At 40.0% G+C, this 144,179-nt stretch overlaps 1 protein-coding gene and 1 long non-coding RNA gene across 4 annotated transcripts; both read left to right on the top strand.

Annotated features, from left to right (window-relative positions):
• The first annotated feature begins 61,777 nt into the window (after positions 1–61,777).
• On the top strand, positions 61,778–86,832 carry LOC131219312 (uncharacterized). 3 transcript variants are annotated; one of them, XR_009158105.1, is made up of 4 exons: positions 61,778–62,039; positions 64,350–64,510; positions 67,020–68,320; positions 86,685–86,832. It is a non-coding gene; the product is annotated as an uncharacterized LOC131219312 (long non-coding RNA). The 3 variants fall into 3 exon arrangements; XR_009158106.1 differs by lacking the exon at positions 61,778–62,039 and adding an exon at positions 63,964–64,146 and having other exon boundaries at positions 64,398–64,510; XR_009158104.1 differs by lacking the exon at positions 61,778–62,039 and adding an exon at positions 63,971–64,146.
• A 12,857-nt stretch (positions 86,833–99,689) lies between these two features.
• LOC131219311 (UDP-glycosyltransferase 83A1-like) lies at positions 99,690–125,349 on the top strand. Its single transcript, XM_058214373.1, has 2 exons — positions 99,690–100,281; positions 124,194–125,349. Exons 1-2 carry the CDS (start codon positions 99,801–99,803, stop codon positions 125,084–125,086), a joined length of 1,374 nt encoding a protein of 457 aa, XP_058070356.1. The 5' UTR covers positions 99,690–99,800; the 3' UTR covers positions 125,087–125,349.
• The last annotated feature ends 18,830 nt before the right edge of the window (positions 125,350–144,179 follow it).

The raw sequence follows: 144,179 nt of genomic DNA, 5'->3' as shown, positions 1-144,179 counted from the left end.
GTCCTGTTATATGGGTCGCAGTTGTATGGATCGCAGTTGTCATGTTATATGGGTCGCAATTGTCCTGTTATATGAGTTTATGTTGTTATGTTATATGGGTTGTAGTTGTCTTATTATATGGGTCGTAGTTGACCTATTATACGAGTCGCAGTTGTCCTGTTATATGGGTCGCAGTTGTCCTGTTATATGGATCGCAGTTGTATGTGTCGCAGTTGTCCTATTATATGGGTTGCAGTTGTCCTATTATATGGGTCGTAGTTGTATGGGTTGTAGTTGTCTTGTTATATGGGTCGTAGTTGTCATGTTATATGTTCACTTCCTTTATTACCAAATGAAAGGCTAGCCATTGGTACCATACCCTAAGGGCCACAATGGGATGATCTGTTCCATTCACCTTTTCGGCCAGCTCGTCGTGGACCCAAAAAGTTCTAACATAGGTAGTGTTCACTTTTAACATATATCACAGTGAGCTTAGAAAGTTTTAGCGGTGGGTACCATGGTCACCATTATTTACTATTATGTGGCCCACATGAACTCTGAATCAGGCTGATATTTGGGCCCGAGCCTTAAAATGACACGGCAAAAAGGATGGGCGGCATGGATTATACACATACATCAATGTGGGCCCCATGAGTTGGGCCTTGCCCATGCCCAAAAAAGGTTTCCGTCCAAATCACTTTCTCAGAATTAAATATGATGTAACTTCTCATTCATTCAAAAACTGTACAACTACTCAACCTAAGACAAGGGCATTTTGGTTCAAAAGATATTTCAAAGCTTGTAAGAAGGCTACCTTCGGAATATTTTGAAGGTTGAATCTCTCTAGGGAATTTTACCATACATTGAGGTCAGTATGGGCAATTTCCCCGACATTTACTTTAATTATCTCATGTTACGAGGTTAATAATGGCTCTTGTACAGGCTATAGAAGGACTATGCCTCAGGATCATACTGGATAGGACTATCTTGAACATGGCCTAACCCCACTATCACGTGGACCATTGTGAATTTAGAGTTTTGGATAGTTATCATTTGTTTTCTATTTTATGGTTCACCTAATGGTGGGATGGGCTTGATTTTTGGCCCATTCCATCATCATTAGGGGTGTACATTGAGCCGAACCGAGTCGAGCTGGGCTTAGCTCGGCTCGGCTCGTTCACCAGGCACACCTAGCTTGAACTGAGCTTGGCTCGGTGACCGAGCCACCATGTCCAGCTTGGCTCGGCTTGGTCAGCAATCGGACGAGTTCGAGCCAGTTTCGAGCTTTCGAGCTAAGTTCAAACACAATAGTAATAAGAACAAAAATCAAACCAAAACCGATCTAGATGGAAAAATCCCAACAGCAACAACAACAAACAACTCATATAAGCTGTTGTGATATCTAATCTAATAGAACAGTAATGGTAAAAAACAAAAATAAAAATAAAACAAATGAACCAGATGATAAAATCCCAATGAAGGTTTGACATATCATCTGATACAGGTACATATCTCCCAATATGTACCAGTATCGTCCATGAACGATATAACTGTATAAAGGGGCAATACTCACAGATTCAATACAGAGAAAACCAATGTGCAAACCATGATCCTAGCAGCAAAAGAAACAAACACACCTTTTTAAATTACTAATACAATAGAAATAGTAGCCAAAATCATACAAAAAAATAATCCAGATGAGAATATCCAAATAAATAGTAAAAGAAATTATAAATTAACCATACACGTCAAATTTCAGCCATTGGATCCCAGTAGAAGTGGCCTAACAGATAGATCAGCCCATAAACAGTCGATTTTGGGCCCACATGACATCTGGATATGCCTCAATTTTTGACTCAACGCCTTATATTCAATGGGAAAGCGGATGGATGGAACAGATGTCTCATAAACATCTCTGTGGGACCCACATGTACAGTGCGTGTGCAAGGTGTACACGTGCACCAGCCGTGCACCATTACAGCCATAGTCGGTCAGCGCACGCTGACCGACTCCTTCCAAATCAGAAAACGCAACAGCGTTTTCGCTGTCCGTCCGTTTTTGCAGATTGTGAGGCCCATTCATCATCCAGATAAATGATCTGGACCGTCCATTCGTCTCGTGGGGTAGCCACAACCCACACCTAGGTGTCGGAATTCCAGATAAAAACACAGATCGGTTTTCAACCGTTCAAACACAGCTTGGACGACAAAATGGAAAAGAAAGTGGGCCACGTCAGAAGCACTCCAAAACCAACCATATTAAAACGGTTTTTCGAGATGAATTTACTGGACTGTGGATTTTCAAAACAAAAGCGAAGTGGGCCCCACCGAACACGTCAATGGAGGTTGGAGCCAAGATTGCGCGTCCGAAAAATCCGGATCTTCCGTGGAGTTGTGTGACCCTGAACGTGATCGGATCAAAGATCTGAACTGTCCAATGGAAGCCCCAGCCAGGCTTGACCCTAGCCATGATGGCAGATGCGGTAATCGGGACGATCAACGTCCGGATCTTCAGTCCAAACGTAGCTTTTTATGTGTTTCTTGCTGCGAGAAACAGAGCTCATGCAGGAACCCTTTTCTACGTAAAGGGCTGCGTAAAGAGGAGTTCAGGACTGCTTCTTGGGGGGTCCGGTGCCTATAAAAAGAGGGGAGGATCTGGAGAAAGAAAGGGGAGCGGGGAAAAGGGCCGTGGGAGAGAAGCTTGAATGTGGACAGGGAGAGTAGGCAGTTCGTATTTTCTTTTCCTTTTTGTTTTGCTTTTTTTTTTCTTTTTCTTTTTCTTCTTCTAAGAGATAAGCCCCGTTATGTCTATGTGTGGCTAAACCTCTTAGCTAGGGCTAAGAGGTGAAGCCTGTAGCGGGATGGGAGACTTTTGCTATGCCTTTTTTTTAGACTGAATTGATTTTTGATTTAATTTTATTATGGAAATATTTGTAGTTTTTAATGGCCTGTTGTGACTGACATTACAATGGGTTTGCAATAGCTTTGAGTATTTCTTTTTCCTTACTTTGATTATGACGTCAGGAAGCCCTGTTGTTCGCCATCGTCTCCTGGGCATGGTTGGATGGCGGTACCCTTCCTAACCTTCATAATCATCTGATTGGTTGGTAATTAGTTTAATTCTGTTGTTGACTTTGTCTCCTGGGCATGGTTTGGTGATGGAATCCATTCTAATTCATATACCTTTCATCCCTTTAAAATTATATCAGAGGAAGTTCAGTTTAAGTTCCATGATTTTTGAAGCAGGTATCAAGATCTCCCTGATCTCTACAAGTGGATCCTCTGAATCCCTAGTTCCCTACCTTTGAATTCTACATATTTTACTATTTCATCATTATTCCTCAAATCCACCTGATTTAGATTTCATCTTTTTCTAGTTCTAGTTATTTTCAGGAAATGTATAAATTTCAGTCCCTTAGGATTCGACCTCGGTCTCACCAAGTTTATTACTGCATCATAACCCTATACTTGGGGAGTGAACAAGTTTTTGGCGACGTTGCCGGGACTTGACAGTTACGTTTTCTGAAATTAATTAGGTTTAGAATTAGTTTAAGATTAGAATTTGACTAACTTTAGTTTTAGATTTTTTTTTTTTTGAACTAACTTGTTTTCCTGTTTTGTAGGATCCTAACATAAGTTTCTAAATTGGTAATTCCTTCCTAATTTCTCTACTTTTTCTACTTTTACAATTAGGGTTTAAATTTTAGAAAATTTCTAATTCTAGTATTTTCCTATTTTTAGGAAATAGTTTATTTTTAGAAACTTTCCTCTTTTTGTTTTTAGAAACTAGGTTAGTTATTTCCCTTTTTAGAAATTCTTTCTAATTTTGGCTCTTTTAGAATCTAACTTTGTTTCCTAATTTATTTTTAGAAATTTTCTACTTGTAGACTTTTGGTTTAAAAACTAACTTTCATATTTTGTAGGCCTTCAAGATAGAAATTTCGAATTCAGTAAGTTCTTTCTCTACTTTCTATTTTTCAGTTCTCTTTTAGTAATCTACTTTCTAGTTTAGGATCTTCTTCTTTTAGAAACTATTTTTACTTCTATCTTTCTTTTTTAAAGATTTTCTAATTCTAGACCTTCTCTTTAGAATCTAACTTATTTTGTTTTATTTTGCAGGTTTTTAACTTAGGGACTCCAATTTGGTAACTTCTTTTCAACCCTCTCTTTCTTTTTGGATTTTCTTTTCCCTTCTTAGAATTAGGTTTCAAATTTGATTGAGGGCTGCGAGTGTTTCATGCCCAAGTGGGCCCGTGACAACACTTGACGTCTCTTGACTGAAGGAGGATTGGTTGAGGGGTTAACTATCCATCGCAGGACTAGACACCACTCAAAATCCCCTGAGTTAACTGAAGTTATGGCTGAAGACCAACCTTCTCTACTTCCACCCAGGGTGGAGGATACCCAAGATGAGAATGAGGTGCATCAGACACCCCCGCCTCGTACTTTACGAGATTATCTACAACCGGCGGGAGTGAGTACGCCCTCATGCATGATTTTTTCTGAAAACACAGGACAAATGGACATCAAGCTAGGAGTTATCCAACTCCTTCCCAAATTCCATGAACTTGAATCAGAAAGTCCATATTTACATTTGAAAGAGTTCGATGAGATTATAGCTACATTATATTTTCTCAATGTATCTGAGGATACAATCAGGCTGAAACTCTTTTCTTTTTCCTTAAAAGACAAGGCTAAGACGTGGTTACATTTATCGCGTCCTAGATCCATTGGCACATGGAGCGACATGCAGGGGAATTCATAAAAAATTCTTCCCACATCATAAAACGATTACCCTCGTAAAGCAATCATGAACTTTGCCCAAAGGAAGATGAAACATTCTTCCAATGTTGGGAAAGGTTCAAAGATTTGGTCGATTCATGCCCACAACACGGATTTGAAACGTGGCGCATTATAAATTTTTTCTACGAGTGTCATCTTCCATGCGCCAAATGGTTGAGATAATGTGTAATGGAGAGTTCATTAATAAAGATGTCGACGAGGTATGGGACTACCTCGACAGTTTGGCTGAAAAAACACAATCTTGGGACTATTACCCAAAATCAAACACCACGTCTAGGCCGACTCAATTAAAGGAGAAAGGTGGATTATATCTCTTGAAAGAAGAGGATGATCTCAAGTGTAAAGTGACTACGCTCATAAGGAAAGTTGAGGCCATGGAAGGAAAGAAGGATAAGGTTAATGAAATTATTTGCGGCATCTGTGATTGCAACATTCATACAACTGAAAATTGTCCTACAATACTTGCCTTTCGAGGAGTGTTGAATGAACAAGCTAATGCTGTAAACAACTATCAAAGAACTTTTAACTCCAATACATATACGTACAATCCTGGTTGGAAAAATCATCCAAACTTTAGTTGGAGGAATGGACAAACGGCTACTCCTCAAGGTTTCTTCAATCAAAATCCAAATCAAGTGAAACCTCAAGAGGAACCGGTTCAAAATTTCATACAAGAGCTGGCTCAGGCAATGCGGGGAATTACAGATTTTATGCAAAAGATAGATTCTCGTATGACGGTTATAGAAAAGAGGATGCTTCCTACACAACCTCTCCCAAATCTTAAACCGAAGTACGAGATAATGATCCCAGCTCTTCAAATCAGATGGGGCACGCTAAATCCATCACCACTCTTAGGAGTGGAAAGATCATTGATAAAACTCTTCCGGTTAGGCTCGAAAAGCCTCAAGAACCAAAAGAGGACAACAATGATGGATCTAGTGATGCCCCACAAAAATTAGAACTGGAACTTCTAGAGAAGCCAGTTGCTCCGTTCCCCCAACGGTTGGTTTCACCGAAACCTCTCTCTAACTCTCAGGATATCCTAGAGGTGTTGAAAAAAGTGAAAGTCAATATTCCTCTACTTGATGTCGTGAAACAGATTCCTTCATATACCAAATTTCTGAAAGACTTATACACGACCAAAAGACGGCAAAGTATTCAAAAGAAAATTTTCTTGACTGAGAAAGTGAGTGTTATCCTAAAGCAAGACATGCCATAGAAATTCAAAGATCCCGGTAGCCCAACCATATCATGTGTAATCGGGAACCATCGAATTGATCACGCACTTCTTGACTTAGGAGCGAGTGTCAATCTGATTCCCTACTTGGTATACAAACAGTTAGGTTTGAGTGAATTAAAACCCACCCTAACCACACTACAACTTGCTGATCGCTCTGTTCGTGTACCAAGAGGGATAATTGAGGATGTGTTGGTCCAAATTGATAGATTTTACTACCCTGTAGATTTTATCATCCTGGACACCGAACCCATCAATAACATAAGCACTCAGATCCCCGTCATTCTTGGCTGCTCATTCCTTGCCACTTCAAATGTAATTATCAATTGCAGGAATGGTGTCATGACTATGTCTTTTGGGAATATGACATTAGAGTCAAACATCTTTTTCAATAACGGCAGAAACTTAGAGGAGGATGACGATTTGCATGACATTAACATGATTGACTCTTTCGTGGAAGATACGACACCGTTGACCTTATCCTCCGACCATCTGGAGACGTGCCTGGCCCACTCCTATGATTTTGATGATGACATGATTAGGGAGATGTACGCCTTACTTGATACTGCACCGGTACTTGAAGTTAACCGGTGGATGCCACAATTTGAAGAATTACCACAAACCTATGTAATGCCTCTACCGTCTAACCTCAAGCCGCCGAAGCTTGACCTAAAACTTTTGCCCTCTGATTTGAAATATGCCTATTTAGGTCAAGATGAGACATACTCGGTGGTGATCTCTGCCCACCTGGAGAAAGAACAGGAGAGTATGCTCATATCTACTCTCATTGAGCATAAAGGAGCCCTGGGATGGACGATAGCGGACCTCAAGGGAATCGATCCCTTGATTTGTACTCACCGCATATATCTTGAGGATAATGCAAAAATCGCTTGGCAACCACAACGTAGACTAAATCCAAACATGAAGGAAGTGGTTAAGGCCGAGGTTCTTAAACTATTGGACGTGGGTATCATATACCCTATATCTGATAGTCAATGGGTGAGTCCAACTCAAGTGGTCCCTAAGAAGTCCGGAATCACCATCGTAGCCAATGCTAATAATGAACTCGTGCCAACTAGAGTCACTACTGGTTGGAGAATGTGCATTGACTACAGGAAGTTGAATACCGTCACGAGGAAAGACCACTTTCCTTTACCATTCATTGATCAGATCCTGGAAAGGTTAGCTGGTCATTCCTATTACAGTTTCCTTGACGGGTATTCGGGCTACAACCAGATAGAGATAGCCCCTGAAGACTAGGAAAAGACCACATTTACATGTCCCTACGGCACCTTTGCCTACCGAAGGATGCCATTCGGACTATGTAATGCCCCTGCCACCTTTCAGCGATGTATGCTTAGTATCTTTTCTGATATGGTGGGGCAATATCTAGAGGTCTTCATGGACAATTTCTCTGTTTACGGTCCATCTTTCAGCAAGTGCTTGGAAAGTCTTAAATGTGTGCTGAAAAGATGTGAAGAAAAGAACTTGGTACTTAATTGGGAGAAGTGCCATTTCATGGTTCAGAAGGGAATTGTCCTTGGGCATATCATCTCGTCCAAGGGAATCGAGGTAGATAAGGCAAAAATTGATCTTATCTCTAACCTACCTCCACCCAAGAACATCAGAGACGTGCGATCCTTCTTAGGACACGCAGGATTTTACAGGCGATTCATAAAGGACTTTAGTCTCCTCTCTCATCCTTTATATAATCTTCTTCAAAAGGATGCTCCGTACGAGTGGACTGAGCAATGCCAGGAAGCTTTCACCAAGCTTAAGGGCACGTTAACCACTGCACCTATCATGCAGCCACCCGACTGGAGCTTTCCTTTTGAGCTTATGTGTGACGCTTCTGATTATGCTCTTGGAGCGGTTCTAGGCCAGAGAAAAGATAAGAGACCCTACGTCATCCATTACGCGAGTAGGACTTTAAATCCGGCCCAAGTGAACTACTTAACTACGGAAAAAGAACTCTTAGTCGTAGTGTTCGACTTGGACAAATTTAGGTCCTACCTGATCGGATCCAAGATCATTATCTATACAGATCATGCGGCACTTAAGTATCTTCTTTCTAAGAATGATTCTAAGCCCCGTTTGATACGATGGATCCTTCTACTCCAAGAATTTGATTTGGAAATTAAAGATAAAAAGGGAGTAGAGAACGTAGTGGCCGATCACCTTTCTCGCCTTAATACCTCTGATTCCCTTGAGGCGACCCATATCAATGATATGTTCCCGGATGAATAATTGTTCAAAGTCTCCCATTCTCCTTAGTTCGCGATATTACTAATTATCTTGCCACAGTTCCATACCGACACATTGGACCGCGCAAGATAAGAAGAAATTCTTCACCGAGGTGCGTAACTTTTCTAGGATGATCCTTATTTATTTAAATATTGCCCGACCAAATCCTAAGGAGATGTGTACCAGACGATGAGCATCGGAGCGTCATCTCCTTTGTCATTCACATGCCTATGGTGGTCACTTTTCTACTAAAAAGACCACGGCCAAGATTCTCCAGTGTGGCTTTTGTGAGCATTGTTAGAAATTAGGAGCATTGTCCCGTCGAAATATGATGCCTTTAAATCACATCCTCATCATTGAAGCATTTGATTGTTGGGGCATCGATTTCATGGGACCATTCCCCCAATCGTTTGGAAATCTGTATATTTTGCTCGTCGTGGATTATGTCACTAAATGGGTCGAAGCGATTCCGTGTCGAACTAATGACCATCGCACGGTCATTAAATTTCTAAAAGAAAACATCCTTTCTCGATTCGGAACGCCTCGAGCCATCATTAGTGATGGGGGCTCACACTTTTGTAATAAACCATTTGAGAGCTTAATGAAGAAATATGGTATCTCTCATAAGGTGAGCACCCCGTACCACCCACAGATAAGTGGGCAAGCTGAGATTTCTAATAGGAAAATTAAACACATTTTGGAGAAAATGGTTAACCCTGATTGTAAGGATTGGTCAAACCGATTGACCGATACCTTATGGGTATACCGTACTGCTTTTAAAACCCCTATTGGAATGTCCCCCTTTAGACTTGTCTATGGGAAAGCTTGTCACTTGCCTGTGGAGTTGGAACATAAAGCGTACTGGACGATCAAAAATCTTAATTTCAATCTGGACAACGCTAGCTCGCTACGCAAACTTCAATTGAATGAACTTGGGAAAATCCGGAATGATGCGTACGACAATTCGAGAATTTACAAGGACAAGATGCAAGCATTTCATAACCAACACATTTTGGGAAAATCATTCACGCCTGGTCAGAAGGTCCTTTTGTACAATTCTCGATTACATCTCTTTCCGGGTAAGCTTCGATCTCGTTGGACCGGCCCTTACATTGTTGTTACTGTTTTTCCTCATGGGGCCGTTGAGATAAGAGATCCCGACAATGGAAAGTCGGGGGCATGGACATGTCCTCTGAATCAAATTTCTCGACAAATGGTTTCAATCGATGTCCATTGACTTTAAACTCCTTGCCATTGTCGGGATCTCTTATCTCCTGGGAGGCAACCCAGCTCTTCATTTCATTTCATTTTTATCATTAGTTAGTTCAATGTTTATGGGTAACATTACTGCAAACCCTCACGAGACTACAACTCATCCACTAGGGGTAACCTAGGGGTTTAAAGGCTTGTTGCATACGCTAAATGCAATCGAGAGCACCTACGAAAGTGGTATAGGTAGGATTTTATTTTTATTTTTGTGTTGCCTTCTCTCTCGTACTGACCGACACCCATGCTGCGATCTCTTGGAAAGTGTCTCTCAATTCATCATCCAGGTACTATCTTCCCATCACTTCATATTTACTTTTCGTTGTCCCAAGTGCATTGCATGCTCATATCATTTACATTGAGGACAATGTAGATTTTAGGTTGGGGGTGGGAGATTAGGTTTCTTAATTAGTGTTTTCTTAGTCTTGAGCAGAAATTGTGAAAATTTTTAAATTTTTTTAGAATTTCGTATGACTTCAAAGCAATTTTGACGGCTATCTTGGATTTAGAATTACAAGATAAGTGATGTTGGAATTTATGACTCTTGGATTCAACTATTTGTTAAATTTTATAGTTAAGTTAGAACTATTAATCTATGATTAGAAGTTTTAAACATTGATTGAATCATAATTTTACATGTCACATCTCGCTTACACATTAAGGTTTTATTCGATATTAAAGGATTAATTTGGTGATCACTAAGCTTGAAAGGAACTAACCTGAGAAATTGAAAGGATTGGGGAATGGTCTACACCATAGGTTTGCTCCCTATAGGTGTAGATTTAATTCCTTATGAATGATATGAGAAAAAGTTGGGTGTACAGTCTTTACCATAGGTTTGCTCCCTATAGGTGAGGATTCAATTCCCCTTCTTGGTGTTACTTTAAAATTAAAAAAAAAAAAACAAAACAAAAAAAAATCAAATATTAAAAGAATAAAAAGATAATGTGTAAGCCAAGTTGGGTTATCGTGAATTCTCTTATTGGTTACCAATAATATCCTTAAATAGAGAGGTGAATCTTAATGTTGATAAGTCGAGATTAGACTATACATCCATGGAATTCAATGTTTGGAATTGTTCTAATTAAGGGATTAATATTTGAACTTGATTATGAAGTTTACTGTGAGCTTGATTTCAGGAGAAAGTCATGCTAACAATCATGAATCGTAGACTTCTCATATCTGGATTATTCTGCAAAAATCACTCGAGTTTATAAAATGTGTTCTGCAATTTTCAACTTATCTTCCGCATACTTTGCTCGGGACTAGCAAAATGCTGGTTGGGGGTTGTGTTGAGGGTCAAATATTGCATATTAGACCCCAGTTATTACTTGGATCTGCAAGCATAATTCCGTTTAATGGCCGATTTAATCATGTTTGTGATGCGGGGCGTATCTACGAGTTTGGACTGGGAAAGGGTACTAAAAGCATGGATTTAACACTCTAACGACACCAAAGCAAGGGACACACTCCGGAGAACCAAGACTGAAGAATTCACATGCCAGGGATCCGAGAAAATCAAGTCATTCACGTTAAAGAGGCCCGAAAACCATCTAGAATACAAGGTCACAGGGTTTCCACCATTCGTTCAGCTCGAAACTCCATACATGGCCTGAGGACCATAAATTAACCGTACATGTCAAATTTCAGTCATTGGATCCCAGTAGAAGTGGCCTAATAGATAGATCAGCCCATAAACAGTCGATTTTGGGCCCACATGACATCTGGATATGCCTCAATTTTTGACTCAACGCCTTATATTCAATGGGAAAGCGAATGGACGGAATAGATATCTCATAAACATCTCCGTGGGACCCACATGTACAGTGCGTGTGCAAGGTGTACACGTGCACCAGCCGTGCACCATTACAGCCATAGTCGGTCAGCGCACGCTGACCAACTCCTTCTTCCAAATCAGAAAACGCAACAGCGTTTTCGCTGTCCGTCCATTTTTACAGATTGTGAGGCCCATTCATCATCCAGATAAATGATCTGGATCGTCCATTGGTCTCGTGGGGTAGCCACAACCCACACCTAGGTGTCGGAATTCCAGATAAAAACACAGATCGGTTTTCAACTGTTCAAACACAGCTTGGACGGCAAAATGGAAAAGAAAGTGGGCCACGTCAGCAGCACTCCAAAACCAACCATATTAAAATGGTTTTTCGAGATAAATCTACTGGACGGTGTGGATTTTCAAAACAAAAGCGAAGTGGGCCCCACCGAACACGTCAGCGGAGGTTAGAGCCAAGATCGCGCGTCCCGAAAATTCGAATCTTCCGTGGAGTTGTGTGACCCCGAATGTGATCGGATCAGAGATCTGAACCGTCTAATGGAAGCCCCAGCCAGGCTTGATCCTAGCCATGATGGCAGATACGGTAAGCGGGACGATCAACGTCCGGATCTTCAGTCCAAACGCAGCTTTTTATGCGTTTCCTGCTACGAGAAACAGAGTTTACGCAGGAAACCTTTTCTGCATAAAGGGCTACGTAAAAGAGGAGTTCAGGACTGCTTCTTGGGGGGTCCGGTGCCTATAAAAAGAGGGGAGGATCTGGAGAAAAATGGGAGCTGGAAAAGGGCCGTGGGAGAGAAGCTTGAACGTGGACAGGGAGAGTAGGCAGTTTGTATTTTTTTCCTTTTTGTTTTGCTTTTTCTTTCTTCTTCTAAGAGATAAGCCCTGTTATGTCTATGTGTGGCTAAACCTCTTAGCTAGGGCTAAGAGGTGAGGCATGTAGCGGGATGGGAGAATTTTGTTATGCCTTTTGTTTAGACTGAATTGATTTTTGATTTAATTATGAGAATATTTGTAGTTTTTAATGGCCTGTTGTGACTGACATTACAATGGGTTTCCAATGGCTTTGAGTATTTCTTTTTCCTTACTTTGATTATGACGTCAGGAAGCCCTGTTGTTCGCCATCGTCTCCTGGGCATGGTTGGATGGCGGTACCCTTCCTAACCTTCATAATCATCTGATTGGTTGGTAATTAGTTTAATTCTGTTGTTCACTTTGTCTCTTGGGCATGGTTTGGTGATGGAATCCATTCTAATTCATATACCTTTCATCCCTTTAAAATTATATCAGAGGAAGTTCAGTTTAAGTTCCATGATTTTTGAAGCAGGCATAAAGATCTCCCTGATCTCTACAAGTGGATCCTCTGAATCCCTAGTTTCCTACCTTTGAATTCTACATATTTTACTATTTCATCATTATTCCTCAAATCCACCTGATTTAGGTTTCATCTTTTTTCTAGTTCTAGTTATTTTCAGGAAACGTACAAGTTTCAGTCCCTTGGGATTTGACCTCGGTCTCATTGAGTTTATTACTATATCACAACCCTATACTTGGGGAGTGAACAATAAATAACCCAAGCAAGGTTTGACATATCATCCGATATTGGTACGTATTGCTCGTACATACCAGTATTGGCCTGTATCGGCCCAATATAACCCTACACAGGGGTGATACACCCCATATTACAGAGAAAACCAATGTGCAAACCATGATCCTAGCAGCAACAGAAACAAACACACCTTTTTAAATTACTAATACAATAGAAATAGTAGCCAAAATCATATAAAAAAAAAACCAGATGAGAATATCCAAATAAATAGTAAAAGAAATTATAGCTAACATTCAATCTAAGATAACATTAACCAGATTCATTAAATAACAAAACCTATTTGAAAAAAAACCCAAAATTCAAAAACCAAAGAAAACCCATTTCACTTAAGACAACACAAATCAAAATCAAACAAAATCCAAACCTAAAAAGATCAGAAAACAAAAGCCTATAAAATCCGACCCATATGAGAAAACATCAAAGACAGCCAAAATCAAAGACTACCCAACTGAGATACCTTTGTATCTAGCATGACTGCACAGAGAATCCCTGTATTCTTCATCGCCACTTTAAGATTGTCGAGAGTCTCCTGGTGGTACTCATGCGACTCATGCGAGAAATTGAAGCATGCAACGTTCATCCCAGCCCTCAAAAGCTTCACCACCATCGGTACGAACCTGAAGTAAGGGCTAGTGCATGGGTCTGGGACGAGCAGGGAGAGGGATGAGAGAGAGAGAGAGAGGTGAAAGGGGCGCCGGAAGAGCAGGGGCCAAGGCGTAGGTCTGGGATGAGCAGGGAGAGAGGGTCGGGGACTTGGGCATAGGTCAGGACGAGCAGGGCTAGGGTGGGGAGGGAGGGAACAGCGAGAGGGTACTAGGGTCGGGCGGTAGTATTTTGAAAAGGGGGAAAATGAAAAGGGATTTGAAAAGGTTCACACGTAATGACGTACGAATCGGTGCGTAGTTGAGCATTCCTCTCTCTCTCTATATATATATATATATATATATAGAGAGAGAGGAACGCTCAACTACGCACCGGTTCGTACGTCATTATGTGCGAACCTTCCTATCAACCATTAGATAAGATAGATGTCTGGATGAAGGTGCTCTTAGCGTGAGCTTGAAAGAGTGAGTTTCCTTCTCTCACATGCCTCTTCGCCCTATTCTCTAACTCTCCGACGGATGCGACGGAGCCATTTTCACATGAAATTCTTCCGCCGGAATGCTAGTGGGTCCCTCCAAGATGTTAGTGATAAATCCACGTTGTCCATACATTTTTAAAAATAATTTTATGGTACGAACCCAAAATGGAGATAGATCAAAATCTCAAGTGGGCCACATAGTATTGATTGAACTCCACCATTTAAAACTTCCCATGGCTACTAAATTTTTAGATCAAGCTGATATTTGTTTTTTTCCATCATCCACATCTATATGACCTAATCTACAGGTTGGATGTCAGATAAATATCACGGTGGGCCCTAAAAAATATTTAACGGTGAGAATTATTATCACCGCTGCTTCGTGTAGTGTGGTCCACTTGAGATTTGGATCTGCTTCAGTTTTGGGATAATGCCTTGAAAGGATAAGAAAAAAATGGATGGACGAGGTAGATTTCTCGAAAACATCATGGTGAGCCCCACCTAGGTTTCCAGCGCCGAAAAGGCTTTCGCAGGAAATCCCCGTTCGAAAAAATCGTGATGTGTCACTCACCTCCCTAATGATGGGCGTGGATTATCTACTGATAGGTTGAGTAACCAGACTCCCTAATGAAGTGACATCACCAAGTTCTGTGGGCCACACCATGATGTATATTCTGTATCTACATTGCCCATCCATTTGGAGAGATCATATTAGGCCATGATCTAAAGAATGAGTCAGATCCAAAGATCTAGTGGACCACCACCACAGAAAATAGTGGGGAAAGTGATGCCCACCATTAAAAAGTTCTAAGGGCCACAAAAGTTCTCAATCAAGGTAATATTTTTATTTTCCCTTCTTTCATGTTTGCGTTAACACATGAACATATTGGATCTCAAATAAAAATTATGGTGGACCTATTGAAGGTTTCAACATTGGGTGTCACTCTCACCACTATTTTCTATGGTGGGGTCCACCCCAGCCTTGGATCTACCTCATTATTTGGACCATATCCTAAAATGATCTCTCCAAATATATGGATGGTGGGGATACAACACATACATCATGTGGGGTACACAGAATTTGGTGACATCACTTGATCAGTAGCTAGTGTGGCTACTCAACCTCTGTCAGTATCCAATCCACGTCAGCTGCTCAACCTCTGTCAGTATCCAATCTGCGTCCCCACGTAATTTCCAAAGTTTGCTGGAAATCTAGGTGGGGCCCACCATGATGTTTGTGAAAAATCTATCCCGTTCATCTGTTTTTGCAGCTCGTTTAGGACTTAAGACCAAAAGTGAGTAGGATACAATACTCAATTGAGCCGTACTAAAGGAGAAGGGGGTAGGGAAATTCCTACAGTTGAAACTCCATGGGGTCGACGGTGATGTTTACATGCCATCATACCATTCATAATGTCATTCCTACTAGGATTAGTTAAGAGCACAAATATTATCATGATTCAAAACTTCTGTGACCTACGAATATTTCAATTGTGTAAGTTCTATCTTCACATTTTCGGCCCACTTGAGTATTGGATTCGGCTCGTTTTGTTATGCATGTCCTAAAATGATCTCATAAAATGGATGGACGGATTGGATTTCTTAAAAACATCACATTGGGTCTCACTTAGGTTTCAGTGCAGGAACTTCCTGCGAAAGGCTATTGCAGGAAATCCGCAGCGTGATTTTTTTGAACGGGGATTTCCTGCGAAAGTCTTTTGCGCACTGAAAACCTAGGTGAGGCCCACCATGATTTTTTTGAGAAATATACCCCATCCATCCATTTTTCCTTATCATTTTAGGGCATTATCCCAAAACTGAGGTAGATCCAAATCTCAAATGGACCACACCATAGGAAGTAGCGGTGATAATGATTCTCACTGTCAAATATTTTTGAGGGCCCATCGTGATATTTATTTGACATCCAACCTATAGATTAGGTCATACAGACCTGGATGATGGAAAAAAATCAGCTTAATCCAAAAATTTGGTATCCCCAGGAAGTTTTTAATGGTGAGAGTTCAATCAACACTGTGTGGCCCACTTTAGATTTTGATCTACCTCAGTTTTGGGTTCATACCATAAAATTATTTTTTAAAATGTATGAACAGTGTGGATTTATCACTAACATCTTGGTGGGATCCACTTAGCATCCCAGCGGAAGAATTTCATGTGAAAATGCTTTCGCCGCATCCTTCGGATAATAGGGTGAAGAGGCGTGTGAGAGAAGGAAACTCACTCTTTCAAGCTCGCGCTAAGAGCACATTCATCTAGACCGTCTACCTTATCCGACAGTTGATAGGAAGGTTCGCACGTAATGACATGTGAACCGGTGCGTAGTTGAGCGTTCCTCTCTCTCTCTCTATATATATATATGTGTGTGTGTGTATATATATATATATATATATATATATATATATATATATATATACACACTGAGTTGATCCGAGTCGAGTCGAGCTGGGGTCAGCTCGAACTCATTTTTGAGATGTAAAAAATGTCTTGACTCAGATCGAACTTAGTTTCGAGTTGAGTCGAGTCAAGCGAGTTGATCGAACTAGCTCGGTTCGTGTACACCCCTAATCATCATGGTAGGGTTGACTTAATGTGCAGGTTCAGTGGGGTACACATGACACGGTGTGCCCCATGCAGGTTTGAATACATAAATATTAGGTGGATTGTGGATGAATAACTTCTACACGAAGATCTAAAAGCAAAAGAAAAAATAAAAAACCAACTTACATAGAGGCTAATTACCAGTAGAATAGGCTTTTTCTATGATCCTTGTGCAAGAGCTGACCTCAGAGATGAAAGGCCAAGGCCTGTTTGGTTCCTTAAAATTGCATGTTAATGTGGTGTAGTACTTACATCATTACTCCTTGTTGTAAATTAGATAAATGATGCTGTTGAATTATAGTAATCCCTTGAAATTACCACTAACTTGGATGGGCGAAAGTGAGTTAATTGAAATTGCAGTAATGACTGCTCTAGTAGAAGTAGGAATAGGTCAAAGTGTCCTAGAGGGGGGGGGGGTGGGGGGTGAATAGGACTTTATAAAATTTTATAATAATTTAAGATCCTATTACCATTATCTTGATCTAATATAATAATTTATCAAGATATCTTCAACTTAACTCTAATGGCTTCCAATCCAAATAGAGGATCCAATCACAAGACTATTCAATATCTAAACAGTATGTAAATTTAGTCTATGATAGATACACTAAGTGATTGTGAGTGAGATGTGATGCTTATCAATTCTAAACAATCATGCAACATGTGATCATTCAAAGTAAACATAATAAGAGAATATGCAAATAATAATTTCAAACACAATCATTTTATAGTGGTTCGGTTATATGCCTACTCCACTCCCAGCGGACACACTCAACCCCTGAGTGTACTAGATTTCACTAATAGAGGTTTCAAATCAGGTTTACCTCAAACTAGTACAACTTATACAAGGCTAACTCTAAGACCTACACAAGGTACCTAACATGTCTTCACAAGACACAAGTTTATGCCCCACACAGGAGCATGGGTCAACACACAACACCCAGGTTTTATGCCCTACACAAGAGCATAAGAACCACATAGGGAACCTAGGGTTTTAGGTCACATAGGCCAAGGATCCACATAAGGACCTCAAAGTTTATGCCCTATACAAGAGCAAAGGTCAACACATAATACCTATAAGTTTTATGCCCTACGTTTTATGCCCCACACAAGAGCAAAGGATCCACACAAGGAACTTAACTTTTAGGCCACACAGGCCAAGGACCGACACTAAGGACCTAAGTTTATGCCCTACACAAGAGCAAGGATCAACACACAGCACCCACACGTACTCTCCCGTCGAAGGCCTCCTATGAGGACTTAAAAGGGGTGAGAAGCACATGTGACCCAATCCTACACAAGGAGTGATCAATAAGGTCTCTGGACTCTATTGACTTATCGATAAGTAGATGAGCCCCGTTCAGCACGTTGATGAAGATTCTTCAGCTCCCTTAATTCGTAACACTTGATGACGTATCAATAAAGGTGACAGTTGGGTCAAGGTTATCTTGGAATCTACTCTAATAAATATTACTTATTAAAGCAATGGAGAGATTCCAAGGTCTTAGGCATTCAAAGGATGCCAGTTCAATGATTTGCCATTAAGGTGGTAGCTGGATGATCCTTGAATGCAGAAGTTCAATCCCCAATCCACTCTATTGAATATCAGTGATGATGGTGGATTGAAGGATGAACTCCTATGAGAAAAAGGGCTTAGGGTAGATGATATGTAGTTACTCTCTCAAAGCTCTCTCTCTTTTTTTCAACACACCAACCAAGAACAATCTCTCCTTAAATAGACAAAAAGTTCCAATGGTAATAAAGATGTCAGATTCTAATAGAGTTCGATATTATTGGGCCTGCTTGGATGTCATCAAATGTATACTTTTGATTCCATCGAAGTAAGGTTCGATGATACAAACTCCACTAAAGTATATACCTGAAACTTTTTTTCACTGAGGATCGATGCTATCGAGCAGATATCGATGTCATCAGAGTCTGAATTCCAATTTCGTCGATAATCTGTTCGATACATCGATCATTTTCATATGATTATCAAAAGAGCTTGCTAGACAAACTTTGATCCATTTCGATGATATCGAACATATATTGATTTCATCGATATTTGAATTACGATCATATCAAGACATCATCGATTCCTCGGTCATTTCTAGAGGATTTTCCTATTGATCTTGTTGACAAGGACTAGTCCAAATTCGATGATATCGAACTATTCTCGATATCATCTAAGTTTGAATTCAGATGATATTGAAGGTGATTCGATTACATTGAGCAATGACAGGATATTTTCCAAAAGTTGCTGGACAAAGCTCAAAGTAAATCGATATCATCGATTCTCCTTCGATGTGATTGATATTTGAATTTCGATATCATCGAAATGCTTTTCGATTCATCGGACATATTGTCCAAAATACTTTGTGGTTGCTGGACATAGAATGGCCTAATTCGATGATATCGAGTGGTTTTCGATATCATCGAACGTGAGTGTTCGATGCCATTGATGTGTACTTGATACCATCGAATACTGTCCAAAAAACTTGGAAGATTTTCCTATTCTAAAACTCAAGTTTATAGACATACATTCCTATGTTGTTCTAAGACTTTTAAGGCTTTTATTTACCTAGGTGTTTTGGGACATGGGACGTGAGGCTAAGTTTACCTTTGATGAGTTCGGAGCACACATCCAGTTGATGTAGACGCTTGATGATCTTCATATGACACCCACTTGTCTTATCGACTCAACTCTCAAGCTAATTGACAAACCAGGGCACTTTCATTGACATGGCATAGTTTAGTAGGCCCATCATGATCTATGTGTTATGTTATATCCACACCATCCATCCATCTTGTAAGATCATTTTATGTATAAAGACAAAAAAGGAGGTACATCCAAAATGGAAATTGAACATACACCACATAATGCAGTGGGATTGAATGCTTGCCATTGAAAACTTCTTGCTATACAGAGAAGTGTTGGATGAAGTTGATATTTGTGTATTCCCTTCATCCAGGTCTATTTGACTTCAAGAACTAGTTGAATGGCAAATAAACATTTTGGTAGGCCATAAGAGGGTTTCAACAATGGGTGTCATTGTCCCTCTACTTTCTGCAGTGTGGTCCACCTGAGCTTTGGATCATTCTCATTTTTGGAGTCATGCCCTAAAAATTATAAAATAGATAGACAATGTGGATATAATACATATTAGTCAAGTTATATCCACTTATATTTAATCACAATGAGTACTTTACATGCATATCTAAGGTATTACATATGGCTTTACTTTGGACTATAGTAGTAGTGATAATCATTACCATATTATTGTAATAATTGCTAAAACAAATAGGCCCTAAACAACAACAACAATAATAGTAATAACGAGAGAATTGGAAAGTCATTTTAGATTAGATTAACATAATCATGGGTCGCTTTTCTCTTGTTTCTTTCTTTTTAGCTTACATTAAGCTCTCATGACTACACATAATCACATGACACTATTTGGGGGCTGGTTAATTGTAATCAACCTATGTAATAGGCTATTGAATAGTTTTTTGATTGTTATTATTTGGGAAAAATCTACAAGTCCATTAAGTCAGCTTATGGAATGGACCAACTCTACTAAATCAGTATGGGCCCATGAGAACCCAAGCCTGATAAAGCCTCTACGTCCGGAAATAGAGCAATCTCTAAGAAGAGCAATGCAATTGTAGGGAAATACAAAGAGCTTACAAGCTCACACAAGTGGTTGAAACACCGACCTAATCTATGGGTCGGCCAAAGTGTGGTTATGGGTCACTTATAAATCAGCCACGTGTTGATTACGGATCGACCATAGTTCAGTCATACATCGATCACAAATCAGGCACAAAGTAGCCATAACTCGGTTATAGGTCGTCCATAGATCAATCACAGATCATTTACAGACTGACCATAGCTTGGTTATAGGTCGACCATAGATCAATGGTACCCCTGGAGAGGTCTAAAGGTCTCAACGTCGAGATGAAGGAAACACGAACCTTTTGGCTCATTCGACGGTCGAGAATGGTGAATGCTGATCTATTGAGGCCTAATAATATCAGTCATTTTCGATATAACACCCACCTTAAGAGTCGATCCAAAGCCAAACTACAGATTCGGAGAATCCTCCTAAGTTCCAAAGATCTCTCCCAAGATCCCAGGGAGATAAGATCAAATCCCGATAATCTCGGGAACCTACAATCTCGAGAAGATCTTGGATTGCAGCAGATCTCCAAGATATCAGGAAAGCATCCTCATACCATGGGATCCTCTCTCCTATAAATATACAAACGTCTCCCATCGTTTGAGGTACATTCATAAAGCCCTAATATTAGACTGGCCTCTTTTTTGGAGATCCTACCCCACTTGAAAGACCCCAAGCTTGACTTAGGCATTAAAGAGTCCCCTGTACAAGCCAGGGCCTCCTTTGTCTCTCACCTTTACTTGTGCAGGTATAGGAAGATACGTTGTGGAGGGTCTGTCAGAAAACTACACCAATAGTTTGGCGACGTCTATGGGAATGACATAGTTAAGTCGTTTTAGTTTTACCAGTGAATGTATTGAATTCAGTAATGGCCAAGGGAAAGAAGAAAGCCCAATCCTCACCCATAGCCAATCCAATCACTACTGTGTTACGCCCGTTTAGGCCCTGCAACCCATCGAATGTCCTGAACAACAGGAGAGCCGTCAGGGCTCTCCATAGCATTAAGCCACCTTGGGTTCGAGTCGGCACGGTCAACAAAGACATGGTAGAAATAATCGACAAGACGCTCTCGAGAGGGAGGTTGGAGATATCAGGGCCAACCTAGGATATTTGAAGAAAATGATGGAAAACATGCAACCCCAACATGTTCACGTGCCCGATCATCAGAGGGAAGGACAATCGAGCTATGTTCAACCATGTGTTAATCCTCCTTAACCCTCTGTCGTACAGGTCGCCTCGCAACCAAACCTGCCACTTGCTTCTGCTGAACCTGCTCCATCCCATGTTTTAGGGACTGTTTAATTACTAGCCTCTGACCTCCAGCACGAAATAGATCAGAGGAAGCGTAGCAGAGACCCAGTCAAAGCCACAACCGACAGCGAGGAGCCTTGGAGGATCGAGTTGCAGAACCTGCAGTGACAGATCGCGGACATGAAGCAGACCTACCAAGGCAGTGCAACTATGCTAGAAGAGACTGAATCCCCATTCACAGTCAACATCATGTGGGTGCGATTAACAGATCGGTTTTGACTATCTCAGATCATCCCGTACATAGGGAATATTGACTAGATCGAGCACATGGAGTCTTTCTGAACTTACATGGAGCTTCACATCGCCTCCGATGCACTCATGTGCCAAGCCTTCTCGATAACATTAGCCGACGCTGCTTGCCTCTAGTTCAAGCAATTAAAGCTAAGGTCCATCAACTCATTCTCCAAACTTAGTGAGGCCTTCATCACTAATTTCATCAAAGGGAAGAAGAGACTTAAAGCGCTGACCCACCTTATGAACATAGTTCAAAAAGATGGCGAGCTCTTAAAGGATTACATTAAGCACTTCAATCTGGAAGTAATACAATTTCAGAAGTACTCAGACGAGACCACATTGAATGCCATCATGACCGGGCTAAGAAATTAGCCGTTTCTCTTCTCCATGGACAAGAATTCTCATACTACATTGGCTGAGTTCCTGAACTGATCACAAAAGTATGCAAATGCCGAGGAGTCCTGGATCTTACGAGACGCTGCGAAAAACAAAAACTCCTGGGCCAAAGACCAGGTGAAGAAGGAACCAGACTCGACCAACACGAGTAAAAAGTGAAAGGATGATTGTTTTAGGGATGACCGTAGGTCGAACAAATGACCTGACAGTAAGTTTACTACTTACACCCTACTCAACAAATCCCAAGAGCAGGTCCTGATTGAGATAAAATATGAACGCTTCTTTCAATGGCCAAACAAGTTACGAGTCAATCCCAACCGAAGAAGCAAGAACAAATATTATTATTTTCATCGGGATCATGGGCACAACACGAGCGACTACTAACACCTCAAACAGGAAATTGAAAGGCCCATCTGAGAAGGTCACCTTGGTGAACAGGTAGACCAAAGAGGAAGTCGGGTTACAATTACCAAAGAGTAACCGATCGATAACTAACCAGCTAGGGAGATCCACACGATCGTCGGGGGCCACCAAGGTGGAGACGAATTAAACAAGGCTCGAAAGGTACATGCGGAAGCATCAGTCACCCTGAGGTGGAAATTATGGCCCTTAACCGACCCTCGAAAGAGAGCAAGCCAGAGAGGTACAATGTAGCCTTCACCGACGAAGACGCTCGAGGTGTTCACCACCCTCATGATGATGTGTTGGTGATTACTATTACCATAGCTAATCGAAAGGTCTTTCGGATCCTCATCGATACAAGATCATCCGTGGATGTATTTTTCCTCCAAGCCTTCAGCAAGATTGGCATTGGTCGAGCTTCACTTTGACCGGTGAAGACTCTGCTGATCGGATTTTTAAGAGTACAGATTATCCTAGAAGGAGCCATCCAGCTCCCTTTCATGGCTGGAGATGATCAAAATCAGACCACTATGATGGTCGACTTCCTTGTAGTCAACCAATCATCAGTCTACAATGCCATTCTCAGCCGACCATCACTATATGTAATGCCCTGAAAATCGGCACCCAAGTACAAAGACTTAGGTCCCGAGTTCCCGGGTGTTAACCTAAAGAGAATGCATGTGTCCTCATTCTGATTCAAATTCATTTCACACACAGATAATTAGAGTAGTGCAATTCGAATTAGCGGATCCAAAGCGAGGTAGCGATAACAATAGATTCAGAAATATAGGCCTAAGAGTTAAAAATACAGTTCCAATTGTGATGATTACCTAAAATGGGATTATACAATCCACAATATACATACCTAAGATGTTTAAAGTGTAAAGCCTTCAGTTTACACCAAATTCTCTAAAACATAAAAGCGATGACACAACTCGATATGAGCCTACCTGTTTGAGGTTTCACTAGTACCTGCATCAATAATATGCCTAGTTAGTGTTTTAAAACACCGTCCCAGGTGGGAGTGAGTAACTAACTCAGTGGTTCCATTAGTTCTAAGTTACATATGTTATTGACACAATCAATGCAGTTAATGATAAACAAGAAACAAATAATTCTTAAATACTCTTGTTAAATATGCATATGAAGATATGAGATAATGCATGCCCTTTCCAAACAACACTCCCTCACATGTGACTCCAACCACGTGTTTCGCAAATGAAAACACTTCCTCATCATGTGACAACTACGCCTGTTCGTCATATTCTAAGCTAATGCAATGCAGTGAATGATCATGTTAGCCAAGTAATTATTAAGTTCAATTCATCCAGCATATTGGCAAAGCTAGAATACTGATGTTATATCATGAATCCTTATCCGGATCACGTGGCTTGTTGCCGTACGTAGCGACTCCTTATTAGTGTCCCTTGATCCAAACTTACGTATCATCCGTTTATCTCACAAATCAGCAATTCTAAAGGTATGGTATGATACTTGAATGTATAAGGATCAACCCGATATAAATCGTCATCCAATACCGGGTATGATCACTCAGTTCCGAGGTGTGGGCTTATCATATAAAGCCAAAACACATAAAGGAAAAGGGCTCGTCACCCAATTCCATTCACACCGAAGTCATTCGAACGGTACTCTAACATGCAATCATCGGCTGGGTAATTTGATGGGGGCCATTTGAACAATGGTTTATCACCTCCATCAGTGCTCATTGGTCATTATGGGGAGGCTCATCACCCTAGCATAAGCCGACAACTCGAACAAGGTGTCCCATACCACCATGTCCGACTCATGAGTCTTATTTGCACACAGGCCACTACGGGGAGGCTTGTCACCCCATAGACCGACAGCTTAGACACGATATCCCAACCACCATGCCCGGCTCATGAGTCTTAGTGGGATCATATCGCACTAACGGTTATAAATGGACACATCCATTGGGAACAGGGTATCCTAGATTCCATTTAGTTGTTCATACATTGTGAACATATATAATCAGTCAGCTAGTGGACTAATTTGATTGATCTAGGAGAACCACGATACAACTGAAATTGGGTGCAAGTAGCCCTTGTATTCCAGCTAATGTCAGTCATCCGTGTTCAACTTGGGTCGATCAAACAAGCCTAGGCTGGCCGCCTCAATTTGGGCCACCTCTTGATTTGAGTGATTAACCGACTAACCCAACATCTTAGCAATTTAAGTGTTTATATGGACTAAACTTTATATCAACAATTATTTCATGACGCAACCACTTAAGCATTTCATCGAACACATGAACATCCATAGGGTATTACATTCACTAAAGCATTAAATCAAACATGTGAGCATGCATAAAATAATACAATCACTTAAGTATTAAATCAAGTATATGAGCTTCGAAAAAGCAACACATTCCATCATTTAAGCATTTCATCAAACATGTGAGCATCCATATCCAACAAATAACATATATTATAAACAAATAAAAATATTTACATATTAGCATGTACAAATTCGTCTACATGCATCTAATCATTAACTAAGACCCATAAGCATCGATAAATGATAACTTAGAGATAATGGTTCGCACCTTTGCAATGATTTATCCGACTCAAAGCGCTCCTACGATTGGGGTTATAGAGAAAATCCACCAAAGCCTAAACAATCACATAAACCATTGTAAAGACTAGAAAACCTAATCCAAAAGCCATCGAGAGAACTTCATAAAGGATATGAGAGTGACAATGTGGCTATAGAGAGGGATGAGAGAGTGAATGTCTACAAACCCTCACTCTTCTAAGATTCCTCTCTTTCTCTCTCTTTCTTTCTCCTCTTTCTCTTCTCCCTCACCCAAGCTAGGGTATGAAATTCGTATGTGAGAATGGGGTGCCCAAATAAGGCCTTTATATAGTGTCAGATTTGGTGTAAATGGCCCCAAGGGCTGGGTTTTTACTATACTAGCCCTATGGGAGGGTTTTTCTAACCTCTGGGGCTCACTATGGGATATACATATTGATATACACCATAGGGTAGTTAACCCACCCAACTGATTATCTACATATGGATATGATTGGCCCATCATTTGGATGCGCTGATTGATGGGTATGATCAGAAGTTTGTGCAACAGTCACTGATGGTTGATCGGGGCAGCAGCTGTACGGATATGCGTAGGAAAATATTCTTATTCAACAAGTGAAGTTTGGTTGTAAACTGACGGTCCAAAATCCTCAACTTTGCATAAGACTGGACGACCCAATTCACTTAAGTTTCAGCTTCTTCCTTTAGGGTATTTGCACTTCTCATGCACTTATCCCTCAGCTCAAGTTGACCGATTCTGGACGCTACCCAGGTCCGACTCCTGCGATGGACGTCGAGCTCAGTAAGGCGGACATTATTCTATAGTTTTGGAACTAGTGGCTAACTAACGAGCGGTTTAGAGCTTGTTTGGATAATCTAGGCATTTCTAGAATGAATTAGGTAGCAAGATTTCTTATGCGCAATGATTTGGGTTTGGATTAACTACATTCATAGTGTGGTCTATTCATAATTAGTGAAAATAGCAATTTGGTCTTAATAACCCTAAACCGTCGATTTTTAGACTAAAGGAGTAACGAGATTGATTTGGTTTGTTAATTAAGATCTGACCCTCACTCGTCTCGACTTTGGGTCGATCTTCATTTAGTTATGGTGATTAGTCAGTAATAGGTCGGCTAGATTTAGACCATACATGAGTAAATTGTGTGGCTAAACTCGGTGTTTAAGTGATTGGTTGGATTCGTTGGCTTCCTACAGTTGATTAATCATATTGGTGTGGTTCTTTATTAGTATCACTCGTGTATTGGATAACATTAAGTATTAATGGTCAGTAAGTGACAATATCAGTTAATTAAAATGAAAATTTTCAAGGATTTTTTAAAATCCAAAATAACAAAAATCCAGGACATTACACTATACCTTCTCAGGGCAGCAGTATCGACCTATCACCTTACCATGAAGTTTTCGACCAAGCATGGTGTGGGAATCATCAAGGGTGTCCAATAGGACGCTCGACAGTGCTATGCGACGACACTAAGAGCCCTACGTAAAATAATAATGATTGTATCCTTTGATCCACGAGAGGAATCTTAGGAATGAGGCTAACCCATGGAAGACCTTGCTCCGATCCCTATAGACGAATCCAACCCCTTAAGGACCGTGCAGATTGGGTCGTCCTTGACATCACTGCTGCGAGACAAGTTGGTAGCCCTCCTTTGACGCTTTACTGATGTTTTTACGTGGTGTCACAAGGACATGTCGGGCATTGATCCCACCATCATCACGCATCGACTGAACATTGACCCGTCCTACTGGCTGGTTCGATAGAAGCAATGTACCCTCGGCCCGGAAAGATATGCAGTGATTGGAGACAAGGTCAGCAAGCTCTTGAAATCTAGCTTCATCGCGGAAGTTTACTACCCAGACTGGGTGGCCAATGTCGTATTGATCAAGAAAGCTAATGGGAAGTGGAGTGTCTGTGTGGACAACACCGACCTAAACAAAGCCTACCCTAAAGACAACTTTCCTCTTCCTAAGATCGATCAGTTGGTTGACAGTACCACAGGGAACGAGTTACTTATTTTTATGGATGCATATTTAGGATATAATCAGATTGTAATGCACCTAGTAGATAAATCTAAGGCCACCTTTGTCACTGACAAAGATCTTTATTGTTACCGCGTGATGCCTTTCGATTTAAAGAATGCAGGAGCGACCTACCAAAGGTTAGTCAACAAGATATTCACCCGCCAAATATGGCAAATCATAGAGGTCTATATCGATGACATGCTCATTAAGAGCATAAAAGCCACAGATCACATGGCCAACCTAGAGGAGATGTTTCTCATTCTCCGCAAATACAAGATGAAACTAAACTCGAGCAAATGTGCTTTCGGCATAGGCTTCGGAAAGTTCATTGGGTTTTTGGTCAGCCAACGAGGGATCGAAGCAAATCCAAGAAAATTAAAGCCCTCCTCAACATGCAATATCTAAAGACGATAAAAGACATAGAAAGGCTAACTGGAAGAATAGCTGCTCTCAACCGGTTCATGTCCAAAGCTACTGATAAACGCCTCCCTTTTTTCAAACATATGAAGGGGAGACAAATAATAAAATGGACCAAAAAATGCGAAAATACTTTTCATTAGCTAAAGGAATACCCAGGATCACTGCCTTTACTCTCTAAACCCGAGCTGGGCAAATCTCTGCTATTGTATTTGGCCATATTTGATGTAGTGATCAGCTCGGCATTGATAAGAGAATATAAGGGAAAGTAATTACTAATCTATTACGTCAGCAAAACACTAGTTTCTGTAGAGACGAGATACCCGACCTTAGAAAAATTGGCTCTAGCTTTAGTCACATCTTCCCAACGCTTACTGCTGTATTTCCAAACTCACTCAATCGTTGTTCTAATCGGTCACTCACTACGCCAAGTCCTCTAAAAACCCGAAGCCTCGGGCCAGCTGACTAAGTGGGCGATCGAGCTAAGTGAGTTCGACGTCAAATACTAGCCACGAGCCACAATTAAAGGCCGAGCAATGGCCAATTTCATCATCAAACTGACACAATCTCCGTAACAAGAACTGACCAATGATTGACCCACAGCCGACCTACCCATGTTAGGGTTCCTCCTAGATAAGTTGGTAGAACAACATATTTTCGGACCATCCAATGCCTAAGTACTTCCTGACCCACCCATGTGGACGTTTTATGTTGATGGCTCATCCAACTCTAAGGAAAGTGGGGCCGGGGTAGTCTTTGAGACTCCTGACCATACGTACATGCAGTATACCTTAAGATTTGGATTCCAAGCCTCCAACAATATAGTAGAATATGAAGCCTTAATCGTCGGACTCAAACTAGCGGTGAACATAGGGGCTCGGCATCTTGAAGTCTTCAGTAACTCACAATTGGTCATCAATCAAATAGCCAATGTTTACCAAGCTAAGAAAGAACGCCTGAAGACGTATCTCCAAAAATCTAGGGAATTGATCGGAAGTTTCCAGAAGTGCAACATCACCTTGATTCCATGAGCAAAGAATTCTAAAGCCAACATGTTGGCCAAGCTCACTACAGCAGATGAGGACGAAATCCCAGGATCCATCCCGATCGAGTTCTTAGCTAAACCGAGCATCAATAAGGTCGACCCTACACCTGTCCTTCCAGTTAGTTCGGAACCAACGTGGATGGATCCGATTATCCAGTACCTCGAGAACAACAAACTCCCTAAAGACCGAATGAAAGCACGATGAATGAAAGTCAAGGTCGCCTGATATACCATGCTCAATGACGTGCTCTAAAAGAAGGATTTTACCTCCCTTACTCGAGATGTGTCCAAGCAGAATATATCCTAAGGGAGATCCACGAAGGAATTTGTGAAAATTACTCAGGCGGGCGCTTACTGGCACACAAAGTTATTTAACAAGGATATTACTGGCCGACCATCCAGCACGACGCCCACAAGCCCGTCTAAAGATGTGACAAGTGCCAGAGGTTTGCAAACATCCCTCGTCAGCCACCAGAAGAGCTCACACCAATTGCTAGACCTTAGCCATTTTTTTAATGAGGGATCAACATCATCGGCCCACTCCTTACGAGCAAAGGTCAGACCAAGTTTACCATAGTAGTGGTCGATTACTTCACAAAGTGGGCAGAAGATGGACCATTAACATGGATAATCGAACAGAAAATCATGGATTTTGCTTGGAAAAATATTGTTTGTAGATTCAGAATACCTCAGACTATTGTCTCTGATAATGGGAAATAGTTCAACAATAAGCAATATCAGAAAATGTGTGAGAACCTCGAGATTCACTGTGTTTACTCATCACCATGACATGCACAAGCAAATGGACAAGTAGATGCGGTCAACAAAATCACTAAGCATCATCTTTGGACCAAGATCGAGAATGCTAAAGGAGCATGGGCCGAGGAACTTCCCAAAGTTCCATGGACTTACTGAAATACCACTCGAACGGCTACTGGAGAAACCCTTTTCTCCCTGGCATATAGGGTAGACGCGGTTACCCCCGTAGAGATCGGATTACCAATGGCTTGAATGAGCTTGTTCAATGAGTAGATTAATAATGAGCTTATGCCCCTCAGTCTCAACCTCCTGGAAGAACAAAGGGAGCAAGCTTGACTTCGAACAGTAGTCCGTCAGCAGCAAGTATCATGGTTTTACAATACTCAGGTCAAGATCAGAAGGTTTCAAGTTGGAGATTTGGTTCTCCAAAAGGTGTTCCAAAACACCAAATAAGCGGGAACAGGAGCCATGGGCCCGAATTGGGAAGGGTCATACGTGATATCACATACAAGCCGACCTAGATCGTATCGACTGGAAGACCTCGATGGCCAACTGATCCCGCACCCTTGGAATGTCGAGCATCTGAAGATCTATCACCCGTAGACAAACTGACGTGATGCTCATTTTCTATACTAGTCAAAGTTACATTAGATTAATAAAATCACTGGTTCTCTATCCTTTCAAGTCCTGAACAAGATCTGACCAAGATTTGACTTATGTTTGATCGAGATCTGACCTACATTTGATCGAGATCTGACCAGGACCAGACTAAGATTTGATCTACCTGGTCGCGAGAACTTAAATAAAATTCAGATCAGCACCAGATTGATGGCTTAGCAATAGTTCGGCTTCAATCTGATCAATGACAGCGAAGCGAAAGAAACGATTCTAATTGCTCGACTCAAACAAATGAAGATCAACAAAAGATGAATGTTTTTCATTGATAAAGATCCAAAAATAATCTAATTACATTGACTTTACATCGACTACAAATTCAAGTTTGTACATCAGAGAATGAACAGAATTCTGGAGAAAGAGAGTATAAAAGAAGCTCGAACACTTGGTGTGCTTGAAATGCCTGAAGCTGAAAAAGGGAGCAAATATCGTTCTACAAAATTAACTTCAAGAATTGGGCACCGGCTCAGGAGCTGCATCGAGGGCCGCATCATCACCCGACCCACCAGAGCTTGACTATGCCTCGTCGAAAGCAGAGATATCGAGGTTGAGAAGGAAGCCCTCATTCCTTCATATACTCGGTGTAACCTTGGTGAAAGAGGGTGTCTCTCTTATCCATGAATGCCTGGGAAGATACGAACTGATAGACGACCTCCTCCTGAGCCTTAGTGATGCCTTTGGTCTCCACCTTTAGCCTCTCTAGCTTCCCCTTAGCCTCGAGTAGCTCGGCGTGGCACTCATCATGCACACGCTTGGCTTCCTCTAACTGCATCACCATCATGGCTTTCTTAGCGAAAGACGCCTCAAGAGTTACCTTCATGACCTCAAGCTCAGCATCCAGTTGAGTTGCCTTTCTCTTGACTCCCTCTGCTCGACAGCACATTCGAGCAAAATCAAAATGTGCCTTCAAGACACATAGAGTGAACTATAGTGGAAAAGAAAAAAGATGGGTATGAATAATCTAAAAGATAGAATCTACTTTGGACAAAATACTTACCCTAAGAAGGGTGGTTGTCACATGTGTAAGGGTCGTCTCTGTCAGAGAGTCAAACAAGTTGACATACTCTATGTCAGTCATATGACGATCAACCCAAGGGAGGATCTCCACCACAGTTAGACAAAGGTGACTCCCTCGCCTCTCCTTAGCTTCAGCCCCTTCAGAAGGTCGAGCTTCGGTGAGAAGCTTTGTAGCTTTTTCAGCTCCAGCAAGAGCAAGGTGGTCAGGGATGACAGTCCCCACCGCTCCAGAGGAGGTTTCCACCTCCCTACCCTCTCCCTCGTCCTCGATAACAACCGGGTAAGAGGGACCGACCTTCCCCTTAGATTTCAAAAATGTCTTTTGCCTCTTCTTCTTTAGGGCCCTCGCCTCATCTTGAGGAGGAGCACGGACTTTGGAGAGAGGTCGGATGAGCCTTAGACATCTCTGTAAAAAAAATGCATCAAGAGAAGTCTTCAAGCAAGGAAATTTATCCAAGTCAAAGAAGCTCAGTTAGAGGTCTTATCGAAGGTCGTACCTATGAGGGCCAAATCTAAGCCCACTTGAAGGAGTCGCTCAGGTTGAAGGACTCTCTAAGATCGTTTACCCTCATCGAGGGCTCGCATATCCCTGATCCGAGCTAACGACCTACTACCAAACAGAGGCTGATGCTTGGTAACAACTATGACAAGAGACAAATGAACAAGGTTAGTTGACAGTGTAAGCCGATCAACAAAAACGAACAACCACTGCAGTACAAACCTAGCTCAGAGAAAGCTCAGGGGATAAGAGATTGTATCGGTTCTAGGTCGACCGACTCCCAGCATCCATAGGCCTAAAACCACTAATCCCTCCAATGGTTATTGGAGGAGGGGGGATCAGTTATCAAGGCTCCTCCAGTGTTTCACCATGCGGAGAAGTAGTACCAGCCGGGCTGAAGGGTGTTCGGCTTCACTTGATATAAGTGGAGGAACTTGTTCACTTATAGCTCAGGCGACTCCAGCTCAGCCCATAAGACTGCATAGCCAAACAAGTCCCTCCACCCGTTTAGAGTTAATTATCCTGGGGCCAAGTCGAGATAGGAGAGTAGACGCCAAACAATCCCCTGAAGTGGGAATCGTAGGCCACATTGCAGGACAACCTGAAAAATTGCCACTGCCCTATCAGGAGGTCAGTCTAGGAGTTCATACACCAAAGGCAGCCTGAGAATCACAGACTCGGGGATGTGATACCAGAGAGGGTACTGGCCCCCTCGGATCCTACTCGCCCTCTCCATCCTTGTCAGGTGGGTCACGTGCTTTAGCGACTTAGTTGGCCCTTGAAGGCGCATTCGTTTCCTGTGTCTCAGGTGCCATCTCACACATGGGAGACAGATCAAATGCCCTAGCAGTGGGTGTCGGTCTCTGCGTTGGAGACCGCTTTAGTACTCTCCTCGACAACGAATACCAGAAAGCGGCTTCGCCACTACCACCAGTGGCGAAGGTGGGTTTGACATTACACTAAGGCGACTACTCGCCCCACTTTCGCCACCGGAGACCCCTCCTGCGAGCTCATAAAACTAAATATTGAATGGAAAAATGAAAGGAGGAAGGGGAAAGGAGGCTCACCAGAGTTGGGATTGGTGGGATTTCAACCAGGTTGTGGTAAGAGCAGTCGCTGAAATGCACACAGGAGAACGGGAGAGTAAAAAGGGGGGAAAATAAAGCGCAAAGGAGAAGAGCCATAAGCGTTAGGGATTGCCTTATATAGACAGGCCATGTGGCAGCCATTTAACACACTCATCGTCGTATGACGCCCCATCGGCTACCTTGACTCTATACGTGTCGCGACCCGACACACCATTCACCCCGAATATTGAGTACAATGCCATGCGTTGCGTCCTCATTGGACTGTCATCGAAGCGACGACTTGACACCCCACGGACCTCGAGTCACGCGACAACACATCATGATTACAGACTGACAATGCTTCAACTACTGTACTGGCCGCCATACCTGGCATTAATGACAACGTAACTTGACCTAGTCCATGCATAACCCGAACCAGCTACGGACGAGTTTGCTTTCCAAATTTCATTCAAAAAGCAAGGGGGGCTCACTGTTGGGGAAAAATCTACAAGTACATTAAGTCGGCTTTTGAAATGGGCTAACTCTACTGAATCAGCATGGGCCCATGGGAGCCTAAGCCTAATAAAGCCTCTACATCTAGAAACAGAGCAATCACTAAGAAGAGCGATGCAATTGTAAGGACACACAAAGAGCTTACAAGCTCACACAAGTGGTTAAAACATTGACCTAATCTATGGGTCGGCTAAAGGGCGGTTATGGATCGCCTATAACTCAGCCACGTGTCGATTATGGATCGACCATAGCTCAGTCACAGATCGGCCACAGACCGGCCATAGTTCGGTTATAGGTCAGCCATATATCAATCACAGATCAATTACAGACCGACCATAGCTCGGTTATAGGTCGGCCATAGATCGACGCTACCCCTAGCGGGGTCTAAAGGTCTCAACGCCCAGATGAAGGAAACACAAACCTTCTGGCTCATCCGACGGTCGAGAATGGTGAATGCTGATCTATTGAGGCATGAAAATATTAGTCATCTCCGATACAGCACCCGCCTTAAGAGTCGATCCAAAGCTGAACTATAGATTCAGAGAATCCTCGTAAGTCCCGAAGATCTCTCCCAAGAACCCTGGGAGATAAGATCAAATCCTGACAATTTCGGGAACCTGCAATCTCGGGAAGATCTTGGATTGCAACAGATCTCCAAGATATCAGGAAAGCATCCTCATACTATGGGACCCTCTCTCCTATAAATATACAAACATCTCCCATCGTTTGAGGTACATTCACAAAACCCTAATATTCGACTGGTCTCTTTTCTGAAGATCCTACCCCACTTGAAAGACCCCAAACCTGACTTATGCATCGGAGAGTCCACTGTACAAGAATCCTTTGACTCTCACCTTTACCTTTGCAATTACAGGAAGATACGCCGTGGAGGGTCCGCCAGAAAACTGCACCATCGGTTATCAACCTATATAATTGTTTAGCATATTTTTGTTTGTGAGAGGTTTAAGCTTTCATCGCTAGTTCCAATACTAGATAAAGGAGGAGAGTTGTATTAAGTTGGCAATGCATCGAACATTGGCCAAAACTTCCAGCATGAACATAAGCACAATTCATGTAACCCAAATAATTGTACTGCAAAGCTTAAATGATGATGAAAGAGCTGGGGCCACCCTAAGTAATTATACAAGGCTTAAATAATGATAGTAGGGCTAGGGCCAATGGTTCAGTATTGGAATCATCTTTGATGTCCCCACAGACCAAAGTAAAACATTTCTTTCACATGGACCGACCTTATATCAAGAAGTTACCTAATAAGAAATCTGATCGGCGGACTAGTTTTTCCCCCAGCTATCTAGGTGAGAGATTACAACTTCAATATGAGTTCCTAAATCCTGCGACTACCTTTAAAGCTTCAAGATCCTGGCTGAAACTAATGAAAAGATCCTAGCTGAAACTAATGAAAATATTGACAGGTTGATATAATCGCATACTCTAACAACATGGCAATACATGGAGATAAGCTAGCATTTATAAATGTATCAGACTTTTTCTTTTTAATATACAACATATACTCCAATTATTACAACATCTTTGACTTTTTAGAGCTCCTCGAACAATACCTTCCATTTCGGATGTGTCCCCATGAGTCCAATAACCATGGTTGTCTACTCTTTCACTAATCTTCTTCCTTTTGGTTAACATTTTTTTTTCAAAATTTGTCCAAGACAATGATCGCTACTTCATTTTTCTAGACAGGAATGGAAGGGCATATTCCAACTTCATGCTCAATCAGCGCAAGAAGAGCACGAAAGTCAATGATCAGGAACATATAACATTCATATTTATGTGGATATGCCATCATCTACTTTATGTGAATGCCATACAATTAACGAAAGAATATGTTCATTTAGTCGAGGTGCTAACTCAAAGATGACCACTAGCTCTCGCTCTGTTCGTGCTCAACCGTCTATACCATGACATGCATGAAGCAATAACAAAATGTTTTTATCACAACGAAGGACATCTATGGCTACTCCAAATGTGTCTTTGTGAATATTTTCACTCCTTCATCGATAACCCTACTACTTATACCCTTTATACCTCTTTTGGTCAGTATAATATCTTCTACCATTGGGTCATTCATACATTTGAAGAATGTATGAACTTTGTAATGCCCCAAACTCGGAAACCGGGCTCACAAAATTCTCGATCACCGAATTTGGTGTCGACAGCCTTCATAGCACCCCATTCTCGGCTTCCAGTGCCCATACGCCAGATTTCGATCCTGGGATCCTATAAGGAGGATTTTCCAATATACATTTATCTCATAAGAAGCATAACCAAAAGTTTACCCAAATCACAAAGGCAACGTTATCATCACATATCCACTAATATAAATAGTTGATTACAATGCTGAAAGGGAAATATACATATATTAGAAATCAAAGTTCTAAAAGACCGCTGCACGCCCCAAGCTCAACGCTATTGCGACCGAACGCCACCTGCATGCATTTATCGTGCATAAGCTTATAGAAAGCTTAAAAGGTAGTGTAAGTGTCTGCGCACGATAAGTGTCAAGCACAAAAATATCAGTGTAAGTAGAATACTAGTAAGTCTATAAGTCTTTCAATATCAGAGTATGCAATGCAGATCGGCTATGCGAATGCAGAGTCATAGTGAACTCAATATCAGATGTCGAGGATGTAATGTAATATACAATTTCTAACAAACCATTATTACTATTAGCCTCATCTAGCCAATATAAATGCAAAAACATAAGAACTCAAATGCCATATGCCACGAACGTAATACAATATGTAGATCCTGGTGAGTCTATAATACCATCAACCTTATTCAAGATATATAATACAGAAGTATAGTAAAACAAATGCTATGTGCTGAGGATGCAATGCAATATGCAGTGTGAATGAAATGACCAAGATGAAGTGTGAAGTCGGGATGATAGCAGTAGTATCACAGGCTATGGGTTCCATCATAAGGGACTTCTATCCAAACCAATCCTATACCTAAATTTGGATAGCCAAACTTAATGTGGTAAATTCCTGATCTTAGGTTAGTTGCGCGCCCAACTGAAATCTTGGCCATTGTGAAGGTACATATATCAAATTAGTTACACACCACCAGCCTAAGTGGATAATGGATGAATGAATGAATGAGTAAAATGTTGAGTATGCAACTCTCGCTCAATAAGTCCACATATCAGTTCTGTACTTCTCTAGGATCATTACCAAGGTTTAATACACTCCACACGCAATCGCCACCCACTAGATGCACAACGATGTAAGTGGAAGAGATCTCACTATTCGCTTGGCCGGTAGTTAGCCAATACCTACTCGGCACGTCGATAGTGAACCCATTTATGAGCTAGTCAAACTTAGCCAAGCTATGCCCCCTACCCTCGGCCAGGTAAGGCCACACCCCCTTTTAACCTACCGTGACACAATGGGAAGCGCAAACTCCTACTATTCGACACTTGACGCTCATGTCTTCCACTCGGTCTAGACGTTGGAGCATCCCCTAGCCACGGGAGTTTAGGGGGTTTCACTCATAAACATCCAAAGTACCCATATGCTCAAACCAAATATTTTCGGTGTCCCATCTGGTCATCCATGATATGCCTATGGAAACTGCAACCCTTATGTCACAAGGGCACCAAATGATCATGTTACAAAATGCAAGATGCATGAGCTATACCATCCAGTCATGCATCAAACCTGCGCATACTGCTCGCTCATGTGGGGTAACTCCATCTCTTAGGGAGTCTCATAAACAATTAGTCCAATGACATATGCTATGCTCAATCATTCCTCATAATAAGCATGTAAATGATGCATATGGGCATGTATCATAAAGTATACTAAGCATGATTATAATCACATACATCATGGTGGGCCTGTATAAGGTGGCCCATGCCCCATAATAATGAACGAGTGGCGTGCTCACAATTACAATGGGCCTCATATAATCACAGTGGGCCTCATACAATCACAATGGGCCTCATATAATCACAATAAGTCTCATATAATCGCAATAGGCCTCATACAATCATGATGGGCCTTACATAATCACAATGGGCCTCATACAATCACGATGGGCCTTACATAGTCACAATGGGCCTCTTACAATCACAATGTTATGCTAGCACATACTCAATGCGTATACCAACATAGTCGTAATCGATAATCGGCCTATGCATATGGTGGGGTTCATAGAAAGACAGCAGATCTAATCCATAAAATGAGGATCGGTCCTCAATGGTGGATGTACCAAACCTAATACCATTGATCTTTTCATCTATGGTGATGATGTACTCCCTCATATCAAGGATGGGCCTAGATGGCCTACTCATATCAAGAATGGGCTTAAGAACAAGGAGTGGGCTTCCTTGCCCGTTCCATCATATAGTAATCTGGGCTTCCTAAGGGCCCAATAAGCACAAGGTGGGCCACATTCCCTATGGAAGGCTTGGTGCGAACGCAAGATGGGGTCCAAGGCTTGAGTGGTCCTACAGGGTATGGTGTAAGGCAACATCAACAATGGGGGCCCAATGGTTTGTGATAGCCTAATAAGAATAAATGGATCATTAAATTATCAATGGGGCCCAATGATTAGGATCAACCCACTTAGAGAAGGATGAAAATGGGCCTAATAAAGGCCTCAGAGAAGGTCACAATGTGGACATTTAACCATCATTGCCCATCAATGTGGAAATTTAACCAACATTGCTCCCAAGGAGTAGCCCACATAGAGCCTAATATATATAGTGGGGCCCATGGTCTAATATAAGGGCCTCATACACAACATAATGGGCCTTATACAATCACAGTGGGCTACATCTCATAGGCCTAATACACATTACATGGGCCTGATATACATCACAATGGGCCTCATCTCATGGGCCTCTCATGCATCACAATGGACCTCATATACATCGCCATGGGCCTCATCACATGGGCTTGATATACATCACAATGGGCCTCTTATACATCACAATAGACCTCATATACATCGCCATGGGCCTCATCACATGGGCTTCATATATAACACATCAAACCTCATCATATGGGCCTCATATTCAACACATTGGGCCTCACTCATGGGCCACATATACGTCATAATGGGCCTCATCACATGGGCCAATTATTCATTACATGGGCTTCATATACAACACATCAGACCTCATCATATGGGTTTCATATTCAACACATTGGGCCTCACTCATGGGCCACATATACATCATAATGGGCCTCATCACATGGGCCAAATATTCATCATAATGGGCCATAAATATATCACATTAAGGTGGGCCTTGTACATTCCAAATGGGCCACAAATTCATCTCATTGGGCCTCATCAAATGGGCCACAAATACATCACATTTAGGCCTCAAACATGTGCCATATATACATCATAATGGGCTATATCTCATGGGCCTCAAATACATCATGTGGGCCCATCGTCCTAACTAGATGATCTGTACCATTCATCCATATTTAAAGATTATTTTTTTGAGCATTTCCCAAAAAAAAATGAATCATATCAGAAGATTGTCTAGACCATACCATAAATAGCAGTGGAGGTAATGATTTACACTGTTTACAATTCACAGGTCCACCAAAACGTTTATTTTCCATCCAATCTGTTCATAAGGTCTCAAAGACCTGAATTAAGAGAAAAACAAATTTCATATTGATCCAAAACTTCTGTGACCCCAAACAGCTTCAATGGTAGACATTCAATCCTCCATTGATTTCTGTAGTGTGGTCCACCTGATAGGCAGATCTATCTTATTTTTAGTTTCAAGCCTTAAAACGAGCTTGCAAGTGGGTGGACAGTTTGGATATAACACACCTCAGATCAGACCCACAGAGCTTGATGACATTAATAATAGTAACTGGGCCTGACAGCTGGACGGATGGTTGAGATATACAACACATACATCAATGGTAGGCCCCACATGGCACCATCTAAAGATGGATGGTGTAGATATAAAATACATACATTAAGATGGACCCCACCCCCACACGTATAGTACGTGTGGGGTTGGTCCCACGCTGCTAATGGATGGACAGTATAACACAAACCTCGTTATAGAGCCACAGAACCTGCTGATGTTAACAACAACTATATAGTTAGAGTGGGGTCCATGTCTAGATGAATGGATGGTTAGGATATAACACATACATTATGGGGTCCACGAAGCTTGCTGAAGTCAAACAACAGCTATATAGCTGCACTGTCCAGATGGACGGTTTTGATATAGAATCCATACATTAAAGTGGGCCCCACCTATCACCATCTAGCATTGGATGGTGTAAAATACAACGCATACATCTGGTTGGCTCCACCTCCACATTTGCTGCATGTTTGGGGTGGGTTCCACACGCACGGATGGCAGGGATAAAACCCATACATCACAGCTGGGGTCCACACAATCTGAAAATGGATGGCTTTGATTAATAGAAACCTCATAATCAGATGCACAACACTTGCTGACGTTAAATGCATAACACTTGCTGATGTCAATACATCAGCCATTAGGAGGGTGGTCCCCACCATCCAGATGAACAGTTGAGATATAACACATCTCATGATCGGACCAGCAGAACTTGCTGACTTCATTCCAGTTGCTGGGCTATTGGCTAGCAGATGGATGGTTTCAATATAAGACATACCTCATGATGGATGGTTGGGATATACAACACTGCATCTAGGTGGGCCCCACCTCCACACGTGCATCACGTATGGGGTGGGTCCCACATCCTACAAAATAGAGGGATGATACATGGATACAACAGATATATCATGGTGCATCCCATTGTTCAGTAGCTGGGCGATGAGGATGCAACCCATTCATCACGGTAGGGCCCCACGTCCCTTACTGGTCAGCGAGGGTACAACCCATACATTGAGGTGGGTCCACACGCATGGCCCACTAGCCTTGGGTCAAGCTGATATTTATGTTTTCCATTTGGTCCGGGCTAGTCCAAACAGACAGAAAGGTGAGCCCCACCAACTGGAAGTCCAGAAAAAGATATGGATAGTCTAGATTGTGGTTGAACACATTAGGTGGGCCACACACCTTATCATCACTATAAAAAATGAAAAAGAGAGAGAAGAGAGAGGGACGAGTGATGGAGGGGCCCTGCCACTATGGGCCCCTCTAACACATGCATCAATACATTCATCAATATGGGTCCCAAATCATGTGGGCCCTAAATTAAAATCAAGTTCTGGTGCTATGATCACCCATCGATTTTACTTCTTCTAGGCTCCTTGGACTCCTTAGTTCCTAGGCTTCGATTTTGATGGAAGGTGATGAAGATTGAAGGGTTAGGATGAAAGATAAAGGGGTAGGAAGGTGGGCCACACTCTTAGCTCTCTCTTAGGAAGCTTGGACGTCCACACTCCCTTTGGTTGCTTGGAAAATGGTAGAGGGAATGAGAGAGAGAGAGGAGCTGTAAGGAGAGAGGGATGAGTGATGGATGGAGTGATGGGTGATGGGTGGCATGGGTTGTGTTGACTTTGGGTGAGAGAGGGATGGGTGTGATGGGATATGTACTTCACTTGTACATTGATTGATTGATTTGATATTTGGTAGAGATTCTCTTGGTTTTTACAAATGCGTGACATTTTTCTCGAAATAAACGCGGGTCCACAACTCCTGGCCTGGGTATCACATCGACTCACGAGACGCAGTCGTTAGGGTATAAGTTTTGGGTCGAGTTGACTCAGATATATGGGATGCGACTTAGGGTCGCATGTAAACACCAATTACAGGTCGCAGGTTACCAGAATTCAACGAGAGGATCGTGGAAGTCTAAGGAACGGTTCAAACTAGGATACAGGCCTTACAAACTTCTTCTTACTCCACTTCGATATGTCCATCTAATTTTTCTATCCATTTTGAAATAAAGAACTCAGCCTAGTCTGGTTTACCAAAGACTTTAAACTAACCGGTGCTGAAAGAATCCAGCAATAAGACAAAGTTTGGGAGAGTTCCCTGATTTTCAAAGACCTCCCTTATGGTGGCACTGTGGAAACTGGTGTCAATGCTAAGGTAGAAGTCAAACAATAATATCCCAACCTTCTTGCTCATCAATTTAGTCCACGTCAATGCATTCCTTACCCCTTTACTCATAAAACTTCCAACCAACCCCCTCATGAGTGCCCAATTATGGAATCAATTGGCATTTATCACTCTCCACAACAACTTCCAGTTAATAAACACTACTCTTGAGTTGCCACTTATTCAGAGTCGACCATGTCAGATGTTTACTTTTCATGATTGGTGGTGAAACTACTATAATAAATTGGTGACCGAGCCCATCGAACTCATCATTGCTTAACTTTACTCTTTGGAGATGGGAAAAGTTGAACTTATGGTCAAGAAAAAAAAAGACCAGTGATTGAGAAGTCTACAAGAAATATTGAATAGAAACCAACAACATCTCGAAGCCAAAAAATAAATAAAAATGTCACAAACTCAAAGAACAATAGCAACATCGACCACATCTCCATCAATAATAATAAGAGTAGCCCTTCGGCATCACCCCAACCCAAACGTCATAGAGTTGCTACTGCTAGTCCTTCTCAATTTGTGCAAATAATTCAACCTAATCCATTTCTTATAGCTCCTCAAGTTGGGAGGAGAATCTCAACCCTTGGACCTCTTCCAGGTCCCATTCCTATTGCTCTTACAGTTCTTGTCATGACATCTATGCCAATAAGTTCTTCTACGACAGGTAGGACTGACTGAGCTATGAGGAAAATTTCAAGTATTTCTCCTCTAGCCAATGTTGTTCACGCCTTCGAAGCATATTATAAAACTAAGTACTAGCCAAGATCGATGTCTCAGCGCTTCACAACTCTTTGATTCAGTTATGTGCTTCTCATCAGCAAATATAGTGTACTCACAATATAGTTATAACTTTAAAGATATTTCATCATTAGAAAGAGTAATTGCTTCTTAAAGAAAAAGTATCTAAGAACTCTACTATTATTTCTAGATATAAAAGGGAATGCAGTTCACCCCATGACTGGACGAAGGTCTCTAAGTAGACTCTGGAGGCCATCAATGAGCAAATTACTAATCTCATGACCCATAAGCAGGCTCATAAGAAAAATACTAAGGATGGCCTTGGGCTCGGGGTGGAATTAGCGCATCCACAATACGATCGAGGGTTGCCTGCAGACCTTCCATGGTCAACTGACTCACCCGGTGGAAAGCTTGCATTCTTCCCAATAGATAACAAATACCTATATCACCATCCACAGGATTTTGATCCATTTCATTGTTAGTTGCTATCAGTCTGAGGGGATTCCTCGCTCTGATACCAATTGGCGTAGGGAAGGACGTGATGAGGTTGATCACCATCTTTCTCAGGGATAACTACTCTGAATTCACAAAGCTTGTTTGGACTACTTGAAATTGTGCCCGTGGCGTAATGAGATTACCATGGCTACGCTTGCAAAAGTTTAACGGAGCTAAGGAATGGAGACTAAGTTTGAGAAAGAGAAGGGGGGAGGGGGGGTCCCCTTGTAAAATCTTAATTGCCTAACTTAAACTAATTTATAATTAAACTAAGTAAGGCAATATAACTCTAAGGCTTCCAAGCCAATAGAGGGTCCAATCATATATAGTACTAATGATTTGCAAATAAGTAACTAGTCTATATTGAGATAGTGTATATGTGTGTTTGGGATATACTACCTATCAACACTAGGCATTCATCTAATCATGCATACACAACTAAACATTCAAACATAGAAGCATAATTAAATATATGCATAAATGAAAATTCTAAACATAATCATATATAGTGGTTTGGCTACTTGCCTACTCCATTCTAGGAAGACGCACTCAATCCATAAGTGTACCAGATTTCACTATCGGAGGTTTTAAATCATGTTCACATCTAACCTTTATAGCCCAACGCAAGGACTCTAAATTTAGGCTCTACTCCTGAGGCAAGATCGTATAAAAGAACCTGATGTTTTAGACCCTATGCAAGAGCTAAGGTCCTACATAAGAACCTGGTCACTTAGGCTCTACACCCGACCCAAGGTCCTATAGAAGAACTAGGAAATTTAGACTCCATACGAGAGTCCAGGTCTTACACAATAACTTAGAATTTATGCTTTAGACAAATCCCAATGTCCTACACAAGAACCTTGTTTGAGTTTGGGTTTATAAACTCTTACCATCAGTCCTACAGAAGGAAAAAGAGTAAAACATGGACTCCTAAAACGACAACTTACTTTTTAGATTGAGCTTCTTTTGTAGAACCTCTTTTGGTATCTTGATTGTCACTCTCCCGTGCTTCAATTAGCTCCTTGATGCTCTCCCAACCATGGTGCAGCTTCTTTTCCAAGGCTTCAACTCCTAAGTCAATTACCTTGCATGTGATGTTCCTCCAAGGTGACCAAAGTGATGAAAAGTTGGTTGAATATCCTACAACTAGTTGGAAGTTGTTTTTCTTAGGGATTTAACTAGATGAGTCTTTTAGAAGATTTGAACAATGGTATGCAAGATTGCTTAAGTCCAATCTTTAAAAAATAGAAGAGTTTAAGCACATCTCAATGTTGAGGTTGGAATCCTCATTAGAGTTGTAATATCAAAGGAGATTGTTTAGAACACAATGAAGTAGAGGCTTGGGATGAGAGATATGAATATGGATTCTCCTAGGCTTCTATTGATCCAAAAACTCATTAAAATTTCCAAGAACCGATTGCCCTTTATAAAAAGTTTGAGCTTTAATGGTAAAAAAAGGGTAGAAAACAGCTTTGTCGATGTCATCGAAGGTTTCATTGATGTCATCAAACATTCCAAATAAAATATGATGTCTTCTTATTGGACATATCTGGACCATTTTTTATGCCATTGAACTCCCTTCGATGTCATTGAACTTAACCATTCGATGTCATCGAAGGTGTCCTCGATGCCATCGAGAAAGTCAGAAATCAATCTAATTTCTTGCTTTACTATTCTATTTCTCTATCGATGCCATCAAGGGGTCTTCGATGTCATCGAAACTTACACTTTGATGCCATCGAGAGAATGAGAAAATATATCATATAGTTACTAGATAATTTTGACACATCATCGATGCCATCGATGGGCCTTCGTTGCCATCGAAGGCAGTTCAATGACAACTCGATGCCATTGAACTTCAATAAAAAAATTGTTGTTTGTGGGCTAACTTTTACACAACAGCTTCACTCCTCTACTAGTCTTATTTATCATGTTTATCTTATTCTCCTAAAGCTAAGGGATGATCAATTAGTTATTCCTATTAGGTCAGGATCATCTAGAGGTATATGGGTTGTTTTGGATCAAGAGATACGGTCACTAAGGCACCTATTTTACCTGGTCTTTGCTCCTTAATGCTATATCTTCACGTGTGTCTTTGGTCTTCACTTTTTAAAGGCCCAATCTACTACTTGACACAATGAATCATGTGATTGACAAATAGACTGCAAAAATCAGTGCACTAACACTCCTTACAGAGATTCCTTAAATCCATGAGGGATGAAAACAAAAATAATTTCTAATAATTTGAAATAAATTGATTGATAATTTTTAAAAAAATAAAAATTACAAGCCCTTAAATAGTGAACTCAAACCTAGGATGGAGTTTCAAACTCAAACTCCCTAAAAACATGACTTAGTATAAATAGTAAACTTATTATTTATAGATGGTCATGATTCCAACTAGACTTTTTTCTTTTTGACCAAAAATAGTAAGTGTCCAATTTGGCTTAAACACGTTATTCTTCTAATTTTTTGAAGCCCTTTCATGTTGGGCATGACTCCTAAAACTCGAAGGATCAAAAGTTATGATCGAACTAAAAATTACTATTTGTAATAAAAATGGAAATAAAATGTATTTTCGACCATCAATCTGATGAAATCTCACAAATTTGGCATGGGCATCCCGACATAGCGAGGTTGGTTGGATAAAGTAGCTTCTCCTACCCAAAAATTATATATGATATGTTTTGAAAGATACAATTGTTTTAAGGTCCTGATGGTCCCTATCACCTCTGCCTCCGATCGGGCCTTCTCTTGTCCATCTTGGCCATGAAAGTGTCTGTGACCCACTCTACATCACTGATTCACCAAAGTTACAATAGAAGGTACGACTACGGATATTACTTGAATAATGTGGTAGATTAAGGAAAGTTAATTTAAATTGGTATGAGGATGTTAATACCATATGAGGTAGTATTATGTTAGTATCGCAAACAAATTTATTTTCAGTTCATCTTATTATGGATTATAAGTCATATTTCCTTTTGGTGAAGACAAAATAATATCCACAACTAACAATCACATTCTCTAATCCAATGATCTAGACTATTCATTGGGGCTAACGTACCTATTGTGGTGCCTCAGTGGTAGTATATGTAGTTTCAACACAAGGTCATGGGTTCGAGCATCCAATGTGGTGCAAGTGGACAAGAATTTGTGTGGGTATGTGTGAGTATGTGTCTTTAAAAAAAATCTAACATAGTTCAAAGGCTACCATTCAAACATCGAACCATTATATATATATATATATATATATATATATATATATATATATGTATATATATGTATATATATATATATGTATATATATGTATGTATATATATGTATATATATGTATGTATATGTATGTATATATATATATATATGTATATCTATGTATATATATATATGTGTATATATATATATATATATATATATATATATATATATATATATATATATATATCAACCATTTTGATAGCTTATTCTATATGGATGGTCAGATCGTTAACACAAAAATAGGTCCAGTCAACAATTTGATCCACTCATCTGTTAAGGCCTAACATGGACTGCTTATGATTGTAGAGAATCACTTTTGTTAGGCAATCATGACCATCCTATCTATTGCTTGGAAAGAGAAAATAAGCCCAAATCAGGTATGGATTGGATATTCTGATTCAAGAAATTTTTTAAATGGTAACGTATGAACTGTGTTTTTGGACTTAACATACAATTCAAATAAAATAATATTGTGCATGTGAATCCATGATCCTAAATCAGTGTAACTTATAGGGCTGAGCACTGGACTACTTCTCATATATAATTATGATTGAGTAAAATGAGATGGAGCTATATTTTAAAACACAGAAACCTTAACTCAATATCTAGTCACATCAGATTGACTTAAAGTCCTAATTCCACTCTACTTGATATTTAATAATAAATTATAAATAAGATTTTACTAATAACAAGACGTTATACTAAAAATAAACAAGAATAATCAATAAACCAGTGCTTGTCTTGTCGGTGAACAACCTTTTCTTGCTCACCTATCATTGTTTTTACTTGACGACAAATCAATTTATCAATTTTCTTCTTAAAACCAGCCTTGTCTGAGTCTTTTTTCTTCTTCTTAAAACTAGCCTTGGCCAAGTCTCGAGTTGTCTAAAATGAGTTGAGCTCGCTAACAAGTTTGAAAGTGACTTAACTTTATTTTAAGTCAAGTTGACTCAACCTCTAAGCTTTGAGTTGAGCCAACAAGCTTAAGAACTAGGGATGGAACTCATTTTCATGTGTCACCGAAATAGGCCTTAGATTCCCTTTTTTTAATTGGTAGGCGGGGATTAGTAGAACTTCCAAACCTTTAAGAGATCCCCTTTCACTACAAGAAAATAAGCGGTTAGCCACAATTTTTTAGCCTTGGTTCATAAAACAGAAACTAAATGTGCTTTTTAGCCTCAATTGTTATGGAACCAAAGTTAAAAGTTCATTTTTCTCCTTGGTTACTAAGGAACTGAAGCTAAAAGTCCAACATTTCATCTCGATTGGTGAGAAATTGAGGCTAAAAGTCTACCATTTTGCCTCAATTGGTGAGAAACCGAGGCTAAAATTCCAACATTTTTTTTACAGTTGATAAAAAAATTAAGCTAAAAGTCCACTATTTTGCCTCAGTTAGTAATAAACTAAGGTTAAAACTTCAATTTTTAGCCTCGATTGTTAGGAAACAGAGGATAAAGTCCACTTTTTTGCCTCGGTTACTATGGAACCGAATCTAAAAGTCCGTTATTTTGCCTCGATTGGTGAGGAAACATGGCTAAAAGTCCACTATTTTGCCTCAGTTGGTGAGAAACCAATGCTAAAAGTCTACCATTTCGCTTCAGTTGATATCGAGAGGAAAAACAATGGCTAAAAGTCTACCATTTCACCTCAGTTGGTGAGAAACCGAGGCTAAAAATCTACCATTTTGCCTTAGTTGGTAAGAAACTAAAGTTAAAAGTTCAATTTTTAGCATAAATTGTTATGAAACCGAGGCTAAAAGTCTAGTTTTTTACCTCAGTTACTAAGGAACCGAGGCTAAAAGTCCGTTATTTTACCTCGGTTGGTGAGAAACTGAGTCTAAAAGTCTACCATTTTACCTTGGTACGAAACTGATGCTAAAAGTCTACCATTTTGCCTCAGTTAATGAGAATTTGAGGCTAAAATTTCATAATTTTACATCAGTTAATAAGAATTTGAGGTTTAAAATTTCACTTTTTAGCCTTAATTATTAAGAAACCAAGGCTAAAAGTTTGCCTTTTTGCCTCAATTGTTAAGGAACTAAGGCTAAAAGTCTACCTTGATTGCAAAGGAACCGAGTCTAAAAGTCAACCACTTCACCATGGTTGTACAGACACTGAAGCTAAAAGTTAGCTATTTCACCTCAGTTGCTAAGGAATCAAGGCTACAAGTTCACTTGCTTTCTCCTTATATGATATAGACCACAGTTTAAAAGAAATTTTTTTTTTAAAGGCTAAAAGTTCACCTTTTTGCCTCGTTTATTAAGGAACTGAGGCTAGAAGTCCGCTATTTCACCTCGGTTGCTAAGGAACTAAGGCTAAATGTCTTATTTTTTCCCTCACTTGTTAGGGAACTGAGGAAAAAAGTCATTTATTTTACCTTAATTGCTAAAAAATTAAGGCTAAAAGTCTACCATTTCACCTTTGTTGCTAAGGAATAGTGTCAGACCCGTATCGTAATCCGTACCGTTCCGTAGGTTTTCACGGTCCTTCCGGTCGAATTCCGGCAATCCTCGACCCGTATTCAACGTTTGCGTGCGATGCTAAGCCAAGTCCTGTATACCAAATTCGGCTCAACCTGAAACTTATATCTTTGCGACCGCGCCGTCGCCGTAGTTCCAACGCTGCGACTCACGCACCGAACTGATATCTGGGCCAGGAGATGTGGGCCCGTGTTTATTCCGAAGAAATGTCGCGTGTTGCAAATTTTAAGCAAATCTTTACAACATGTCACATCAATCAATCAATAAAGTCAAGTCAAGTACACTCCATACCTCAAGTACCATCACTCATCCCTCTTTCTCCACAAAGTCAACTCTCTCTCCCCTACCCATCCCTCTTTTACAAAAGTTTTAAACAAGACCTTACCTCCCCATTCCCTTCCTTACATCACCCATCCATATCATCTCATCCCCTCTCTCTCTCTCTCTCTCTCTCTCTCTCTCTCTTCTCAAACCTTACAAGCAACACCCCACGTCCAAGCCTTCCTAAGCTCTCGTAAATTAATAAGTATGGCCCACCCTCTCATCTCTCATCCCCACCATCAAAACTCCATCAACCACTATCAAAAGTTGAGCATAGGAGCTAAGGAGGCTAAGGGAACAAGAAGGATGCCAATAGGTGGGTGATCCACCATCGATTTCAAAACATAAGGCCCACTTGATGTGGGACCCATTGGTGCATGTATTGTATTGAGTGGGACCCATAGTGGCGGGGTCCCTCCCATCTCCACCGTACTCTCTTTCTCCCTCTCTCTTTCTCTATCTCCCTTTCATTTTTTTTGTGTTGATAATGGTGTGTGTGTGTGTGTGTGTGGCCCACAATGAAGCAGGTATCTTATCCATACCATTCACATTTGTCGGACCCACCTGATGGATGTGTTGGTCCTACATTGTCCAGCCCGTTAGCGGCCTGGATGGAAGGAAAAACACAAATATAATATTGACCTAAATCAAGTGGTCCACGTCCATGTGGGACTCACCATGATGCCTAGGATTATTCATGTCATCCAGCGTCCCTGGACGCTAGACGTGATGGTAGTAGGGTGTGGCCAACATGGAGTACGTGTACTAACATGGGTGTGTACTAACAAGCTAACAAATATATATATATATATATATATATATATATATATATATATATATATATATATATATATTTGAGCTTTTGGGGTGGACTGGTCATGCAGGCCCCACCTTGATGCAAAGATCAAATCTACACAGTCCATCCTATTTCTTAGCTCATTTTAGGCGTTGAGCCAAAAAATGAAGCCAATCTGATAATCATGCGGGCCATAGCATTAGAAACAGTAGTTTTCACCATTAAAATTCACTTTGACCTTTCTACACACTGAAACATGCTAAATATTGGGCTCATTTGGACTGTCTTGAGCCGTAGAATCCAATGGCTGGGTTGGATTCACCTGATACAGGCCCCACATACGAAAAACCATGGAAAAACTCCCTTTTCAAAAATAAAAATAAAAATTTATATGGCATGCAACGCCTGTTGCTGCTGACGCTGCTGCACTTGAGGCCAGGGACCACGGGTGCCAACTGTGGGCCCCACCATGATGTGTGTTAAACATCTACACCGTGCATTTGGCGGCCCCTTTTGGGCAGTGGGCTCCCTCCAAAAATCAGCCATATGAGAAACTCTGGTGGCCTACGTCACAAGAAATAGTGGATTGAGTGTCTGCCATTGAAACCCTTTAGGGTTGTTACAGAAGTTTTGGGTCATTATGAAATTTGTTTTTCCTCTGCATCCGGTCCGTGTGACCTTACCAATAGATTGGACGGTATATAAACGTTATGATGGGCCTCACGTGGGACCCACTATGGTGTATGTGTTTTACCCACACTGTCCACACCATTGGACGGGGGACCCACTATGATGTATGTGTTTTATCTATGTCATCTAGCCATTTTAGCTGGGCTGGTGGATGGCAGGGGACCCCACCATGAGGTATGTGCTTTATCTATGCCATTCATCCCTATGGGACCCACCATGATGCATATGTTGCATCCAAACCGTCCAACCATTTTGAAAGCTCATTTTAGGCTTGAGATTAAAAGAATAAAAATAAGACAAATCTAGGATCAGGTGGACCACATTATAGAAAGCAGTGGATTTCAACATCCACCATTAAACCTTTGAGCTTCCAAGTTTGGACCTATATGATATTTGTGTTTCCTCTGAATCCAGGTCTTTGTGACCTTATGAATGGGCTGGATGGGGAAATAAACCCTATGATGGGGCCCACTGGAACTTAATCGTGGGAAAATGATTATCTCCACTACTAGTTATTGTATGGCCCAATTGATCTTTTGATATGATTCATTTTGATTTCAAGAAAAAAAATAGATGAGTTGGGTTCGGCCTATTTGAACTCGGCCCAGTCGACTAGGCACATTCAACTCGGCCCATTTAACTTGGCCCAGTTGATTCGACCCATTTGGCTAGGCCCGATGTGATATGATATATGAGGCCCGATGTTGAGGCCCACATGGATATATATGAGGCCCATGTGATGCGGCCCATTTGGTGTGAGCCCTTGGGTCAAGGCCCAATGGGATGTACATAAGGCCCATTGCAATGTGTGATTCCACCATGGTTTATGTAATGGTGTTCATGGCAGGCCGTGCCTTGGGAGCAATGATGGTTTGATGCCCACATTGTAAGTATGATGTTGGTTAAATGCTCATATTGTCACTCTCCCTAGGGCCCATTGAAAGGCCCATACTTGTATGTGTAAGTCGTCTAGGCCCATCTTCATTATGAACAGAGTCCATCACCATATAACATGTTTAGTATAGATCCATGATTTACGCTCACACGCATCATATGTATGCTTGATATGAGGAGTGACTGATCATAGGATATTTCTTTTGGCAGATTGTTTATGGGCTCCCTGATAGGCGGAATTGCCCTTCATGAGCACGTGGTACACGCAGGATTGTTGCATGTCTGGTAGAGTGATTCATGCACTTGCATTTGTGTGATTGTGATTATTGTATGCCCTAGCGACATCAGGACCATAGCCTCCACAGACACATCATGGATGGTTGGATTGGATACCGAAAATATTATTTTCAGCATCGGGGTGTCATAGATGTCCCTGGGTGAAAATTCTTAAACCCGATAGTATCAGAGGATGACTCCAACGTCAAGACCAAGTGGATACATGAGCATGTGAGGGCCGTATACCAGTAGGCTATGTCTCCCACTGTGTCGTGGTCGGTTAGAAAGGGGTGTGACCTTACCCGCCTGAGTAAAGGGGCAATTTCTAGGTTGAGTTTGATCAGCTCGAGGAATAGGTTCGCTATCGACGAGCCGAGCCTGATATTGGCAAGCGGATAGTGAGGTCTTTTCCACTCACCCAGTTGTACTTTCGGATAAGGGCGGCAAGCTAGTGTAGAGTGTACTAGACCCCAGTGATTATCCAAAATGAGAATTGTACTGATATTTGATGAGCTGTATGGATATGTTGATTTGGATGAGGATTAGCATGCTTGAGTTGCATCTCGCATCACATGGTCTTGATATGCCCGATAGCATTCATATCTTGCACCGCATAGCCTTGGTACGGCTGATTGCATTCATATACTCATCAACATGATTCTGCATTATTCTGACATTTGCATTTTGAGCATGCTCATAGTGTGCACACACTTACACCACCCTTTAAGCTTTTTATAAGTTATGCACGATTGATACGTGCAAGTGATGCCAGGACGCAGTCATAGCCTGCCGCGGTTGGAGTGTGCAGTCGAGCTTCTGGAGTTTCTGTTATTTTCATTATCTTGTATTTTCCTTTCACACACATTGTACTCAAAAGTTTTTTTATCATAGTGAATTTTGTGATGGTGTTGTTGTGGTTATTATTCATGGGTTATGCTTATGGTTATGCTCATTACGAATCAAATCATGTTTGAAATCCTCCTTGTAGGATCCCAGGATCGGAACCTGGTGTATGGGTGCCGGGAGCCGAGAATGGGGTACTATGGAGGCTGTCAGCGCTGGATTCGGCGATCGGAAATTTTGTGAGCCCAGTTTTCGAGTCTGGGGCTTAACAAATAGAGGCTAAAAGTCTGTCGATTTTCCTTGGTTGCTAGGGAACTGAGGTTAAAACTCCGCCATTTCACCTCGGTTCCTTAGGAATTGAGGCTAAAAGTCTATCATTTTGCTTCAGTTACTAAGGAACTAAGGTTAAAAGTCTTGAGCCTATAAATGAGGCACATCTAAGCCTTAAGTAGACCACACCACTTAAAATAGTGAGGATGGAGCTACAACCATTGATAACATCTTAGGGCCATAGAATTGTTAAATCAAGCTAGTATTTATTTTTTTCCTTCATCTAGGTCTGTCTGACCTTATGAATAGGTTGGGTGTCGAATTAACATCATGGTGGGCCATATAAAGGTTTCAACGGTGGCATCATTATCGTCCCTACTTCAGATAGTGTAGTCCAGTAAATCCTTTATTCTACCTCCATTTTGGCCTCGTGCCTTAAAATAGGCTATCAAAGTGGATGGATAACATGGATAAAAAATATGCACGACTATGGGCCCCAAAGAGCCCTACCAAATCCAAAGCTCAAGTGGACCCCACCATAAAAAATAGTGGGGATGGTGATGCCCATTGATGAAACCTACTTAGGGCCCATATGATGTTTATTTGAGATCTAACCTGCTCATAAGTTCACGTAAACAAGGATGGAGGGAAACACAAATATCAGCTTGATCGAAAACTTTTATGGGCCCTAAGAAGTTTTCAACAGTTGGAATTTAATCCTCGCTGCTTCTTGTGTATGGTCCACTAGAGCCTTCAATCTGCTTGCTCTTTAGGCTCATGCCCTATAATGATCTATGAAAATGGAAGAATGGCGTGAATAAAACATATACATCATTATGGGCCCCATAGATCCCTTGACAAGATCATCCATCTCTAGGTAGGTTGTGGGATAACAACACCCAATCATAATCTCCTAGTATAATGCCCTGGAAGACTCTTTCCTTTCTTGATATTTCCTTCTTCCTTCCATCTCCATCGTTTTCTGCTCAATTTGAGAGAAAAATGCTGGATCAGCTCACAGATGATCATATCTCTGACTTCAAGGAGGTGTTTATCTTGTTTGGTAAGGATGGAAATGGTTAGATCCCTTCAATCTTCGCTTCCACACCCCTCCCCCCCTGTTTGTAGGAAAATCTGCTGATTTTATGACTTTTTAGTATTTTTACGGTCAAGGGTTTTTTTTGTTTGATTCGATGTTGATTTCATCAGATTTGATGGTTTACTACTTCGATTCGTTGAAATTAAGGGGATTTTGGGGTAGATCGTAGAAAATTAGGGTCGGCTCCGTTCTTGTTTGATGCTTGTGATTTCTAGTGTTAAAGGTGGTGATTGTTTCAAATTGTGTAGATTTTAATTCATGAATGATCACTTGTTGGGTGTGGACTATTGTATATTTTTTTCTTATTATGCATTGGTTTTATAAGCATAAATGCTCTTAATCGATCCAATTACGTATATTTTCCTATGCAATGTAATTTGGAGAGATAAGGTGATGATTAATGAGAAGATTTAAAGCTCAAAGAATGACCAAGTAAATATTTGGGATTTGGAGGTGTTTAATGAATATTTTAAGTGCTAAAGATCTAAGGAAACTAAGTGCAAAGGAGAGAGAAAAGACTAGCGATATCACAAAGTTCTACAATTAAATAAATAAATTGTTTGGTGCCACCTATGGTTGGTTTGGACCAACTGAATGTACATAAAATAGTCCAGCAATAAATGGTAATATTTGGAATTAAATTGGCTCGACATTTAGTTCGATTGAAGTTAGGTTCAGTGTCACACTAAAAGACCATTCGGTGCGACATAAGGAAGATAGTGACTTCAGATAGAAATTGAAGAAATTTTGCTGCAACCGAGAGTTAATTCGATGCAACCCAAGGCTAAGTTTGGTGTGACCGAAGTCCCTAGTTAGTGGTAGCCAAAGCGTAACCAAAGTGCGTAAATTGAAGTCAGTTTCAAGTTGGTGTGAATTTTTCCTATTTAAAGAGATGTTTTAGGCTTTCTTCAAGACGAATTAGGGTAAAAGGTGTAGAGTAAGGAGTTATGAAGCCTCTAAGGAGTCCTCCAAATTTTCAGTTCTATTTAGTTTTTATATTTCTCTTTTTGAGTTTCAGTTCAATCATGTCTATGATTGGCTAATCTCTTAGCTATGGTTAAGAGGTGAAGCTTACATTTATTCTTAATGCTTTAGTTTACTTTGATTCATGCTATTTATTTAATAGTTGAACAATTCATTGATATTTGGTTTGAATGAAGATTTATTTTCTAGTTTAATTAGTTTGATCCATTGTCGACTCCATGCACATTGAATGCTTAGGAAGGCTAAGAATAGTTTCTTATCTATTTTTCAAAGGATTGATCTGCAAAATCCATTCATTTATCATTGACTACGGGTATGATAGATGCTTTGAACTATCTCCGATCGATACTTTAGTGCATGATGTGGGAACCAATTTAATTGAAGTTCAAAATCTGTTTTGAGTTTATGAATGATGATTTAACCACTCTATTATCTAGTTGGATAGGATAGGACTTCCATTCCAGTTGAGTTACACAATTGAATATAGTGAATTAACATTAAGATATTGCCATAAGTGGATCCTTGGCACTCTAGTATTTTATCATTAATAGTTTCTCTCACAATTATTCCTTAAAGAAAAATTTAGTAGTTAGTTCAGTTCTAGTTCTAATTCTAACGTGTTTCAGAAATTACACAATTGTAAGTCCCTGTGGGCACGACCTCGGTCTCACCGAGTTATTACTGCATCGCAGCTCTATACTTAGGATTGTCATAACATCATTTATTTGATTTTCAAACACTAATTTTCAATTCCAATTGGAATATGTTTCTCCTGTTTCTTTAGCTATCCAAACACATGAATTAAGCCTTGGAAATGGATTCCATTTCCAAATATGTACTTTTCTAGGGTGCCAAACAACCTCTCTTGTTGGACTTGAAAGGTTATGGATAATCACTTGGGATAGAAAATAAAAGAAATTTCGATTATGTACAATGGAGTTGCCAAAATCCCTGCTGTCCCAAATCTGAAGTGGTAAGGATGACCATCCATCCTCCCAAAATATCTGCCCTGTTAAGAATTTTAAGTTAATTTGGTATTTCTAAACCGTAAGAAAATGAGGAACGTTCACCAACAATGCATTACATGGGAACTTCATGTGTGAAGAGTGCACATTTTCCCATGATGTATTTGCTAGGCCAAAAAAACAATATGGTATAAGGCATACTGGACTAAACCAACTTGAGTTTTCAACAAGAAATGGCGAAAAATATCATCCAAAAAGATAAAATAGAAAACATAAGAAGCTCATCTTTTATTTGGCTTCTACCATTTAATAATGTATCGCATCATTCCTAGGTAAGAATGCTCATTATCAACTTTACCTGATGAAAACTAAGTATTTTTAGCATTTGACCTCTAAATTTGGTATTAACACACGGGAACAAAAAAAAAATTCATTGATTGACTGCCCATTCTTATTATAATGGGCTTCCTGGTATGTTTAAGGGTTTTAGCTGGCTTGCATATTTTAACGTTTTAATTGAACATCATGGGAATTACCATAGATTTTAGAATTGTTTTTTTTTTTGTAATTCTACTCACAAATATGATGAATGTAACATAACAAATAAAATTAAGTGATGATCAATGCAACCAAGAAAGTTCGTGGTAGAAGAAATGCTTCGACTAAGAACCTTCCTGGATAAAACTATGTTACTAGTTATTTGCTTCAACCAAGAGCCTTTCTGTGTGTTAATTGTTTGAATGAAGGCTTCAATTGAGGTGGACACTTCTGTGTAATTAAATTTAGTGCAAAAGTACTAATATATCCCCGGGTTTTTACCAAATCCCTGATATGCCTGGTGAGTGCAATTCTCCCCTTAGTAAACCAATGTAATGTGTATAGTGTGTGTGTGTGTGTGTGTGAGTGTGTGTGTGTGTGTTGTTGAGGATTTGTGCTGCGAAATCACACAGATCTAGATCTAGGATAACAATTCAATAGTAACAAGCAATCATAGAAGAACACAAAGTTTTAACATGGAAAACCCTTGCAGGAAAAAAACCACGGCCCAAAGCAACAGAGATCTACTATGAAATAGAAATTACAAGAGAGAGGACTTACCCAATTCGTATAGCCTCGAATCCCACCCTTGCTACACCCTTTTATTTCTCTAGAACTCCTTTAGAAAGCTTTATAATTATTTTTCATATTATTTACAAAAGCCCTAGGGACCCCTATTTATAGTTTAGGCAACTTCCTTTCGCACCTTGCGATAGACTGACTCAAATTTCCACAGTCCACATCAGATTCAGAAACGAATCTGCGTAACTACGACTAGTCGAGCCGAGGCTATGACTAGTTGTAGGACCCCTACGACCGGTCGAGCAATCACCGCGGCCGTTTGTGAGTCTCGGACACCAAAAAAGTGAGCTCACTGGACTTCGAGTCGTGTAGTGCTCGATAAGTTGAGCAGCTCCCTCGACCGGTCATGGCTGATCCATGACCGATCGAGCAATAGAAAAGTTTGAAGATTTAAGGCTTCAGACAACAATCTCCACCAAGTCTTCAATCTTCAGCCATGTAGCTCCTTGACCTCTTCTCTTATCTCTTCGTTTCATCATATCTTCAATCAAGGCTTCTCGTGCACACTCTGTCCTTCTTTTATGCCATCGCCAAGCCCAGAGAAGTTGCATAGAACTTGAACTTCTCTATAGGAGCGACCTTGGTGAGCATGTCTGCTGGATTCACGCTGATGTGAATCTTTTCCAATGCGACACCTCCTTCCTCGAGCACCTGTCGGATAAAGTGGTGACGAACATTAATGTGTTTAGTATGAGAGTGATAAACAGAATTTTTAGCCAAATTGATAGCGCTCTCGCTATCACAGTTAACCGGTATGGCCTCCTGCTGAAGTCCCAACTAATTTATCATGCCTCTGAGCCAAACACCTTCTTTAAATGCTTCTATCATTGCCATATATTCTTCTTCGGTCGTGGAAAGATCCACCACGGATTGAAGCTTCGACATCTAACAAATTGCTCCACCCGCTAATACAAATGAGTGTCTTGAAGTAGACTTCTTGGAATCTATACTGCCTGCGTAATCAGAATCTACATACCCTACCAACTTTGTTCCTTTCTTTTTAAAAGTTAAGACGTAATCTTTCGTACCTCGAACGTATCGAAGTAGCCATTTTACCGCCTTCCAATGTTGCTTGCCAGGGTTTGACATATATCTGCTCACAACACCAACTACCTGTGAAATATCCGATCTCGTACAGACCATGACATACATTAAACTGCCAACTGCATTCGATTAGGGCACATGAGACATATCCTGCTTTTCCTTATTGGAATTAGGACATTGTTCGAAGAAAGCTTGAAGTAAGTCGCATGGAGAACGTTTATCGACTTTGTTTGGTCCATCCCATACTTGATCAATACCTTTTCAAGGTATTCTGCCTATGACAACTAAAGCCTTCTCCTCTTCTTGTCTGTATGAATATCTATGCCAAGAACCCTCTTTGCAGCTTCCAGATCTTTCATCTCGAATGTCCCTGATAACTGAGTCTTCAGTATGTTGATTTCAGACATATCATGATAGGCGATCAACATATCACCAATATACAGTACTAGGATGATGAATTTTCCATCACTCAACGTCTTGTGATAGACACAGTGATTGTATTCACTCCGAGTAAATTTCTAACTCACCATGAAAGAATCAAATTTTTTATACCACTGCCTAGGCGACTGTTTCAGGTCGTACAATGACCTCATTAACCTGCAAACCTTTTTCTCTGCCCCTTTAACTTCGTAGCCCTTTGATTGTTTCATGTAGATCTGCTCTTTCAATTCCCCATGCAGGAATACAGTCTTCACATCCATCTGTTCTAACTCGAGATCGTATTGAGCAACCAGCGCCAACACGAATCTGATAGATACCTGCTTAACCACCGACGTGAATATCTTTGTGAAGTTAATTCCTTCTCTCTAAGCATAACCCTTCACTACCAACCTTACTTTTTATCTATCCTATTTTCTTTTGAATAACCACTTGCATCTAATCACTTTTTGGCCCACAGGAAGCTCCACCAGCTCCCATGTGTGATTTTTGTACAACGAGGCCATCTCATCATCCATCGCCACCTTCCACTTTTCTGCATTAGGCTCATCAAGAGCCTCCTGAATAGTAGACAGGTCCCTCTCATCTGTAATGAAGGCATATTGAATATTAGAGTCATCCCTGTATCTTGCCGGTAACCTACGATCACGCGATGGGTTCTTTCTCACAGGTGGCTGCTCCAACTGATCCTGTACCTCTGTCTTTGCATCTATCTCTGCCTGTGTATCATCTGTATCAATCTGAATGTTTACGATCACCTTTTCTTGACTCTCCTATTGTCATTAATGCGAAATAGGGAGCTTTCATCGAATCCAACGTCAGGGCTAGTGATGACCTTGCATGTGACCTTGTCGAATAACCTGTAACCTTTCACACCAATGCCATAGCCAACAAAGATATACTTTTTGACCCTATGGTCTAGCTTATCTCTCTCAACTGACGGTACATGAGAGTAAGCCTCACAACCAAATATGCGTAGATCTGAGTAGTCGATTTTCTGACCACTCCATACTTCCTCTGGGATTTTACATTCAATTGCCATTGAAGGAGACCGGTTCACCAAATAACAAGCCGTGTTAACGGCCTCAGTCCATAGGTCCTTGCCCAACGCAGCATTACTTAACATGCATCTGGCCCTCTCCAGGAGAGTCCGATTCATTCGCTCAGCCACACCATTTTGCTCGGGCGTGTGGCGCACTGTGTTGTGCCTGATGATCCCTTCATGCTTGCAATAATCATTAAACTCAGTGGAAGTAAATTCTCCACCATTGTCAGTCCTTAAAACCTTTATTTTTCGCCCTGACTGTTTTTCTACCATTGCCTTCCATTGCTTGAATATGGTAAAAACTTCAGATTTACGTTTCATGAAGTAAACCCAAACTTTCCTGGAGTAGTCGTCAATGAATGAAACAAACCATGACGACCCCCCAATGGAAACTTCTGGCGATGGCCCCCATACGTCAGAGTGCACATAATCAAGCACTCCCTTACAAACATGTTTTCCAGATTTAAAAGACAGTCTAGATTGTTTACCATATATACAATGCTCGCATATATCTAAATCAGAATTTTTAAAAACTGGAATTAAACACTGATCAGAAAGTACCTTCTGCCCTGCTCGCTCATGTGGCCCAGACAAGCATGCCACATATGTAGAGACATGGAATCTGCAATAGCTGCTACCGCTCCACCTACCGAAGTGCTCCTAATTAACCTATAAAGGTTTTCATGCCTCTACGCTCTCATAACCACGAGTGCCCCTTTTGAAACTTTAAGGACACCATCAATACCAGTGAACTTGCACCCTATAGCCTTGAGTGCAATGAGAGAAATCAGACTTTTCTTCATATCAGGAACGTGCCTGACGTCAGTCAAGGTACGCTCCATCCCATCAAACATCTTAATACTTACTGTGCCAATAGCCACAACATTATAGGCATTGTCATTGCCCATAAAAACCTGTCCACCATCGCATTCCTTGTAACTAGCGAACCAACTTCGATGAGGAGTCATGTGATAAGATGCTCCTGTGTCAAGTATCCACTTATCTTTATAATTGTCGTGTAAGTGACTAATCATGAAAATAGACAGAACATCACCACCACTTGATTCTTCATCACATGTGACCATATTAGCCTCCTTGGAAGAAGCCGCTGAATTTTTTTTCTTCATTTTAGGATTTCTACAATCCTTCTTCATGTGTCCAGATAACCCACAATTCCAACACTTTAATTTTCCTTTACCCTTAACCTTGGATTTGGATCTAGGCCTTGAGGATCTGTACCTCGCTCAGAATCTCCACCCCTTGTAATCAATGCATCGGAAGATGCCCCCATGTCGCCATTTAACTTTCTCATAGCCTTCCCTTGAAGGGCTGAGATAACGGTGTCAACACTTAGGGTTTTATTTGTAGTGCACATCGTGTCCCTAAAAGACTCATATGATGCAAGAAGAGAATTCAACAATATACATGCTTGTTCCTCATCTTTGACCACTTCCTCCATATCCAACAATTTGCACATCAATTTATTAAAGTTGCTGATATAGGCTTCTAAATCTCCACCCTCTGCCATCTTGAAGGTATAACACTATAGCTTTAAGTGTAGGTGATTTTCAGTGAACTTATTTGCATAGATGTTCTCTAACTTCGCCCACAAACTAGCCACAGTTTTATCCCTCAAAACGTTATAGAGAACCTCATCCGTGAGGCATAAACGAATAGAGGCTAAAGCATTACTATCAAGGTTTTCCCATTCATCGTCTTTCATGGTAGATTTTCGCTCCTCCAGAGCCTTAATCTTGCCTTGCTTGGTTATCAGGCTAACAATCTTCACCTTCCATAACTCAAAATTATTTTTTCCTAAGTACTTCTCAATATCAAACTTACCGTTTCCCATTATTACTAATCTCGCAGATTCAGATCTGTGCCCCAACGATAGCTCTGATACCACTTGTTGGGGATTTGTGCTGCAGAATCACATAGATCTAGATCTAGGATAGCAATTCAATAGTAACAAGCAATCATAGCAGAACACAAAGTTTTAACGTGGAAAACCCTTGCAGGAAAAAAACCACGGCATAAAGCGATAGAGATCTACTATGAAATAGAAATTACAAGAGAGAAGACTTACCCAATTCGAATAGCCTCGAATCCCACCATTTCTATACCTTTTTATTTCCCTAGAACCCCTTTAGAAAGCTTTAGAATTATTTCCCATATTATTTAGAAAAGCCCTAGGGACCCCTATTTATAGTTTAGGCAACTTCCTTTCGCACCTTGTGAAAGACTGACTCAAATTTCCGTAGTCCGCATTAGATTCAGAAGCGAATTGCATAACTACGACTAGTCAATCACCATGACCGGTCGTGAGTCCTGGACACCAAAAAAGTGAGCTCGCTGGACTTCGAGTCGTGTAGTGCTCGATAAGTCGAGCAGCTCCCTCGTGATAATCATTGGCGATGATCATCAGCGTTATCATTGGCATTTTAGTGATTGACAACATATATATCAATATATATATATATATATATATATATATATATATATATATATATATATATATATATACATACATACAGAAATGATCTCCTGTGCACACTACAAAAATAAGGTGGTTTTACTGGCGCATTTTTTACCGACGGCCATCTATAATTGCCGGTGAAAATGAGAATCACCGGCAGCCATCCAAAACGCCCCTGATTTTAGTACGTGGTCGCCGGTTAATATTAGTTATTAAAAAAAAAAAAAAAACGCCGATTGGTTTTTCATTTCCCTCTTTCTTTTCCTCTTTTGTAGCTCTCCTTTCTCATCTCTCCCTCCCATCTCAAGTGCTTCTCCCATCTTAGATTTGGACTTTTCCATCTCCCATGTTATCTCCAAATCTCATTCTCTCTCTTATTTCTCTTCCTTTCTTCTCATTCTCGGGTTCTTAGATCAGATCTAGAGCTACTTGTGGACGTGGTTATCAATGGTGAAGAGAATAGAAGAAATCTAAGGAGGCACTTGAAGGTACTCTCTCTTTCTCTCTATTTTCCTCTTTTGATGGCCAAAAATTAGGCAGCAACCATGTTTGCCGCTGTCCATGGCCCCCTACATGTTTGAAGAAATGCTTCAACCAATATTATCGATTGGCAAAGCTAAGGGAGGAATATGTTTTTAGATATTATATAGGAACTTTTGAGTGCATGGTAAAACTCTCTTTTCTTTTCTTTTTTTCTTTTTCAATTCTCTTTATAAAACATCATATCCTTTTGTGGGGGGTTTTTTTTTCCTGCCTTATTCCATTAGGAGTTGTTTGGGTTAAGGGCATTTAGGTCAGGGATTCTTTGCATCCGTGGATTTTGATCAAATATTCACTTTTTTATTTTATTTATTTTTGAGGACTTTTCAAATTCATGGAATTCCTAAATCCAACACCCCCATAAATCCATGGGTTTGTGGAAAATTCAAATCCCCAAAATGACAGGCTTGCTTAAAAGCAAATCCATTGTTGGACATGCTGTGACATGGCCACAAATACTACCAAATCCTAGTTAATAGTAATTATGTATTAGAGATATTGATATCTAATACATAACTACTTTTAGCACGTACTCATTATGCATAACTACATGGTTACTATTAACTAAGATGATATGAACCCATTTTTAGGCATCTACCAAATAGGGCCTATAGATTTTATGGATAGGATCTTACAATCTAAAAGAGTATTGGGTCTTATCACATCTTCATCAGGTCTCATAATATCAATGATCTGGATCAATGAACCATGGGCTCCACTTGTACGAAGTGGCTGGTTTGGAACAATATTGATGGACCGATGGATCAGAATACTGATAATTGGTATGGCGACACTGAACTAGAAGGTTTTGTTGCATCTATTTTATATTAGTTGGGCTTGTGTTCATGACATTGTGGCTGTGGTTTTGTATTTGGGTTTTGTGATGTTGGTTTTCAGGTTTTTCAAAGCAATGTTTCCATTCCTTAGGACTCATTTTTCCTTTTTGATTAACTAATTTTCTGCTCATATCTCATTCTTTTCAACAATTTGAGTTAACGTTCAAATAGCTACTGAGGAGGCCTAGCTGACATTGAGCAGATTAAAGTGGCTTGTTCTTATCTTTCAGGAAAAAAAAAGTGGGTTGTTTTTTGAGAGGAAACAAGTGATGCTTCCTTTTAACTTATCAACTTTAGCTGAATGAATGTTGCAAATCTTTCTTGAGGTTTCTCTTTGTTATCCCTCTGCTTTGATTCTATTCAATTCCTCACCTATATCCATTCTTTCAAGTTATACCATATGATTGTTGTGTTCTAAGAAATCTTGATTGACTTCTATTATTGAACAATAGCTTGGGGGCTGGGAATTCCAGTAATTCAAAATTGGTCTGCTCATTACTGGCCCTATCTTGTGAATAGATTTTGTGATCCTATTAACTATAGTAAGCATTTTCAATACTATTTGTTGTGCACTCTCCTTTAATTAACACATTTTTCCCTTTTACTATTGCAAGTTACTAGTGGGACTAGTTTTTAAGATACATATGCCCTTCTAAACTTGTCATGTGATCAAATGATTACTCATCACTCTCTTCTCCTTAATTGTCCAACGAACCGCTGATTAGATGAGACACTTGGTTGATTGTAGAAATTCTTAAGGAAAAAGGAAGAGTGGGAGGGAGGGTTTAACTGAGGATATGGTCCATGAACACCAGGAAAAAAAAATGTATTTAGGATTTTGCTTCTTTGTAGTTGGGTTCTCGGCACAGTCCTTGGTGATATGATCCAGACCACCACATTTGAAGCAACCTCTGCTTGTGTCCAAAGTACAAAATTAGTGACATTACGCAAACTCTTTTCCTCAAGTGAATTTTATTTAGATCAATGGAATTGACTATGAGGGAGAAGATGAGTCCCAGTAGTGAATTATCCTCTCATCATTCCACTCAGCTAACTTGGGAAAAGGAAATGTTCAATTTCAATAACGAAAAAAGTCAAACAGCAAGTAGAGGCAATGGATCATCTTTTCACTGGAGCATAAGTTCTGGTAGTTCATGTTGTTTTCAGGTTGCACAAGTACAGGCAACTTGTACTACAAAGGAACTACGTGAAATTCTTGGTAGTTTTCATGTGTCCTTTACTTTGCATTGTGACAAAAAAAAAAAATTTAGTTTGGTTGACTATCAGGTAGGCCACATGTAAAAAAAAAAAAAAGGATGGTATAGAGAGAGTTTGCAAGTTTTTTAAGATTGTCCATTTGTTTTCTTACATGTGTCTTATGATTAAACAACCTGTTTTTTTGGTCAAATTATTCGCTGCTAGCTAGTTCCCACCTGATACACGATTCGGTTGTCTAATTAACATGGGAAGGTGGCACTTGTTGATGCACGTGGAGGGGCATGCTTGTGGTGCTATATATCTCTTTGGAGAAATGCAACAAGAAAGGGTTAAAGAGGATGAATATAGAAAATAAGACGTGCCAGGTAATCTATTTATGTTTTTTGCTGTTTGATTATGGAATGCTATGGTCTATCCTCATGGTGGCCTGTCAGAAGGATGGTGTAGGTCCCTAGTTCAAAAACCTGAAACTTCGGACTTGATGTTCAGCAGGTCATGTTTTATTCCCACTCTGCCCATCCATTGCACTAGCTAATGTTAGGACATGAACCAAAAGTTGTTTGATAGAAGATGTCTTCTGTGATTTTGAGAAAATGGCAAACAATATGTTTGCTAGAAGATACTCTAGTTGTGGATGTCTTCCTGTAAGGTACCATGGAAGAAGAATTTTGGCATGAAATAGCTTGTGGAAAGACAGAAACTATTGACAACCCATGGTGCCTTTACTTCTCAAGTAGTGAACCTATTGGCAATTCCTGCTCGTATTAATCAAAAGCAAAATGTTGATCCCATTGTTCAGAAGGTAATATTTCTCATCCATTGTCATGTACATTTGGGCAAACCAGTTTTCATCTAAATTCAGGGAATTCAGTTTTTTTTTTTCATTGAATTTTACAGTTATTCTAAGGATAAATTAGTACATCTGATTTTTTTTTTCTCCTCAGTTATGTATATCCAAGGTTTGAGTACTTTTTTTTTTTTTTTAGCTTGTTAGTACACCCAACTATCAGTTCACACTTCACTGTTACCACCCTCACTAGGGATCGATACCAAGACCTCAGTGTTGAAACAAGGTATCTTTCACTCAGTCTACCACTCGAGCTATGGATCAGGGTGTGAGGTTTGAGTACTTCAGAACTGTAAAAAAGAACAGAGCCGACATTGAACAATTGCGATTTTAGTGTCAATATTGGTATGCATTGCTTAAATTTCACTACCTTTTCCTCCCTCACATACAGCTGCAAACTCATGTTACTTGTTGATTTTGAATCTTAAGTCTGATAAGGGTTTCGAGACAAATCAATTTCTTCTACAGCATGAGTTAGATATCCACTGGTTCAAATGAATCACAAATGCAATTATGTTTTGCTTGGCATTTTTCTTAGTTGTCAAATAAAAAAATCACATTTGATTGAGAATTCAGAATCGACTCTGCAATGGATTCCAATTCAACTAAATTAGGAAAATGTTTATAACCTTTTATAACCCCAAAAACACCCTAATGAATTAAAAAAGAAGAAGAAAAAGCAACTAATGCTCTGAGGCAATGAGAGTTGCAAGATTGCCTAAAATCTTAGAACTTCCTCTCATAGTGATGGGATTAGTTCACTCTAACATGAAAAGTCTCATTTTGTTAAAAAAAAAAAATTTGTTATTCTTAAAAATAGTATAATGGGACAGTCACACTCCAAAATCCAAAAGCATTGTAATTTGCAAGTCATAATTCTTTGGTAGAGTGAAATTTGGTGCAAGAAATACCCTCTAAAGCAAATGCAAAATTTTGTAGACAATATGCTGATAATTAATATGTTGGCAAGGTTGATGTCTATGGATTTGAGTGATCTCAACTTGGAGATATTGGTTTCTTTAACTGTAGGTCATAATCAGAAAATGAAATACAAGAAAAGGAAAAAGGAAAAAGGAAATTGCAAATGTGCTCACTTCTCATATTTTGTCTGAATGATCTTCTAGTTTCCTAAGCTAATGCAGGAATCTCTTGCTAAAGTTATGCTTGGTGTACTACTTGTCTGCCCACGTGCTTAGAGCTTGCAACTCATACACCTTGTCAATGTCCGTAAATGAACATGTACCTTAATTGGTCATTTTGAGGTGGTGAGAAGGGGTATGAAGGCTTGTTTGCTTTCTAAGGATTAGGCCTTAGGCAGGATCAGTAGGCAAAAAAGGGTTTGTTAGTGCAACCGACCCCGAATAGCTGGGAGAAGGTTATGATGATGATGAGGATATTAGATGTTTGAGTCCGATTCAGAATGTTATTTTTATTTCTATATGTTAAGATATCTCACAGTATCAGATCATATTACTTAAGTTTTCAAACAAGAGTAAACTGATGTAGTGCAAATTTCACAAAACATGAAGTAAACTTGGAATGAATCAACTAAATGAACGAGTGAAAGTTCTCCACTAGCCTTGAATTTGATGAAGTCATGTTCTGATAGCTTCTCCTTGCTCATGGGTAGTTCCATGGCTTTTGATGCCTATTGACTTGTAACTTCAACTGCTCTGTTATGCAAAAGGCAAGACACTTTTGGGTTGAGTGTCCATAGACATCCATGTAAAATTGGCCTCCACCGTTTAAATGAATATTTTTCTGGTGCTGTTGGATGCATGTTATGTACACATGCACGGCCATAGGTTTTTTAGTAATAAGTCCTTTGTTTTTTTTTCTTTGTTGCTATTATTCATATAATATTTCTAGCCTTGCGGATCTAATGTATGGACCTGTCAGTTGATCAACTTTTGAGTCTGACAGATTATTTCTGCATTTGGCATTGAGACACAAGTTCTGAGCCAGTTACATATCATTATGGTTTGTTTTAGCATCAAATAGTGTGAGAACCCAAATTTTTCTTGCAGGCTGATTCTGCTGGATCTGGTAGCACAGATGGAGGATTACGGTATTGGGCCGAACACTGCTTCATATAATCTGGTGCTCAAGGCGATGTACCAGGCTAGGGAGAGCAAGGCCACGTTGCTTGATCGGTAAGTGGGCCACTATTTCATTTCTCCTTTTCCATCGCATGTGTTTTATCTGCAACCCAAGTTCTCGATTGGGTAAGCTGCAATCAATTGGATAAGTGGCATGGCAGTCCGCTTTTTCTCTCCAATCTTTCCCCTCGTTTGAGTTGGTATTCGGTTATGGTTTGGTTTGGGTCCGTGTGTATTTATAGACAATTGATGAATATCGACCTTTCCTGATTTCATTTCTTACCTAAGAGTGTGTTTGGTTATACCAATATTTAACAAGTATATGAATACAAAAGATTCGTGTGATCCATTTCAAGGTGGGGTTTCATTTAACAGTGTATTTCTTTATTAAAAACCTGTTTGATTTCCCACCAACATTGATTCACATGCTGAATTCTATTTGGTAGATCAGGATGGGATAATCCACTGTGGGACACAAAACTCCCTCATATCTACACCGTTGAGGGTTTTATGTTGCACTGATATTGCATTAATTGCTGCTGTTGGCACTTCGTAATTCGAAACTGATTTATAACGTAACTCTTATTCAAACAAGCCTTGAATTGCATGCATAACTAGACATTCATGATTTTGGAATTTTAGGAGTAGGCGTTTGCTTTTTTTACCTCATGCTTTTCCTAGTGTTTCAATCTATAAATTTTTTGTCCATTATGTAACCTTTCATTCTCGGGATGCTTGTAAATGGGGTTGGTTGTAAATGATTTACAAGTTGTGTTTGAATGCTAATTTAAGCCCATAAAGGTCTTCTGTTCTAGAAGATTCAGCCTAGCAGAATTTTTAATTGTTTCTTTTCTTTTCTTTTACATTGTTAGACATTGACCGATATTCACAGAGGTCTTGATTACATACCTTGTTCAGAATTTTAATTTTCAATTTCATAAGGTTTTCTTCAGAATTTTAATTTTCAATTTATAGCTTTTGTTTATTTGTTAGAGGTCTTGATTACATAAATTCAAGTATGATACACAGAAAATAAGATGTCTTGATTACTCTCGTTTTTTTATCATGTTTTTTTTTCCTTCTCTTCTTGATGGGTGTTTTATTATTCTTTTCATTACCTGTATCAGGTGGAACACACTGTTACTTACAATGAGCACATGCCGAGAAAACCTCCCCCAGATTTGCCATCTCTACTTTTACATGGACGGATAGTTTACATTGGCATGCCTGTAAGTGTTTTAAAATTTCATTTGCTTGGAATTTTTTGGCCAAGTCATTTCGGTTGACATTTAACATAATCAAAATTGATTGTGAATGTTTAATCAGTTATGGAAAAATCATTAGTTCCAGGCTTCCAGCAATTCTTTCCTTTTGCTTTAAGCAGTTTGCTTTTTCTCTTAAGGATAGTTTCTGATTAGCCAAAAATTGGATACCTTTGAATTTATCATGCTTCTTTTTCCCCACCTTGCTATCCTTCATAAACAATTAAACACATTTGCAAGTGCTTTGTTTTTTTTGGTTCCTCATTTTTCTTTTCTAGAGTTTCACTCTCTTAGTTTTTATTTTTTTATTTTTTTATTTTTTTTTTTTATTTTAGTTGGTAACGGCTGTAGCATGTCACTATCATAGTGCTAGTAGAAGACAACTATATTCATGGTAAAATTTTTGGAAGCGGTCTACTATCTTAGTGTTAGTTGTTAATACTTGTAAAACCATGTTATTGTTGCTGTTATTTTTATTTTTATTTTTTTCCTTGTAGAATTATACATACAAATTTTGGCATGAAATTGCTTCTGCATGCCTTTTCCGAAATCTTTGCATATCTTTCCTGGTGTTTTGGCAACCTTATTGCGGCGGTCAAAAATACTTTTACAGGATATGTCTAAACAACTTTTTGTCAGGGATTTACCGGCATTTCTCCATATCCTTTTCCGGCGTTGTGGCAACCTTTTACAGCACTTTTTCCATCATTTACTAGCAAATTTTCCATTTTTTACCGGCGCTTTTTACAACTTTTACCGACATTTTTTCAATCTCTTATTGGTACTTGCTACAACTTTTACCGGCGTTTATTACAAATTTTACCTACGTTTCTCATATATTTTACCGGCATTTTTACAATTTTTACTAGCATTTCTCATAGGTTTTACCGGTGTTTCTCATAGATTTTATCGGCATTTTTTTTACAGTTTTTAGCGGCGTTTTCACAGTTTTTAGCGGCAATCACCAGAAGCACCGGTAAAGGATAATAAGTGCCAGTAAAAGTCCCTATTTTAGCGGCGGTCATCAAAAAACGACGATAAAAATGTGCGACCGCCAGTAAAAGATTCAGCGACGACCCCCTTTAGTGGCACGTGTCCGACCATCGGTAATTCTTATACCGGCAGTTTTTAGGACTTTTAGGGGCGGTTTTGACCGCCGGCAAAGCCTACTTTTCTTATAGTGGTACAAGGTCGCACGGAGCTTTAATGCGAGCTTATATATGAGCTGTTAGATTACACTCATAGACTAGGATTCAGTAGCCGTGAGAATGAGAGAGTCTACAAAATAATGACTCGTGTGCTAAGATTTTCACAATCTCACACAAGGACGCGAATTACCAAGCGAAAGGTTGAGTAGTGAGACTCCTATTGAAGTGACGTCACCAAGTTCTGTGGGCCACACCATGATGTATGTTTTGTATCTACACTGTCCATCCATTTGGAGAGATAATATTAGGGCATGATCCAAAAAATGAATCAAATCCAAAGCTTGAGAGGACCCCACCACAAAAAACAATGGGGAGAGTGATGCCCACCATTAAAAAGTTCTAAGGGCCACGAAAGTTTTCGATGAAGCTAATATTTGTGTTTTCCCTTCTTTCATGTCTGCTTTAACACATGAACAGGTGGGATCTCAAATAAACATCAAGGTGGACCTTCGGAAGGTTTCAACGGTGGGCGTCACTCTCATCACTATTTTCTGTGGTGGGGTCCACCCCAGCCTTGGATCTGCCTCGTTCTTTGGACCATGCTCTAAAATGATCTCTCCAAATGTATGGACAGTGTTGATACAACACATACATCATGGTGGGGCCCACAAAAGTTGGTGACGTCACTTCAGTAGCTAACCTGTTAGTATCCAATCCGTATCCCCACACACAATACCTTCCCGGACGGGGATTGCATCCTACCCCCACCATTATCCGTCTAGGTAGGGCTCTGTGGGGCCCACTGTGATGTAAGTGTTTTATCCACGCCGTTCATTACTTTTGTCAGATCATTTTAAGGTATGATCCTTAAAATAAAGCAGGTTTATAGTTGCAGTGGACCACAAAGTGGGGATTGAATGTCCACCTTTAAAAACTTCTTGGGAGCTGGAGAAGTTTTGAATCAAGTTGATATTTGTGTTTTCACTTCATCCATGTCTACATGATGTTATGAATAGGTTGGATGGTATATATAAAACAAAAAACATCACGATGGCCCTTGGAAATATTTCAACGGTGTATAATCATTACTTCAGCTTCCTTTCATGTGGTCCACTAGAGCTGTGGACATGCCTCATTTTTAGGATAACACCTTAAAATAATCTAATAAAAGTGATGAACGGCATAACACTTACAACACGGTGGGCCCCAAAAATCCTTGCCCAGATGGATTACTGTTCACGCATGTGCTCCTCTTGCAGTCTAAAACCTATCTCTTCTTTGCGCTCTTTAAAATCTCTCTCATTCTCTTGCCATGTCTTTAGCAATCTCTCTCTCTCTCTCTCTCTCTCTCTCTCTCTCTCTCTCTCTCTCTCTCTCTCTCGACCGCATCTCTCCCAATCTTGTGGGAACGACATCGATAGAGGAAGAGATTCGGTAGCGGCATCAGGGGCCCATCCACCAACCACAGTGATAGAGGGAGTGGTGAGTTACCTTCGATTGGAAGGTATTCTCACATTCATTTACCCATCTTCTTTTTCTTCTTCTTCCCTTTTTAAAAAGGGATTTGAAATTGACAATCTCTAATAGGGACTTTTTGAAAAATTAAAATTTTTAAAATCGACAATCCCCAATTAAGGTTTGTCAATTTCAATCCCTAATTAGGATTTCTAAAATTACAATCCTAAGTTTTGTGGTTGATGTTCATGTGAGTAGTTGATTATGTTCATTTTTAAATAACACAAACATTAAAGTAAATATTAATTCAAATTCCCTTTAGAATTCCAAACCCAATCACACCAATCATTCTTACATATTATGAAAGCATTCAATGAGCTCCTCACTCCGTCATGGATTTTCACATAATTGATCACGAATGTTCCGTCATGGATTTTCACATAATTGATCACGAATGTTAGAAGTATTAATATCGTGATTTTATTTGCCTCCCTAAATATGATAGTTAGTGGACCCAATGTGATTAATAATACCCAAAAATCACAGTTATACCAGTTGCAATAACACAAACAACCCTTAGAGAAGCATGTATTTTAAATGCAATGGATTCCAAATCACCAATTAAGGTATCCAAATCCTTAGTTATGTTTGGTGATTAAAGCTCAAAACTAAAGTACTGTTTCAGATTGTGCAAGGTGACTCCATCTTTACTTCACAATGAAGCAGTTAAAAAACAATCTAAACAACCACATCTCCTGATCCAGGGCCCTTCCTCTAGTGTAGTCACCAAAAACCAAAAGGCTAATGTGGGCAACTTGTTTTTTTTTAGTTGAAAAGAGTTAAAGTCGTGTAAAGCATGCATAAAATCTAATCAAGTGATTAGTGGTTAACAACCACCATGCGTACATTGAATTAGGTCTTCAAAATTGAATAGCCACCAATGTATTGGAATGGCATTATTAATCCCTAATTAGTCCAATTGTTAACTAGGCATCCCGAGTTCCTAACTAGGCATATTAATCTGGAAATTGCTAATCTATAATTATCCTGTTATTGTTGACTTTGGACCGTTTAATTTTTTCTTAAATCTGAAATAGAAATATTGATTTTTGTTATGAGTTGTGTTTATTTACTAACTTTTATACAATTTCACAATAAACTATATCAAAACTTCTTCTTTTTTTCTCTAGAATAAAAAATACTTTATAACCAAAGAGTCCCGAGTACTAATAGAAATGCATGAGAATTTAATGGCGCAAGTTGGCATAACTTCTAATCGTCATTGGATTCCAGAAGTAGAAGAAGAGTTGAAACCAATAATTGAGAAGAATACTTTCTCTTCAGTTAATACAGCATTTAACTTCTACAACCATTATGCAAAGAAAGTAGGCTTCAGTGTTCGTAGAGGATCAAAGAAATACAATAAGAATCAAGAAGAGATCTGGAAAACGTTTGTATGTTCGAAGGAGGGAACAACAGATAAAAAGGTAGAAATGAAGCATGGTGTAGTAAAGAGGCGACGAAGTATTACTCGAGAAAGCTGTAAAGCTCATATGACAATTAAAAAAGAGGGTGGTGTACCAGACTATATAGTGAAAAAGTTTTTTAAGGAGTACAGTCATGAGTTAGCAACTCCTCCAAAGAAACATCTTCTTCGATCACATCGTGAGGTTTGTAATGCGCAGAAGAATTTGAAAAATACATTCAATCAATCAAGCATAGGCATTTTACAAACTATGAATTTTTAGCAATTGAATTAGGTGGTTACGAAAATATTGGATGCATTGAACAAGACGTGAGAAATTATGAAAGAGATAAAAGAAAAGAAACCAAAGACCATGTTGCTCAACTATTGTATAAACATTTTTCTAAAATAAAGGAATTGGATCAATCATTCGCATTTCATGTGAAGGTTGATGTGGAGGGTAGATTAACACATTGTTTTTGGGCTGACCCGATTTCATGTAAGGCTTATCATCACTTTGGTGATGTTATAGTATTTGACACCACATACAATACAAACCACTATGAGTTAATATTTGCACCCTTTATAGGGGTTAATTGCCCACACCTAAACCTAAATCTGAACTTGAAAACTAAAACTTAAACCCGATCCCGAACCCGAACCCAATTTCCTAAACCTAAACCTTTACCTATTCTCAATTCCCTAAACCTATAGCTTACAACCTAAATCAAAACCTAAACCTAAACCTTAACCTAAACCTAAACCTAAACGTATAACCTAAAACCTAAACCTAAACCTAAAACCTAAATGTATTCTCAAATCCCTAAACCTAAACCTACACTTAAACCAAATCTCAACTCCCTACCCTAAACCTAAACCTAAACTTGAAAACACAAACCAAAACCCGATCCTAAACCTGAACTCGATTTCCTAAATCTAAACGTTAACCTATTCTCAATTCCCTAAACCTATAGCTTATAACCTAAACCTAAACCTAAACATATAACTTATAATCTAAACCTAAACCTAAAACCTAAACATATTCCCAAATCCTTAAACCTAAACCTACACCTAATCCTAATCTCAACTCCCTAACCTAAACCTAAACCAAAACCTGAAAATCCAAACCTAAACCCGATCCCCAACCCGAACCTGATTTCCTAAACCGAAACATTAACCTATTCTCAATTCCCTAAACCTATAGCTTATAACTTGAAACTAAACCTAAACTTAAACCTTAACCTAAACCTAAACCTATAACTTATAACCTATAACCTAAACCTAACCTAAAAGCCTAAATGTATTCTCAAATCCCTAAACCTAAACCTATACCTAATCCTAATCTCACTCCCTAACCTAAACCTAAACCTTAACTTGAAAACCCCAACCTAAACCCGATCCCGAACTCGAACCCGATTTCACAAACCTAAACATTAACCTATTCTCAATTCCCTAAACCTATAGCTTATAACCTAAACCAAAACCTAAACCTAAACCTTAACTTAAACCTAAACCAATAACCAATAACCTAAACCTAAACCTAAAACCTAAATCCCTAAACCTACACCTATACCTAATGTTAATCTCAACTCCCTAACCTTAACCTAAACCTAAACTTGAAAACCCAAACCTAAACCCGATCACGAACCCGAACCCGATTTCCTAAACCTAAACATTAACCTATTCTCAATTCCCTAAACCTATAGCTTATAACCTAAACCTAAATCTAAATCGATAACCTAAACCTATAACCTATAACCTAAACCTACACCTAAAACCAAAATGCATTCTCAAATCCCTAAACCTAAACCTACACCCAATCTTAATCTCAACTCCCTAACCTAAACCTATACCTAAACTATAAAACCCAAACCAAAACCTAATATCGACCCCGAACCTAATTTCCTAAACCTAAACCTTAACCTATTCTCAATTCCCCAAACTTATAGCTTATAACCTAAACCTAAACGTAAACCTAAACCTATAACCTATAACCTAAACCTAAACCTAAACCTAAAACGTAAATGTAATCTCAAATCCCTAAACCTAAACCTACACCCAATCTTAATCTCAACTCCCTAACCTAAACCTAAACCTAAACCTAAACCTTTACCTTTACCTAAACCTAAACCCATAACCTATAACCTATAACCTAAACCTAAACCTAAAACATAAATGTATTCTTAAATCCCTAAACCAAAACCTACACCTAATCCTAATCTCAACTCCCTAACCTAAACCTAAATCTAAACTTGAAAATCTAAACCTAAACCTGATCCCGAACCCGAACCCGATTTCTTGAACCTAAACCTTAACCTATTCATAATTCCTTAAACCAATAGCATATAACCTAAACCAAAACCAAAACCTAAACCTTAATCTAAACCTATACCTATAACCTATAACCTAAACCTAAACCAAAAACCTAAATGTATTCTCAAATCCCTAAACCTAAATCTACACCTAATCTTAATCTCAACTCCATAACCTAAACCTAAACTTGAAAACCCAAACCTAAACCCGCTCCCGAACCTGAACCCAATTTCCTAAACCTAAACATTAACATATTCTCAATTCCCTAAACATATAGATTATAACCTAAACCTAAACCTAAACCTAAACCTTAACACAAACCTAAACCTATAACCTATAACTTATAACCTAAACGTAAACCTAAAACCTAAACATATTCTCAAATCCCTAAACCTAAACCTACACCTAATCTTAATCTCAACTCCCTAACCTAAACCTAAACCTAAACTTGAAAACCTAGACCTAAACCCGATCTCGAACCCAAACCCGATTTCCTAAACCTAAACATTAACCTATTCTCAATTCCCTAAGTCTATAGCTTATAACCTAAACCAAAACCTTAACCTAAACGTATAACCTATAGCCTAAACCTAAACCTAAAACTTAAATGTCTTCTCAAAACCCTAAACCTAAACCTACACCTAATCCTAATCTCAACTCCCTAACCTAAACCTAAACCTAAAATTGAAAACCCAAACCTAAACCCGATCCCAAACCGGTACTCGATTTCCTAAACCTAAACCTCAACCTATTTTCAATTCCCTAAACCTATAGCTTATGACCTAAACCTAAACCTTAACCTTAACCTAAACCTAAACCTATAACCTATAACCTAATCCTAAACTTAAATCCTAATTCTATTCTCAAATCCCTAAACCTAAACCTGCACCTAATCCTAATCTCAACTCCCTAACCTATACCTATACCAAAACATGAAAACCTAAATCTAAACCTGAACCCGATTTCCTAAGCCGAAACATTCACCTATTCTCAATTCCCTAAACCCATAGCTTATGACCTAAACCTAAACCTTAACCTTAACCTAAAAATATAACCTATAACCTATAACCTAAACCTTAACCTTAACCTAAAAATATAACCTATAACCTATAACCTAAACCTAAACCTAAAACCTAAGTGTATTCTTAAATCCCTAAACCTAAACCTACACCTAATCCTAATCTCCACTCCCTAACCTAAACCTAAACCTAAACTAGAAAACCCAAACCTAAACCCGATCCCAAACCCGAACACGATTTCCTAAACCTAAACCTTAACCGATTCTCAATTCCCTAAACCTATAGGTTATAACCTAAACCTAAACCTAAACCTAAACCTAAACCTAAACTTATAACCAATAACCCAAACCGAAACCTAAAACCTAAATGTATTCTCAAATCCCTAAACCTAAATCTACACCTAAACCTAATTTCAACTCCCCAACCTAAACCTAAATATAAACTTGAAAACCCAAACCTAAACCCGATCCCGAACCCGAACCCGATTTCCTAAACCTAAACCTTAACCTATTCTCAATTCCCGAAACCTATAGCTTATAACCTAAACCTAAACCTAAACCTATAACCTAAACATATAACCTATAACCTAAACCTAAAACTTAATCCTAAATGTATTCTCAAATCCCTAAACCTAAACCTGCACCTAATCCTAATCTCAACTCCCTAACCTATACCTAAACCTAAACTCGAAAACCCAAATCTAAACCCCAACCCGATTTCCTAAGCCGAAACATTAACCTATTCTCAATTCCCTAAACCTATAGCTTATAACCTAAACCTAAACCTAAACCTAAACCTTAACCTAAATCTAAACCTAAAACCTATAACCTAAAACTAAACCTAAAACCTAAATGTATTCTCCAATCCCTAAACCTAAACCGAAACCTAATCCTAAACCTAAACCTAAACTTGAAAACCCCAACGAAAACTCGAGCCCGAACCCGAACCCGATTTCCTAAACCTAAACATTAACATATTCTCAATTCCCTAAACCTATAGCTTATAACCTAAACCTAAACCTAAACCTAAAATTAAACCTATAACCTATAACCTAAACCTAAACCTAAAACCTAAATGTATTTTCAAATCCCTAAAACTAAACCAACACCTAATCCTAACCACAACTCCCAAACCTAAACCTAAACCTAAAATGAAAACCCAAACCTAAACCCGATCCCGAACCCGAACCCGATTTCCTAAACCCAAACCTTAACCTATTCTCAATTCCCTAATCCTATAGCTTATAACCTAAACCTAAACCTTAATTGTTGTGGGTCAAATATTGCATATTAGGCCCAGTTATTATTTGATTCTGCGAACATGATACTGTTTAATGCCCTGCTTTAATCGTGTTTATGACGCAAGGTGTATTTAGGAGCTTAGACTGAAAAAGGGTACTAAAAGTATGGATTTGATGCTCTGAAGTCACCAAGATAAGGGACGGACTCCAGTAGACCGAGATCGAGGAATTTACATGCCAGAAATTCAAGGAAATCAAGCTGTTCACGTTAAATAGGCCTGAAAAGTGTCCTAAATACAAGATCACAAGGTTCCCACCATCCGTTCGGCTCAAAACTTCATACATGGCATGAGGACCATAAATTAACCGTACATGTAAAATTTCAACCATGGAATATCTCTGGAAGTGGGCCAACGGATGGATCAGCCCCGCAATTCATTGAGTGGGGCCCACATGCTATCTGGATATGCCTCAACTTTGGATTCAGCGCATTCTATGAGGAGACAAGACGGATGGATGGATCTGATTTCCTAGAACCATCATAGTGGAACCCACCTGAGTTGGGTGTGCATAGTGCACAAGTGCACTAGCCGTGTACGGCAACGAGCTTCCTTCTTAAAAACGGAAACTCCATTTTCATTCCAGCGTGCGTAACAGGTACTTATGCTGTGATCTTTGTGGGCCAACACCGTGCATCAAAGGTCCGATCTGGACCGTCCATGAGAGTCACAAAGTCCCTCTCAGCCACGCCTAGGTGACAAAATTGAATAATACAATGAAGATTGGTTTTTCAACCGTTCAAAAGCGGAATGGACGGTAGAGCAAAAAATCAGGTGGACCACATCAAAAGCAATCCAAAAGTAGTCACTTCCTACTGAAATTTCGAGTATATTCTAATGGACGGCATGGATATCCCATTAGAATTTGATCATGGGGCCCCTTGACACCACCGACTCAAAACGGAAATTTTCGTTTCTTCTGGCGTGAAACAAAGCATCGTTTGATCTGTAGTGGGCCTCCATTATGGTCCAAATGCTCAATCCGAGCCGTCCATCATGCAGAGGGGCTCGATTTAGCCAAACCCATGTTGACTTTATGCACTCATGCACGCACATGTGTTGGTTTCAATGGTCACAAATGGACTGCCCTACAACTATTGCAGCTGATTTCGTCCGTGGGTCACGCCGAATCTGATCCAAAACTGTCCCTTCCCAACCGAAATTTTGTGAAGAATATTATGGATGGCGTGGATTTCTCAAAACACCGAAGGAGGTGGGCCTCACAGAAGTTTCTACAAGCAGCAATACGCAGGAACGTGCACATGCTCTGCTTTGCGGACGTCCGAGAAGTCTGGGGCAGTACGCATCAAATTCCCTCATCGAAAACATTGATCCGGACCGACCATTGCATCCAGAGAAGAATTTTGACTGAAACCTCCTATTCCCTTGCAACCATCTATACAGATAGGATTGCCATGGTTAGATCTTTCGCCAGACGTTGATCCACGCGGTGTCCCACCAAAAGCTCAGATCCATTTCAAATTTTGAATATTGGCCTAAATTGATCCTACTAAGACAATGATCAATGCAGATTCGCTGAAAGATCGTTGTGTGTGGGTCCCATAGATATCAGCAAAGATCTTCCGCAGCAGCCTTCGCACCGACGCATCCCCACTGACCGACCCTGGCAACTATAAAGAGACAAGAAAGAAGAGAGAGAGGGGGGCTTTGGGCGGGATGTGAGCAGCAGGGAAAGAGGAATTGGAAGGAGGAGAGTTGGGGCTTAGCCTGACGGATGGAGAGCTGCACATGAGCAACGTTGGCAGGCTTGGTTTTCTCTTTTTCTTTTCTTTTTCTTCTCTTGTTTATGTTGGATTCAGCCTAAGCATGTCCATTCTTGGCTGAACCTCTTAGCTAGGGCTAAGAGGTGAAGCCTGTAGCGAGATGGGAGATACTATTTCATGCGTTTAATTTAAATTTCTGAACTGAATTTGATTTTAAGTGATTATTAAAGGAATATTTTCTTAGTCTTTAATGGTCTGTTGTGACTGAAATTACAATGGGTTTGCAATGGCATTGAATATTTCTTTTCCCCTTTTGATGTTTATGACGTCAGGAGGCCTTGTTGTTCACCATCGTCTCCTGGGCATGGTTGGATGATGGTACCCTTCCTGATCTTCATACATTGTTGGTTAGTTGGTAATTAGTTTAATTCTGTTGTTTACTTTGTCTCCTGGGCATGGTTTGGTGATGGAATCCATTCTAATTCATATACTTTTCATCTCGTGAAAACTAGATCAAGTAAGTTCAGTTTAAGTTTCATGATTCTTGATGCAGGCATAAGATCTCCCTGATCTCTACAAGTGGATCCTCTGAATCCCTAGTTTCCTTCCTTTGAATTCCTTAAGTTATTAGATAATTACTCCACAATTACTCCTTAAATTCTATTTTCTTTAGATTACATCTTAGTCTGGTTCTAGTTCTACTTGGTTTCAGATCACGTACAAGTTTCAGTCCCTGTGGATTCGACCTCGGTCTTACCGAGTTTATTACTACATCACAACCCTATACTTGGGGAGTGAACATTAACCTGAACATAAATGTAAACCTATAACCTTTAACCGAAACCTAAACCTAAAACCTAAATGTATTCTCAAATCCCTAAACCTAAACCTACACCTAATCATAATCTTAACTCCCTAACCTAAACCTTAACCTAAACCTGAAAACCCAAACCTAAACCTAATCCCGAACCCGAACCCGATTTCCTAAACCAAAACCTTAACCTATTCTCAATTCCCCAAACCTATATCTTATAACCTAAACCTAAACCTTAACATAAACCTAAACCTAAACCTATAACCTATAACCTAAACATAAACCAAAAACCTAAATGTATTCTCAAATCCCTAAATCTAAATCTACACCTAATCCTAATCTCAACTACCTAACCTAAACCTAAATCTAGACTTAAAAACCAAAACCTAAACCCAATCCCGAACCCGAACCCAATTTCCTATACCTAAACTTTAACCTATTCTCAATTCCCTAAGCCTATAGCTTATAACCTAAACCTAAAACTTAACCTTTACCTAAACCTAAACTTATAACCTACAACCTAAACCTAAACCTATAACCTACAACCTAAACCTAAACCTAAAACCTAAGTGTATTCTCAAATCCCTAAACCAAAACCTACACCTAATCCTAATATCAACTCCCAAACCTAAACCTAAACCTAAACCGTAACCTAAACATAAACCTATAACTAATATCCTAAAACCTAAACCGAAAACCTAAATATATTCTTAAATCCTTAAACCTAAACCAACACCTAATCCTAATCTCAACTGCCTAACCTAAACCTAAACCTAAACTTGAAAATCCAAACCTAAACCCAATCCCGAACCCAAACCCGATTTCCTAAACCTAAACCTTAACATATTCTCAATTCCCTAAACCTATAGATTATAACCTAAACCTAAACCTCAACCTAAACTTAAAACCTAAATGTATTCTCAAATCCCTAAACCTAAACCTACACATAATCATAATCTCAACTCCCTAACCCAAACCTAAATCTAAACTTGAAAACCCGATCCCGAACCTGATTTCCTAAAGCTAAACATTAACCTATTATTAATTCCATAAACCTATAGCTTATAAACTAAACCTAAACCTAAACCTAAACCTATAACCTATAACCAAAACCAAACCTAAAACCTAAATGTATTCTCAAATCACTAAACCTAAACCAACACCCAATCCTAATCTCAACTCCCTAACCTAAAGGTAAACCTAAACTTGAAAACCCAAACCTAAACCAGATCCCGAACCCGAATACTATTTCTTAAACCTAAACCTTAACCTATTCTCAATTCCATAAATTTATAGCTTATAACCTAAACCTAAACCTAAACCGAAGCCTTAACCTAAACCTAAACCTAAACCTATAACTAATAACCTAAACCTAAACCTAAAACCTAAATCTATTCTCAAATCCCTAAACCTAAACCTACACCTAATCATAATCTCAACTCCCTAACCTAAACCAATATCTAAACTTGAAAACCCAAACCTAAACCCGATCCCGAACTCGAACCCGATTTCCTAAACCTAAACCTTAACCTATTCTCAATTACCTAATGCTATAGCTTATAACCTAAACCTTAACCTTAACCTAAACCTTAACCTAAACCTAAACCTTAACCTATAACCTATAATATGAACCTAAACATAAAGCCTAAGTGTGTTCTCAAATCCCTAAACCAAAACCTACACCTAATCCTAATCTCAACTCCCTAACCTAAACCCAAATCTAAACTTGAAACCCAAACCTAAACCTGATCCTGAACCCGAACCCGATTCCTGAACCTAAACCTTAACCTATTCATAATTCCCTAAACCTTAATCTAAACCTAAACCTATAACCTATAACATAAACCTAAACCAAAAAGCCTTAATGTATTCTCAAATCCCTAAACCTAAACCTAAACCTAATCCTAATATCAACTCCTTAACCTAAACCTAAACCTAAATTTGAAAACCCAAACCTAAACCCGCTCCCGAACTTGAACCCAATTTCCTAAACCTAAACATTAACCTATTCTCAATTCCCTAAACCTATAGATTATAACCAAAACCTAAACCTAAACCTAAACCTTAACATAAACCAAAACCTATAACCTATAACCTATAACCTAAACCTAAACCTAAAACCTAAATGTCTTTCAAATCCCTAAACCTAAACCTATACCTAATCCTAATCTCAACTTCCTAACCTAAACCTAAACCTAAACCTGAAAACCCAGACGTAAACCTGATCCCGAACCCAAACCCGATTTTCTAAACCTAAACCTTAACCTATTCTCAATTCCCTAAACCTATATCTTATGACCTAAACCTTAATCTTAACCTTAACCTAAACCTAAACCTAAAACCTAAACCTAAACCTAAATCCAAAATGTATTCTCAAATCCCTAAACCTAAACCTGCACCTAATCCTAATCTCAACTCCCTAACCTATACCTAAACCTAAACTTGAAAACCCAACTCTAAACCTGAACCCGATTTCCTAAGCCAAAACATTAACCTACTCTTAATTCCCTAAACCTATAGCTTATGACCTAAACCTAAACCTTAACCTTAACCTAAATCTATAACCTATAACCTAAACCTAAACCTAAAACCTAAATGTATTCTCAAATCCCTAAACCTAAACCTACACTTAATCCTAATCTCAACTCCATAACCTAAACCAAAAACTAAACTTGAAAACCCAAAACTAAACCCGATCCCGAACCCGAACCCGATTTCCTAAATCTAAACAATAACCTATTCTCAATTCCCAAAACTGATAGCTTATTACCTAAACCTAAACCTAAACCTAAACCTATAACCTAAACATATAACCTATAACCTAAACCTAAACCTAAATACTAAATGTATTCTCAAATCCTTAAACCTAAACCTGCACCTAATCCTAATCTCAACTCCCTAACCTAAACCTAAACCTAAACTTGAAAACCCAAACCAAAACCCGATCCCGAACCCGAACCCGATTTCCTAAACCTAAACATTAACCTATTCTCAATTCCCTAAACCTATAGCTTATAACCTAAACCTAAACCTAAACCTAAACCTATAACCTAAACCTATAACCTATAACCTAAACCTAAACCTAAACCTAAAACCTAAATGTATTCTCAAATCCCTAAACCTAAACCTACACCTAATCCTAATCTCAACTCCCTAACCTAAACCTAAACCTAAACTTGAAAACTCAAACCTAAACCCGATCCCGAACCCGAACCCGATTTCCTAAACCGAAACCTTAACCTATTCTCAATTCCCTAAACCTATAGCTTATAACCTAAACCTAAACCTAAACCTAAACCTAACCTTAACCTAAACCAATAACCTATAAACTAAACCTAAACCTAAAACCTAAATGTATTCTCAAATCCCTAAACCTAAACCTACACATAATCCTAATCTCAGCTTCCTAACCTATACCAAAACTAAAACTTGAAAACCTAAACCTAAACCCGAACCCGATTTGCTAAACCTAAACCTTAACCTATTCTCAATTCCTTAAAGCTATAACCTATAACCTATAACCTAAACTTAAACCTTAACCTTAACCATAAACTTCTAAACCTAAACCTAATAACCTATTACTCAAATCCCTAAACCTAAACTAAATAATCCTAAATCCTAAACCTAAACCTAAACCTAAACCTAACTAACCCTAACCTAAACCATAACCTAAACCTAAACCTAAACCTAAACCGATTCTCAAACACCCTAAACTCTAAACCTAAACCTAATCTCTAATCTAAACCTTAACCTAAACCTAAACCTAAACCTATAAACCTAAACCTAAAACCTAAACCTTAACCTAAATCTATTCTCAAATCCCTAAACCTAAACCTACACCTAATCCTAATCTCAATCCCTAACCTAAACCTAAACCTAAACTTGAAAACCCAAACCTAAACCCGTCCACAACCCGATTTCCTAGACATATAGCTTGGCCTTTTCATTATAACCTAAACCTAAACCTAAACATAAACCTTAAACTAAACCTAAACCTAAACCTATAACCTATAACCTAAATCTAAACCTAAAACCTAAATGTATTCTCAAATCCCTCCACCTAAACCTACACCTAATCTTAATCTCAGCTCCCTAACCTAAACCTAAACCTAAACTTGAAAACCCAAACCTAAACCTGATCCTGAACTTGAACCCGATTTTCTAAACCTAAACCTTAACCTATTCTCTATTCCCTAAACCTATAGCTTATAACCTAACCCTAAACCTAAACCTATAACCTATAACCTAAACCTAACCCTAAACCTATAACCTATAACCTAAACCTAAACCTAAAACCTAACTGTATTCTCAAATCCCTAAACCTAAACCTATACCTAATCCTAATCTCAACTCCCTAACCTAAACCTAAACCTAAACTTGAAAACACAAACCTAAACCCGATCACGAACTCGAACTCGATTTTTTATACCTGAACATTAACTTATTCTCAATTCCCTAAACCTTTAGCCTATAAACTAAACCTAAACCTAAACCTAAACCTTAACCTAAACCTAATCCTAAACCTATAACCTATAACCAAAACCTAAAGCTAAAACCTAAATGCATTCTTAAATCCCTAAACCTAAACCTACACCTAATCCTAATCTCGACTCCCTAACCTAAACATAAACCTAAACTTGAAAACCCAAACCTAAACTCAATCCCGAACCCGAACTCGATTTCCTAAATCTAAACATTAACCCATTCTCAATTCCCTATACCTATAGCTCATAACCTAAACCTAAACCTTAACCTAAACCTATAACCTATAACCTTAACCTAAACCTAAAACCTAAATGTATTGTCAAATCCCTTAACCTAAACCTACACCTAATCATAATCTCAACTTCCTAACCTAAACCTAAACCTAAACGTGAAATCCCAAACCTATACCCGATCCCGAACCCGAACCCGATTTCCTAAACCTAAACCTTAACCTATTCTCAATTCCCTGAATGTTAACCTATAACATAACCTAAACCTAAACCTATAGCTTGCACTTATAACCTAAACCTATAACCTAAACCTAAGCCTAAAACCTAAACCTAAACATAAAACCGAAATGTATTCCCAAATCCTTAAAACTAAACTTACACCTAATCCTAATCTCAACTCCCTAACCTAAACTTAAACCTAAACTTAAAATTCCAAACCTAAACCCGATCCCGAAGCCGAACCCGATTTCCTAAACCTAAACCTAAACCTTAACCTTAAGTTATTCTCAACTCCCTAAAGCTATAACCTATATACTATAACCTATACCCTAAACTCAAACCTTAACCTAAACCTATAACCTAAACCTAAACCTTAACTTAAACCTAAACCAAAACCTATAACCAAAACCTTAACCTATAACCTATAACCTAAACTTATAACCTATAACCTAACCTTAACCTAAACCTAAAACCTAAACCTAAACCTAAACCTCAACCCATAACCTATAACGTAAACCTAAACCTAAAACCTAAATGTATTCTCAAATCCCTAAACCTGGACCTACACCTAATCCTAATCTTAACTCCCTAACCTAAACCTAAACATAAACTTAAAAACTCAAACCTAAACCTGATCCCGAACCCGAACCCGATTGTTGTAATAATGTAGCCCAATCACATGGCAACAAACAAGAATGTATCCCTTTTCAGATGCCCCTTTTTACAAAGCTTTAATTTTTGTTATTGTTTCTATTAACTTAAATTGTAGCCCAATCACATGGCAACAAACAAGAATATATCCCTTTTAACACATGCCCCTTTTTACGAAGCTTTAATTTTTGTTGTTGTTTCTATTAACTTAAATTGAAACACTTTTTCACATTATTTTCTTGCATTAGTTTTATTTTAATGATCAGTTTTATTTTGGAAAAGTGCCCACTTTTTTGGAAGAAGTTTCTGCAATTCTTCATGATTCTGAATTATAATGTTTTGTTGGTTGAATATTTTTTTATTAGATGAAAGACAAAAAGAAAATTGTTGCTGATTTTTTCCTTTTTTTTTATTATTTATGATGTAAACTTATATGTTTTTATGCATGGATGAATGTAATGTGGATAAGATTGTTTGTGTTTGGATGGATGTAGTTTATGTTCGGATGAATGTAGTTTATGTTTGGATGAATTACATAGTTTGGGTTTAGATGGATGTGAATGTGAATATGATGAAATATGTTATATAATAGGTGTATATCAGGAAGAATACGATGAAATATATTGTAAAAGGTGTATATTGACTGTCTCAAATTTGAAAATGTCCTTTGAAGGCTCATAAGAGACGGTTCATAGCAGTCCTTTTTAAGGATGGTCCATGATCGTCCTTTTAAAGGACGATCCATGACTGTCCTTTGAAGACTCATAAGAGACGGTTCATAGCAGTCCTTTTTAAGGACGGTCCATGACCGTCCCTTAAAGGCTCATAAGACACGGTCTATGATAGTCCTTTTAGAGGACGGTCCATGACCGTCCTTTGAAGGCTCATAAGAGACGGTCCATGACAGTCCTTTTTAAGGACGGTCCATGACCGTCCTTTTAAAGGACGGTTTATAACTGTCCTTCGAAGGCTCATAAGAGACGATCCATGACCGTCCTTTTTTCATCAATAAGAATGCCGGTTTTCAACCGTCCTTTAAGTAATACGACACGTCGAAATATGACTGCCCATGCGACGGTCCATGACTGTCCTTGTTGGTCATTTGAGACGGTTTTGGACCGTCCTTTTTTCACTGTTTTGGCATAGTGTATTCTCAAATGAGTTCAAGATCAGCAGTTAGTTGTTAGTGAGACATTGGTGCCTAAAAATAAAAACAAATAAAGAAAATTACTAAAGTAATCATTAAAGACTCGGTGTGTGCTAAAACTAAAAGAAGTGGGAAGAAATTAATTTCTGAAAGGGAAAAGGTTGCTCATAAGAAAGATAAAAGAAGATGCAACGGATGTGGGAAGTGGGGTCCTGGCCATGACAAATGTAATTGTCCAATATGGAAAAAACTGTAAGTGTTTAATTCATTCTATTCATTTATATTTGATTACTTCTTTAATTTTGTTTGTTAAATTATTATATCATTATTTTCTTCATTCTTTCAAAATAATTTACTTGCAGAATAAGATCTTCCACGTGCCAAGAACCATCAATGAATGAAGTTGATATGCGTGAAGAACCATCAGATGATGAGGTTGATATGCATGAAGAACCATCGGATGATGAGGTTGATATGCATGAAGAACCATCGGATGACGAGGTTGATATGTATGAACGTTAGGTCATGACACACCACTATCTTAATAATGTAATCAATAGCAATTTTTTTTTATTTACCCATTTACGTGGAAATTATGTAACTATGACTACAAAAAACCATGCATATATATGAAACACAAGAGTAGTTGATGATTATTTGAATGAAAGAATAATAGTCATTTATGATGTTGAAAGGTTTTGTCCCAAGCTTTTTAGTCTATTAACCCCTATAGGTAGTACTTATGGCAGTAAAAATCTTATTGTGGGAAGACCTATATATAAGCTCACATTAAAGCTTCGTGCGGTCTAGCTTTTGTACCTGAATTTGGAACCAAACCCATTTATTGTCAGGTTGGGTTAACTTGACCCAATGCTTTGATTCCTCTTGCTATTAGACTTTTACCATAGTCCAATAAAATGGGACGGCTAGACCAGGCCCATCGGTCTCTAAGGCTATCCTAGCCATTGATGAGTTGGGTTGAACTTTTTGCCCATTGGCTGCGCTTCTGGATAGTTTTGGACTTGAATGCCTGGCTGCACTTGGGTCTAACTTTCAGCCCAAATTCAAGTTGTTTGGACTTGGGCTGACCTCGGCCTAATGGAATCTGACCCGTTGTTAGCCCCATTGATGTAGGGTTGCAACTTGGGTTCATGTTATTAAGGTCCTTGGGTTGGGCTCATGTCCAACCTCATTTTATTTTTTTGACTCACCCAAAATAAAATTTCTATAAGAGAGTTGCATGTGGATCTTTTAACTTATTTTTAACCGTCCATCTGCAAGTGGAAACTTGAAAGACCACGCTTCTCCCAAAGAGGAGATTTTCCTGGTGTGGAACATGCATAGTGGGGCCGACCGGACCAATGGTCTGGATTACTTAATCAAGGACCCACTTGTACAAACTGAAGAAATGATGACGCACAGGCACTATACGTGAATTGTTATGGCTGCACGTCTTTCCTGCGACAATGTCATGTGCGTAGGCCATCAAAATCATGCAAGAGATGGACCAGACCATGGAGATCAAGTCCTTTGAAAATTGCAGTGGATCCACCACATTAGATTAGATGAGTTGTGCCTGTATTTTAAATCAATCCAGCGGTTGTTGTCAAAGCTAAGGTGGACCACACTACAGAAACAGTGGGCATTGAATGCCTGTCATTGAAAACTTGTTGGGGCCATGGAAGTTTTTAGATTAAGCTGATATTTGTGTTTTCCATTCATCTACATTTTTGTGACCTAATCAAGGTATTAGATGACAAATAAATATTATGTGGACCCCAACAAGGTTTCAATGGTCGATGTCATTATCTCCATTGTTTTCTCACTATTTTCCGGTGGCGTGGTCCACTTGAAACTTGGATATACTCCAATTTTGGGCTCATGCCCTAAAATAACCTGGAAAAATGGATGGATGTAGTGGATAAAACACATACATCACGGTGGGGCCCACAGAGTCTAGACACCTTGTAGATAGGTGGTGTGTCCCAGTGGACCATCCTGATTTTTTCCCCTACGTGTTCTTCATGATGTGGCCCACATTTGCATGGATTGGATGTCCTGCATGAGTGACAAATTGGTAGGACCTATGAAATACTTGCAATTAGAATATATATATATGGAAAAGGTATTATGCACTCGACCTCACGATAAGTGACTGCGAGGTCGAGCTGTGTGGGCCCCACCGTGATGCGTGTCGACCATCAACACCGTGCATTTGATAGCTCCACTCTAAATTATGGGATATCCCAAAAATCAACCATATACGGAACTCAGGTGGGCCATACCATGTAAAATCATGTGAAGACACCGTTAAAACATATAAAAGCACTTAGTGGGGCCCACCTAAGTTTTGAATGCTGCCGAAACTTGGTTTGAACCCTCATCCAAGTGGGACACACATAATGGATGAGCTGGATTTGCAAACCACATCTCAGTGGGCCCAAAAAATGATTATGAATGTTTTAATGGTGCATAGCCCCTCCCCACTTCTGTATGTGGTGTGGCCCATAAAAGTCACGGATTGACTTGATTTTTGACACCTAGGCCCACGATAGAATGGTGCATCTGACTGATGGGGTAGATGTTCGAAACGCATCATGGTGGGGCCCACATAGCTCGACCTCATGGGACGGACTTGTGAGGTCGAGCGCATAGTACCTTTTCCCATATATATATATGGAAAAGGTAATATGCGCTCGACCTCACGATAAGCTCCCGTGAGGTCGAGCTGTGTGGGCCCCACCGTGATGCGTTTCGACCATCAACACCGTGCATTTGATGGGTCCCCTCTAAATTATGGGATATCCCAAAAATCAGCCGTATTCGGAACTTAAGTGGGCCATACCATCTAAAATCATGTGAAGAGACCGTTAAAACATATAAAAGTACTTGGTGGGGCCCACTTGAGTTTTGAATGCTGTTGAAACTTGGTTTGAACCCTCATCCAAGTGGGACACACATAATGGATGGGCTGGATTTGCAAACCACATCTCGGTGGGCCCAAAAAATTGATAATGAATGTTTTAATGGTGCACGGCCCCTCCCCACTTCTGTATGTGGTGTCGCCACACAAGTCATAGATTGACTTGATTTTTGAGATCTAGGCCCACAATGGAATGGTGCATCTGATTGAAGGGGTAGATGTTTGAAACGCATCACGGTGGGGCCCACACAGCTCGACCTCATGGGACGGGCTCGTGAGGTCGAGCGCATAGTACCTTTTTTATATGTGTGTGTGTGTGTGTGTATATAATGATGATGGGTGTTCAATCACAGTTGCTTTCCTGTGGGGTGGTGTAAGTGCTATAGTTTATAGCCCCTTTTTGTTATCAAATTTAGGGTGCCAAAGACACTGTTATGAAGTTTGCATATGTGAAGAACAAAGCTTTACTCAAGATCAGCTTTGATTGACAAGCACTGTTCACAAGTCAAGACTCGAGAAAGTGAGATTGTTCGATTTAATTCAAGACAAGGATAATGCAAGATCTCAAGAAGCTTTCAAGTTCAATCTCAAGATCTCAAGAAGCTTTCAAGTTTGAGCTACATCAAGACTTTAAGCTTCACTACTTTCAAAGGTCACTCGTCTCCTATTTTCAATGTCCTTACTTTATTATTGAGGTATGACTGACCTTAGGTTGACCTTTAGAGTAGGCCATTCTAGATACATAATTCATATATTTTATATAAGTGAGTTTGGGGTGTTCTAAGACTAGTCCTGGACCTTGTTCGACTAGTCTTTGTACTGCTTCGACCTATCTACGAATTTCCTAGATCAGTTGTAAGTTTGTTGCAAAATTCAGAAATTTTCTATTAAGCTTCGACTAGTCTTAGGGTTTGTTCGACTAGTCGTATGAACAGTGTTGACTACTTCTTCGACCAGTCATAAACCTACGACTCAAAGTACAATGTTAAAATTTGGCTAGATTCAACTAGTCGTGAGCAACCTACGACCAGTCAAAGGAAACCTACGACCAGTCGTGGACTACCTACGACCAGTCGTGAAATCGCCAAATCTTATCGCGCCCGAATTTTCAAATATCTGTTGGTTTTACGACTAGTCGTAGAGATATTTCGACTAGTCGAAGACGTGATTTGCTCACCTATAAATAAAGCACGAATCTCAGAATAAAACATGAAATTCAAGCTAATTTAATTCGGCCTTCTGAGAGATAAGTTTGTGCTCCATTTAAGCTAAGTGTGCATATTTAATATTATCTTTCTTTAGCTTTTCTTATTTGATTTTGTTCCTATATTCCAATCTTATTTGAAAAGAGGAATTACTGTAATCCGTCTTCTTGGAATTAAAATCAAATAGAGCTACACCCAATTTGGTTTAATTTAAAATCTATTAGAACCTAGAACCATTATAAAGTGAGTATTGGACATTGAACTTTGACATTCAAATCTCTACTCCGACTTGGTTCTTCTGGGCTGCTATAACGAAGGAGAAATTCAGGTATTTTATGTTTATGTAATTTAGTTTCATTTGGTTTTCTTTTGAGATTTGTCAGAAAAATCTCATTGTATTGGTTATCTGAGGAGAGCCAAGAAAACTTAGAAGATGGGTTTTTTAATTATGTAAGCCCACAGAGAAAGACACAATTGTGAAAGTTTTGGGTAAACCTGGAAAACCTATCTTTGATAGTGAACGCTGATATCTCCTATGTGAGGATATTAGGAGTGGAGTAGCGCTGTGTGGCTGTTTATTAACAATTGGTGTACACACAGGCGAACCACTATAATCCCTTGTGTTTTGTGGTTGTGTGGTTTATATTTCATATATTTAATTATTCATTTGTGGGATGTATATGTGGATGTGAATGATTGTAATCATTTTATTTCAAGCTCAGTGGGGAATGTTGTAATAGTTTAGATTTATATTTCTTCAATTTATTCATTACTATCTCTTTATTAGTTTGAGCTTCTGTTTTTCTATTTGTTCTAGTAAGGTTGCCTTGCCATTTTTATGATGCATGGTTGTCCTTAGAACAATCAATATTTTGAGATTGCATTGTGTATTGGTTTATTTATTTGGCTATCTCACTTTATTTATTCCGTTGTATTTATTTTAAATTCCCCCCCCCCCTCGGGACATATAAGCTTTCCCATTTCAGGTGGTCCATTTGAGATTTGGATCTACCTCATTCTTAGGCTCATGCTCCAAAATGATATGAAATAATAGATGAATGGCATGGATAAAAGACATACATCATGATCAGCTCGCAAAGCACTGTCCAATAGCTACATAACTGCGAACATGGTGCCATTGTCGTGAGCGCGAGGGAATATCTGCAATTCCCGTGAGATTGCAAACATCTTGGCACGTGAGTCATTATTTTGCAGACTCTCTCATTCTCACGGCTGTTGAATCCCAGCCAATGAGTGTAATCTAACAGCTCATATATAAGCTCGCATTAAAGCTTCGTGCGGTCTTGTGCGAAGGAGACCGAGACTCTCTCTCTCTCTCTCTCTATATATATATATATATAGGGAAAAGGTACTACGCGCTCGACCTCACGATAAGCTCCCGTGAGGTCGACCTATGTGGGCCCCATCGTGATGCGTGTTGACCATCAACACCATCCATTTGATGGGTCCCCTATAAATTATGGGATATCCCAAAAATCAGTCGTATACGGAACTCAAGTGGGCCATACCATCTAAAATCATGTGAAGACACCGTTAAAACATATAAAATCACTTGGTGGGGCCCACCTGAGTTTTGAATGCTGCTGAAACTTGGTCTGAACCCTCATCCAAGTGGGACACACATAATGGATGGGCTGGATTTGCAAACCACATCTCGGTGGGCCCAAAAAATGATTATGAATGTTTTAATGGTGCACGGCCCATCCCCACTTCTGAATGTGGTGTGGCCCACACAAGTCATGGATTGACTTGCTTTTTGAGACCTAGGCCCACGATGGAATGGTGCATCTGATTGATGGGGTAGATGTTCAAAATGCATCACAATGGGGCCCACACAGCTCGACCTCATGGGACGAACTCGTGAGGTCAAGCGCATAGTACCTTTTCCTATATATATGTTACTTGCTAAAACCAATAATCGACGACATGTCAATATATATTGTTGACATGGTAATTGGCCTAATTAGCCAGATTACAACATTGTAAATATTTCTCCGTGAGGTAAAATGTTAACTCTTACCAAAAGCTACATTGCCTTTACCTTTGTTTGTTTGTCTTCTTTTGTGGGGACCTATGATACCACCAACCTTGAAGAACTGGCATTGATGTATAGCTATCTAGATTTCTAACCATCCAAATCGGTAGGCAATTTCCTTTTTGTATTTATTCTTACTTTTATTTGGGTGGTGTTGTAGGGTCATGATGCATTGGAGTTTTTATAGTGCCTTGATGCCCTTGTTTATGTACATGTGGGCCCCATGATCATGTTCCAAACAATTGATCTAATTGGCCTATTGTGGATTGGATTGCCCCAAACATTCTACCAGATTGGAAGACTTTTAGCCCTTCCACTATCTTCTTGTAAATAAATGGTTTTAAGAAAAAAGGACATGAATTGTTATGTCAGCAGGCTTCATGAATTGTTATGTCAGCAGGCTTCTGCTATGTCTTGAGCAGTTTACATATAGAAATCTTTATTGGGATCTTCCTAAGCCTAGAGTTTTGCAAGTTTGGATCTATTCAAATATACAAAATTGTTGGGACATCCTCCATTTGCATGTCAGAGTGCAGTACATTGAACTATCTAAGCTCCATGTGTTATGTCGGCTCAAGAGCCTAAAGAAAAGTGCAAGAAAATGATATATATATATATATATATATATATATCTTAGTTACTTGCTGAAACCAATAATCGACGACATGTCAATATATATTGTTGACATGGTAATTAGCCTAATTAGCCAGATTACAACATTGTAAATATTTCTCCGTGAGGTAAAATGTTAACTCTTACCAAAAGCTACATTGCCTTTACCTTTGTTTGTTTGTCTTCTTTTGTGGGGACCTATGATACCGCCAACCTTGAAGACCTGGCATTGATGTATAGCTATCTAGATTTCTAACCATCCAAATCGGTAGGAAATTTCCTTTTTATATTTATTCTTACTTTTATTTGGGTGGTGTTATAGGGTCATGATGCATTGGAGTTTTTATAGTGCCTTGATGCCCTTATTTATGTACATGTGGGCCCCATGATCATGTTTTAAACAATTGATCTAATTGGCCTATTGTGGATTGGATTGCCCCAAACATTCTACCAGATTGGAAGACTTTTAGCCCTTCCACTATCTTCTTGTAAATAAATGGTTTTAAGAAAAAAGGACATGAATTGTTATGTCAGCAGGCTTCATGAATTGTTATGTCAGCAGGCTTCTGCGATGTCTTGAGTAGTTTACATATAGAAATCTTTATTGGCATCTTCCTAAGCCTAGAGTTTTGCAAGTTTGGATCTATTCAAACATACAAAATTGTTGGGACAACCTCCATTTGCATGTCAGAGTGTAGTACATTGAACTATCTAAGCTCCATGTGTTATGTCGGCTCAAGAGCCTAAAGAAAAGTGCAAGAAAATGATATATATATATATATATATATATATATATATATATATATATATATATATCTTAGTTACTTGCTGAAACCAATAATCGACGACATGTCTATATATATTGTTGACATGGTAATTGGCCTAATTAGCCAGATTACAACATTGTAAATATTTCTCCGTGAGGTAAAATGTTAACTCTTACCAAAAGCTACATTGCCTTTACCTTTGTTTGTTTGTCTTCTTTTGTGGGGACCTATGATACCGCCAACCTTGAAGAACTGGCATTGATGTATAGCTATCTAGATTTCTAACCATCCAAATCAGTAGGCAATTTCCTTTTTGTATTTATTCTTACTTTTATTTGGGTGGTGTTGTAGGGTCATGATGCATTGGAGTTTTTATAGTGCCTTGATGCCCTTGTTTATGTACATGTGGGCCCCATCTCATGTTCCAAACAATTGATCTAATTGGCCTATTGTGGATTGGATTGCCCCAAACATTCTACCAGATTGGAAGACTTTTAGCCCTTCCACTATCTTCTTGTAAATAAATGGTTTTAAGAAAAAAGGACATGAATTGTTATGTCAGCAGGCTTCTGCGATGTCTTGAGCAGTTTACATATAGAAATCTTAATTGGGATCTTCCTTAGCCTAGAGTTTTGCAAGTTTGGATCTATTCAAATATACAAAATTGTTGGGACATCCTCCATTTGCATGTCAGAGTGCAGTACATTGAACTATCTAAGCTCCATGTGTTATGTCGGCTCAAGAGCCTAAAGAAAAGTGCAAGAAAATGATCAAAAGAAGATGGGTGCCAGAAATTGTTTGGGTATCATGACTTAAGTTCTTTGAGTAACTCGATGATGAGTTTTTTTCTAATTGATATGTCTAATGTAGGACATGGCACAAATACATTCGTAGTATGGTTGGATCAAAAGAAGATGAATAGTAAATTGGTCATTACTTTTTATCTGAGTATTATTACGAGGTGCACAACCTATCAATCTTTATTGTAACGGGATATTCGAAATGAACCAACCCATATAGTTGGTCGCGTCAGGACATTTCTCAAGAAAACACGCACTTCCAGCTTAAAAATGAGATTTTAGGGAAAATATACTATTTTTAGTAATTTTGAATTTTGTAGTATTTCCTTATTTTTAGATTTTTCATCTTAAAAAATAAAAAATAAAAAATAAAATTACTCCTAATCATGTTAGGACTCTTCTAGAAAAAGTTTATCTAGATTTTTTAAGAATTAGGCTTTAGAAGAGTTTTACTATACTTTTGACTTTTATTAGGGTAAGAATTTTATTATTTTTCATAATTTAAAATTTTGGTTTATTTCTTTCTTTATTAATGGTGTAATTAAAACATACACATTAGAAAATTATTGATTAATAAAATTTTGATTTTTTCTCATGGATTCAAGAAAATATCCTTGTAGATTCTAGGTTTTCCCATAATCCCTTCTCACTCTTCACTACATCACAGACTATGACTTGTAAACAGTAATCCATACATGATATGTACATATGCAATTCAAAACAAATTAAATACCATAATCAATATATACATCAAGTACTTACCGTAGTTCATATGGTGACTCAAAGATGCATGATATGCCTCTAAATGGTAACGATCGATGATCTATATATATCCATCATGCATGTGCTCTTGGCTCAGCTTTCCTTTTTTATTACTCTTATGCGTGTGCTAAAGATGAATAGGACCACATGTCTTGAGTATATGGAAAGGGTCAAGAGTCTCATCTCATTAATCTTATTTATAGGATTTGTTTTAATGCCTCGTCATAAAATTAAATCTCATTAGGGTTTATTTGGTTGCTAGGGAATTAGTTCATTGATTATTATTTTTTCTGAAGAATGTAAGAGTTGGGCTAGTATTTCTTAGGGAATGGCTAAATTTGGTTTGCTTAATGCATCTGTTTTTGAAAAATCTTAGTCTAAAATTTTATTTTATTTCAGTGGCAAAATGCTAAGCAAATAATTTTTAAGTTGAGAGATGTTGGGGAATCGCAAAAGCACATAGAGACAAATTAAGCAAAGTACTACCAATCACGCAATCAATTTCAAACACGAGCAATCTGAATTTTACGTGGAAAAACCCTTTCAGGTAAAAACCACGACACAAAGTGACAAGTAATGTACTATGAAATAAGAAATACAAGAGATAGTTTGTTACCGATTCAAACAAGCCTCGAATCCACTTCACAACCCCTAACTATGCCCTTGAAAATGTTATGCATGAATTTAAAAAGCCTAGAACTCCACTTCTTCTTCCTAGATGTTGATTACACCTACTATATACAACATAACATAGTATCACAATCAGAATAAGAAACAAATCATGCACTTATGCAATTTTGCGCGCGCGCTCAATGGTACTTTCGAAGGCATTGAATACTTTCAATGTCATCGAGTAAAACACCAAAGTATTCCAGAAATAAAACATAAATTTTGTGAATTTTTTTTCGATGGCATCGAACATTTGTCGATGGAAACGACATCTACTCAATGGCATCAACGAACCCTGCTATTTATAAATTTAAGAAATCAACAACAAAGGACAGAACACTAAACAGATTTGGCAACTAAACACTGCCTTAGTGTTAACCTCTTAAGTGTGCGTTTCCTAAAAAGATTGGGCCCCAGGAAGATGGCCGAAGTTTTCAAAGAAAACAAAAAACCCACATCAGGGCCACCACCCATGTGGGCTGTTCTAACATGACCTTAATACAGAGACTCAGCTTATAGATTATACAGGAGGCATGCATTAACTCAAAGACAAACTTTGGTAATCTAGCGGAGTGGTGATTGATACATGGGCAAAATTTACTTCTGATTTTATTTTATTATTTTTTTTAAACTAGAAAAAGATGTGTATAAAACCAACTGTACAGCTGGAAGAACAATTTCGGGCAGGCATACGGCACCTAAATGTACTTTTGAAATTGCATAGGTGGGATACAGACAATTTAAATCCAACTGTCTAAATGTTTTCCAAGTATAGATGTATCATTCACCAAAACTTGGGCTTGACCACTTGGCTATCATATGGGTGTTGGATAGTTAAAAATATAATCTATCGAGTGATCTGATTTCAACAAATAATTGCCCACCAATTACAGGTTATGATTGTTCAAACAATCTGATTTTTTGGACTTTGAAATAGTGAAATTAGGCCGCCACAATATAATAAGTTTAATTTTGGTTCATACATTCCACGTGTAATTTCTAATTGTTTATCTGCCAAACGCTTAAGTATCATATGATTAAACCAACTACATTGTTGAATCCATTGTTCCAAAGTAACAATCATAAAATCACATTGGTTGAACAATCTGACCTGTCATTTGTGAAGACATATTTATTTAAATATGACCATCATATATTACTCAGTTTTAACTGTCCAATAAATGCCCACCATTCCTATTGTCATTAAGTCAATTTAGTATAATTTTGGTTCATGATACATCGAACATATAGCTGAAATCTAAACATTTTATGTAAATAACAAGCATGCCACGTATGCTATGCAAAATAATTTCTTTGTACCTGCCGATGATACATCACATCAACATTTTGATCCACATGCATACCACAGTAGTCATCAGGACAAGCTCTTCACATTGGCTACTCCGCCAACTGGAAGCGGATTGGCTGGGGTACCACACACCACTAATCTAGCTGGTGTGGGTAGGTGGCGTTCGAAGACAGGACTACGGATTAGTTACTGACAGGTTGAATAGGCAGGCTTGTTACTGTAGTTACCTCACCAACTTCCTTGATTCCCACCAGGTGTATGTTTTGTAAACACACCGTTCACAAAAAATAGTGAAGAGATTGACACTTACCATTAAAAACTTCCAACGGCTACAAAAGTTTTCGATCATGATGTTTGTGTTTTTCCTCATATTAAATGTCCGTGTTAAATAAGTAAAAACACAAACAACAGCTCGTTCGAAACTGACAGGTTGGGCAGCGAAACTCGCAACTGAAGTCATGTCACCAAATTCCAAAGGCTCCCCCCATGACGTATGTTTTATATATCATATAAGGGCATGATAAAAAATGATACCGTAGTAGTTAGTGGGGAGAGTGATGCCAACAATTAAACTTAATATTTGTGTTTTCCCTTCTTTCATGTCTGCGTTAACATATTAACAGTTTGGATCTCAAATAAACATCCTGGTGGACGTTAGGAAGGTTTCAACGGTGGGTGTCACTCTCCTCCTTGTTTTCTATGGTGGGGTCCACTCCAGCCTTGGATCTACCTCATTCTTTAGATAATGCTCTAAAATGACCTCTCCAAATGAATGGACGGTGTGGATACAACACATACATTATAGTAGACCCCGCAGAACTTGGTGATGTCACTTCAGTAGCCTCGCTACTCAACCAGTCAGTAGCCTTGGATCTCAGAAGCGGATTGGCTATGTACCACAGCCACCATGTGTTGCGCGAAAACGAGCATTCAGCTTCGAGTTGTACAAACGGTGTATCCATTCTATCCACACCGTTCATCTATTTTATTTTTTTAATATCATTTTAGAACATTAGAAAAATGAAAAATGAATCATATAAAATTCTCAACTAAACCACACAAAAAATAGCACGGTGATAATAATTTTGACCATTAAAACATTTACAGAGCCAACCGTGACGTTTATTTTTACCACGAGTTCACAAAATGAATGGACGGTTTGGATATAACATACCTGGACCACAGAACTTGCTGACGTGTGTTACACTAGCCCATCCGCTTCCTCAAGTTGTACGAGTGATTCCCATGAGATCAAAGTTACATGCCCACAAAACGGTGTATATATTTATCATATCTACACCGTTCATCCATTTAGGGAGATCATTTTAGATATTTCTCCCAAAAATGAATAATTTCCAAGGCTCAAGTGGACCACACCACAAATAACAATAGGACTAATGATTCTTACCGTTAAAACATTAGTAGGGCCCATCATAACTTTTAATTTTGATCTAATCTGTTAATAAAGTTACAAAGGCATAGATGAAGAGAAAAAACAAATATCAAATTAATCCAAAATTTCTGTGACACCTAAAAGGGTTTCAATGGTTGGCATTCAATACCCCACTACATTTTACAATGTGGTCCACTTGTTTTTTGGATCTGTCTTATTTTTCCGCTCAAGCCTTAGATGATCTCACCTGGAAGGACAGTTAGATATAGATCATACCTCATGATGGGACCCACAGAACTTGGTGACGTCAGCACACTAGCCGATTCGGTGTGTGTCGTACACCAACCCCAAAAACGGAAACGGATTGGCTACTCCCCCTGCCACCAGCCCGTGGCTGGTAATTGGTGCGTCCTCTGTGGGCCCCACAATGATGTATGTGTCTCATCCATTCCGTTCATCCATTGTTTAAGATCATTTTAGGGCTGTATATAAAAAATTAAAGGGATATATGTCTCACGTGGACCACACCACAGGAAAACAATATTGATTGGATATCCACCATTAAAATCCTCCTGAGTTCCACTGTACTATTTATTTGACATCCAATCTGTTGATTAGGTCATAAAGGTCGAGATGAAAGGTAAAAACAAAGATCAGCTTGATCAAAATCTTTTATGGCCCCCAAAAGGTTTGTAATGGCTGACGCACATTCAACACTGTTTCTTGTAATGTGGTCAAATTGAGTTTGGGAGATACTTCATTTTTGGTGTCGTTTAATAAAATGATCTGAAAAAATAGATGGACGGCATGGATGAAACACATACATCATGTTGGGTCCCAAGGAGCACCGACCATCAGCCATTGACCGGTGGCAGGGGGCGTACCCAATCCGTTTCCCACAGAAAACCCCAGTATAAGTAGAGCATGGGAGGGAAATCACAAACACACGTTCTACTCACATACGTGCAGAGGGGTATTCGCCATGGAAAACCCACACGCTCTGGTCATACCGTTCCCAGCGCAAGGCCATGTCATACCCTTCATGGAGCTCTCTCATTGCTTGATCGACCGTGGGTTCAGGATCACGTTCGTGAACACCGAGTTCAATCATGCCCGCGTTGTGGCTGCGCTACCCAAGACGGGTGGTGTGAACGGGCAGATCCGTCTGGTCACGATCCCAGATGGGATAGCACCAAGTGAAGAACGGAATGATGTGGGCAAGCTATGTGACAGTATTTTACATTTCATGCCCTGTGGTTTAGAAGCGCTGATTCGTAAGATGAATGAGTCCGATCACGATACGATCACATGCATCATTGCGGACTGGGGCATGGGATGGGCTTTGGAAGTTGCTGCGAAGATGGGAATCCGAGGAGCTGCAGTTTCGACCCTACCAATGGGCCTCTGTGCCTTAATGTGTCACGTTCCTAAGCTGATAGAGGACGGAATCATTGATGCCGATGGTAAGACCGTAGTAATTCAACTCGAAGTTCATTTTTCTTCAAGATTTTCAAGTTTGGTTAAGTAAAAAGATATCTCGATCGAGCCTGAGTTTATTGAATTTACATGTTTTTATCAATTTTTCAATAACAAGGTTTAAAATGTTGGCCGCTAGAGCAAATTGGGTTTGTCGATATATGACACAGCTTCATCAGCCCGGACGGAGCGGATTTCCTGCGAAAGCCTTTGCAGGAAGTTCCTGCGCTGGAATACTATGTCGGGCCCATCGTGATGTTTGTGAGAAATCCACACCGTTCAACTGTTTTGTGAGATTATTTTAAGACTTGAGACCAAAAGTGATCAGGATCCAATTATCAAGTGAGCTGCACTAAAGGAAAAGGTGGGTAGGAAAATTCCTACCGTTGAAATATCCCTGGGGTCGACAGTGATGCTTACATGCCATTCATACCGTTAATAACGTCATTTCTACTGGATGAATTGAAAACACAAATATTATTCGGATTACAAACTTTTGTAGCCCCACGAATATTTCAACTGTGGACGTTCAATCCTAAGGTTTTTGGCTCACTTGAGTATTGGATACAGCTCATTTATTAAAACATGTACCAAAATGAGCTCAAAAAATGGATGGACGGGGTGGATTTCTCACAAAAATCACAGTGGGTCCCTCATAGCAGGAACATGGAGGCTTTTGCTAGAACTCCGTGATGAACGGGCAGGAGGTTTGAGTAGCCACCGTGATTTATGGGTCTTATCCACACGGTCCATCCATTTTTTCCCATCATTTTAGGGTATAAGCCCAAAACTGAGGCAGATCCAAAACAGACGTGGACTACACAATGGGGATTATACTCTTACCATAAAAAACTTCCTGGGTGCCACAGAAGTTTTGAATGGAGCTGATATTTGTGTTTTCTCTTTATTAAGTCTACCTAGCTTTATAAATAGGTCTATGTAACTTTATGAATAGGTTGGATAGCAAATAAACATCACGGTGGGCCCTAAAAAAGTTTCAACTGTGATAATATTATCACCGTGTTTCCTTTGGTGTGGTCCACTTAAGCCTTGGATCTGACTAAATTTTAGTCCTGCAAGATGAAATGATACGGAAAAAATAGATGAACGGTGTAGATAATACCCATACATCAGGGTGGCTACTCAAAGCTCCTGCCTGTTCCCAGCAGGAGGGGGAAGGACGCAATCCGCGTCCCATCAGCCAATAGTGGCCCAACACGGCCTGATGAGGGGTGATATGTAATAGAGACCAAGTAGGTGGAAATATAATTCTAAAACTGAACTCAACTCATCTCAACTAAGTAATACATATAACGTGGACAGCTAATTTCGTGCTTGCTTTGACTCTTTTTAATATTTTAAACATTCACGACTATTCCCTTCCTAGATTAATAGTTAAATATTTGATTCCGTCAATTGTGGATTTGTTTGACCCTTTGAGGTGACCGACTCAATTGCACAATAGTAGAAGTCAGGCAGGGATAATTCTAGAGCCTGTAATATCTTACCTGATAATCTGACCGCACGATGAAGAGATCTTTACGTGGTCTCACTTTACCACCATCTGAAATGCACTGAGGATGGAGAGGCCCGTTCCTCTCACGTTGAATGGTTACAGAAAAGTCTGATGCTACTCGCCCAAGTGGACTCAGACTCGATCGCCCTCCTAAGTGACCTCCATCAGCCGATTCAGCCCCTAACTTGGACGAGTCCTGACTCAGACCTGGGAATGAATGAGCTAATCTGACGCAAGGATTAACGTGATGAGGTCGATCACGGTCTTCCTCATGGAGATAACTACTCCGAATCCACGAGCTTATCTGTACTCCTCACAGAAATACCTCGAATCTAATACCAACAGAAGAAAATAGAAATAATTTCTAGAAATTCATAAATTGATTGATAATTGAAATAAATGAGTTTACAACACTTTAAATAGCGATACTAAATTTTAGAAGAAGCTTCGGAATTAAACTACAACTAAAACTCTCAGAAATTGTGACTTATTATAAATAGTAAACTTGACTGGATGCAACTTCTAAAGCCTACAGGATGAAGAGTTATAATTAAACTAAAACTTAGTAAAAATTAAAATATAACGGAAATTCGATTGTCGATCTGATGGAATTTCATAAATTTGGCGTTCGTAGCCTAGCGTAGTGGGGTTGGGTAGCTAAAGTAGCTCGTCCTACCCCAAAATCATATATGGCACGTCGGATAACTCATTCCAGTTTGTGAGATGAGTTTGTTTTAAGGTTCTGACAGTCCGGATCACTGTCATATCCAATCGGGCCTTTTTTGGTCCATCTTGGCCATAAAATCATCTGCAACCCGGTCAACATCACAATCTGAGTCGCTGAGTCTTTTAACCATGGTTTACCACGTTTATAGAATAGGCTAATTCTACAACGTGCTGTATGGGGCCCACTTTGATGTGTACGTGATGTCCAATTCATTCATCATGTGCAACACCCATAGCGAATAAAAAATCTGGCTGATCCAAAAGTCAGGTGAGCCATAAAATATATTTTATTTCATTCAAGAAAACCAAAATCTTCATTGCTGAACAACTATCAACTGACATTCGTACAGGAATCCACAAAAACCAGGTCCTAACTTATCATATGGGCCCCTTTACAACACCCAACCCAAAACAAAAGAAAGAGAGTCAAAACTGCAATTCTTATAAGGAGAATTAGCCCACTCCAATTCTAACAGCCTTTTTTTGCCCAATCATACCAACCCCTTTGTTTTCCAGAGCCATGAATCTCCTAATAGCTTTCTTAAGCTCTCTCGACTACGGTGGATTTTATTGGGACAAACCTTACTAGCCATTTTGACTAAACCATCCGTTACTGGATCATCCCATATTGTACCATGTAATTCAAGGGCAAGGGGCTGAGGGGTTTGATACCACGTCTGCTAAAATGCGGGCTACAAATGTAAAACCGTGTTTAAAATCTCTAATTTCATGGCTTTTTTTTTTTTGTTTTTTTGTTAGCTTGTAGTACACTCCCTGTCAGTTCACACTTCATTAGCCACCCCCTTTAGGGAATCGATACCAGGACTTCAATGTTGAAACCAGGTATCTTTCACTCAGTCTACCACTTGAGGTATGGATGAAATTGACTGATTTTTAAGGTGTCAATTCATCATGATATTCACATCTTCGGGATGGATTCTATGGCATACGAAAACATGCTGGGCTCCACATACAGTCTAAAACGTTTTAATTGTGGTTCTGCTCATCCCAATCTGGATTGGATCAGCAAGATTTTTGAGATGGAGGGTGCACCTTATGGACTTATTTGAAGGGTGCACCTTATAGACTTTAGTCCACCGAAGAACCTGTAAGAAGATAAGATGAAGTAGACAAGCAGAGGTGTCAATAACAGTTGTGGATACTCTGGTATCTAGGTCATGAGGTAGATAGACTCAAATTGAAAAGACTTGAGGTTATGTTTTTTCTCTTACCTTCCTTCGATGGCAATTGGAGTACTTATATGATCCATCAAGTGGTATCGTGATTTGTGTATCTTGTGGGATTCACGAGATTCGCTAGAATCATTGAAAAGCTCTTATCTGAATACAAATCTTCCTCCGAATTTATAGCCGACCCTGCCTCGGTCAGCGTGATCTTTGGGTAGAATCATATCAAATATGTTCTCTTAGTTTGAGACAGGATTTTCTCTGAGATCATCGTCACGCCTTGGTTATGCCCGATCTGCTCAGGTTAGAAGATGGCTCTTGCAATAGAGCTCTACCCTTAGGCAACTCAGCTCGGGGTCTATCTCTCCGTCGGGAGGATCATTAAGCATATCTTTCAAGCCCTGTGACTTACCAGTTATGGTCAATCTACTTAGATCGTCATGATATTTTATTTTATTTTATTTTTTTATTTTTATTTTTATTTTTATTTTTTTGTGATTGGTTACACTTTTTATGCGGTGGATTGGTTTGGTTTTCCCTATAATAGTAGCCCCACACTTTCAAGCTTGTCCTACATGTGCTTTGCAACAGAGAACCAATGAAAGAAACGAACAAATGCATCGTCCTTGGAAGGGAGATTGTCATGATTCCAGTATGTTATATTTTGAAATTTCGCACGTGCCTCCCAACAGTTGGAATCCCCTTCAGAAGTTTCTAAACCTTTTCCCCTCTTCCTTTTATTTGATTGATCAACTGGACTCTTCCTCTCTAATACAAAACCTGCACATTATTACATTAGCTCACAAAAGGAAGAAAATTACAAAAGAACTGAAATCTGTCGTAGAAACAAGCAAAGCCAGCCTCCTCATCCTCTAGAGATACGGCCCATGAGGCCAACATTTTTATAACTAAGCTGAGGACAACTGACTTACCGGCCCTTCGGTCAGAGTACATGATTCCCAATTTAGTGGGGCTTCGGCATCCTTGAGTTGGAGAAATTCCTAGCCAACCTCCCATGAGGGAGGTTGACTTATACCCGATTTTCTCCACTTGTAGTCTTGACTTGTCTTTCCATCCGATGGTAAGAGAAACGCTCTACCGCCTCAGGGTTGTCTAAGGCAGTTGACCCCAATGTTAGGAGAGTTTTCTTCGGCTACTGTGTTCTCTGAAAGCAGGTTGGCAATTCTGAACTCACTGTGGATGAGATTTTCTTCTCATACCAGGCCAAGAGTAATGCTCAACTTGAATGATGTATAGGTATTATCTACACCGTTCATACCATGAAACTAAGGAATTTGGTCGAACTAACGCCAAAAGCTCATTTGCTCGGATTCATTCAATATTTTATTAGGATCCCTAACATTGTGGCCCATGGTGCTCTTGACAAGCATATCATTGATATAAACCTCCACGGTCTTTCCAATTTGGTTGGCAAACATCTTATTCATCAGTCGTTGATACATTGCTCATGCATTTTTTAACCCAAAATGAATTACATGGTAGCAATACTGCCTTCTATCGGTGATGAAGGTTATTTTTTGCTTGTCGTGCTTGTGCATGCTGATCTAGTTGTACCCTGAGTATGCCTCCATAAAATTGAGTGTGTACCCGGTGGTAGTTTTTACCAACTGGTGGATCCTAGGAAGTGGAAAACTATCTTTCAGGAAAGACTTATTCAGGTCGGTGTAGTCCACACATACTCACCACTTTCCCTAACCTTTTTCACCAGCACCACATTGGCCAACCAGTCGAGATAGTGCACTTCCTCAATAAATCTAGCCTCGAGGAGCTTGCTGACTTCCTCATTGATTTTTGCATAATTTCAACTCTTCCCTTTTAATGCTCCATTCACCAACTCCTCAAGTTTAATTTCTTGGGTTTTAATTCACCATTTTAAGCACAAATTTGTCTTAAACTTTGAAATCTACCTCCACATTGAAACATATTCAATTAAGCAACTTTAACATGGATTTGCATGGGAAAGACAGTGAAATCTATAGGCGTCCCCCACTTGGTAGTCTCCTCCTTAGGATCAAGGGAGGTGACCTGCTTTGTATGTTGCCATTGTGTCGTTCCTCAGAGGGCTATCAAATAACTTTGTCAGTTTCGTGTTGGTTGCCCTAGATCCTACCAACCCTATGCTCGGTCGAAAATTTCATGGTGAGGTGATACGTGGAGACTACAACCTGCATGACATTTAAGGATGGTCTACTTATAATTACATTGTATACTGAGGGGCAGTCTACCAGTAGAGAGTCCACCATAGTGGTGACTTGGTTGGTGCCTTCTCTGGCCGTTATTAGCAGGAGGACGCTTCCTTCTAAGGTCACCTTTTCCCTTGCAAAGCCTAGTAAAGGGGTCTGCATAGGTTGCAATTTCGATCTTTCAATTCTTATTTGTCAAAAGTGGTTGCAAACAGGATGTCTGTTAAGCTTCCAATATCAATCATGCACCTTATGGTTGGCAATAGACATGACGACCACTAGTGCATCATCGTGGTGTTGAATCCCACGAGCATCTTCCTCTGTAAAGGTGAGAGTGCTGAGTCCATCATGGGCTCTTTCCTTGGTTGGCCGGCAAGGTTATCTGGTGTTCTTCTTCAGTAGTGTTTACACTCTGAGCATGAGCTCGGCGTGTGTGGTTTGAATCATCATCCCTGGCAGGTTCACCAAAGATTGTGCATATTTCTCCGACCACTTCGTTGTCGGTGTGCTCCTCACATCGCTCCTGTTGAGGAGTTGGCCGATCTTTTCTGCTACTAATGACAAACTCGTGTAAGTATCTTATTTAAGGGTTTTGATCTATTCCTTGAGATTAAAACATTCAGTGTATTGTGGTCGTGGTTCCAGTGGAAGTGAGAATATTTCTTCCTATCTCTTTTTACCTAGTTGGCCTTTGTCTTGATCGACCATCTCAAGATACTCTTATCTTTAACCTCTATGAGCACCGATTTTGGTGTGGTGTTCAATGGGCTTTATTGGCAAAACCAGCTTTCTAGGGCTCAATTAGCTCAGGAGACACTACTCTGGTCATCGCCTCTTCTTCTTTTGGAGCTCGTGCTAGATCCCACTTTATTTTCCTTCCCTTTCTTTTCTTTTGTCGTGCTACCTTCACCCTAAGTGTTTCTACGTGTGTTGAACAACACCTCGACATTAGAGTAAAATGGCGCATGGTGGGCCCACGGGCTATGCATGCGGAAGCTTGACGGAGCTAAGAAATGAGGACTGTGTCCTAGGGGGTGATTAGGACCAATTAAAAATTATGCTTTTTAAATCCAATTGCCTACTTAAACTAATATGCAAATTAAACTAGGTAACGTAATTAACTATAAGGCTTCCAAGCTAATAGAGGGTCCAATCGCATAGACTTCAAAGGATGTAGCAATTAAGCAACTACTTTATAAACTTGATAGTGTACATACATGTGGGATGTGCTAACTATCAACAGTTAGCATTCATTTAATCATGCATACATATAGTTAAACATTCACCACATAAGCATGATTAAATGGGTGATCAAATAACAATCCCCAACACAAGCATGTATAGCAGTTCGGTTTCTCTACTCCACTCCCAGTGAATGCACTCAACCCATGAGTGTAATGGATTTCACTATCAGAAATTTTAAATTAAGTTTACCTCTAACCTTTACAATCTTACGCAAGGAATGGCTGTCACAAGAGACTCTATATGATTTTCTATAGGCTCACCACGAACCTCGGTCCTACATAAGAACCTACTGATGTACACTCCTTCTGAAGGCTCCCGCAAGAGACTTTAGTTGGATTTTCATTAGCTAACCAACAACCTTACTCCTAATCTAAGGATCTGCATTTACGCCTATCATGGGCTCCCATTTACATTAATCCTATACAAGGAAGGAGTGTACACAAACTCTTACACATGATAACTTATCAGATTAAGCTCCTTTTGTAACACCTTCTTGGGTTGCTAGATCGATGCTCTTCCATGCTTTAATCAGCTCCCATTTGCTCTATTGATCATGATGCCAAGGCCTCAGCTCCAAGATCAAACACTTTGCATATGATGCTATGATGCAGTGACCAAGGTGATGAGAGGTTAAGTAGAATCTCCTATTATTAATGGAAAGTTGTAAATCTTAGGGGATTATATTTAATTGACACTCTAACGGTTGATAGATACTTCGGTTTTCCATGAGAAATGATGTCTAATCTCTAGAGAGGGCTTGCGATCATGGTCTTTTTATAGATGAGCTTGGAATACTTATTAGAGTGAAGAATCACTAAGAAGAGAATATGAATATCATTGAGATAGAGCCTAAGAGGTTTGATAGCGCTTTTAATCGACTAGGGTCTCTAAAATTCCAAAATCCATTACTTGTATAAAGATTCGATTGCTAGATTTATAGGTAAAAAGCTCCAACGGAACTATAACGACTAGTCTTCGGTCACACCGAAGTATGTTTAGTTGCACCGAATTTGAAGTTTAGTCAAACCAATTAGATAAGAAAGCTTCTTGATAGATTTGGGCACTTTCGGTCACTCTGAAAGAGGCCTTCAGTGAGACCAAAGGTGACATTCGATTGCAACTGAATTACCCACTATTATGCACCAGCTTGCTATCCTGTTTTACCCATTTTCGGTCGAACCAAATGTGGGTTCGGTGGGATCAAAGGTTGCTGAAATCGTGCAGCTTTCTGAACAACACGAGACCTTTAAAGCCAATATATGGATGGTTAATTTAGGCTCATATAGCTTAAGAGATGATTAATGAAGGGTTTACCTATTGAGATTAAGATCATCTAAAGGTTTAGGTTGTTTTGGGTCAAGGGTTAGTGTCAACAAGGCACAGTATATACATGTTATTTTCTCCTTAATACTCTACCTTCAGTTATGTCTTTGGTCTTTAACTTTCAACGGCCAAACCAACTACATAACATAAGGACTCACGTGATTGAAAAATATGGTGCAAAAATCAATGCATTAACATAGAGTACTTCTAAGCTCGGTTAAGGAGGTCGGTAAGAGTTGTCGAGAGGTTCTTTCTAATTGAGAAAAGGAATTTCCCTCACTTGAGCCCAACCATCATTACTGTGAGAGCCACCTAGTTGGAGTAGCCAACTACCTAAACAACCTTAATATTAAATTGGACGATGTAATCTTTTAATATCTCTTCTTCATTCTAGGTTATCATGAGGAGGTGGATTGAACACTTCCTTATGTCCTTACCCCAAATAAATCAGGTGGCAAAAGCCCTTCTAAGTTCGGCAAATGAGCTGATGGATTTTGGTTTCAAGTGTTTGTACCACTTTTGAGTTGCCTCAATCACTGTCGGAGAGAATGCCCTGCATATCAGGGGTCCATAAGTGCCATGAAGTTTCATTTCTGCTCAAAATGATTTTAGGTGCTTGGCAGGGTCTCCCATGCCTGAATATGGAAATATTTGGGGGCATCCTAAGCTTATACGACAGGTGGGCTTGCATGATGTCGTTCGTAAATGGCAGCTCAGTCTGTTCGAGAAGGGCATTGATGGAAGCTGGATCCTTTGCTCGATACGACTTGTTGTATATTACTGAGTTGATCTCATGTTTCTTTAATATCTACCCCCTAAGGGACTTCATTTTCAGCCATGATCTCTAGAGCCTTTTCCCAAGCTTGCCTCATTTAGTCCAAGATATGGCACAGATCGGACTTAGCAAGCTAGGTGGCCTTTGGGGTCTACATCAGGGAGAGAATGTTCCCCCCAGGTTGTGCCTTTGCTTAGCGATGCCCAGGGCGCGACGGTATCGGACGGGATTGCTCGATCGTTGCCTCCATATTTTCTGGTTGGTTAGTTGGGGATCCACGCTACCTTTCTAACAACCTAATGATACGGTCTATGTTGCCAATTAGGGCTCCCACCTAGTTCTCGAGGGAGATGAGCTAGCTAGCCCAGTTCCAGGACCTTTGCACTATTGCTTATGATGGTAGCTGGGATTGAGTACTGATTATGAAGCCTGAGCATCTTTAGGATGCGCGCCATGAGTAGACTCAAACGTATTTAGGGCTTTCCCCTTTCTCTTGGCCATCGAGGAGGAGGAGAACAAGTAATAACTCAAGCTTGAGTTGGAGAGAACTTGGCTTTGTTGTCGTTCCTATAGACGACATCAATATGTTATCGCCAACATCTGAATGAATAAATATGATTGATTGTAGAGGTGAGTCCACCAGACAACCTGTAAGAAGATAAGACGAAGTAGAAATGGGGGTGCCAAGTACTTTCGTGGATCCTCTGATGCCTAAGTCAGGTAGGTAGACTCGGATCGAAAAGACTTAAACTTGGGTTTTTTCTCTTACTTCCATTCGATATGTGTATCTTGTGGGAGTCGCGGGATTCGCTAGAATCATTGGAAAATCTTATCCGAATACGACTCTTCACTCGAATTTATAAATGAGCTTGCCTCAGTTAGTGTGATCTTTGAGTAGAATCATATTGGATCTATTCTCTTGGTTCAAGATGAGATTTTCTCCATGATCCTCATGTCGCCCAGGTTGTGGTCGATCTGCTTAGCTCGGGAGATGGGTCTTACAACCAAGCTCTACACTTAGGTAACTCAAGTTGGGGTCGATCTCTCTGTCGGGAGGATCATTAATCATATTTTATGAGCTTTGTGGCTTACTAGTTGTGGTCAATCTGCTCAACTCATCCTGATATTTTTCTTGTGATCAATTATACTTTCCGTGCAGTGTACCAATTCAATTTTCCCATAACATGAACCTTGGATATTCACATCCACCTTATTCCAGTCCTTCTATCTCGTCTCCCATCATTTGATGGCAAAGTTCCCCTCATCCTTTAGGCCAAGGGTCCCATCATTAAATGCCATGCATTTCACCTACCAGTCGGGGGTGTCAACTCACGGAGGAGTTCACACACTGAATAAGCTCCCAAGAAGAGGAGGGGAAAACAATATCATCTAGCCATGATAGAAAACCAAAAGCTTGTTTCAACTCGGTATTTAGCCCAATATGGTCAAGTTAAAGAGTCACCTGGACCTTACTCGATATTTAAGAGTTATCATTAAAATTATCATGTATATAAATAACTATATATAATAATTAGAAATAGTTTAAATAATAAAATATTATTGTCTTGGTAAAGTCTTTGTATTTATTTTGGTGAGGTTATAGTTCTATTTGTCTCCATTCACTTTTATTATTTGTTTATAATTAGTATAACTTGTGCTGACTCAGAGAGTGACTTCGGTCGCATCGCTACGAGTTGCATTTACTTGACGGAGTGATCGAGTTACCCAATGAGTCATCCTAAGTGTGGAATGAGTCAAGACCTAGATAGGGTTTCCAAGAGATTCGGAGTTCACTTAGTAATAATATTTTTTTATTATTTTTTTAAAAGTTGACTCAGTAAGTTTTGAGTTAAGTGGATGGGTCAAGGCCTGGGTTCATCCATTTAAAGTCTTGTTGAGTGATGGTCCTTTCGCTTGCAAGTCTTTCCTTTTTTACGATCTGGGCCCATAGGTACCCATCAAGTCTATGAACTTGGTCTCAAATCAAGTTCAAGTTAGGAACACATCAAATAATGACATTTACATGGTTGGGCCCACTTGAATGAATGGATTGGATTCACTCCCATGTCCCACTTTAACACATTAGTGTTGTAAACATGAAATCTTGCATGCATATGAATTATCAAACCCCATTTGGTTGCTAGAATAATTAATATAGTATATATTACAATTAAGTGGGCCAATCCAACCTGATTTTAACTGGTCCAAGATAGTGGACCTGACTTAGATCGAGTAGAACTGGTCTTATAACTGGGTCCAAATGGCATACTTGAATCTAGCACACTGAGCGACATGATGAGGTCAATCACTATCTTCCTCAAGGTATAATTACTCTAATCCATTGAGTTCTCTCGACTCCTCACAGATCTTCCTCGAATCCATGAGGGATAAAAGCAGAAATAATATCTAATAAATTTAAAATAACTTGATTGATCATAAAAAAAAGTTTACAACTCTGTAAATAAGGAACTCAAACCTAGGATGGAGTTTTAAACTTAGAATCCAACATAAAAACCCTTAATGCATGACTTAATATAAATAGTAAAATTACTATTTATAAACTACCTCTATTTCTATTAGACTTCATGGTTTTTGACCAAAAATAGTAAGTGGCCAATTTGGTCCAACCATGTTATTCTCCTAAATTTTCTAAGCCCTTCTCATCACTACAGGAAATTGCTCTTTTATCGACAACATAATTCATCGTTATTTTATCTTTTTTCGTCGATAATGATTATTTCCGATGAAATCTCTCATCAGAAAGATCGTCGCAATAAGACCATGGCTAAAGGCTTTTCCCGATGAAATATGACTTCATTGGCAATGATAAAACAAATACCGACGACTAAAATCGTCGGCAATCAGTAAAACTGTAGATTAATGACATTACCGACAAGTATGTTCGTCGGTAAAACAATAATACCGATGAGTATGCTCATCGGCATAAACCCTCTATTACCGACGAAACAATTCATCGGTATATCTCATATAAATCGTTAGTATAAATTTTTATATTAATTTTTACGTGCAAAAGATTTCGTTGGTATAAGTTTTAGACCTACTATTACTAACGAAATATTTCATCGGTAATAGTCTGTTTCTTCCCAGTTTCATTTATTTTCAAAATTTAGGAAAAATTTTCTGATATACACCTGTAAATACACTTGTTACAATACATTTTCATCATATTTACATCCACATCCATCCAAACACAAACTACATCCATCCAAACACAAACCACATTCATCCATATACAAACAATCCTATCCCCATCCACATACAACCCACATTCATCCACACATAAATACATATAAGTTTAACATTCGTATATAAAATAAATCATAAATAAAATAAAAAATCCTATCCACATCTTATACGCACAAATACATATAAGTTTAACATTCATATATAAAATAAATCATAAATAAAATAAAATAAAAATCACGAAGATGAAGGTGGAGGTGGTGGGGCATTAGTGGCAAAGCGTGTAGTGAGAGCCTGAAACATCTCCTGCATCCGTCGCTCATGCTCCACCCGCATCTCCTTGATCCTCCTCCCTACGCCTCTACTCTTCCTTCCTCTTCCTCTCTAGCTGCTCTTTAATCTCATCGACGATGATCTGCAGCTGCTGAACCTCTCTCTCTACCATATAAACTTAATGTAGGGCGCTCTCTCCAGCGACGGATCGGCTGGAGGTAGCTCTTACGGGTGCCATGAGCTTGGCACCATGGCCAAGCCCACGCATGTATCCAGAACGGGTGCTAAGCACCTTGCTCAGGATATCTGACTCACTCCACTGACTACCATTAGGAGTGAGTTGACTACGAATGGTGTCCATCGCCGCCTGTAATGAAAACATATAATTTTTCATATCGAATGACATTATTATAAATCAATGCAATTAAAATTTATAATGTAAGGATTTTTACCCAATTGTCGCTAGTTTTAGGCTGAACCCAAGATCCCGTCGCTTGCCGAAGTGAGTCCCCCTATAGAGGTCTACTAATCGAAAGGACAATAAAGTTAATATAAATGCATGGAAAGAATATATCAACTTAATAATCACCAGTAATTTCTTATTATCCTGTAACGATGTTGTAAAAATGACTTTGAACCAGCTACGCAGTTCACTTATAACTTTTCCCTATTCGCAGAATTATTTGGCTCCTCTTCTGAACATATTATTCATAATACATTATTATTAATTGTGAATTTAATTGTTACCTTAAGATATCGTAAATATGTAAATATTACCTGAAAAGCCTCAAACGAAATCTCTCGCAGAGTATCTGCCAGTCGTCTAAAGTTACGTGCGGCGGTGCAGATAATACGGCCTCATCGTGGGTCCTGTACCACTTGTATCGCTGATGTAACTCTCCGCGGTACTCCTTGAACCACTCCCTGACCATGTCGTCGACGGCATGAGAAATATATGGAACACTCAAATCTAAGACAAATTTATCCTGCAGTTTCGTAAATAATAGATTACGGCAATAAACTTATTAAGAAAATAACTTAACCGTAAATGAACTTTCACAAAAGAAAATTTAATTTACTAAAATTTATTGTAAGGCACCGACGAATGAGCTGTTGCACATCATCTGTCACGTCTGCCCAATGGGGAGTGATGGCAGGGATCAGAGATCGACATAGGATACCGACCTTCGACGTAAACAACCTGGCATTATCTTTAACAGGTCTAAGGCAGTCCTGTGGGAACTCTACCGTCACCCTTCCCTTACACATAAGTCGCTCTGAAACTAACCCACGTATGGATCCACGTCCTCATTTATTGGTCGACGATGCTGTCGCAAAAGAAATATGTAAGTCTAAACATAAACAAAAGTCACTAAAAGAAATATATGTCTAGAATTACATGCAGTACCCGGTGTATGCGCAACTGAGGGATCAAACGCCTGTGATATAACATGTAACATCATTGTTGTCTCTATTGCATCATGGGTGGAAGGGGTAGATCCAGTGCGCGAACGACTTGATCTCCCACCTAGTGCCATGACTGAATATGTGAGAATTACGAATTTATAAATTTAAACAATGTCAGTACAAGTGTATGAACATCAATATAATAAATACATTAAACTTTACAGTGCAAGTGGAATATACTAAAACATTATACAAGTAGTGTTGATGGTAGAATGAATTTGTGCTTATGCTTAGAGAGATGATTAAAATATGATTAGACCATTACACTATAATGCAAGCAGAATATAATAAAACCATAAATATTCTAGTAAAATTTAGAAATTCCTTTATACATTGTCATTCTATATTAAACACATGTATTTCATTATAATACGAAATAACTTCGGATCAACTATCCAAAGTACTCATTGCGTAAGTTATCATACGCTGCAGAAGTATATGTCAAGATGTGTGAAGTACTCGACATTGTTACAGCTAATATGCCAATTACAATAGGAGAAATCTGGTCACTTGGAACTCCATTCAGATGTGTAAGTGACAAAACCGTATCTTCCATACGAAGTTTTTCGTGGTTATATTCCTTCATCAGGTCCGAAATTTCTTTGAGATTGTATAATATTTCATCTGAGTCATCATCGATATATTCCTCCCTACACTCATTGACCAGACCGAGTATATCTTTGGCCCTACCAGAAGAAGATAGGGCCAAAAAGTCCATCCGCAACAACTGATGAAGTATGCTTCGTGCTTCCGCTACACTCCGATTTGAGGAGGACATGATCAGAAATTGATTCAACTGCAAATGTAGATTATAAACAAGTCAATTAAATGAATAAATCATGACTTATAAGACATGTATAATGTAATAATCAAATTATTCGAATTGAAAAATGACATGTAAATCATGTGTATATTTAATAATTGTCGTCTGTATCACTATCGCTTAGGACTATTTCTTCTTTACCATCACTATCGCTATTCAGTATTTCCTCTTCATCGTCTGCAACATCATCATCAATGAAACCGTTACCATCTCTAAAAATGTCATGTATTATTGAGGCATCAACATGATCAAGTAGCACATCATCTCTATTCAATTGCACCACATCAATATCAACATTTGGATCAATCCCTCTATCCCCAGATGGCATGTTTTCTTGATATACTTGTTCAACCCTAGATGCTCTATTTCTCCCGTCCTCGCTATCTTCAACGTCTGGTTTGGGAACGTCAAATACGTTCCTGAGCTTTATTTTCTGCACCACGTGCCAAGAGTCGCCTAACTTGGTGTCATTGAGGTAAAAATACTTATTCAGCTTGGCTGGCGATGACAAATGGGTCGTCCTCAAACCACTTTCGAGATAAATTTACGCTCGTAAAGTAGTTGTCAATCTGTATTCCCAACTTCTTATTTCCAATGTCCCACCAATCACATTTAAATAAATACACCCACTTTCTCATACAATAACTCAGCTCAATAATATCCACCAAAACGCCATAAAAGTCAATTTCTACCTCCTCATGCATTTTCTTCATAACCACCCCACTATTTTATGTGGTCCTATACTTCTCACGCTCTTCAGTATGGAACCGAATCTCATTTACAATACAACCTATATATCTTGATACACGTCTATTAGGGCCACACGCCAGTGAGTAGAGTGCATCAGATGCATTCATAGAGTTGCTAGTGCGCAACGTCTTCATCTGTTATCGTGTATAGAATGTAATTTTTTAAGAATTTTCTTAAGTTTAAATATTGTGCTTCTAAGTGTGGTGAGATATAAGGTGAAATCTTACACGTTTTGCGAACCATTCTGAAAACTGATCCTGATGCATTCGATCATAATTTGTCAGGTATTGGGACTTCATCTCCTCGATGTGTTCGCTATACATAATTGACATGTCATTAGCAAGAAACATTAAGATCATCGTATGTAAAGATACAATTATCGAGGGAAGACTTACTCTAAGTGCAACTCTATTTCTTCATAATTATGCAACACATACCACCGTGCCTTTGCTTGATCCTCAAGGTCCATATCCTGAAATGTTGGGATCCTAAAGGATGAATGTTATGTGCGAATACAGATATGAGTCCTTGTTCATGCTCCCGCCTTTCATCGACATTCCAATCTTCACGATTGAATCTACTCTCTATGTCATGAAGATACATTGAGCAAAATGTTAGGCACTCATTATCAATGTACACCTCAGCAATGGATCTCTCTAGACGTGCCTTATTCCTCACAAGTCATTTTAGTATGTGAAGGTATCTGTACACAAAACCACTATGTTATACATATGAAAACATGGATATATATAATGTATGGAATAAATAAAAATTTTAATGGGTTATACCACCTTTTGATTAGATACATTCAACGATATTGTACCGGGCCTGCAAGCTTCGCCTCTTGCGGTAAGTGAATCGCTAGGTGTACCATGACATCGAAAAAATGCAAGTGGAAATATTCTTTCAAGTTTGCAAAGGATTACGACAATGTCCCTCTCCATTCGTTTAATAACTTCTATATTCAATGATTTCTAACATAAATCCTTAAAGAATATCCCCAAATCAATCAGCGCCGCACTGATATTCTTGCTCAGGAATCCACGAATCGCAACCGATAGTAGACGTTGAGAAGGATATGACAATCATGACTTTTCATTCCTGTTACCTTACAGTCCATAATGTTTATGCACTGAGATATATTTGACGTATACCCATTGGAAAACTTCACCGATCTCAACCATTCACATAAATACTTTTTCTTTAGTTTTGTCAATATGTAGCAGGCTACTGGTATAATATATGAATTTTCATGTGGTTACAAGTGTAACTCTTTCCTTAAACCCATTGCTTGTACATCCAATCGAGCCTTGAAACTATCTTTTATTTTCTTCTCTATGTTCATCAATATTTGGTTTAGGTGTAGGTTTAGGTTTAGGGATTTGAGAATAGGTTTAGGTTTAGGCTCAGGGTTTAAGAATTCGGGTTCGGGTTCGGGTTCGGGATCGGGGTTAGGTTTAGGTATAGGATTAGGAATTTGGGTTCGAGTTCGGGTTCGGGATCGAGTATAGGTTTAGGTTTTCGAGTTTAGGTTAGGGTTATAGGTTTAGGTTTAGGGATTTGAGATTAGGTCTAGGTTTAGGTTTAGGAATTCGGGTTCGGGTTCGGGATCGGGTTTAGGTTTAGGTTTAGGTTTAGGTTAGGGTTATAGGTTTAGGTTAAGGTGTAGGTTTAGGTTTAGGGATTTGAGAATCGAGTTAAAGGTTTAGGTTAAGGTGTAGGTTGAGGGTTAGGTTAAAGTTTAGGTTTAAGGTTAGGTTAAGGTGTAGGTTTAGGGTTAGGTTAAGGTGTAGGTCAGGGTCGTAACTGGCTGTATCCGGACGCGGATTAGCTACTGACAAGTTGAGTGGCTATTGGCTATTGATGTGACATCACCAACTTATGTGGGCCCCACCATGATGTATGTGTTGTATCCACACCATCCATCCATTTGGAGAGATCATTTTAAGGCATGAGCTAAAGAATGAGACAGATCTAAAGCTCAAGTGGACTTCACGAAAGAAAACAGTGAGGATTGATCTCCTACCATTAAAAACTTCTTAGGGCCACAAAAGTTTTCGATCAATCAGATATTTGTGTTTTCCCTTCTTAAGTTTAGGATTTGTTTGACCTTATCAACATGTTTGATGCCAAATAAACATTATAGTGGGCTCTACGAAGTTTTTAACGCTGGGCATTCAATCACCATTATTTTCCTATGGTGTGATCCACACTTGATCTTTGGATGTGTCTCAATTTGGGACATCCTCTAAAATGAGCTACTGCAAATGCAGGTGGATGACGTAGATGTACAACACATAGATCGAGTTGGGTCCCACAGTCAAGGCCTAACCCACTAAGCTAGTTACGCCTGAAATTGGATTGCATCCTAAGTTACTCAGTACGCTCAGTTGGGCCCACTGTAAATATATGTAGTTTATTTACACCATCCATCTGCTTTTCCAGATCATTTTAGGGGTTGAAACCAAAATTGAATCATATCCGAAACTTAGGCAGACCATACCACAAGAAACAGTGGGTATAATGATTTCCATCATTGAAACCTTTCTAGGGCTTATAGTGATGTTTATTTATCATCCAACCTATTCACAAGATCACACAGACATTGATGAAGGGAAAAAATAAATATCAGCTTGATCTAAAACTTCCACGGCCCCCCAAGAATTTTTAAATGGAACAAGTTCAATTCACATTCTTTCTTGTATGTGTGGTCCATTTAAGATACACACACACACACACACACACACACTTCATTTATTGTCTCAAGACAAAATTATCTATTAAAATAGATGAACGGAGTGGATGAAATACATAAATCACGATGGACCATTGTTTACTGTATTATAATCCACCTGAGATTTGGATCCCACCATGATGTATATGTTGTATCCAACCGTCCATCCATTTGAAGAGATCATTTTAGGGCATGAGCTGAAGAATGAGGTAGATCTAAAGCTCAAGTGGACCTCGAAACTAATTGGGGCCACAAAATTTTTTGATCAAGCTGATATTTATGTTATCCCTTCTTCTGATCTAGGTCTGTGTGAACTTACCAACAGGTTGGATCTCAAATAACCATCATGGTGGGTCCCAGGAAGGAATCAACGGTCGGGGGCACTATCCCCACCATGATGTTTAGTTTTAGGTTTAGGGTTTAGGGTTTAGGTCTTGGATTCTCAACCAACTCATGGATAGCTCCGACGCACATCCGGGTCTGCTCCACACAAATATGGGCCTGTCCAAATGGCCGGGCCACCCATATTGTTGTCCTTAAGAAATGGATAGCTTCATCATGGTCGGGATCAGGTTTAGGTTTAGGGATTTGAGAATAGGTTTAGGTTTATATTAATTAGCATGTAATGGAAGCATTTACATTAATTAGGAAGAAAGTTTTCATTACATGCACAGCTAGTTGAACGAAAATGTAATGTCCAACTAGTTGTGTGTGAGCATTACTCACACACACACACACACACACACACACACACACACACACACACACACACATATGTCATAGGCCCAAAATCTGGTCCATATGATGTGGCACCCATGAAACCCCTGAGACCCAACTTTCAACTTGATTCAAAACTTTAGTAGGCCATTGCAGAAAGAGAGGAAAATTAAGGGAGGAAGTTGTTTCCTTTAGCCATTCATCCATGCATAAATACATATAGATTTAGGTTAGGGTTATCAGTTTGGGTTTAGGTGTAGGTTTAAGTTAAGTGAATTAAGTTTAAGTTTAGGTTTAGGGATTTGAGAATAGGTTTAGGTTTAGGTTTAGGGTTTAGGGTTTAGGGATTCAGATTCGGGTTTGGGTTTGGGATCAGGTTTCGGCTTAGGTTTTCGAGTTTAGGTTTAGGTTTAGGTTAGGGTTATAGGTTTAGGTTTAGGTATAGGTTTAAGTTTAGGGATTTGAGAATAGGTTTAGGTGTAAGTTTAGGTTTAGGGTTATACTTTTCTGCTTCATCAATTTCGAGCTAATACATAAACATGGGCTTGTCCAAATGGCCAGGCCACCCATATTGCTGTCCATAGGAAATGAATAGCTTCATCATGGTCATAACAGCAGTTCCCACCTTCCAGGGACCCCTGCTCAACATCCGGATAGCTCCAACACACATCCAGGTATGCTCCATTAGGTGGGTCATGCTCTTTCAAAACTCGGGTGGGCTAAAGCATATAGAATAAATGGATGGATAGAAAACATCCATTTGATTGTCAGTTCACTTTGCATATTGTGGCCCACCGAGGAGTAAAACTACTTGACTTTTGAGAAAAAACTGCCTCACAAGTCACAATTATAAACTAACAAGTCACAATAATAATTTAAGAAAAAAATGTAATACATATTAAGCTAACTATAAACAATGCACAATAATGAGAAAAACGAAAAAGCAATGTAATACAATTAGTTAATTATACAATTGTTGGGATTTGGATGTTTAATTTACGGGCTTGGGGTTGGCTTCTTCATGGATTTTGAATTGTTTGAGATGGGCCTGATGGGCCAGTCCTATTCAAAATTTTGATTTTGGTGGGCTCAAACACGGCCCATTGACAGTAATTTTATCCCTAGAGCATTTGTCAAATAGATTATTAGGAGATGCTACAGTGCTTTTGGATCACTATAAGTTTCAGTGCTCTGAGTTGCAGTGGTACACTTCAAAAGTCTATCTGTCTACATTTTCAAGTAGGTCTAACACACATTTCAGGTACTTAGAAATTACTTAGAATTTTCATTGGCTACATATAAGTAGTTCAAATCAAACACTCCGGTTTTGATAGATCATTCTATCTAGGGAATTGATGTTTAATACTAAGAAATTACTTACAAATTGCATATATAGCATACAAGTAGTTCAAATCAAACAGTCTAGTTTAGATGGATCATTCTATTTAGGGAATTAGTGTTTAATACTGAGAAATTACTATGAAATTGCATTTGCAGCATACAAGTAGCTCAAATCAAACAGTGCAGTTTAGATGGATCGTTCTATCTAGGGAATTGATGTTTATACACACTCACCCATTTTAAATTTACAGATTGTTACATCTGACGCAAAATTAAAAAAATAAAAATGGGTGCATGCAAATGGATGGCATTAATTCCCTTACAGAAGGATCCATTTAAACTGGACTATTTAATTCAATAGCCTCTTCAATCATGTGGGTGATGGGCATGCTAAAATTGAAAGAAGAATTCAGGAAGGCCAAACAAAAGAGACATGATGCAGTAAATGCCAAGAGTTAGGATCTTCCATCCTTGTTGAGCCCCACCAAATCAACAATGTCCAAATCACAGGCTTCACTTTGAATGTATAGTTTAGAAAATGGTAGATCTTCAGCCCAAGAATATGCAAAGTATCCTCTGGTTTTAAGGCTGTAGGTTCTGTGATCCTGACTGTTGGTTTGATGGAACCAACCTGATGGACCATGCTCCAAAACTCTCCCAGATTCGAACATCTTTTGCCATTTTCAGTTGAATGTGGACCATTGCTCTGCTTCTTTCCCAAATCATCTGTTTTCACATGCAACCAGTGAAAGAGTTAGGATCATCACATCTGGGAGAGTGTAGAGGCATTGCCCATTTATGGTGAGATTCATCTTATCAACAATCAAGATCAGTGAGCCATGGCTCAATCTGTGCAAACTGAAAGTAGTCGTTAGTAAATGTAGTAAAGGAAAGATATGGGACAAGAAATTCAACATCTGTTACAGTAAGTAGAACCTACGTGACAATATCCACTCCATCCATCAGTTTTTTTTTATAGTTATTTTTAGGATGTGATCCCAAAATGAAGCACATTCAAAATTCAAGTGGACTACACAACAGGAAACAGAGGGGATTGGAACTCCCACCATTAATACCTTACTAGGGCCCACTATGATATTTATATGCCCACCTCCATATTTATAGGATCCATTAAAATAATTAAATTAAAAATTTTAAAATAAATAAAAATGGTCCACCACAATAGACCAGATGGTGGGGAGCTTTAATGGTGGACATTCAATCACCATCGTTTCTTGTGGTGTGACCCAACTAAGATTTGGATATACTTCATGTTTGGGCTTGGGCCCTAAAATGAGCTAGCAAAATTGATAGATGGCATAGATATACCAAAATAAAACACAAATTATGGTGGGCCCCACTATCACAACCTAACTAAATCTGTCTATTCGAATAAAAGAAAAAGAAAATGGCAACCCTAACTACATGCAAAGAACGAGAGAGAGGAAGAGAGATGGGAGCATAGAAATACTAATTGCAGAGAGGGAGAGAGGGAGGCGCACAACGCCATTGTAGAGAGAGAGAGAGAGAGAGAGAGAGAGAGAGAGAGAGCTTAGTGGAGCTTCTTCAATTGCCGGAGCTTTTCAGTAATGAAGGTGCATTTTCCCCCTCTTTCCCTTGTTTAAAAAATCAGACCGTTGGCCTGTAAGTCACTTACAGGGAAGTGACTTCTCACCTCCAGCCCCTGGAAGTTTCTTGGCAGTTTTTCCTGTAAGTGACTTACAGGTGAATTTCTTCCCCCAAACAACACCTACAAGTGACTTCCCTGTAAGTCACTTCCTACTAACCCAACTTACAGGCATCCAAACAGGCCTTAAACCATTTACGGGCATCCAAATGAAAATTGATTTACCCTCATTTCAAAAAGACTGGAATTATAAGAACGAAATAAAATACCTTTTCGACCAACGTAAGAGAGATTTGAGATGAGAGAGATGGAGAGGGAGGCAATCGGACATCGGGCAGACAACAGCGAGTTAAGGTTTAGGGTGACCAGAATAGGGGCGTCGGGCAGGTAGCAACGCTTGTTATGGCGGGAGAGGGGGTTAGGGTAAGAAGAAAGAGAGAGAGAGAGAGAGAGAGAGAGAGAGAGAGAGAGAGAGAGATGGGCACTAGAGTCGGTTCAAGTTAAAACATATCATTATTACCGACGAAACTTTTTGTCGGTAATACTTTTCACAATTCGTCAATAAAAGGCTTCAAAAATATTTGGGCCCACCTGTGCTCTATCAGGCCCATCCACTCCGTACATATGTTTTAAAATATACTTATTAGATACATCAAAAACAAAAATTGCAAATCAACAACCATGATCAACCACACAAAGTGAAATAATATGTCCACCATTCATTTTGTCTGACAATGTTTCTATTTCGTCAGTAAAAAGTTCCTTTACCGATGATATTTTATACCATCGGTAAAAATAGCCTCTCCGTCATCGGAAAGGACACCAAGGGATCTTTTACCGATGAACTATTTGGTTTGTCGGGAAAAATTACATTTACCGATGAAATCGTTGGGAAAATAGTTTTCATCGACGATACATAATGTCATCTGGAAAATTTTTCAGGCCGTTGTTGTAAATGGTGGCGGGAATATATTTGGTCGTGGCGGGAATCTTTTGCCGACGAAATATGATTTCGTCGAGGAAAGTCATGTGTACCGACGAAATTTTTTTTGTCGGAAATAAGTTCGTCGGTAAAAGGCCAATTTCTTGTAGTGCATGTTGGGCACGATTTCTACAACTAAAAGGATCAAAAGTTATACTCAAACTAAAACTTACTATATATGGTAAAAACGAAACCAAACAGGACGTTTGACCATCGATCTGATGAAATATCACAAATCTAGCATGGGCAAACTAGCAACCTCCTACCCGAAAATCATACATAATATGTTGAAATACTCATCCTGGTTTGCGAGATACAACTAATTTAAGGCTCTGATGGTTCAAATCGTTTCCGCCTCTGATCGGGCCTTCTCTGGTCTGTCTTTTGTATGAAAGTCTTTGTAACTGGCTCTACATCAGAATCTAACTCAACTTTTAAATGGCTCCACGAAATTAGATCAGGGCACACTAAAATCATGTCAGGTCTACTGGATACCCATGGCTCTCAAAGTCCAATTGTCTAAAATCAATGTACATATATGGCTCATTTAACTCTATGCTTGTGCGTGTGGCACACTTTAATGATTCCACTGTTTTCTCGTTTATGTCATGACTATAGCCTATACCACCTGATGAACAGTCCAAATCTCTTACATACGTGACATCCAACTATGAGAACAATACCTGACATGGTAGCTTTGATGGAGTGTCCAAATTGCAAAAAAACCCTAAGATAAAGTCACTTTGTAATAGGAAAGATTTGATTCACTTCTATATATATTTTTCTTTGATAGATTGTAATCTTTCTTAATTGGGGCCACTCTTCCCTTGTGTGTGTGTGTGTGTGTGTGGGGGGGGGGGGGGGGAGGTAGAGAGAGAGAGAGAGTAAAACTCTTTATGGAATACATAAAAAAATCATTCAATATTTCAATTCCTATCTTTCCATTCTTCTACTTTTTTTTTGTACAATGTCATGGATTCCAAAAACGATTGAATATTTTTACAGGATTGCCAACGAAACAACAAATGATAAAGCTCTCCCTGACCATGCCGGCGTTAAACACTACTCACCTATTGTGGCTCTGCGTTGGTGACAGAGTATCGCAAAAGTCCATCTTCCGGTACTACGACAGATGCACCCGAGCTACTAAATTTGCCGACTGGCTTCTTTGCAACTCATTTTATGAGATCGAACCATCTGCCTATGACTTGGTTCCAAAAGTTTTGCCTATCGGCCCTCTTATGGCAGGAAAACGGCATGGGCTACTTGAAGGGAACTTCTGGCCAGAAAACTCCACTTGCTTTAGTTGGTTAGATGAACAGCCTGCCCGCTCAGTCATCTATATTGCCTTTGGCAGCATTACTATTTTTGACCGATGTCAATTCCAAGAACTGGCACTTGGGCTAGAAATTTCCAACCGTTCATTCCTATGGGTAGTGCGGCCAGACCTCACCAATGGATCATCGAATGCCTACCCAGATGGCTTTGCAACTAGAGTGGCCAATCGTGGGCGAATTATAGGATGGTCACCTCAACAAAAGGTGCTGGCCCATCCTTCTATCGCGTGCTTCTTGACCCATTGCGGGTGGAACTCAACCATGGAAGGGTTGAGCAATGGTGTTCCTTTCCTATGTTGGCCTTACTTTGGTGACCAGTTCCAAAACCAAACATACATTTCCGATGTTTGGAAGGTCGGGTTGGAAATGAAACCCAATTCCAGTGGGATCATATCAAGAGAAGAGATTAAGGGAAAGCTCGACGAATTGCTTGGTGATGAGGGTATAAGAGCGAGATGTTTAGAGCTCAAGCGAATTGCCCAAAAGAATGTTGCTGAAGGAGGATCTTCATATAAGAATTTCAACCACTTTATTGAATCAATCAAATTAGGGAAGTGTTAGAGCGATTACCATGAATGGTAGCGTGAACAGGCTATCACAATAAAACCAAGTTTGTTAACTCATCATCGGTTCTACACATGTACGAGAATAATGAAATAGATGAACAACAGCCTATACTCAACGCACATGTGTGGCCCACCTGATGTTTGAGTCTTTTTTATTTTTTATCCATGCCATGTTTAAAGAGTTTCGATCTATTGGATTCAACGTTGATGGTGAACATGGACCATTTATAATATTTCATGAACCATCCATCTTATTCATGGGCATGTGGGCCACCTGACTTGATCTTCATCCATATTTCATGAACATGGTATTATGCCCAAAAGGGCCAACCAGGAAAAAAATTAGCACTCACCTATGTAGCTCACCGGAGATCAGATCGATGTCATTATATCTTCCTCCTCTCCCTTAAGCTATAAATGGGGAAAGTGTCGTTTGTGCAAGGAGATTTGGGGACTGCACATCCTTCTTGTAAGATAGGTTGGTGTTGAGTCCTACTCATCAATGGACTTTTTGTTGACCGTGTCATGACTTTTATATGAGTTACCATAGAGCTGTGCACACTCCATTTATGTGGAACCCCACTTATAATCCAGTGGATCAATTAGAATCATCTATTCCACTGCCCGTTGGGGCTAATGCCATGTGTGGCCTACTATTCTTATATTCATGTCATGCCTCAAAATTCCACACCTAGGTTAGCCAGACCCTGATCCTGCATTCCAGGACATGACTCATATATACACCATGTAAACAAACCATAAACTACAATCATTATATCAACTACACTTAAATATTCTATAATGCATCCACTTCACAAATAAAACAAATAAATATTCGTATGCGATCAAACATAGTACAAAATCACTCATTCACTCTTTAAAATAATCTCACCCAAAAAGGAAACTACATTAGTTAACAAAGTTAACTTCTAGAACTCCGGTCCACTTGCTCTCCCATCTTATCGATATCTTCCCCTTCAAACATATGAGATGATTAACTATACATCATTCATATTTCTCATTCACTTATATTCCAAAATACACAAATACGAATATAAACTAAACATCAAACCAAATATAAATAATAAAAAGATAAATCCAATCATCCATCCTGGTTTAATATCAAATTAAATGGTCTATTCTTCTATGGAGCCCTCATGCTCACGGTCGTCCTCTTCTAACTCAAATCTTGAAACTAAAATTTTAAATCCTATTAGGGTGAGCTGTGTAGCCTAGTAAAGAGGGTTCACACAAGATATATAATTTTCAAAAGTAAACATTTTTCCAAATTAACAATTACCCCAAAATAATAGACATTACAAAAATAACAGTTTGTCTAAGAATATCAGTTATTCCCAAAGTAGCGGTTATTAAAAATAACCAATTTTATCAAAACTAACTTTCAAGACATGAAGATAAAGACACAAATGCAATTTCCAACATGAATGCTACTTATATGCAATGTATATGAAATATTATCATTCCAATGCACCAGTCATTAGAATTTCTTTTTATCATGGTGGGCCAAAACTCCCCCATACAACACTTGTCCGCCAGTGTAAACCCACAATTCCAACGTGTGTAACTTCACTCAGATCAATGTGAGGGATCACCGCAATGTGGTCGAGCTAAAAATGTACATCTTTGTCGACTATGGTAATGATGTGAAGGGGTGCAAGCTATATGACTGGGTTACATGGAAAATTATTCTTATTCGTAATGTCAAATTTGATGAATGATCCTTGTTTTATAAGTATGAGTACAAGAATGCCGAAAAGTTGGTTGTGGACATTCAGATAGACAGATATGAGATATAGATTGATACTAAGATGCAGACAGATGTACATGAGCAGGTGGAGCAGTCACTTATGAGAATGAATCCATCAAGGGATCATAGGTTATTGATGAGATTTAACACCCCAAACTTTTCAATATTTGAGTATTGAAAGTTCTGGAGTGTTACCATGAAATTTAATTTAGTATATACATGTGTATGTCACAATTTAGCCTATTTTAACCTTATATATATTCTCTAACATGAATCTGACTGTTGGGAATAATCTTCATTCATATATCAAGTCATCCGACCGTTGATTTCTAGGATAAGATCATCATATATCCAAGTATTCTCACTTTTCCATCATAACTGACCATTTAGTCAACTATTCACCACTAGGTAAAGATATTTGATTGTCCACTTTGAGTTTGGACCACCCGATCATAGTAAACCGATAACCTGATCTCTACATCCGATTATGCACGTATCGAATCGAGATTTTGATTTGTTCATCTTGTTCCCCACCTATGCATATGCTTAACCCACCATTAGAATTACAATCTGAGGAACTTACACATATGAACAAGTCACTTGAATCTAACTGTATACATGTTTTACCTCTTGATAATTCTAAAAACCACTTGTGTTCATCCGTTTATGAAACTGACCATATATCCACCTGTATACATGGTTAGAGTACTAACCATCAAGCTCTACTATTATAATAAGTCATCTGACCATCCATTATGTGGTTTGATATATATACCTTCCCTTAATTAATTTGGTGAATAACTTTTTATTCATAATGATTTAGATGTAAGTTCTTTTATAAGAATTGCTTAGAAATGTTCATATAACCAATTAGAACCATTAGATTTCTTAAAACTCTTAGATCATTAATAATTATAAAAATGTTATTAACGTAGACCTTTGAATTTCATATCGCATGGTTTTCATGATCTATTTAATGTAAAATTTCATACCATGCCTATGTATCATAAATTAACCGCACATGCCGAATTAAGTCATTAGATCATTGTAAAAGTGGACCAATTGACAAATCAACCCCTTAATCGTTGATTTTAATAGGTATTCGTATCCGATTTAACCACTTCCTACTGTCCATCGCAACTTAAATTCGGACCACACTTTGGCATCATATGAATACGAGATTATAGAAATTTTAGATCCCGATATATGATCATACACTGCTAAATGTTGAAGCCAATTCCTTCCTTTTGGCGCGATAGTGAAATTCTAGATTTAGGCAATTCCCACCATCGATCAAGCATCAAATTTTTTCCAAACATTTGCCTACCCTGACCACACATTTTCTCCAAAATTGGGCCCTGATTATTAAGCGTGGACTGTTAATTGAGATTAAATCCATTTCATCACCTGCTAGGAGAACTTTCAGGATAAGTCTCTGAACAACTCCATATTCGCAACCATGGCCTAACAAGACCCTGCGAAATTGATGAAGGGAGTGGATTTTCCAAACACTCATCACAGTGGACCCCACCTGCTTCAACAATTGAACCAAAGTCGGTTTCACTTCGCATGTTGTAACAACGTCTGAAAGACGTGCTCAAGAGGAACTTTTCCACCGGGAACATCTGGTTTTGAATCTTCAGCAGATTTGAACCATCCAATCTTCATTGGAGTGAATTCCGACTTCAACAAGGAGATCCAGGAAAGCTCGAAGGATCCCACCATGCTGGAAAAACTGAGATTCAAGGACTCGGTTGTGAAAATGCAAAAAAAAAAAGAAGCCCCGGTTGTCACACAATTTCTTGGAACCCATTAAAAGAACCATTCTAGAACCTTAATCCTAGGCCCTCCCAAGTTTCCTTTGACAAATCCGGACCATCGGGAAGAACTAGTTCAAGTAGAAATGGGCCGAAATGAAATCTTCCATTAGAGCATGAGTTGTCTTCCTCAAGAAAACGTTGGGTGTTAATCACGGTGATTAGCCCCATTCAAAGATCAAAACCATGTTCCGGATGGCCCACCTAAGTATATTATACTCTCCAAAATATTAGACAAGAAAGAACCAGAGATCTAGATTGTAGTTGCCAGATCAAAATGATGTTTAAACTTACCTGCGCAAACCCAGCACAAACCCAATTCTGCTCAATGTAACCTAGTGTCTCAAGGTCACGCAAGGATGATTTAGAAACTCCGTAGCTATATAAATCCCTCCTCTGATGTTGTGGAACGTCTATAACAGATAAGAGGGAGAGAGAGAGAGAGAGAGAGAGATAGGAACAAGGGAAAGAAAGAGAGGAAAAGAGAGAGGAAGAAAGAGATGCCTACAACATCGTCGGGCTGTCACAACAGCTATTGAATTCAAAAGGTTAATTAAACCCAGATCCCTGGTTAAACCAGGTAAGTTAACGATTCATATCACTGTTGGTAAATTCCAAATAAATATAAATGCTCATCCATATTTTTTTTTTCAAAATTCAAATTACATAGAAAACCAAGTTAAACCGAATTAAAGCAGCAAGCGCAGTCGCTAGAATTTGAATTTTGATTGGGCTGATTCGATAAGCCGAACAAGGTAAGCCGCTGTCTTGACTCCATCTAATTTTAAGTTTTCCTATATGGATATAATAGTAGGTTAAAAACCAAATTCAAATCGTAGACTAAGTCTAACATAAGTTTTTATCATAATCATATGACCTATTTAGTGTTGCGGTCTAACTGCATAATCTATGTAATCATGTTTAGAATTCAACCCTAAAAATGCATACACAAAATCTTAATGATACGAGAGAGTGATCCAATTTTAAGGTGAGGATTTTTCTTTTAAATTTTGCAATAATTTGATTTGATTATCTGGTTCTTACATGTTTCGAGTCTTATTATTGTAAATCATCACCCTATGAATAATTGTTACACAATTTAAATTATCACGTTATTACCTTATCACGCAAGTATCGTGTTAGAAATCCCACCCTAGTGATCCATATATCATCCTGGACGTAATGTGTTTCAAGTAGCGACCCTCTTGGTCAACAAGTAATTCCGTGGATTTGGGGTAGTGGTGTACAAATCAATGTAAGTAATTCGCAATGTGTTTTACATCACTTTCGGGATTGGATGTCGCAAATAGCTGCTCCATGAACAAATTGTGTCACATAATTTATCTAATCCGTGTGTTGTGCCGACATGAAATGTTCATATAAATCCACGTTAATGTGGGAGATGCCCACGAATCTCCATAGTGTGAGATGTAAGGTGAGGCAGATATTTATAAACTATTTTTCACATTATGATGATCGCTGAGTGTGATGGACCGCACATACTTTGCTAAGCATACATTTCATGTAGAATGTTTGCGCATACCGATTCCACTTGTATTTGTGAAGTATGGGATGTATCGGGACCCTTCTATTATTCTTATGAATTACTTGAATCATTATAAACTTTAAAGGGCAACCACCACTATGAGTAGGGCATTAACCCTCTTCAACCATATAGATGTTGCAGGTGAATCATAGGTTGACGTAAGACGGGTTCAAATAAAGAAGAAGAATAGTACACACTTAGTTTTATTTATTTTTCATTACAAACTTTGATAATGTAATAAGCTCCCATTTAGAGGGCATTTGATGATTTGTTGAATTCATTTACTCTAATGGAATAATAAATATAGTTAATTTTACTCTCATGAATGGTTACCTTCATGAATGTAACTGGATGTGATTAAAAAAAAAACAAGGTATAATTTTGAAGCATCCAATTTTTACATTATTAACACCCAGAATTCTCGGGTACGATTATATAATCGGGCTGTGAAAATTCAGGGTATTACATGAGATATAGAGATGACTCGAATGTTAGATTTGCCCTCATTACAAATAAGGGGAATCCGCTTATTTTTTAAGAGGCTCTTGACGATACAGATGTCGAAAAAGTGAAAATCTGTAATGCATGACAAGATGGACTCTTTGTATAAGAATGGGACGTGAGAGCTGGTAAAGTTTCCCATATGCCCTAAAGCGATCAGGTGTAAGTGGATCTTTAAGAATAAACAAAATAGCTATAAGGCAAGGTTAATAGCAAATAGATATGCTCAGAAAGAAGGTGTTAACTTCACTAAAATATTCACTCATGTGGTGAAGCAAGTATCTATCAGATTTGTATTGGCGCTGGTTGCCTAACACAAGCTTGAATTGAAACAAATGGATATAAAGACAACTTTTCTACATGAGAAATTGAAAGAGCAGATGTAAGCCCCGTATCCTAAACCGTACCATTCCATAGACTTCCGCGGTCTTTCCGGTCGAATTTCGACAACCTTCGACCCTTAACCGGTATTTACGCGCGACCCTGATTCACATGCCGTCAACCCAAGTCGACTCAACTCAAGACTTGTACCATAGCGACCGCGCCGTCACCGTGACTCGCGTGCCGAGGCGATACCCTGGTTGGGAGATGTAGGCCAGCGTTCAGTGTGAGGAAAACGCCGCGCGTTGCAAAACCCGAGAGAATCTCTACGACTTATTACATCAATCAATCCCATCATATCAAGTACGTGTCAAGTATACATCACCTTTCACCCTTTCCCAAGCAAGCCTCAGAAGTTAAAAAGTTCTTATAAAGCCCATACTTTTCTTACAACATTTGCCACAAAAGTCAAAAAAGGGCTCTTACACCCTTCATTCACCACATCAAAACATCCATCACCCATCTCTCTCCCTTTACAAGTCTCTCTCTCTCATTCATTTTCAAAGTCATTCCCAAGCAACTCAAGAGCACCATCCGTCCAAGCTCTTCCACTCCAAGAGAGCCACAAGTGTGGCCCACTTTTCCTACCCCTTCATCTCCCATCTCAACCATCCAAACCTCATCTCCTTCGTTGGAATCAAAGCTAAGGAGTTAGGGAAGCCAAGGGAGTAAGAAGATCAAATGGTGGGTGCTTTGATAAGGTAGTTTTAATATTTTTAAGATGGGTCAAGTGAGGCCAACCGATCAATGGTTGGGATCTCACTTTGAACCCTAAGATGTGGCCGATGGCCCACTTAGATCATCATGATCATTCCATGATGGGGCCATTCTCCATGGACCCCATCATGATGTTTATTTTTCTTGCATACTTAGGATCATCTAGACCGTCTAACGTTGGATTTTGATTTAATGAGCCCATATGTAATGGGACCCACTTGATGTATGATTTAGTGCAACGGAGGGCCCATGGTGCCGGGGTCCCTCCACGCGTTTCCCACTCTCTATCTCTTTCTCTCCCTCTCTATTTCATTTTTTTATGTGTGATCATAACATGGTTGTATGGCCCACTTAAATGAACCCCACCATGAGGCATGTATTCTATCCAAAACATCTACAAGTGGGGCCCACTTTGTGTGTGTAGTATCCACACCATCCTCCATGAGGTGGCCCACCTAAGTAGGGCCCACGTCTAATGTATTTGCTAAGTCCAGTGTCCAGGGACGCTGGACGTTTGTTGGAAAACACAAATATTAGCTTGGTTCCAAGCCAATGGGGGAGGCCCACTTATTTTGGCCTCACCTTGATATATGTCTTCAATCCACGCCGTCCATTCCTTTCCCAACCTCATTTTAGGCGTTGAACCGAAAAATGGTGTCAACCCGAGGTCCTGGCGGGCCATACCGTAGCAAATGGTGGTTTTCACCATTGAAACTTTCCCTAATAATTTTATACACCAAAATATGCCCAATATTGGACTTATTTTGCTTGTTTGGAGCCATGGAGGGCCATTGGACGGAGTGGATTCTCTAGATGTGGACCCCACCTATGAAAACCATAAAAAAAATTATAACACAACAGCCAACGTTGCTGTGTCAGTAGGCAGCAGGCGTTACATGTGGACCGACGGGGGACAGCCACCCACGGCTTTAGCCGTGGGCCCCACCTTGATGCTTATTTGCCATCCAACCCGTTCATGAGGTGGGCCACTTCCTTAAGTGGGCCCCCTCCAAATTTTATCCACGTCCAAAGCTCAAGTGGACCACACCGTAGTAAACAGTGGGATTGAATTGTGACCTTTGAAATCCTTTCTGGGTCCACAAAAGTTTTGGATCAGGATAAAATTTGCTTCTACCCTTCATCTAGGTCTACGTGACCTTATCAACGGGTTGGATGGTGTATTAACATTATGGTGGGGCCCACGTGGAGCCCACAGTGATATATGTGTTTCATTTCCACCGTCCGCCTGGACGGTGGAGCCCACTGTAATTTATGTGTTATATCCCCACCATCCAGGGGACGGTGGGTGTGTGTGCGCGTGTGCGTGTGTGTGTGTGGGCGTGTGTGTGTGTGTGTGTGTGTATATATAATATTATATTATATTCATAATATTGTATATACTATATATAAAATATATATTATATTATATATAATATACTGGGTGGTGGGCCTTCATGTGGACCCCCATCATGAGGCAGGTGCTACATCCAACCTATCCATCCATTTTAAAAAGCTTATTTTATGGCATGGGCATAAAGAATGAGCCAGATCCATACCTTAAGTGGACCCCACCTTGGTATGTGGATGAGGCCCATCTTAATTTATCTGCGGTAGTCCATTGGGGCCCACTTTGATGTGGATGTAAGGCCCATGTTATGAGGCCCATTCGATGTATTAGGACCTATGGGTTGAGGCCCATTTGATGTACATATGGGACCCAATTGGTGTTGCCCATTTGATACACATAAGGCCCATGTGATTAGGCCCATTGTGATGTATTTTAAGGCCCATGGGCTATGGCCCATTACAATGTACATAAGGCCCATTGGTGAAGCCCATTAATGCGGCCCATTTGATGAATGTAAGGCCCATGTGATATGGCTCATTTGATATATTGAAGGCCCAATTGGATGTACGTAAAGCCCATTACAATGTGTGATCCTAACATAGTTTATACAATGATGTTTACGATAGGTTATGCCTTCGGAGTAATGTTAGTTTGAGGTCCACGTTGCAAGTATAGTCTTGGTTAAATGTCCACATTATGACTCTTCCTAGGGCTCATTATAGGCCCGTACATATAATATGTAGGCCATCTAAGCCCATCTTCGTTATGAACTGCATCATTTACCATATAACCTGCTTAGTATAGTCACATGATTCACGATCATACACATCATATGTATGCTTGATATGAGGAGTGACTGATCATAGCATATGCCCTCGGGCAGATTGTTTATGGGCTCCCAGATAGGCGGTGCTGCCCTGCATGAGCACACGATACGCGCAGGATTGCTGCATGACTAGATAGTGTGATTCATGCATTCGCATTGTGTGATATGGTACTATACGCCCTAGCGACATTAGGGCCGTAGCCTCCACAGGCGTATCGTGGTTGACAGGATTGGATACCGAAAATCTTGTTGTACATGGGGTGCTATAGATATCCCTGGGTGAAAGTCCCTAAACCCTTATGGTACCAAGAGGTTGCTCCAACGTCTAGACTGAGTAAGTGCATGAGTGTCGAGTGCCGATTACCAGAAGGTTGCGTTTTCCACTGTGTCGTGGTTGGTTGAAAGGGGGTGCGGCCTTACCCACCCGAGAGTAGGGGGTAATACTAGGCTGAGTCTGACCAGCTCGAGGAATGGGTCTGCTATTGACGAGCCAAGCCTGATATTGGCAGGCGGATAGTAAGGTCTCTTCCACTCACCTTATTGTGCGCAATGGGGCGGCAATCTGGCTGGAGTGTACTAGACCCCGGTGATATTTCAAATTTGAGCCATATTGACATGTGGACTTAGATGAGGATTTATATGCTTGAGTTGCATTTCGCATTGCATGGCCTTGGTATGGCCGACATCATTCATGCTTTGCACCACATGGCCTTGATACGGCTAATGGTATTCTTGGCTTTCATCAGCATGTTCCGCATTACTCTAATACTGCATAACTGCATTACCACCTTGAACACACTTTCACCACCCTCTAAGCTTTCTATAAGCTTATGTACGACCGTTGCATACAGGTGACGTTGGATCGCAGCAGTGCTGAGGCTTGAGCACGTGGCAGATTATTTTGGAGATTTGTTCATCATCATTGTATTTCCCTTTATGCTCATTGTACTTGTAAAGTTTTTTATCATAGTAGAAATGTGATGGAGTTTTTGGTTGTTGTTTGTGAGTTATGCCTTTGGTTATACTTATTATGAATCAAACTGATGTTGAAAAATTCTCCTCGTAGCATCCCAGGATTGGAACCGGGTGAATGGACGCTGGGAGTCGAGAATGGGGTTCTACAGAGGCTGTCAGCGCCGGATTCGGTGATCGAAAATTTTGTGAGCCCGGTTTTCGAGTTTGGGGCTTGACAGAAGTTGGTATCAGAGCATAACTCGGAAATAACCAAGGACAACATTACATGTCTGCTATGAATGATTTAAGTCCTAAGTTCAGATAGCCTAGCGATCTTTTATTACAGATCATTAACGTGCGTGCCTTCGCTAGCCTTTAAGTTGATAGGCACCTTCGCTCTTTCCTGTGGGACATGCCATGCAGGAGAGTGACCCGATCGACTCCCGCACTACCACCTAAGACTCCAGCTCCACCACCTGCAGCTTCCGCCCTACCACTTACAATTCCCGCTCCACCACTAAAGATTCCCACTGCCCAGCCTATGGATGCAGCTTCTCCACCAGAGACCGGTGCGGATCCGACTGTATCTGTGAGTGCCTCCCAGTTGTAGTAGATGTTACAAGCTGTGACGCCCGCACTTCAGGGGCAGGGCAGACACCCTGTTGTTTCACCAGCGCAGGCAGAGCAGGAGCGTGCGAGTGCCCTCCTTCGACAGTTCCGACGGCTCGATCCCCCGCATTTCCAAGGTGAAACAGACCAGACGGTAGCTGAGAGATGGCGCGCCGATGTGGAGAAGATATTTGAGATGATGGGATGCACGACTGAGCGGTGAGTCTGATTAGCCATATTTCTCCTCCATGGTGAGGCTGAGCACTGGTGGGCGTCAGTCTCCAGAGCAGTAGGAGCTGATTTTGTATGGACTTGGGAGGATTTTATGGATCGGTTTGCCCAACAGTATTTTCCTGATCACATCCGACGACAGCAGGCGTTGGAGTTCGAGGCCTTGGTGCAGGGTGATATGACGGTGGCTCAGTATGCCGCTCGTTTTGTAGCACTGTCCAGATTTGCACCATACGTGATGGATGATGAGGAGCGGAGAGCCCGCCGACTTGAGGGCGGCTTGCGTTACGGTCTTCGAGGCCGTGTTATTGGGTATAAGCTCCTGACTTTCGAGAGAGTGGTACGGAAGGCCCAGATTTTTGAGGCTGAGTGAGATAGTTCTCGGTCTGATCACGGTCAGAGGAGAGACCGGAAGAGGCAGGCTCCTTCCATTGACTCCCAGCAGCGTCGACCACAGCAGCAGAAGCGCACAGGTCGCCCAGCCTTCCAAGCGCCAGCAGCACCTCCAGCACCACCTCCAAGGCAGTTCACCAGCACTTGTTTTAGGTGCGATGCGGCAGGACACCATATGTGGGAGTGTCCTCGCCCCCAGCAGCAGTAGCAGCAACAGAGAGGGCCGCAGTCGCCTCTACCGCAGCAGCAGCAGAGACCCCCACAGCAGCAGTGACAACAGACCCCACCACAGAGGTCACCTCAACAGCAGCAGGAGCAACAACACCAACCTCCGAGACCGCAGCAGCAGAGGCAGCAGTTTCGATTGCCTCAGCGACAGCAGCAGCAGAGGCAGCAATTTCGATTGCCTCAGCGACAGAGGAGTCCACGTGTTCGAGAGAGATGCACTCAACAGGACAGGTATTGACCACGTGTTGGCCAGGAGGAGTCGTTGAGGTATCATCATAATGGTTGCTCGGGGAGAGAGAAGGCGGTAGGATGCGTGGCTGCATAATCGTCGTCGAATTGTCCAGGCACGTGAGATTCATAGATGTAGGACCACGTGTCGCACTGAGCGGGACGTGCCGAAGCTTCTAGTGCACCCGTTCTGGTTGGGGAGATCTTTTTGCCTGCTGATCTGTTTGCATTGCCGATGTCCGAGTTCAACGTCATCCTGGGCATGGATTGACTTGTCGAGTACCACACCATATTGGATTGTTCCGCGAGGACAGTCACATTTTATATACCTGGCTTGCCACAGTTCTAGTTCATTGCTGAGCCTAGAGGAGAGTCGTTGTCTTGTTTGATGTCATGTGCTATAGAAGAGCCCATAGCGGTCAGCATCGACCAATTGCCTATGGTTTGTGATTTTCCCGATGTGTTCTAAGAGATTCTGGGATTATCGCCTCACCGACTCATCGAGTTTCAGATTGATCTCATGTCCAGTACCACGCTTATTTCGAAGGCCCCGTATTGTATGGCACCGTTGGAGTTGCGGGAACTGCAGAAGCAGTTGGACGAGTTGCGCGATTTGGGCTTTATCCGTCCGAGTAGTTCACCGTGGGGAGCGCTGGTAATCTTCGTGAAGAAGAAGGATGACACGTTGAGGCTCTACATAGATTACCGCGAGCACAACAAGGTCACGATCAAGAACATATACCCACTCCCGAGGATTGATGATTTGTTTGATCAGCTGCAGGGTGCACAGTTCTTTTCGAAGATCGACTTGAGTTCTGGTTATCATCAGATTCGGGTCCGAGAGGAGGACATTCCGAAGACAGCATTTAGGACACGTTATGGTCATTTCGAGTTTCAGGTCATGTCCTTCGGACTGACCAATACGCCCGTAGTGTTCATGCAGTTGATGAACGAGGTCTTTCGCCCTTATCTCAATCAGTTTGTTGTAGTCTTCATCGACAACATTCTAATTTATTCAAGGACCCGTGAGGAGCACGAGCAGCATTTGGAGGTTACGTTGCAGACCCTCCGCGCACACCAGTTATATGCGAAGCTGGAGAAGTGCAAGTTTTGGCAAGAGGAGGTGAAGTTCCTCGGTCACGTGGTGACGAGGGAGGGTGTCATAGTAGACCCCTCGAAGGTTGAGGCAGTGCGTCAGTGGGGATAGCCCATGACTACGTCTGAGATCCGCAGTTTTCTTAATTTAGCGGGCAACTACCTGCGTTTCATTGAGGGCTTCTCTCGTATTGCAGTTCCATTGACCAGGTTGACTTGAAAGGGCGCAAAGTTTATTTGGAGTGATACCTGCGAGCGAGCATTTATGGAGTTGAAGGATCGCCTCACGTCTGCTCCTGTCCTCACTCTTCCCTCTGCGAGTGATGAATTTATTGTATTCACCAATGCCTCGCATATTGGTTTGGGTGCTGTCCTGATGCAGCACTGGAGACCAGTGGCCTTTGTGTCTCGTCAGCTCAAAGTCCATGAGCTGAACTACCCCACACACGATTTAGAGTTGGCTGCAGTTGTCTTCACACTGAAGGTGTGGAGACATTATCTCTATGGGGTTAAGTTCAAGCTTTTTTCTGACCACAAGAGCTTGAAGTACCTCTTCTCGCAGTCTGAGTTGAACATGAGGTAGAGGCACTAGATGGAACTCCTGAAGGACTATGATTTCGATCTTCAGTACCACCCGGATAAGGCGAACGTGGTGGCGGATGCCCTCAGCCATCAGCCACGAGGCCTGGTGGCGCATATGATGATTCAAGAGTGGAGGATGCTCGAGGATATACCAGAGTACGACTTTGAGTTTGGCTTGCAGTCTTCTATTGTGCAGTTATTGAGCCTGTCGATTCAACCCTCTCTTGTCGCAAGAGTGATCGAGGCTCAGTAGGCAGACGAGTCGTTATAGGATTACCGAGCAGAGGCAGCATCTGAGAGTTAGGCAGATTGACAAATTGGTTCTGATGGTGGACTTCGCTTCAGAGGCCGATTATGTGTCCCGGATATTCCTGAGTTACGTAGAGATCTTATGACCGAGGCACATCGATCGCGGTTTTCTATCCACCCTGGCTCGATGAAGATGTACCACAACATGAGGCGACAGTATTTTTGGACAGGGATGAAGCGCCAGATCGCCAGTTTTGTGGCCGAGTGTGACACATGCCAGCGTGTCAAGGCCGATCATCAGAGACCCCCTGTCTATTGCAGCCGTTGAGTGTCCCGATGTAGAAGTGGGAGCACATGTCGACAGATTTCATTATAGGCTTGCCGTGGACTCAGCGCGGTCATGACGCCATCTGGGTTATTGTGGATCGTCTGACGAAGTCGGCACACTTTATTGCGATTCATGTGACTTGGCCTTTGGACCGGCTTACGAGATTATTCATCGAGGATATTGTGAGACTGCATGGCGTTCTAGTCTCGATCGTTTCTGACCGAGACCCGATGTTCACGTCTCAGTTTTGGCGGAGCTTCCAGAGAGCGATGGGGACTGATTTGCAGCTCAGTACCGTGTACCATTCGCAGACCGATGGGCAGACCGATAGGGTCAACCAGATCTATGAGGATATACTTCGGGCCTGCGCAATTGATTTCGGGGGTAGTTGGGATGAGCATTTGTGATTGGCTGAGTTTGCATATAATAACATCTATTAGGCAACCATCGGTATAGGTCCTTTTGAGGCACTATATGGCAGACCATGCAGATCACCGAGTTGTTGGACCGAGGTTGGAGAGCATCATCTCATAGGTCCCGAGCTTGTGCAGGAGATGTCAGAGGCTATTGATATCATCAGGTAGAGGATGCGCACATCTCAGAGCCTGCAGAAGAGTTTTGCTGATCGTAGGCGTCGTCCCTTGGAGTTTGATGTAAGGGACCATGTGTATCTCAAGGTCTCGCCCATGAAGGGCGTAGTTCGATTTGGAGCGAAGGGCAAGCTTGCCCCGAGATTCATAGGACCTTTTGAGATCACTGGGCGCGTTGGCGCCGTGGCCTATCGACTTGCCTTACCATCTCAGTTGTCTGGCATCCACAACGTTTTTCATGTCTCCATGTTGAGGAAGTGTGGGTCAGACATCGTTCCTGTTATTGATTGGCAGCCGTTAGAGGTTTGTGAGGACGCTTCTTACATCGAGCAGCCAGTCCATATCCTTGATCGGAAGGAGCAGGTCCTCCGGACCAAGGTCATTCCGTTGTTGAAGGTTCAGTGGGGTCACCATTCTATTGAGGAAGCTTCTTGGGAGCGCGAGGCTGAGATTCGAGAGCGTTATCCCCATCTTTTTAATGATTGATTGTGTTGTATGTTGTATGTTATCTCTGATTTTATATAGTAATGTTATGTTTCTTCTCCCTCTTGAGTTATGACTAGTTGTGATGATTATGTAAATTTCGAGGACGAAATTTCTATTAGGAGGGGAGAGCTGTAAGCCCCGTATCTTAAACCGTACAGTTACATAGACTTTCACGGTCTTCTCGGTCGAATTTTGACAACCTTCGACCCTTAACCGGTATTTGCACGCGACCCTGATTCACATGCCGTCAACCCGAGTCGACTCAACCCAAGACTTGTACCATAGCGACCGCACCGTCACCGCGACTCGCGCGCCGAGGCAATACCCTGGTCGAGAGATGTGGGCCAGCGTTCAGTGCGAGAAAAACATCGCGCGCTGCAAAACCGAAGAGAATCTCTACGACTTGTCACATCAATCAATCCCATCATATCAAGTACGTGTCAAGTATACATCACCCTTCACCCTTTCCCAAGGAAGCCCCAAAAGTCAAAAAGTTCTTACAAAGCACATACTTTTCTTACAACATTTACCACAAAAGTCAAAAAAGGGCTCTTACACCCATCACTCACTACATCAACACATCCATCACATATCTCTCTCCCTTTACAAGTCTCTCTCTCTCATTCATTTTCAAAGTCATTCCCAAGCAACCCAAGAGCACCATCCGTCCAAGCTCTTCCACTCCAAGAGAGCCACAAGTGTGGCCCACTTATCCTACCCCTTCATCACCCATCTCAACCATCCAAACCTCATCTCCTCCGTTGGAATCGAAGCTAAGGAGTTAAGGAAGCCAAGGGAGTAAGAAGATCAAGTGGTGGGTGCTTTGATAGGGTAGTTTTAATGTTTTTAAGATGGGTCAAGTGAGGCCAACCGATCAATGGTTGGGATCTCACTTTGAACCCTAAGATGTGGCCGATAGCCCACTTAGATCATCATGATCATTCCATATGGGGCCATTCTCCATGGACCCCATCATGATGTTTATTTTCCTTGCATATTTAGGGTCATCTAGATTGTCTAATTTAGTGGAGAAGGGATCTCTACCGTTCGATTTTGATTTAATGGGCCCATATGTAATAGGACCCACTTGTTGTATGATTTAGTGCAAGGGAGGGCCCATGGTGCCGAGGTCCCTCCATCACGCGTGTCCCACTCTCTATCTCTCTCTCTCCCTCTCTCTTTTATTTTTTATGTGTGATCATAACATGGTTGTATGGCCCACTTAAATGAACCCCACCATGAGGCATGTATTCTATCCAAACCATCTACAAGTGGGGCCCACTTTGTGTGTGTAGTATCCACACCATCCTCCATAAGGTGGCCCACCAAAGCAGGGCCCACCTCTAATGTATTTGCTAAGTCCAACGTCCAGGGACGCTGGACGTTTGTTGGAAAACACAAATATTAGCTTGGTTCCAAGTCAATGGGGGAAGCCCACTTATTTTGGCCCCACCTTGATGTATGTCTTCAATCCACGCCATCCATTCCTTTCCCAACCTCATTTTAGGCGTTGAACCGAAAAATGGTGTCAACCCGAGGTCCTGGCGGGCCATACCGTAGCAAATGGTGGTTTTCACCATTGAAACTTTCCCTAATAATTTTATACGTCGAAATATGCCCAATATTGGGCTTGTTTTACTTGTCTGGAGCCATTGGATGGAGTGCATTCTCTAGATGTGGACCAGACCTGTGAAAACCATAAAAAAAAATTTGAAATAATAAAAAAAAAAATTTATAACACAGTAGCCAACACTGCTGTGTCAGTAGGCAGCAGGCGTTGCCTGCAGACAGGCGGGAAGACAGCCGCCCATGGCTCTAGCCGTGGGCCCCACCTTGATGCTTATTTGTCATCCAACCCATTCACGAGGTGGGCCACTTCCTTAAGTGGGCCCCCTCCAAATTTTATCCACGTCCAGAGCTCAGGTGGACCACACCGTAGGAAACAGTGGGATTGAATGGTGACCTTTGAAATCCTGTTTAGGTCCACAGAAGTTTTGGATCAGGATGAAATTTGTTTCTACTCTTCATCTAGGTCTACGTGACCTTATCAACGGGTTGGATGGTCTATAAACATTATGGTGGGCCCCACATGGAGCCCACAGTGATATATGTGTTTCATTTCCACCATCCGCCTGGACGGTGGAGCCCACTGTAATTTATGTGTTATATCCCCACCATCCAGGGGACGGTGGGTGTATGTGTGCGCGTGTGCGTGTGTGTGTGGGCATGTGTGTGTGTGTGTATATATATATAATATTATATTATATGTATAATATTGTATATATTATATATAAAATATATATTATATTATATATAATATACTGGGTGGTGAGCCTTCATGTGGACCCCCATCATAAGGCAGGTGCTGCATCCAACCTGTCCATCCATTTTAAAATGTTTATTTTATGGCATGGGCATAAAGAATGAGCTAGATCCATATCTCAAGTGGACCCCACCTTGGAATATGGATGAGGCCCATCTTAATTTATCTGCGTAAGTCCATTGGGGCCCACTTTGATGTGGATCAAAGGCCCATGTTATGAGGCCCATTCGATGTATTGGAGCCTATAGGTTGAGGCTCATTTGATGTACATTGGGGCCCAATTGGTGTGGCCCATTTAATACACATAAGGCCCGTGTGATTAGGCCCATTGTGATGTATTTTAAGGCCCATGGGCTATGGCCCATTGCAATGTACATAAGGCCCGTTGGTGAGGCCCATTAATGCGGCCCATTTGATGAATGTTAAGGCCCATGTGATACGGCCCGTTTGATATATTGAAGGCCCAATGGGATGTACCTAAGGCCCATTGCAATGTGTGATCCCAACATGATTTATGCAATGATGTTTACGATGGGCTATGCCTTGGGAGTAATGTTGGTTTGACGTCCACGTTGCAAGTATAGTGTTGGTTAAATGTCCACATTATGACTCTCCCTAGGGCTCATTATAGGCCCGTACATGTAATGTGTAGGCCGTTTAAGCCCATCTTCGTTATGAACTGCATCTTTTACCATATAACCTGCTTAGTATAGTCTCATGATTCACGATCATACGCATCATATGTATGCTTGATATGAGGAGTGACTGATCATAGCATATGCCCTCGGGCAGATTGTTTATGGGCTCCCGGATAGGCGGTGCTGCCCTGCATGAGCGCATGATATGTGTAGGATTGCTGCATGACTGGATAGTGTGATTCATGCATTCGCATTGTGTGATATGGTACTGTACGCCCTAGCGACATCAGGGCCATAGCCTCCACAGGCGTATCGTGGTTGACAGGATTGGATACCGAAAATCTTGTTCTACATGGGATGCTATAGATATCCCTGGGTGAAAGTCCCTAAACCCTTATGGTACCAAGAGGTTGTTCCAACATCTAAACCAAGTGGGTGCATGAGCGTCGAGTGCCGATTACCAGACGGTTGGCTTTTCACTGTGTCGTGGTCGGTTGGAAGGGGGTGCAGCCTTACCCGCCCGAGAGTAGGGGGCAATGCTAAGCTGAGTCTAACCAGCTAGAGAAATGGGTCCGCTATTGAGGAGCCAAATCCGATATTGGCAGGCGGATAGTGAGGTCTCTTCCACTCACCTTATTGTGCGCGATGGGGCGGTAATCTGGTTGGAGTGTACTAGACTCCGGTGATATTCCATATTTGAGTCGTATTGACATGTGGACTTAGATGTGGATTTGTATGCTTGAGTTGCAATTCACATTGCATGGCTTTGGTATGGCCGACATCATTCATGCTTTGCACTGCATGGCCTTGGTACGACTAATGGTATTCTTGGCTTTCATCAGCATGTTCCACATTACTCTAATACTGCATAACTGCATTACCACCTTGAGCACACACTTTCACCACCCTCTAAGCTTTCTATAAGCTTATGCACAACCGTTGCGTGCAGGTGACGTTGAATCGCAACAGGGCTAAGGCTTGAGCATGTGGCAGATTATTTTGGAGATTTGTTCATCATTATTGTATTTCCCTTTATGCTCATTATACTTGTAAAGTTTTTTATCATAGTGAAAATGTGATGGAGTTTTTGGTTGTTGTTTGGGGGTTATACCTTTGGTTATGCTTATTACGAATCAAACTGATGTTGAAAAATCCTCCTCATAGCATCCCAGGATCGAAACCTGGCGAATGAGCGCTGGGAGTCGAGAATGGAGTTCTACAGAGGCTGTCGGCGCCGGATTCTGCGATCG

This window comes from Magnolia sinica, chromosome 11 (assembly GCF_029962835.1).
Source record: "Magnolia sinica isolate HGM2019 chromosome 11, MsV1, whole genome shotgun sequence".
NCBI classification, from domain to species: Eukaryota; Viridiplantae; Streptophyta; class Magnoliopsida; order Magnoliales; family Magnoliaceae; genus Magnolia; species Magnolia sinica.
Note: the sequence above shows the minus strand (reverse complement) of the source record. Positions and strands in the feature narration are given on the sequence as shown.

Bases quoted from the DNA above. Each gene is read 5' to 3' on its own strand.
- LOC131219311 (XM_058214373.1), top strand. From the start codon at position 99,801: ATGGAAAACCCACACGCTCTGGTCATACCGTTCCCAGCGCAAGGCCAT. The intron at 100,282-124,193 runs GTAAGACCGTAG...ATATTTTTACAG, and splicing joins CGGAATCATTGATGCCGATG to GATTGCCAACGAAACAACAA.